Here is a 143,775-nt window from a genome sequence, read left to right on the forward strand (position 1 = left end):
AAAATGATAGTTTTAACAGATCTTCCGTAATTTGGTTAAATCCATGTCACTATCATATGGGAGATTACATTCTACGGTTCTATAAGTGTACGTTATATGTATATTAGTGTGCTTAAACCCTCTTAGTGTGCTTAAACCGCTAATTCCTTAAGATTTCTCATGTGTGGCCTGTTCAGAATGATCATAATTGTTAGGCAGGCTCTGAGCTGAATATATCACTGACCCACAGCACATTTTTCATCAGTGTTATGAAAGAAGCATGTCATCTAATTGAACTGTCACTAAGTGTTTCTGAAAGAGACGTTGCTCGGGATAGGATTAGGTTTAATGATTCGTTTGACTGCAGCCCAAATCACGAATTATTTTACTAATATCACTAATTATTTCGACACGTGAAATGACAGTTAACACTTTAATTAGAATTGCGTTTGTCTAAAGTATAGCATATTGGCTGATCTTTAAAAGGAAAGAGCTAAACTCATGTTTCCGTATTTTTTTATTTTGCTTTGGTTTGTTCATTGCTTGCCGTGGGAATTATTCATTTGATTTACATGCTTTATGTTCTTTTCTCAGTCATCGTCATGAGAAGCATTTACATTTATAAGTCTCAGAAGTCTGATTTATTTGTCCTCATTATAAGCTATTTTTAATGAAAACCTTAATGTAAACCAAATCTGGAACTTATCTTTGTAGTTATTTAGTAGTAGTTTAGTTCTTATTAGTTCTTTTGACATTTTTACACGAAATCCTTGTCACCAATATCACAACCATTTTCATTTGCAACTAAAATGCAAGCTTGTTAGAATTAAATTCAAGCTTGTTCATGAATAAAAAAACTAATTAAATGTACACAATGTTTTATATTATAGGCTAGTCTATATTTTAACTTGTTCGCTGTGACAAACTTACCTTTCACCCTTTTCAAATAAATAGGTGGGACGTTTTTATCCGTATGAGCTTGTTTGATTCATACCTGGGTATGAGCCCTTTAAGATTTAGGAGAAGTCATTATTGCAGGAAAACAGAGAGTCGATTTCAAATGCACAAATTACAAATTTCTAAGATTTCTAATGAAAGTAGTATCTATTTAATATTTTTTCCCCATTGACTGGGGATTCAGACAGAGGTCAGAGGGTCAATATGCATTTTTTATTTTTTTTAATTGTTAATGGAGAAGCACAGAAAATCTATTTGGATTTTTCTAATAATTGCATTCAGTAGATGTTAATAACCGAAGGCGCTCTGTTGAAAATAAAATTGCACATTTGCGGGGTAACCATAAAGTAGCCATAAGGTGAATTATGAGAATAGTGATTGATGAATAAAGACCAGCAGAGCAATAGGCCTACTCTATTTGCTTAATTAAACATCGTCTCTTACAATGTATATTTTGTTGTCATTGTCTGAAACAGTGAACCGGCATCTTATTTGTAATTTGTGTGGGGGTAGGTCCTTTCAGGATACGCGTTCGGTTTATGCAGATAACGGAGGAAACTCTTACCACGAGGACCTCGGTCAATCGCAGTAAAAGTGATGCAGATAGCCTATGTAATTATTTTCCCCTTAACTAAACTAGATAGCCTAATCTAATAACTGTAATGTACATGCTATATATAACAAGTGCAGACACATTTGACATCCAACTGCTTTTAGCACACACACACACACACACACACACACACACACACACACACACACACACACACACACACACACACACACACACACTATATACTATATAGCTACTATATATATATATATATATATATATATATATATATATATAGCCTATATATGTGTATATATATATATATATATATATATATATATATATATATATATAAAATACCAACGTAGTCAACCTGAAATTACGTCCAGATAATACGTAAAAGGCACTGTAAATACGTAAAGAAATATACGTATTGGACCGTTTTAATTTACGTCTAAATATGTAAGTTTTGTGTGTGAGATCAGGCTGATAATACATGCATACATATAATGTAACGGGACAACTCGCTTGTGTGTGTGTGTGTGTGCATGTTTATGTGTTTTTTGAGGACACAAATTTGTATAATGACATGGGTATGACAGAGGTATTACAATATGAAGGTGGTTTATGAGGACACTGCCTATGTCCCCGTAATTCAAAAGGCTTAAAAACATACTAAATGGTGTTTTTTTGAAAATGTAAGTCTCCCGTGAGGGCTAAGTTTAGGTGTAGGGTTGGTGTAGGGCAATAGCACACACAGTTTGTTCAGTATAAAAACCATTACGTTGCGTATAAATAGCACGCTAAAATAAAAATGAAAACTCGTGGTATTGATACGGAAAATGGACTTTGGCGTATATATGACACGCGCGTGTTTGGCGTGCATATAATACGCAGTTTTCGTGTGCATATGATACGCATCTACCCCACAGCCCTAACCCTACCCATCGCGTAGCATATACACGCCAAAGTCCATTTTTGCATATCAATACCACGAGTTTTCATTTTTATTTTAGCGTGCTATTTATACGCACATTCATGAGTCACTCAAAATTCATAATTTACAAGATTCAATGCAAAAACTAGCCTATCAATACAACACTTTTACATTTAAAAACATCTAAGGCCTAATTTGTAGGTTAGTTCTTTTCCAGAGAACGACAGGTTGAGCACAAACTTGTTTGGATACTGAAAATCTTTTCTGAGCAGCCTAATGGTGGCCTGTTGAGTTTGTGAATGAAGCCAGGTCGTTGTGCCGTGTGCTCGACTGATATTTGTTAATCACCATTTCTAATTTCTAGGATGTGGCCTGCCTTAAACTACTCTTTTTTTCACACCGACTCAGTTCGCAATGCGTTCGCTTTGGTTAAAGCAGAACATGCAGCGGCTGTCTGTGATTTGATAGGCCTACCTGATAATATACACAATACATATTGATTCAGATGTCTGGCCTCGTTTAAATAGGCAGTGTTTGTGTAATGCTTTGGCCAAGCGGTTTTCTCAGTTAATTAAATAATTATATTTTTTCATCATTATTACCCACAAGCACTTGCATTTATAGGCTAGGCTATTTCACAAGATTACTAAGACTTAGTCCTGCTGTACCGATACTGTGTGTATTTCCATTGTGTGACAGATGCACAGCTTCAACTCTTTTAGGGAGGGCTGATTTCTTTTTGCTTGCACAGTTTCTCTGTGTACATATTAAAGCTTAAACAATATCAGACAATATTGTCTTATAGTTTATTATTTTGGCTGTATTATTCATTTGCAGTTGTTAACATATTTTTTTTGTTTTTTTTATTTTGGAGATTTGTCTTACGTTGTCTTTTTGACCCAAAACTCAGAAGACCACGATTTTAAACGCACGTATAATAATAATAAATTAAAAAAATTATGTAGGTTATATTTGAAATGTTAAAGATATGAACCACTGTCGTACAATTAAACGTAATGGTGCAAAGGTCAAATCGGGTGAATTTAATAGTATATTATTCATATAAAATTTACATGTAATTTAGAAGGACACCTACTCTTTCAAACCATTTACCAAGGTCTAAATACAAGTGGCTACTGCGACTAGTCTAGCACTTGTTTTTTTATGCACAAATTACCCAGTTAATAATTTAATTTGTACCCTATATCTCAGGACCGTTCACGAGGAACTCTATAACTGCAATGCATTTAATTTCTGGCTAATTGTGTACGGTGTCATTTTTAAACCTTTTCCGAAAGCTCATCCCTCATTGGAGAAAGGAAGTCAGAGAAGAAGCTTATCTTGAGCATAACTAGTCGTAATATCTTAAAGATATCTAAAAACTATACCAGAGACATTGTGCTGTCTTGTCTCAAGTCTCACATGCGGATTAGACAGTTATAAAAACTATGAATGGAAACATGGTAGTGTAATCAGTTATAGACCTCCGCATTTGAAATGTGTTTCTAGTAGACATCCTTGCTTTTCCTGTTTCCTTTCTCTGATTAGAGTAGCCTGTATACCCTGAGCGCGCTGAGTGTATAGCAGGGCACGAGACCATAGGTTTCTAAAACCCTCCCCCACACCAACACTTTTCTTTACAATAAACAACTTATCTTAAAGTTTGATCTTACATTTGCTTGAACCGCGTGTTACCTCAAGAAAGGGCCAACCAACGGTTATAATAATGAATATTCATGAGCTAAAAATGAACGATTATCTCACATCACACTCAGATGTATTTAATGAACAGTTTCACCATAAAAAGAAAAAGAAAGTGCTTCAAAATCCACCTCACGTTTTCAAGTTTTCATTTCGAGTGCATTTATCCTACACAGCAATGGTATACAAAAACCAGGAAAATCACAAAAATAAATATGCTTTTTTATATATATAAACAACCAGTGACTTCAATTTAAGAAAGAACTCATGTCAAAATCTGACCTCAAGTATTGTAGCAAAAGCAAAAATATAAAAAAAACAAAGTCCACTTTGACCAGATAATTCCTAACCTAACATGTTTGCAGTGAGTGACCGCCCATTTTTCCATTTCTGTTCATTGTGGAGATCTAACTGGATGGGGTTGTGATGTGTGCGCTACATTCTGTTTCATTTGGCTAGTTTTGAATTCATCCCTCTGAAGTCGGGACGACATAGCTATTCTGTCCGTCCCCAGTGTGAGAACGGAACAAAAAGTTCCTCTTATACGCTCGAGAGAGCAGACATTAAATAGTCGCGTTACAAAAATATAGAACTACTATATTTTAATCATTCACCTGTCAGAGTGTCACATTATATTGCATACTGGAACATTCACAAAGCGATGCAGTTTCACCTAATAGGCTACATAGTGTCTATGCCGACTTGTACACGTCAATGGCCCATTCCTTAATACGTTAAACACCCTTAAAGTCGATACCATGTTTTCCCAGAATGATGTGAACCCGGTAGCCTCGCTTTAGCCAAATCTGCATAGTCTATGCCCATTTAATGATAACTCACAGGCTTTGTATTTTTTTGTTTAGGAAATTAGAATGCGGTTGAATATTTTTGTCCCTTTGCAATATAATCAAAAAAGTACGAATTTAGCTCAATGGCTGAACCAATCACAGATACAATTTGCTTTTAAACGCCGTTTTGGAGGCAGTCTGCTTTTGCTGAAGTAAACAAATATGGTACGTCACATTACATTCATCACAAGGCATTTATATGGGACAGGGTACTCTAGTGGAACACCAAGTTAACATGTTTTTAAGGTTACGTTTTCGAGTGCCAAGGTAATCCATATCCTTGGAAAATAGGCCTAGCAAAAGAAAATACAATCAAAACACCATACGAAAAGGACAAGACTACTTGAGTCAAAGAGAAATAAACATTTACTAAGTATACCCTGACCAGAATGTGTGTATATTCCACTAAGCACCGAGGTCTTTTTTCCCTTCTTTGATTTCGTTCCTTATGTAAAAACACTGCAGTTTGCAGTTGTCTGTCTGTCTGCAGGTCGATCCGTTCAAATCGGCAACATTTACAATAAGAACGACTATCAAAAACCTCTTCTCAAAAGCAAACGAGAATATTGGAAATAGCACCACATTAATAATTACTGATTTTAAAAAGGTTTTTTGGGTTAACTTGTCATGGCTCTTTTACGTAAGAAAATCGAAAAATAAAAACACACACACACGTCACTAATTCCCCTTAATGGGCATTAGCAAAGTGCAATGCATGGTAAATTTGTGCTTCAGCTGTTCTATACCTTAAGCTATTAATGTGCCAAAGAAGGAGTTTGATTTTGGTGTTTTCCCTCTATTGCATCGTGCAAATCAAACAGCTCTTGATTGTCAGTTAGAGGGCCATTGTGTTGGGCCTACCATGAGAGTTATGGTGAGTGAACACAGCCAAGCGCCAACAATTGGGGAGCACCCATAATATGAATAAATAAGAAAGGTATGGATCAACGGCCTACAGTAATTCAAAAATACAGTATGTGAATGAAGCATCAATGGAAGATACAAACCATTGGCCCAAAATATACCGAAAAAGTAGTTTAAAAACAAAATCAACATTTTAGTTGACCTGACAATCACCATCTTTTTGAGAGATGGTTAACCCTGCCTGCAAAATGAGCCAACATGCTCTGTGAGTTTAGTCCATCGGGTCAAAAACAGCTCCATGATGTTAATAACGTCATTTTAATAACATTTTTGTCATTTTTTTACTGGACCAGTTTAATATAAATACCTCCGTATATTCCCGAGTCCCAGAGCAGCCTGCATGTGCTATATGAGGACGGTGTGTGCTACATAACAGGCCAGGAACGTATGCATTGAAAACAACAATGAAAACAAAACAACTAACGGGAATCAGTGCTTGTCACAGTTTTAAGACATTTCCCCCCGAGCTCAAAACACCAGTTCACGGGATAACAGAGGCTTTCCTGAATTTGTGGCTTGGAGGGGGAGGAACAACTGAATGACCAAGCTGCCATCTCCACACTGGGTGAGAACGATGTGGCAGTTGGTTACTTCTTAAAGAGTTCAAAGAGTAAGCGGGACTCAAATCTCCATCGCTGCCAATAACAAGAGATGGCGGAGAGGGAAAATTCGCCATGAATCTGAAGGGCTTTTTCAGAGATGCTACATTGGCGCTCACGCGTTTGCGTTTGCTCGCGCCCGCACAGTCTTCATTCGATCCCTCACTGCTAGCGAATTTTCCTGCAGAACGAGGGCTCCGGTCAACTTTTGCAACTGATTTCGCGGATGTCCTCACACTTTCGGCTTTTTGACCCAAAAGCATCGCCCTGTAGTTTTTCCTGACCCTTGCACCATTCTTGGACTCCCCTTGCTCGGAAAAAGGGGTGCTTAAAGTGCTTCTTGAGTCCTCGTTACAGGCAGGGTGTTTTTGAACAGAGCTCTCTGTGGCTTTGCAGTGGTCAGTTTCCTTTAAATCCTTACTGATGCGCTTTCCATCAGCGTCGTTATCCTTACATTGATATTCCGGAGGCTGATTTGCATATTCATATTCGTCAAAGGTGTCCTCGACTTTAATCTTCACGTTGTTGAGTAAAAATGGTGGCGTTTTTAGTGCCCTGTTACCCTCATTGCTAAAGCCTGAGGTACTAATGGGCTCCTCGGTCTCTGTTTTGATAGGTTTTAGAGGTGAAGGCAGTTTCAGGGAAGTTTTGGCTTCCCTCTTGGAATTTGCTGCTAATGAAAGATTGCTGTCAGAAGACTTACAAACCGTTATTTCTTTGTCCGGAACACAGTGGGAGATCAAGGCTTGGGAGCATTTGTTTGCAGAACCCGGTGTTCTTTGTTGGGGAAACGCCTTGTTTCCATTTGCATTAGGTGTAAACTCAGTCTCTTTAATTCTGTTAGGGACAGAGTCTGTTGTCTTTGGATCGTTTGAAAATTCAAGGCGTGATGGTGCTTCAGAGCCCTCGTTTTGCCTTAAATCTGGGAAACAGCTCCGCACCGGGCAGAACTTCTGCACTTTTGCCGCATCACCATCCTTGTGTGCGTCTCTGGGCGATGTGAAGTTCGATTTCTGAGTTTTGCCAGTTCGTTCGCAATCCAAAGTAGTCGTTACACCTTGGTTAGTGGTGATGTTCTGCACATTAGGCCTGTAGTGAAAAGTTGGCTGTAGGAGCAGAGGTGCTTTTATGTTGAGACTTGAGAACCTCGCACGCCTGAAACGAATACTCTGCACTGAAACTTGACTGGACACAGAGCTCGAATCAGACTGAGAGGAGCTCTCTTCATCGCTGCTGACATCTGAAGAATCCGAGAGAGAGTCATCCTCCTCCTCCTCATCTGAAGTCCCGGAGTTGCTGGTCGTAGAGAAACTCGACCCGAAATCCGAATCGTTGTTCACCCGTTCGGAGACGGAGCTAGATTCCGTGTCGCTGCTGCAGCTTTCCTGAAAAAGTCCTGTGTGCCGGGGATCGACGTACAATCCATGCTCGAGGTGGTGAAACTCGCTTAAAGATCCGTTGGGAACTTTTGGTTTACAGCACTTTGGGACGACCAAAACCGGATGGCTTCGTCTGCTCCTCGACCAAAACTGCCTCACGCTGCTCTCGCGCTTCCTCTTCCTTTTGTAAAGTAGGTCTGCGTTGCCTTGGTGCTTTGCCTGCGCTGCAATGGCGGACTGATAGAGCAGCGGTTGCCGATTCACAACGTGCCGAAAAAGCTTATGTTTCTGATTAAAAGCCACACAGTTTTCAGGTATTTGATCTGTTTCATAGTTTTTAAAGGGTGTAGATGCCGACTTCGTGACCGGTTGAAATTCACGGCCGAAGGATTTACTGTAAATTTGAGGTAGATTTGAGTGAGTGCGAGGGACAGGGTCCTGTCGAACAGCTTTATTTTTGAATGAGAAAGTCTGAGGAACGCCATGCAAACTCAACCAAACTTTCTCTCTCCAAAAGTCACTTCTGGCAGAGGTGCGATTTTTGCCGTCGCACATTTTCTCTGAGGAATTTTTTGTCTTTTCCCTTCTTTTGTTTGATTTCAATACGCGCTCAGTTTTACAGGAAAAATACAGTGCCTCAACGTCCTCTCTTGAAATCAGAGTGCATTTAGCTGCATGGAAAGCTATAGAATTTATTGCTTTGAGCTTTCGCAGTTCCTCCAAATCACAGTGATGCTTCTTCACGTTTAAATGGTCCATTCGTTTGTGTACAGTAGTCCGCGGAATATTTTTCAAGAGGTCGGTGAAGACTTGAGAGAGGGCAAACATTTGTTTGCCTTTGATAACCAAATAGCCAAGCTTTACACCCTGCATTTCCTCAAACCCGGATTCCAAGTCCCCCATTGTCTTCATTGCATTAATTCCAACATTTAGAGCGACGGATGTCCTTAAAGTAGCTCTACTGCTGCTTCTTTATTTCAAGGCATTCTGCTGACCGGTCCAGCATGGGCTTTGACATGTCCACACTGCGTGATGAACAAAAAGTTTTAAATAGAAAAATAAAAATGAAATGGCCTGATTGAATTAAAACAATCAGTCCATTGACCTGAGCACTGCATGATCGATGGAATGTGTGTGATGTTGCCGACAGGCTGGCTGCTGTATACCTGCGCTCGCTCAGCTCCCTTCCCATTTGGCCATGAGGAAAAGAGGAAGGTGAACAGCACTGCCAGTGAGAAGGATAAAAAGCGAGGAGAGTAGGCAAGGGAAAAAGAGAGGGAGTGAGCGAGCGACAGAGAGAGGGAGGGAGAGAGAGAGAGAGAGAAATAGTGCCCAAAATGCAGCTGCTATTCCCGTTGCTGGTTTAGTCACAAATAAAATGACAGTGGGAACTGAGCAAGGCCGGAGACACCTTCATCAATTAATGCCCCCAAATCCGACGCTGATTGGACGTTACTGACAGGTGATGCAATAAAAATGGATATTCCACCCATGGCCACCCCCATCCCCCTAGCTAATTACCATACTGTTGTAATCCCACCTCTCTTAGAGCAAATAATTCGCTAGTGATAAATTCATGCTTAGAAATTAATATTAGTCATTTAGTCGGAGTATTGTTACAACTTTGTGTTGTCATGGTTGAGAAAAATTATTAATGCTGACAGATGGGTATGTTGGGCGGCATACATAATGATGTGCAGCTTTTTACATTATTTATTTTACAAATTAAACATTGTTGTTATATGTCATTATCGCATTTTAATTTAAATGCGTTTTATCCTTTTGAATAGATATCTTTTTACACTCTGCAAAATTGAATGCATACATTTCAGGGATATAAGCATTTTAACTCAAACAGATCAAATTTAGGTTTTGAATAACATTGTTAACAGTGGCAAGTTATCGATGTTTGCATTTTACCAATCCCAAAACTCGTTTGAATTCAGAAGAAAAAAAAGAGTCGTAAACCATTGTGTGTATAGTGTTTTTTACTTCTTTGTTATTGCTTTGCATATGTAATCAACATGAATCACAATATACATGAAATGCAGCTGATGCTTTTTGTCATTTTGAGTGCGTGTGATATCTGCGTGTACGCACGCTCTTTAACAGCATGTGCAGAATAAAAAAAATAGCCATGCTTTGAGAAATCTTCAGATTTTTTTCCCCCAAGTTGCGAGTAAATATATATATTCAAATTCTGAAACAAGAACTGTAGATCAAGATATACGAATTGTAGAAGGAGCTAAGAATGCAAGAAACACGTGTGTACAAAAACAACAACAACACGTTAATCAGCATGATCTAATAGCTTCGCAATTGTTCAGTTTTACACTAGGTCTTTATACGTGTGTGTGAGATAGAAAGATAGGCTATTATTCATACTTTTTGCTGGGGTTTTTTCACAGATCAGACAGGCCTCCATCCCACTTCCTACTAACGTGAAAGAGAAAATAACGGGTCTTCACAAGCAAAGACTTCCCCCTCCCCCGTTTGTGTCAGTGTACAGACATATGCCGTTTTACAATGGTGAGGAAAGAGAATGAACAGAAAAAAGTCATTTTAACTACAATACAGTACCGTTTTTTCAGGCATACACAATTTGACAGAAAATCCTTCTGCTAATCTTAAATGCATGTAGCCTACAATATTTTACGAAACTCTTAGTAAAAACTTACATGTTGTGAAACATGTAACACTCCTGATACAGTATTCGAAATTTCCATTGTGTTCATTGTGAAATACGAAGTGATTCTGGAGGTGAAATTTATGTTTTTCGTGCCGTGTATAACCGGGCGGACGTACAAGGCCTTGCTTTTCAGGTGGTTCTTAAAACTCAAAAGGCGATCGATGTTTTGCTGCGAATGTTATATGGTAGGCTACAATAAAGATAAATAGATTATTCACGATTCGTGCAATTTCAATCATTCCAACATTTGAATGCAAATGACCTGACCCTACTACCACCCTTCACATCTTGCCTATTATAAAAAAGCAAACCAGCCGGGACGAGCAAGCCAGCGCCATAATATGGGTTTGAACTTTACTGTGCATCATACGATTTATTGACGGTGCTTTCAACGTACATGCACGTTTTGTTGGAAGTGCTAGTTTAGGATGTCTAGTTGTCACATTACTTAATATTAACTGATTATTGATATATTGGATGAAATAGGTTTATGACATAAAATAGTTTATATCAATTAAACCCTCTATGCTGCCATTGTCAAGTAGGCTATTGCTCTTGATAATGAATATTATGCTATATTGCATCCGCGTTTGCACAGAGAGCTATACAGGCTATTATGGTGGAAGTGGTTCGTGTTAATCACCACAGCTCATTTAGTACCAAATTCAGCATCGGTATTTGTCAGAATGCACACGATCCCACCTCACTCATTCGCGAGGGGCGGTAACATAAATAGACTCTAGTTCATAAAGATTTTCAAGGGAGTGTATGTCACACTATACTCCAGGCTACCTTTCCTAGAAGTGAGTCCTGTTGATTCAGAGCACTCGGTCTCCTGTTAAACCTTCAGCGTGGAGTCCTAGCTCCTTGTCAAACAAACGGACAAACAGAATGTGTATAGGCCTGAATGTCTGCAAATATTTAAACACTTTTACGTTTTTTTTATATAAAATATGTCAGCATAATATAGGCTATAAATAGCCTACATAGAAGATAGCCTACAATTGTTAACTCTTTCATAAGCGTTTCATTTATGCTGCAGCTGCTCCATAATTATTCTCTCACTTGTAGAGTTTATTTACGCTCAGAGTAGTTGTTCTGACATGCAGTAAACAAATGTAGGCTATTTAACGATGGGAAATTGCTCTAATGTTATTGGACCTGCAGTAATGAGCTGTTCCACGTGTTAGTGTATGCAATTTGATAGTTTTAATTTTTCCCCCGCATATACACTGGTAGGCTATTTCTGTTAATAGTCAATTTTATTCCAACCTCCGCTGAACTCTCTATAACTTTTATCCAAGGGGCACACATAATTTGAAAGACAACACGCAGGTCCTGGTCCTTTGATTCTGAAACCTCACAGCTTGAACAGCCCTCAATTGTGACATGAGTGATAATGACTGATCTTCGACCCAGTGTGCATCGTCGTGGGTGAAGAGTTGAGGGGTTTGCCTTCAGAAATGTTTGGTTGTCCCGTTTTAAGATTTATTTTAAAGTTGATGTTGACTTTTGGAAAATCAGGATAACTCATTGGTCACTCATTAATCATTGGTCATATTATTAGGCTTCTTCCAATGCAGTTCACTGGAAATGATTAGCCTACTTCCACAGTCTGGGGAGCCGTCTTTAAATATATTTATTTATTTACACTATACGCACATGATATATTATAGCCTAATATATGGGATGCAAATACATTCATTAAATCAAAACACACATCGTATATTAACAAATCGGAGTTAATCTGACAACTATCACAAACGCAGTTTAATTTTGATCACCAGGACTAGGAAGTGTATGCATACGCCGCAAATCAGTGAGGGAATGCGGTGATGAATTATCATTAAATATTAATATAAGACGGTTACTATACATTTATATGATTTCTAACCATTTTTAACATTTTAACAATTTAACATTTTAAAATCATATGCGTGATTTATTAATAATTATGAAAATAATTAAATCTTTATGACTTAATTGGTCGCTTCTATTTTGAGACAGTTAAGAGTTGGACCTATTTATTGCAGTGAAATCAGGATGGGCCCTGGACCCTCAAACGTGACGGTCTCGCCAAGTGGGGGTCCGCGTGGGCTCCCTCACTACAACGTGCGCGGAGTCTCAAACAGCATGGCAAAGACGTCCGGTGACAAATAAAAAAGCTCACTGCAATCCATTTATCATTAAGTTAAATTAATTAAATGTGCGCATACTTTTCGCAAAGGATCCCGAGCTCAAAGTTTGATGAAGAAGATTCTCACATTAGAGAGAGTGAGGTAAGAGGACGTTTGTTCGTCGCGCTTTAGCTAACAATAGAAGAACAAAGAACACATTTCCTTTGCATTTAAGTTGTCTAGTAATTTTATGCAGGGCAGCTCAAGTGTTTCAACGATTTCGAATAAGTTTTTGTCTAATTTCTTTAACACATTAAGCCAACTGTTTAGTTGACATTTCAGTAAAATGTTTTCTTTGTAAGCACGATAAATTGGCATACATGAAGTCACGGCGGAAGTAAAGAGATCTATATATGCCGTTGAAGTTCTAGCACAAGCAAAACACTGCACGACTGCTCCACTAAATTACAGAAGTCGAAAATCTGCTTTCAAGATGATGCAGTAAATGCTGAACGACGTTCAATAACATGATGCGCACATCTCGTGGGACGCATGCATTCTAAACATAAATGGGGATAATCATCTCGTGCACACAGAATCATTTCATGACTGTAACCTAAGTCCAAAATTTCTATCGTGTCTATGAAAATAACGAGGCACACTTTAAACACGACTCGCTAAACAATCCCTGTTCAACTCGAAACTAATCTCCATTTACATTTCTGAAACGAGCATTAAATATAGTGAGTTATTTATGCCAACAGTATGAACAGTTCCTTCCCATCTAAAACACATTCTTCTTTCAGAACGTATGAGTTGGTACATGCAACTTGAATTTACAGAGTGAGCTGGTTGGGGGTGGGTTGAAATGACCTTTCACCCTGCCGTGTCATATCTGCATGTGTATGTGCCTGCCCCTGAATTACCCACAAGTCTTTGCGCAAAAGAGAGCTCGTGCTATAGGCAAAACTCTTATATGGAGCCTACTGATAGAAACCTACTGGCCTACACATCAGTAAACTATAGGAGACCGCTTATTTCAAATAAAAAATAATAATACAATTAGTTAGTTACATGTCAAGGCTTTGTAAACTTTTTGAAGCAACGTAACTTAATCTCTGATTAAAAAAAAAACAGGTCTACATACAAATAGTATAGCATATAGTTTGATTTAAGAACTTAATATCTATAATATCTTAATTTATTAACTCTATTATCAGATTATAAATCTTATCGTGTGTTCAAATGATAATTATCTCTTGCTTATGCCGATTTTACAGAACCAGACATTGGTATACGACTAAACTAACGCTATCAAAATATCAACGAAAATAAATTGTTTATTGCAGCGTATGTGTTAACTCAATTAGATCAACTTGATGTAAATTATTCCAACATTACAAATCAACATTGCCCCCACCACAATAAATCCTGACAAGCTTCATACACAACCCCAAACTCTACCGTGAAAAGAGGCTAAAGCAGGGACCCCCCCTCCCCAAAAAAAGACTAATTCTATAGACTATTAGAGCATTTAATTTCATATAGGTACATTTCATATATATTAATAAAATGTCGTATTATTAAACATTGAACGTTATGCTCCGCGTGTAAAGTTAAATAATGTATGTAGCCTGACTGGGAAGGTTCTTGCATTAATATTGTACTGCGAGGGCAGCTTGTTTTAAATGACAGGTGCGCTACTCACCAACAAGCATATGAGAGAATTCTGATGGACATCATGACAGGTCGAAATATCTCTGACCCAGTATCATTCAACTCTAAGGGTTTTGAGCCATAGCAACTGCGGAAGTAGCTTAACCAATAGTAACAGCTGATAGTGCACCAAAAACATTTTAAAATATGATGACATCACAGCCAGATCATGATCATTTTAGACTGACCTGATCCAAAAACGCCGAATGCCAGCGAGCTGACTTTCTTGATTTAAGGCCCATAAAATTGTGTCATCTATCAAAATAAAATGTCCTAAATTAATGTTGGGTAGCCTACTTATTATTCAAGTCACAATGGGCAGCAAACAAGCAAACAACTAGGATATTCACATATGAGCGCCTCACCTTATTACTTAAATTCCACAACTTCTAAGAACAGTTTCGCACTGCTGGAGCCTATTACAGCTTCGTGTTGTGTAATAGGGCCATGGAAATCGGCTGGGTCAAGGTCTATGCCAAAAACCATCAGTTCAAATTTGGTTTTAAAAGAGTTCATTTGTACGTTCACAAATTTGGTGAGTTAAGATGTAAAGCACAGCAATAAAATAAGAATGATACATTGTTTACTTATTTTCTGCATTAATCAGCACTTTTATTTTCATGGGCCAGTTGTCATAGGCTAAGCAAGCAGTCGTTGACATTAATAAAAGCTTTAAATAAAACTGAAAGCTACCTAAATGCTTGTTAGTTTTTTGGTTAATGTTGACAATAACCTCTAAAAATTTACCTGCAAAAAATAAATAAAAAATACAGGCAGTTTATATGCCCAACAATATGCAAACCGGTCGCTATAGGTTGTGACCTTGTGGAATAATGATTATTTTCCCAGCACATAGCCAATAGGCTACTATGTAAATATCTTAGTACAGTATCTAAACTGATGAAAATTGGATAAGTTACCTGCTGCTTCACAATTCTCAGGATTCCCTTTAAATCTGGTATTCAATAAATGAGAATGAGTTTAAACGAGCACACTAATTCTGAGGGCAAAACTCCACTGTATGCATCATTTGCCTTTATCTTCCATAACGTAGGATAAATCTGAATATATAAATATGATATATAAAGTTTAAGTTTCGGAGTAACCTTCTGAGGATAATTTTGACCTTAATAACAAATGTGAACAGAACCTGCTTAATGACTCGGTAAAGTAACGTCATTTCAATGTAAAAAACAAAACTCCCAGAAGATCGTACTTTGCGGTAGAAGTGCAGTGCACCGTAGCTCGTGCCCTGCTCGCGGTAAAATTCATTGGCGTTCGCCGCGTGGATCAAACAGCTCCGCGAGGCCTCTTCCAGTCCGCTGCCTCCCCCGTTCGGCTTTTCGGCGCATGCGCGCACACGCGCCTCCACATCCCGAGAGCCTTCAGTACGGGGTTTGTGTGTTGAGCCAAAAAAAAAAATACCGCCTTCAACAACAACGCAACCGAAATATGGCTTTTCATCGAAATGGAACATAAAATACGGCTTTCAGGGGAGATAGGGATTCGTGAGACAAACGCCCGACCGCCTTTTTGTTGGTCTTTTTGCGCTTCCGATGGTAGATGGTATCCAGCGAGCTGTATCTGGCAGAGGAAGACGACGACTCGGCGAGTAATATGAAGGAGATGATCGGAGGCTGCTGCGTCTGTTCGGATGAGAGAGGCTGGGCCGAAAACCCCCTAGTCTACTGCGACGGTCACGGCTGTAACGTCGCTGTCCACCAAGGTAAATATAAGCGTCTCGACATCTCCACGCTGTTATTTTTCTCGAGGGACGGGTTATTCTAGGCTGGTGTTTTGGTAAGTTCCCTTCTGTTGTGGTTAGAGAATTAGCATAGCTTAGCTTAGCGCAACCGAACAGTCAAATATGACCTACGTTTAACCGCTGGAGAGTGTTTGCGTTATTGAGATGACAGTTGAGAAATGTAAAATATTTGGACGGTTAATTCGTGGTGTTTATAAGATGCTATGAACTATGAAGCAAAGGTTTGCCGGAGGCCGTCGGAGTGCTTCTGTTATGTGTTAGCACCAGCGCTACACGGCTGTAACAGCATGTCGCTCATGGCTGTTCATTATCTCCTCAGTTTTAGGACCAACAACGTGTCAGTCACAGCTATGGAAACAGAGATGAGTCACACTCAGACAAGCTCTGTGGGTCATAACAGCTAGGCTGATAACACTCATTTATGGCTAGTCAGCAAAGCTGTCAACTAATTCCGGGACTCTTAACAGGATCTTTACTGTTTTCTCCGCGTGTAGTTGTTTGTCTTGTATTGTTTTAGGTTGTATGACGCTTCAAATGACATATTCACATACAAAAATACCTTGGTTCGAGGAATCTCAATGGGTGCAGACAAGTGAAAGAGAAAAACTAAGCAAACAAATGCGAAGTTAACTTATTTTGTTTTAGCTGTAAAGTAGAAATTTGATCTGTCGTTATTAAAACCTGTCATTTTTCTACATTGAGATTCTGTTGTGATAAATAATTTAAAAAATGTTTTATCTTTAATGCAATGGAAATAGTAGAATGTCTTTTAATATTTACTACTTGTTTAACTTTAAGATGATATGGTCAGAGCAGATGTATAATATCCTAGAACTGGTGTCAGCATCTGTTTTGTTTGGTCACTGAAGATGATCCGGCACAAATGGGTCAAGTTGTCACCTATAGACTTGTAGACAGATGTTAGTGTTAGTGTTTGGACAAGCTTCTGATAGACATTTTTTGTAATGTTTTTGTATTGGCTGACTGTTGTGAGTTTGTTGCCTGTCATTGATCTTTTCTGGAACCATAACATTTATTTGCATTTGCACAGAAATAACTATAAAGCAAAGATTGGAATTATTGCGTGTATCTAAAGTATTTTATTCAGAGTATGATTTTTGTATAATTTTTTTTCCTCCACCAAATATAAATGAGTAGTGTTTCGCCAGCTATTTTATTTTTCCAGTTCAAATATATAAAATAATTTTTTAAATATGTAAAATTGAACAAACACACAAAGTAAGTGGACCAAAAAGATTTCTCTTTGCAGTCTTCCCTGGCCTTGATAGTGAACTTGACTGTTTTTGGTGCACTTAACTTACCATTCACGCTGTTGTCTGTTTACAACTTAGTTCAGGTTGACCCCAAAATGACAAAATACCCATTATAAGTGAACCTCAATATTCATGCATGTCCAAATTCTGTGGAACCGGTGACACAAGACAACATGGAAACTTCCCACACGCTTTTGTTCTGCAAAGTACTCATGCTGTTTTGTCTGTTCACCAAGATACAATCATACATGTTTTTTCAAGCACATGTCTTTGCATCTAGGCAACAGCATTTCCTGTCATATGTGTTACAAGTCACGTGCCACATAAGTTACCCACAACTGTGCAAAAATTACCCACATTTGGTTGATGGCGGGTGTTAATTTCATACCCTGATGTTGTTGCATTAGGAATACATCTCACAGACTCACACATTGCTTAAAATCAAATTTTTAACACTCTCACGTTAATCTCGAAACCTGACAGGACGAGGTAGTCAAGCTGTCAGATTTACAGTAGTTGGAAGCAAGTCTTTTGAACTGATCTGTCCTTCATTCCTGTTGTTTCAGCCTGCTATGGAATTGTCCAAGTCCCCACAGGTCCCTGGTTCTGCAGGAAATGTGAATCACAGGAACGTGCTGCCAGGGTGGTGAGTTTCCTCATCTTTATATAAATCTTTCAGACTATCTGTTTTGCTGAAGTCCAGATCTCCTTCCTCTTTTTGTATATTGTGGATTTGTTTACAGTTTCCATTTGACAGATGATATTATTATTGATACTTTGAACTGGTCTTACAGATTTCACTTCAAAAGCTTTGGTAGCCAGCGTGAGGGACATATTATAATAAACATGGTTGAAGGCCAGGCAAAGCACATTTAGGCATTCAGTGAAATCCCCTGTGATCAGACAGTTTTATGTTGATCAAAATACAATGCATTTAAGGTCAGGGTGTGCATGGACAAACTTCATCTTTTCTTTTGAAGTTTTGTCTGAGCTATTGCTCTACTGTTAAAGGGATATTTTGTCCAAAAAAATAAAATTAAGGTTTTTTTTTTTACTTTCACTTGTGTTGTTGTAATGCTGTACTCCTTTCTTTCTTTTACAGACCACAAAAGGAGAAATTTAAAGAAATATCCTGCTTGCCCATATAATGGCTGGGAATAGCAGTATTTGTTTTAGAAAAAAATGCAGAAGTATCACAGAATAATCACATGCGAGACATGCCGTATATAGTTTGGTGAAAAACAAACTAAAATTTAATGGATTCTTTGGCTGTTGGTTTTTGTGCATGGCTGAGATTCTAAAACAGGGCTGTACAAACTCGGTCCTGGAGGGCCGGTGTCCTGCAGAGTTTAGCTTCAACCCTAACTAAACACACCTGAAGCAGCTAATCAAGCTCTTACTAGGCACACTAGAAACTTCCATGCAGGTGTGTTGAGGCAAGTTGGAACTAAACTCTGCAGGACACCGGCCCTCCAGGACCGAGTTTGGACAGCCCTGCTCTAAAACATTACATTTCAGTTTGTTTCTCACCAAACGTTATTGTATCCCCCCAGAACACTTGGAATATGCGATAGTGTTAGGTAGTGTGGGCGCATTCTTTAATACTTCTCCATCTTTTTTTAAAAGCTTGATGCTGGCTATTGTCTGCCATTATATGGGTGAGTACGAGTGGGACATTTCTTTAGATTTCTCTTTTTGATTACTTAATTTTCATTTTTGGTTGAACTGTCTCTTTAAATGATGCATCAGGCACATGAAATGTTGAAGACATTACATACTCTTTTCCATTTACATATGGACTTTTCAGTTCTGTTCAGTGCATTTGGACCATTATAAATAAGTAGATTCTTAATGTTTCATCAGTATCTGGTTTGTATGCAGTTTTAGGTTATTTAAGACCTCGAGAAGCAAATTAACTAGCCAGTTCCGTACAGTGTCAGTCACCTTTCACTATGCACAGTGGCACTGTTGCACTCTGGGATAGTGTTACTTGTTTACTGCAAACAAATTATCAATGGTACTTCTTACCTGGTCACCTTTTTAACATTTAACATCTTTCATAAAGTGTATATGTCTGGTCAAGGGTTGTTGCAATCATGTATTTTCACAATATTTAATTTTATGGTCCTGTATTAATAACTTAGATTCAATTCAGTATTTTTATGTATTCATGTGTGTATTTGTATCATGTAATTATGAAGCAGGTTGTCCTTGTGAGACTGCAGTTTGTCTCTCTGATCTTTTAAAATGCTTAAAGTTTTTAGACTTTTGCACTTGAGATGTTTATAATAGAATTCGAAACATATAACCATTCAGAAATCATAGTGTTTATGGGCTGAAGTGCTTTACCTTATGTCACGTGTGTGTATATATATACCAATGTGTACTGAACAAACACCTGGTTTGTATGAATGCCATGTGTATATAAAACAATATGACTTGGCAGGACTCTTGGGCCTGTATGTATAACAGATGTTATCAGACTTAATAGTGGGCTATTACACTGAACTTGTCTGACTGATAAGAGGTTTGAAATATCATAAGCTGAAAATATCAGAATTGTGCAAAAAGCTTCTTTATGGCTCAGGCGCAAGTCTGTCCACTGTCTAGCTTCAGAGGTCATATGCCTTTTTTCATCCATTATCCATTATTCATAATCACTGTTTTGGCTATTTGTGGAGCAGTTTGTATCATGTGGTAACATAGTGATTACATGAAATGAAAGTAATAACTATTATGTAATATATATGCCAATATTGTGCTTTTTAAAAAGATACATTTGCACACAATAAATAGTAGAAAATATGAAAAATATCAGAAATAATAATATACTGTAAATAAGACCATGTTTAAATTCAACATCCTTGTAGCACAATGAATAAAAGATGAAACACTCTTATTTGTTTGAATTTTATGCTACATGTTTATAATGTTTTGTAGTCAATGTTAGTGTCCTACATAATGACCCTGTTTCTTAAAACATGCTGTAGCTTAAAATAAATGCCATTCTTGTATTTATATAAATAGTAGATGGTGGTTGGGTTAAAGGAAACATGAATGATTAGGATAGGCAAAGTTGTGTTGGCAGTTACAGCAGTTTCCTTTGAGGGCTCAGCGATTTGATGGCTGTGCATGTGACTTGTGTGAGCTGTCAGGTAGCCATGAAACCAAAGTGGCAGTTTAGAGCAAAAGAATAGTGGGTCACAAGAAGGGGAAACTTGTTACACAACCCCATTATGTGGCCATTTTTGCAAAACAAGGCGTCCCACATAATGCCTTTATGAGGTTTGTCAATGCCAACTGCTCTCATTCTGAAAAGAAACAGGACTTCCCTATTTTTATCCACAGGTTTGTCACGTGTAATATTTTTGTGGCCTTTTTGCCACTTCTAACCAAGATTTGTGAAAACCATAGCTTACTGGAGAACTTTTAAAACTAAGCCTTTTCCCAAAGCATAATTATGAAACCAAATTTCTGCATTTGTCCTCATTCCACTTACTAAAAATGAGCACATTTTTTTTTTTCCATTTGTGCCCTGCTCTGCCACTTCATTCCCAAAGATTAAAGGGTGGAGGGGGAGAAAGCCGAGCTGGCAGACCCCTGAAGGAGAAGGACTGTCCACCACCTGTAACAAAGAGGAGGAGGACAGCAGACTGAGCAGAAGTTTAAAAACTTTGAACATAGTGGTATGTGGCAAGTAACGGCATGGTTCCAAGCACAATGTTATGCCCAAATATCTAACCCTGTTCAAGGATTTTCAGATGAGTGAAATGTCATAGTGTTTATGCATGTGTAATAGACCACGTGTGAGTGCCCAATTCTTTAGGACACTTTCAATCACATCTATTTTTGTTTGTTCAAAAGGGGTAGTAGCTGTCTTTATTTGATCATTCATCTTATATTCACAGGGTTTTATTTTCTTGTCCTCTCATTTGTTTCAGAAAAATGTTGTCTAAACCTGTTTTTCTCCTATAGCAGAACCGATCCTATTTTATCCTTGAATATAGAAGCAGCTCTTCAGGGATGTTTTCCAGCTCCAGTCAACTATCAAAGGCTCTTGTCTACTGTTTCATTGATCAGTTTTGCCAAGATCTTCTCTTCTCTAGTTTGAGGAAAACTGATGTCTAACCCTTAAACTCTGCTTTAGTTTGATGGCCATGTCAGAAGTAGAGTTCCTGAAAGCCTTCGGAGCTTGTGTCTGGCCCGCAGATGGTTGGATGGATTGAGGATTCATGTATTTCTCTTCTTTTCACAGAGGTGCGAGCTGTGTCCCCACAAAGACGGAGCACTGAAACGAACAGATAATGGAGGTAAGACCGTCTGTTTTTATTTTGCACTTGCTGAGGAAAAACATCTCTAGCATTAGGCCCACTCTAAATGTTGTTGACGAGAATAGACTGCAGTCACTCAGTTACTAAATATAGGCCAGTAGTGTAAATGATATTAGACATTGCAGCCATTGGTAACACATGGTTCTATTCTCAGTTTTTGTAATGCTTTAATTTTTTGATGATCGAGTGTGTTTAATAGACCAATTATTTTATAAAATCTTTGAAGAAAAAAAAAAAAATTGTCGGGTTAACAGTTATGTGGAACATTTAGTTTTACCTCCACAACAAGAAACATGTCATTGTTTTCAAATGGAGAAAGTCAGCCCAGTTTTATTGTGAGGTGATACAATGATGCAAACTCTTCTTGAGAAGAACATATGCTCTGATGAGGATGACACCTTTCTATTTTTCCGCCTCAATGAAAGTCATAGTAATAAAAAACAATGAAGTGAATTGATTTTGTCTTGTATGCAGTATTTCATTGCTGTCTTCTGGCAGTTTTAATTATCACAGAAATGTTGCTGTCCATATCTCTTCAAAATATCTTCATATGTCTCATCTAAACGTAATTTAATTTGGATTTCAAGAAAATATTGCAATGAATAAATGCAGAGTTCAGACGTATTTTTTTTAATGTTTCTTTTTCTAAAATGCATCTAAACTCCTTTCGAACAAGCCAAGAGTTTTGCGTAATTTTTGGCACAAAATTTGTAGATTTTATCTGCTTATTTTTTAAAGCAGTTGAGCAAAGGCGGTTAGGAAGTGTGCATGTTTATCTCTCTCACCTTGTTTTTATGGGTGGGCGGTCTCATCGGGGTCATTGTGGGGCTGAGAGGAGTCTCCTCTTCTTCATGCTCTGGGTTCACGGCAAGGGCAGCTCAGAGACTGTAAACATGACATGGGTCACAGCTGCGGGACCATGCCCCATCTTTAGGGGTGGTGAGCTGTTTAACGGCCATGAGGGAAACATCATTGCCCCAGGCTTATGATTTAGCTGTTTCAGACCATGTAATCTCTTTTTTTTTTTTTTTTTTGGCCTGAATTTGAAAAGGCTTTTGAAATTCTTTGTGATAAACATTACATGATTTGCCATTATTTATGAGTAGGAGTGAAGATTTCTGGAACATAAATTTTAGAAAGTATTTGTTTAACTAGCAATGATCCCAGTAGTGAGATGTAGGTGTCCGTGATTTGCTTTTTAGATATCTATACATTTCGGCCAACTGAGGAGTGAAACTCAGCAGCAGTGACCTGACCAGCACATGGAAAGGTTTTTACAGGTTTTGCTTCTGTTAAGTTATGCAAACACAAGAATAATCCCAAATGAAAACACTTGATCGGGGAATATACCTGGCCTAACAACATGTTGAAACACATGCAAGGAAAATAAAAACTGAAAAACGCATCCTTCTCCTTCACATGGAGCCTTCAGACAGGTTTTTGCCTCCCTGGTATAAACTTTCAGGGTTTTTTTTATTGTTGCTTTAGTCCAAAAGTTTACAGTTATTCTGTCTAACCAGAATTAGAAGAACAAGATTATTTGAGTACTTTATGCTCAGCTGAAGACAACTTTGGCAAATCATTCTCTTTTTACGTTTGCCACCCTTCTGTCTAAGGGGTTTAGAAGTTCTTTGGGGTGTGCTTGGGTTTTATTGCCTGGTTTTATAGGCTTCTGCTGGATTCTTGGAGGGACTTCAAAACAACAAAACCCACCTCCCTGTCCCTTTAGGCTGGAGTCAAAGACAGTTCATGGGTTCACCTTTAAGTTTAGGTCTGTTATTGTGCCCTTACGCTGGAAAAACAAAACTCGTTTGCTCATTTTATTTTAGGTTCATTTCAACTTGATATCAGTAGCATCTGCTCTGCTCTAACAAACATATTGCAGAATATGGTTAATCTAAATTTTAAAATCTATAGTTTTGTGCTTAAAAGACAGCTGATGTGGGAGATAAAGTTTAGTAGTAGCCTGAAATTATGATATAATATTTATGTATTGTGCTTATGCTGACACAATATGTCTCTGCCTCTTCCAGTTCTGGGTGTTTTGTCTTTGCGGTCACACTCAGCCCACGTGCTTTAATAAGTGTTTTTCACACTGTGGAGGAAGCCAGGCGTGCCCCATAGGCACGACTATGAGCAAACAAATGACCATGGCCTCAAATAAATTTGAAAACAGAAAGACAGAATGTGTGTTGAATATAAGAGCCTCCTATTTGGCATTATCCGTCTTTTTAACATCTTAATTTTAATAGAAAATCATATTACTAAAAATAAGAACAAAAAAAATAAAATAATAATTTAAATAATTTTATTAATAATTTAAAATGTTATTAGATTTTTTAAATTGAAAAATTATATTTTAGTAATTTGTCAAATATATATATATATATATATATATATATATATATATATATATATATATATATATATATATATATATATATATATATATATATATATATATATATATATATATATATATATATATATATACACATACAGGTGCATCTCAATAAATTAGAATGTCATGAAAAAGTTCGTTTTTTTTGCAAGTTATTTCAAAAAGTGGAACTTGCATATATTTTAGATTCATTGCATGTAAAGTAAAACATTTCAAAAGTTTTTTTTAGTTTTAATTTTGATGATTAGAGCTTACAGCTGATGAAAGTCAAAAATCAGTATCTCAAAATATTACAATATTTATATTTGAGTTTCAATTAATGACCATCCATACAGTATAAATTCCGGGTATCTCTTGTTCTTTGAAACCACAATAATGGAGAAGACCGCTGACTTGGCAATGATCCAGAAGACGAACATTGACACCTTTCACAAAGAGGGTAATTCACAGAGGGTCATTACTGAAAGGGGTGGCTGTTCACAGAGTGCTGTATCAAAGCATATTAAATGCAAAGTTGACTGGAAGGAAGAATTTGGGTAGGAAAAGGTGCACGAGCAACAGGGATGACCGCAAGCTTGAGAATACTGTCAATCAAAGCTGATTCAAACACATGTGAGAGCTTCACAAGGAGTGGGCTGAAGCTGGAGTCAGTGCATCAAGAGTCACCACGCTCAGACATCTTCAGGAAAAGGGCTACCAAGCCACTTCTGAAACAGAGACAACGTCAGAAGCATCTTACCTGGGCTGTGGAGAAAAAGAACTGGACTGTTGCTCAGTGGTTCAAAGTCCTGTTTTCAGATGAAAGTCAATTTTGCATTTCATTTGGAAATCAAGGTCCCAGAGTCTGGAGGAAGAGTGGAGAGGCACATAATCCATGTTGCTTGAAGTCCAGTGTGAAGCTTCCACAGTCAGTGATCATTTGGGCTGCCATGTCATCTGCTGGTGTTGGTCCACTATGTTTTCTGAAGTCCACAGTCAACGCAGCCATCTACCAGAAAATTTTAGAGCACTTTATGCTTCCTTCTTCTGACAAGCTTTATGGAGATGCTGTTTTAATTTTCCAGCAGGACTTGGCACCTGCCCACACTGCCAAAGGTACCAAAAGCTGGTTCAATGACCATGGTGTTACTGTGCTTGATTGGCCAGCAAACTCGCCTGACCTGAACCCCATAGAGAATCTGGGGTATTGTCGAGGAAGATGAGAGACACCAGATCCAACAATGCAGATGACCTGAAGGCCGCTATCAAAGCAACCTGGGCTTCCATTACACCTGAGCAGTGCCACAGACTGATTGCCTCCATGCCACGCCGCATTGATGCAGTAATTCATGCAAAAGGAGGCCCAACCAAGTATTGAGTACATATACAGTAAAAGAACATACTTTCCAGAAGGACAACAATTCACTAGAAATGTTTTTTTTTTTTATTGGTCTTGTGAAGTATTCTAATTTGTTGAGATAGTGAATTGGGTTTTTTTTGTTAAATGTGAGCCTAAATCATCACAATTAAAAGAACCAAAGACTTAAACTATTTCAGTCTGTGTGCATTGAATTTATTTAATACACACAATTTGAGTTGAATTACTGAAATAAATGAACTTTTCCACGACATTCTAATTTGAGATGCACATATATTTATATATATATATACATATACAGGGGCGGACTGGCCATCTGGAGCTCCGGGAGTTTTCCCGGTGGGCCGTTGTACAATGGGGTTTACTGTTCACAGACACTGCGCTGCGCGCGACTTGAATGCTATCTGAGGTAAGATGTAAGGAGCTAAACATGACGAGACAATTCAGCAATATTTGATATAAATTTTCAGGAATGCAAACTACTGGTCTTTTAACATTTCTCAGATTTTAATTCCGTTATTCGAATCGTCATAATGTAGGCTACATGATGCAGTTTTCAGCAGACATGAGATAAGAGTTAGTTCATGTAAATCTCCTTTCTTCCGTGATTTCACGTGTTAAAAATCTCAAAAATCGTTCTCAATCTTACTCTAGAACAATGTAAAGCTGAAGACTTTTGCTTTAGAGTGCTGTGCATAGGAAAGTGATTTATAGTATAGGCCTAATAAAAATATAATTTGCTAATTAATTAGCCTATTTTATATACACACTGGTGGTTAAAAGTTTGAAATAATTAAGGCTTTTTGTTTATTTATTTGAAAGAAGATTTAATTTATTTGATCAAATTCAGTAAAACAATAGCATAATATTATTAAATATTACACTTAAAATAGTGGTTTTCTATTTAGGATGTTTTAAAATGTAATTTATTTCTGTGCTCAAAGCTGTATTTTCAGTATCATTACTCTATCATTAGTATAGTCTTCAGTGTCCCTTCAGAAATCATTCTAATGCTGCCTAATTTGCTGCTTTTATTATAAGTTATTATTTGTGATCAATTATTAATAATGGTTTTATTATTGGTATAATGGTTCTCAGTTAAAGAACAGCATTTATTTGAAATATGTACTTTGTAATAAGTGTAAATATCTTTACTGTCACTCAAATCAATTTAATCAAAGTCGCTTTTTGTATTCTATAATCTTTGAATAATTCAACATTGTTGAAGAAAAATATTAATTTATATTTTTTTAATCTTACCCAAGACTGAATGTTATCACATTTTCCACAACAAAATGAAGCAGCACAACAGTTTACAACATTCATAATAATCAGACATGTTTCTTGAGCAGCAAATCAGCATATTAGAATGATTTCTGAAGGATCATGTGACACTGAAGATTGGAGAAATGATGCTGAAAATTCAGCTTTGATCACAGCAATCAATAATATTTTACTATATATTCACATAGAAGGCAGCTATTTTAAATTGTAACATTATATATTTCACAGTACTGCTTACTGTATTTTTCATCATCAAAATAATGTGTATACACTTTTGCACAGTTGGAGCTCTATTCCTTAAAATGATAGACGACAAGCTCCTGCAAAAGGACAATACTGTATATGACCAATAGAAAGGACCCATAAAAACAGTCCGCATTCTGCACTCAAGTCTTCTAGACGACACCAGAGCATTGTGTCATATGGACTGATAATATTGGTATTTAACTTTAGTGACATTAAACTGTCCCTCGTAAACATTCTTTACTATGCGTCATATACACCAAAAAAGACTAATTATAATGTCAAGAATATGCCACTTATTTATGGTGTGGTATGGTGTGTTGCGAACCGGGTTTGGTGGGCCGCTCTGTGCCAAAAAGTCCAGGGCCACTTTTTGGCCCCAGTCCACCCCTGTGTATATATACAGTATACATACATGCATGCATACATACATACATACATATATATATGTATATGTTTTTAAAAATACTTTTACATTGCAATAATTTCACATTCAATCTTCAAATTAATGTATAAACAACATAAAGACAGTATATCTTTAATATTTGTATAATGGCTTCTTTTTTATGATTGAAGGCCAGTATCACTCTGATGTCGCTAGGAAATAGTTTTTTCCCCTAATATTTAACCATTGATTAGCCATTCAACATTAAAAAGCTATCAATTTTAACATTTATTAGACTACTTAAAATAACTTCCAATTTAAGTGAACTTAAAACAATCTTCACATAAACCCATTATAATAAATGTCATATTTAGGAAAGTAGGAAACTGTAAATGAATAAATTTATCAAACACTAAATTCCAAATTAAATATTGATGAATCCTTAAAGGTACATAAGTTATTGATTTCCTCTATTTTCATTTGATCTTTGATTACCAGACATCACAGCAGCTGGTTATTGTTTTTTTTGTTTTTTTTGTCTGCTGTCCCTTTAAGAGCTTCCGCTGCTGAACATGACGCAGATCTGACATGCATCTCTTTACCTATTCTGAACCACTTCAGTTCTTAAAGTCTCAAATGAGTTGAATCGGGTTTGTTAGATGAGGGAGACACTGCTGGGGTGCTCCAAGACAGTTTGGAAAAGTTTGCATTTCAGAGACATGTTCTTAAATGTGACTCATATAACAAAAACATACATGCATGCATGCATACACCGTTTTAAGGCAGCTTTAATTGCCTTTTTGGTGACTTCATGGGTTATCTGATGACATAACTGCAACATTGCATGCTCGTAGTTTCTTTCGCGACTTGATATGAAAAGATACAGGCTACAGCGCGCAATGGCGCCTTTGTGCGTGCAATGGAAGAACACGTGCTTAGAGCCCTGTATCGTTTCCGTGCTCGGTTGATTCGCGCATGGCGCTGAGGTGAAGCTGGAGCACGCGTCTCCGGTTTGATGTGGTCATAAACACGTTCTGCGTTTAAATAAACGATGGTTCTTGTCACGATAAAAGAGACCGAAGCAGTTGTGAGTGGGTTGGCCAACCGTAGCCCCGTCCCTGTGTTAACGGAATTAAATATTTATTTACGCATTAAACTGAAAAAATTAATTGCCTGCGTTAACGCGCTAATTTGTACAGCATATATATATGTTTTATCCATTTGACTGTATGGTTTTGTTTGTTTTTTTACATATTTTTTTTGTACTGTTAAACCCAGTTCCATCTTTACAGCAGGTTTGCATAGAAATAAAGGAATAAATCAACCTTAGCCTTTTCATTTAACATCTACTGATAATTTGTCATGTGTCTTGTTTAGGTTGGGCCCATGTGGTTTGTGCTCTTTACATCCCAGAAGTGGAGTTCGCCAACGTATCCACCATGGAGCCTATTGTGCTTCAGTCTGTCCCTCATGAACGTTATAATAAGGTAAGTTCTCTAACCACTGAAAGACATGCTGATAGTCTGGATATCAATGGGAAAACAAAGGCTCAACATAAGAGCCTCATAAATCAGCTCAGCAATGTAAACAGTATGCATGTAAGGAGTTTAGGTCGATACTGTGAATGTGTTTTCTTAAGGGACCAAGTGCTACATTTATCAATCTTAGATAAACATAGAATGTTGCCATTAATTCTGCACCAAAGCTGAATGAATGGAAACTGAGATCCATGTTTTGGGAATTTACACTCACGGTCTGAAATGAAAAGAACCAACCATATTTATTTGTCATTGGATATCGTTATTCATCAAATATCAGATAATTTTTTTCTTAAGTTGACATCTCCAAGCCTGACAAAGTATTAAAAGTCATGAGTGAAGGTAGGTGTAGGTTTATAATACTGCCGGTCGGAGTCCTGCACATCACTGTAACTCAAGACTAATTGCAAAGTCCAAATGTTTAGATGTTAGCTTAAAACTTTTTTGCTCAACCATGAGGGTAAAGAAAACAATGTTCAATCAAGTACTAATGGGATATGCCATCATGACACCATTCTTTCATTTTTCATTTGAAAACCTAATTATGTTTTGTTTTCTATGGATGCCCTTCAATGCAGTAGATGAGTAAAATACAATCAGTTAGTGTTATATGATTTGGATTCAGTACTGTGTCTGATGACTCGCAGGACTAAGGAGCCAAGTTTTAATCTCATGCTTGAAATAGTGGGTTTAAAATCTGGGATAAAATAGATTCAGCTCTGTTGGTAATTGAGTCCTCACTGTGAGCCAATTTAAAATGGCATGGTTATCACTTGCCTAATAATCAAGGCGCTGGGAAGGGCAGCTTCTGAGAGACTTGTTAAATTGGTAGAGCCTTCACGCTAAACAAGCTGTGGGCCGTGCAGCAATGCATTATATACCATAATAACTGCTTTCTGTATGTGAAGAATCACTTTGGTGACTTTTTTCGATCTAGACATGCTACATCTGTGAGGAACAGGGCCGTGAGAGCAAAGCTGCTAGTGGAGCCTGCATGACATGCAACAAACATGGCTGCCGACAAGCCTTTCATGTCACATGGTGAGTTGCAGAGCCTTAATTTTCCAGGCTATACGTCCTCATGAGCATGTTAATCTCCTTAATTATGCCATCTGTTAAATGGAAAGGAATAGAAATGTTAAATACAACAGACTCTCCGTTAACTGATTTGAGACCCTTTAAATTGTATAAAAATAATTGTAATCTACAGTCCATTTAAAGTTGCTTTTTCTCTGTCTCTGAAAATAGCGCTCAGTTTGCTGGGTTATTGTGTGAAGAACAGGGCTCAGATGCTGATAATGTGAAATACTGTGGATACTGCAAGTACCATTACAGCAAACTGGTAAGAATCCGTTTTTTCTAAGCTTTACTGTACTATCTGTATCACCCTGGCACAAAGCACTGCTACTGCTGTCTATTTCTCAAAGAATCCTGAAAAAAAAGACAGATTCCATAAAAATATTAAGCAGCACAACTCTTTTCAACTGTAATTAACAATAATAAATGTCTGTTGAGAACCAAATCAGCATGTAAGAAAGATTTCTGATGATCATGATACACTGAATACTGAGTACTGCCGTCTAAAAATTCAGTTTTGCATCACAAGAATAAATTATCTTTTAAAATACATTAAAATAGAAAGCAATTATATGAAATTGTAATAACATTTGACTGTTACTGTTTTTACCGTGTTTGGATTAAATAAATGCAGCCTTGTTGTTTCAAAAACTTTTAAGAAATTCTTACAGATCCCAGACTCCTCAGAACAGGAGTGTATGCGTTGTTTTTCCCATAAGTTACGTGTTTTAATAGTGAGTTGTTATTATTTGATGGTCATGGTTTGTGTATTTTGCCATTAGTGCTTCATATATTGAGGTATACTTCATGTCTCTAGTGCATTTCTGAAGCACTCAAGCTACTAATTTTTACATTTGGCAGTACATGAATCATTTTGAGCACATCATTGTGACCATGTCATCATCGTTTAAGCTGTTATTGCATATCCAGAATCGCACATGAACGCAGAGAAAGACACTCCCTCATCTGGAATATCTCTCATTTCTCGAATGTCTTGCACTCCTGGTCCAATTACAGCTGCTGAAAGCTGAGATGTGGCATAAGCCCCCCCGTCCACCCCCAGCGGCCCCTGCCGCCCCCACCTCGATCTGCCTCAAACCCTTTAACCCCTTAATCTCGTTGACAATCAACAGCAACTCACTGGACCTTTGTCTGTGGCTCTCCTTTCCTCTCCTTCCCATCATCCCCCTCTTTCCTGCATTTCCCCCTTCACTCTTAATACCCCTCTCAGAAAAAGAGGGTTAAGGTTTCAGAGAGATACACGGACTGCCCAGTGGCAGCTCTCGGTGACAGCATAACGGCCTGTGGTTTTGTCCAGCTTCGCTCGGTCCTCAGTGTACTCGTGGGCTTGGGCATTTGTGTGTGTGCGCGTGTGTGTGTGTGTGTGTGTGTGCATGCGTGCACGTGTGTGTGTGGCAAGGGGTTTTACTCACTCCAGCCCTAGAGCTACACTGAGCTTTAGAGCCACAGCCCCCTGCTGCTTCTCAGATTTGTGCTGTGTATATATGTGTGTGTGTCTATCCTCCCACTCAACAAAGGCTTCTCAGATACTGCTAGTCCTCTACAGGTCTTCTGAGTAAGGGGCTGGAGGCAGGGCCAGCGCTTTGTGATGTTCTCATAGGGGATTGTAATGAGTTGAGGATGGAGGGATAGTGATGTTTTTTTATGTATACACCATTTTACTTCATTCAGGCATTTATGACTACTCTGGTTACTGGTGATAGATGCTGAAGTCTTTGATGCGTATGAGTATTTCATGGTTCTTTTCTTATGTTAGTGTTGTGATTTTATGTATTCATTCATATTTTACAGTTTTTCATGGTATATATATATATATCATGATTTAAAAGTTTATAAATGTACTCTACCTTTCAAAAGTTCAGAATGGATGCATTTAAATTGATCAAAAGTGACAGTAAAGACATTTTATGTTACAGAAGATTTCAGTTTCAAATAAATGCTGTTTCATTACTACTATTCATCAAAGAATGCTGAAACAATATCACAGTTTGGACTAAAATATTAATCGGCGCAAAAATGTTTCTTGAGCACCAAATCAGCATATTAGGATGGTTTCTGAAGGATCACGTGGCACTAAAGGAAATTCAGCTTTGCTGTAATTTACTTTTGAAAATATTTTAAATGGAAAAAAGTAATATTACATTGTAACAATACCTCACAATTTTAATGTTTTACTGTATTTTTGATCATATAAAGAGGCTTCTCAAAAACATTTTGAGAGCTTTTAAATGGTAGTGTTCATTTATATAAATAGAATTAAGAGATATGTATATTTAAATAAATATTTTTTGCCATCTTCCATGTTGTTGTTTGGTCAGAATAGAGTGACAGCACATTGCTCGTTTTGTTTGTTGTCATCTATTGTGGTGATTGCACTATTGTACATGACGGCATCATGTTTTTGGAGGATGTACCATGTCTCCCCGTCACCATGTTAATGGACTGACAGCATCAGCACAGTCTCTTGGATTAATAGTTCAATAGCTGGCTACTAACCCCTGACTTTTCCATGAAGGCCTTTGTTTCAGTGGGCTGCTTGTAAACAAAGACCATTCTGTGATCTGAGGTTTTTATGTGGCATTTGTTGACAATAGCAGCATTATATACTGTTGACTTTCAAAAGAAATGAGGCATATTTTGCTAAGATTTTTTTTTAATAAATGGAGAAAAATATTAGGAAGAATTGAAATTGTGTTGTGAGAATAGATGTGAAGTTGGTCAGTTTAAATGTCAAAGTTTGAATGCGCATATATATATATATATATATATATATATATATAATATATATATATATATATATATATATATCAGCTGTTTCTCTTGGTAAGAAAATATTGTTCATTTGTATTTGTATTTTTTTTATAGAGAAATTAAATATAATTGAAAGTTTAAAAGTATACTTTGGCTTTCCCAAGCTTGGATGCTGCCATACTGTTACAATAAACAACCCTGTCGACAAATATTCTCATGCCAGTTGCTTTTTGATGGAGTAGCTTCTCAGAACACAAAAATATCCTGATTGGTTATCATGACAGTGTCTTTTTCCTTCTGTCCTTCCGTTATTGTCTTCTATTTGTTTCTTTTGTCTCAGTGAGGGCTATTTTCATTGTTGCTAAAAAAAGAAAGACAGACAGACGTAGGAAATAGGGAAAAAAAGATAATTGGACAGACTTTAAATGGTAACTCGAAGTTCCTCTTTCACCTTTTAGAGAAGGAGCAAAGGCCGTGGTAGTAGGGCTCAAAGCTTAAGTGATTCTTCCACTCACTCTTTGGATAAGCACCATGACAAGGAAAAGAAGGTAAGGCAGCCTCCAGATTTACCTCACTTCCTGCCATGTGTGATTGATGCCCCCCTCCTCACGACTTAAGACTATGAGGTAAACGCACAAAGCCAAAACTCTTGTTTGTCCGAAATATGCACCGCTGTGATTTAGTTTTGTTTAAATCACACGAGCCACCATCGCCCTGTGCCGCCCCTCACACGCACACTTTTCATATCCCACAAAGCTTTTAAAGCCACGGGAGGGAGAAGAGTGCCTTTTATCACTCAAAGTGATTAGTATTTTGGTGCTGCCACAAATTATCAACATAAAGAGTGCTGTATTCATAGAGAAGCATCCGTCATGGCCATTAGTTCCACAGAGTACGTTTAATCAGTATTGATAGGTAGTGTAGTCATTTGTTCCACTAATTTTCTATACGCAGCCATACCGAATGAAACATGTAGCATTATTAGCCCTGTTCGCCTTCCCATCTAATTGAATTAAGTGTAGGCCCTGTAACATGGCCTCATGTCAATTAATGTGTACGTACCAACAGAAGATGTGTACTGCGTGGAAAACATGTTTGATTATGCCTCTGCCTCTATTTTTCTCTTCTTACTGTAATAACGGTGGTATCTGAAATACTAATCTAGCAGACCTCATAGTGTGAAATGTGCGGAGGAGCTCATCACATCTATCCATCGTCATTGATCATTTTCTGCCTGTCCCTAGCAGATCCCACATATTTCTAACACTCAGCCTCTGTGCAGCCACCTTAATCTATACGAACCGAGTCATTAAAATGGCTCTCAATGTTGATTAAACCTTTCTTTAAATGTTTTGTCGCATTTTTCATTTTTTGACATTTGTTGGAAGAATTAAAGTTGATTTATTTTCATATATTTACTATTGATTTAATATGCTCATAATTTAATAATACTGCTTAATTATTATTTATTATTATTTTTTAGTAGTGATATTTTTTATTTTAAATAAAGGGAATTTTTTTTTTATTCCCCTTGAACTGTTAAGAAAAGTAAATTCTTCTGAAATGTGATCAATTATTTTTTTTGCTACTCTGCAAGCTTACCAGCTTATATATTAAGTCACAAATTAATTGTGAAGTGTGGAATCACACATGCATTTTTTTTTTGTTTATATTTATTTTTGTATTATTTTGCTATTGTATTTTGTATACCAAAACAAATAGGCTAAAACAGTTTCAGTAATTACAAATCACATTTAAAGTTATGTAAAGTATTAGACTGCATGTCTGAATTGTATTCCATTCATGTATTTAAATGTAAATCTGAATGAACACTTACAGCTGGGAGTGGAGGTCAGACATCGAGGCTGTTGGTTGTTTGGCACAAATTCACTAATTATTTGAATTGGTTTGAATGAGTTTGCATTGGAAATTCATACCAAAATGGAGTGGATGGTGCTCTGTAATGCTGCTCAAAGACCGACTGTGCAGCCTGTGTAATCTAGGTCAGCGAAAGATTAAATATGAGATGCCATTTAAAGCCGTTTCTCCCAGAATTATTCTGATATTTAACTTCTTTGCCTTAGTCTGCATTGAGAGGGGTTGACATGAACAATGATTCGGGTTGGAGCCGTATTCTTGAAGATCTTGTTGTGGAGTGCTCTGTGTTCTGCCATGACTATTGTTACGACGCCTGATTTGCATTAGCAAAGGGGGCCCATCCCCCCTACTCCACATTCCCAGGTCAAAGGTCGGGGGGCTCAGATGTATACCTAGCTAATTCCAAACCCCAGGGCCAAACAACAATAGAGGCTAAAAGCTTCTCAATTTGCAGCTAGTCCAGATGTGCTCTGTGAGGCTGTCGAGAGTGGCATCTGGGAATAAAATGAAGTTTTCAATCTCTCTTCCTCCTCCTGCCTCACATATCTTAAATTCTGATCTATTTGGGTTTTTAGCTTTGTTTTCTGGATGATTAGTTTTCTTCTTTTGTATTTAAACTTTATTTTATTTTAAGATTTATTATATTTATTCATTTCCGTAGCTGAATTTTAATACTTAGCCCGAAGCCTCAGGAGTGATTTCTTTGTTCATCCTGAAAGAGATTTGCTACAATTCACTAATCTGCTGAAGGAATTGATGAATTCTGATAAATGTCTTGGTTTTTTGTTCTCTCTCTTTTGCACTCACCTCTGCCTAAACTATTCATCTTTGTATAATTAAGATAGCTGTCGTCTTATGTCAAACCTTTGCAAGACGTTTGTCAATTTTATTTTTTGTCATTACGTAAGGGTCTGCATATCTAGTCATACTAGATACTAGTATATCTAGTATACTTTCAATTTATTTATTTGATGGAAATAAGATGAATGTTATGTTGTGTATTATTATTATATTTTTTTTTCATATACAGCCAAGTAGTGACATGATTTTTATTAAATTTCTTTCTCACAGTAACACCCGCCCTGTCAACACCTTTAGGAACAATGTTAATTAAGACTTGGATTCTTGTCTTAGCATCCATTTAAAATTAGCACTTTTCTTGAGGAGCAAATGTGGCACAAAGCTTTATAATTTCAGGAAATGCTGTTATAATTTTAATTATTTTGTCACCATTAATATACTTCTCATTTTGCTGCTTATAAACTGTTTTGTACTTTTTAAAATAACATTTTGTAATTTTTAAGCATAATAAAAACAGTGACATTTGGATCTGTAAGTTGCAGATGAAAACCAATAGCATTGAGTATTCAATACAATCTTTTCCACCCACTTAAAAAAAAATTCCCTGGGTGCTTATTCAAAACCTTCATTTCAAGTGTGTATGATTTTCCCATTCTAAGAAAATGGCATTTAAAATAGTATATGCAGGAAAATTGTAAATGGTGTGGAGGAAGCGGAAGCTCATTTTCATTTTCATTGGGAAACTTGAGCCTGAGGGCCTCTGGAATTGTCACCGCCACTTGCACTGGGAAGTAGCGTAAACCGTTATCATGTTCAGAATAATTGTCAATTCTAACTGAGACAGTGACAGGAAGTGGCTAAAAAAAGATAGACGTTTGTATATCGCTTCAGTGGGGAATGTGTAAATATTCTTTACAAATGGTTCAGGATCACTGCATATTTTTACAGCAGCACTCTTAAGAACAGAAAGGGAGAGGTTGGAGGTGTTCGATTGGAGCGCGAGGTGTAAATTTGTTCACGCTCCCATTTCTCGGGCGCAAATAAAGCTGTGTGTAGTGCGGCACTAGACTGGGGTGTAAATTAAGCTGCAGTAGACTCTGGTCGGGCCTGCAATGTGAAACCTTACCCATCTACAGGAAAACCCTTTCTTTTTCTTTACGCAAAGATCTTCATGGACCGTACAAGTGACTATACTTGCTGGGTTTGAATGCATGCAAATGATTGACTCGTTCAGAATGAGACATTTATTGTTTCACCTCTCTGAGTTTCCCATCTTTTTTCCCGTCTCTTTGTTTCAGAAATGGCAGTTTAGGCTAAAGTCCTTCCCAAGCTGTACTGGCTTTAGTTAAAGCACTTGCGGAACCATCTTCATTAATATTTTTGTTTGTGTTGTTTCATCACAGAAACATAAAGAAAGAGATCGCCACAAACCAAAGCACAAAAAACCTTTGGAACTCTCACCTTCCTTGGTGCCAGCACTGATGGTGACCTCTGAGAAGGTGAGTTAGACTATGATAAATGCATGAGTATTTTTTATTTATAATTTATATTAATTTACTTTAATTTTGTTATTACATTTATCTTACAAAAAGCACTCTAAGCATTTTTGTTCATGCGTGCATTTCTCCTTTTTGGCCACAGAGCTACAACAGCAACAGTGGTGGAAGTGTCTCCTCAATCTCCTCCACTCAGAAGCGATTGGACGACAGCGGAGGGCGTTTCACCAATGCCAACTTCCAGGAAGTTCCGTCTCACTCCAGTTCCAGCTCCAAGGATGGCAGCCTCTCTGATGGCAAGAGCTCAGATGGCAAAAGTAAGAAGTCCAGCAATCACAGCACCAGCTCGAGCTCTGGCTCCAGGGGCCGCAAATCCGCGCCGGGCAAACCCCACGGTCCTGTGGTCACCACAGCGACGTCATCCACGGCTCCCTCCTCAACCAGTCCTTTTCAGCAAGGTGAGACTTCCAAACATGCCAACTTCACCTTCACTTAAGAAATGAGTTAGCATGTTCCCAAATTGAGCTGCCAGATTCAAGACACGTGTTGACTTCCTGTGTGTGACATTTGAGTGAGTCTGTTGTGATGGGGCTGGATGGAAGCCAGAAGCCGTAAGCTTGCCGTGTGTTTGTGATAAGGCTGTTGTCTGACTGGCTGCCGCTGCAATGTGGTGCGGCGAGTCTTTCCGAGCCGTTTGTGCTGTGGGTGGCATCTCCTGTGTGTGTGTGAGTGTGTTTATGTGTGTTATGAGGGAGGTTTGGGAGTCAGCGGAGAAGCATGTTCCCTTCCTTTCTGCTATCAAGCCGTGATGTAGGGATTGAAGCAGAGGTCACGTCTGGAAAATTCAGACTAATCATTAATGTGTCAAAGTACGGCAGGGGCCTCCTTGCTGGAATTACAGGCAAACTTCAAGGAACTTTGGAAGATGAAACAACAGTGTTTTCTCAGCAGAGCGCAATGAGATCAAAAGATGGTGCTGATTAACTATGGAGTCTAATCGTCTGCCTGGGAGTATGTCATATTTCTGGGCTCTTGTGACAACACCCGACACAGACCCAGGGTGAGCCACTCGACTGTTCTGCTCTGCTGCCCTGATGTAATATTCCAAGTATATGAGAGATTGTAATATCAGCAATCTTTTGTTAAATTGTGCCCTTTGTGTTTGAGCTGTAGTAATATGAAAAGCTTTTTATAATGCAGAATATGTGAATCTTGTTGTTGTTGATATAAGAAAGGCAGATAAAATCCAATTCTTTCAGACAGGGTTTAGGTTGATCTCTGGGTCACTTACTTCAATTCAGCTCTTTTTCCCACATTTTTTGCTTGTCTTCAGAGAGAAATGGCAGGAAATTTATAGCAGTGTTTAATCTAGGATTCAGCGATAAAAATATAGCAGAATTTCCTGGATGTGTTTTGGAAAGAATACAGAATGCTGCTAGTTATCTATTGGTTATGGCAGCTGTTTGTGTGACATTGCTTTATCTTTGAGACGTGTTAACTGGCATGCAAGCTCTGTGCGTGTTTTAATGTTAGTGGGAGGCTCAAGGGATAGACCGTGTAGTAAAATTGGGAAGTAAAGCCTCAGCAGCCTCCTGCCACAGCTGTGAAAACATGCATGTCGGAGTTGTTTCTCTGGCTTGGAGTCCTTGCCTGAGGGGAGGGCCCGAATGAACACCTAGATCTGGGTCACCCTTCTTGCCTGCCTACATACCTGATTGTTTGTCTTCCTGCAAGTTTGACTGGGCCTAGGAGTGGAAGATGATGGCATTGCTTGGTTTCAGGTTCTGTAGATTATTTTCTGCTTTTGAAGTGATTTTAGCCAACCTTTTTCTTTTCTTTTCTTTCGTAGAATAATTTAAAATTGTATTCATTGTCAATGGTAAATAAGAGGGTGCTTGACAAGGAGAGGAGAATCTTTTTTAAAATCTAAATCTAATGTGCCGAGTTCTTAAAAATATTTATATGCATGTGCATGTCTCTGAAAATGAAAATTTCTGTAGCATTTTTAGTAGAAGTATGTTTCAAAGGTTTACGGTCAGTCAGATTTTTTTTAGGAAATTAATTAGTGCTGTCAAAAGATTAATCGCATCCAAAATAAGTTTTTGTTTACATGATATATGTGTGTGTATTGTGTATATTTATTATGTATGTATAAATACATACACATACAGCAAATATCTTGAAAATATTTACATGTACATATTCATATTAATATAATTTATATCATATCACTAAAATTAATACTAATATTCAGCAATGATTCATTAAATTGACTAAAGGACATTTTTAATGTTCTAAAAGAGTTCTATTTCAAATGAAAACTGATCTTTAGAACTTTCTAGTTATTAAAGAATCTTGAAAATGTGTATCATGGTGTAACAAAGTTCGTGGAAAGGAAGGAAGGAGGCGGGAACCGGCAAACATTTAAGAATTTAATAATCAAAATAAACAAACGTAAAAGTACAGCGGCAGCCCCTCACGGACGACTGCCGCACACAAAATAAAATCCAGGCCTGGTCCTCTCTCGTCTTCCACTGTCGTCACTCCTCCTTTTATCCTTCCGGAGCTCCTCCGTGGGACTCGAAACCGGTGAGTGTCGCAGGTGTCGCTCATTATCATTAACTCCACCGGCCTCGCTCCGTTCCCACGGCTCTCGGCCCCGCCCCACTCACCACACATAGATTTCACAAAAATGACTTCACAACTGTTTTCACCATTTATAATAATAAGAAATGTTTCTTTGACACCAAATTAGCATATTAAAATGATTTCTGAAAGATCATGTAAAACATTAGACTGGAGTAATGGCTGAAAAGCTTTGCCATTACAGGAATAAGTCACATTTCAAATATATAAAAAAACTGAACAGATATTTTTGATGATAGTGTATAATAAGGCAGAAGTTTTTAACTATTTTGCACTAAAATTGATTGCTTTATGTGCTACAGTGTTACAAGCTCTTAGTAAAGATGATAGTAGTGCTGTTGTCCAGTTTAGCACTCCAGCTGTGCTGTGTTTGTGTATGTTTACAAAATTGTGGCTGCAAAAGGTCTCTGGTGGTTTATGCTGTCTCTTTGTTAATGTAGTTGTGATATTAAGGTGTGCTTCCTTTTTCTCTCGCAGGTCTTTTATTAGGCTGCACCACCAGTAAATCAGCCACTAGTGGGTCTGTGGTTCAGCCCACATCTGATTTCCTCAGCTTCTCTGATCCCAGCCTAAGGGCCGGCGACTCATACACGCCTCCATCCTTTAGCCGTTGCCACATGAAGGGTGGTGCAGAAAGCACAGCCTCTGAAGGCATGGTGGCTCTCAACACCTTCGGCATGATGTCCCTCCCCCAAAGCTCAAGCTCAAGCAAGCATTACGAAAACTGTCACCCAGCCGGAGAGCTGGGAGGCCTAGCCTCCGCAGGCTACAAACGACCCCAGCCCTCCTCGTCGTCTTCCTCTGCAACATCATCTTCATCTACTGGCGAGGATGGCGTGAAGAAGAAGAAGAGGGGGAACTGGAGGAACCGGTATGGGCCGTGCGTCACCACCCAGGACAGTAAAACCACTGATACGGGAGAGCACGGCTGCACAATGCCCTCATCCACTTCCCCCTCGCCATCCTCCATGAGCACTATGGCCTGCCGCGGGAATGCAGTCAGCAGTACCGGAGGTGTGGGAGCAGTGGGTGCTGGTAGCAGCAGTCTGGGGATTCAGAAGTCCCCGTCCCTCCTCAGGAATGGAAGCTTACAGGGTATGACTGTCAGCTCCCCATCTGCTGGACCAGGTGAGCAGACCTCAGTCAGGATAAATGCCATCCATGAAATTAAAATTGACCCTTTTTTGTGTATTTCGTGACGCGCATATAATAAAATTCTCACTAATAACAATATATATTTTCCTGTTATAGACAATTTCTGCTTCTCACGATCAAGCATAGTCATCATCTGTGATATTGGCTTGTGGATTATTTATCCTGAAACTTTATTTTATTTAACATTTTTGTTATATTTCATTGATAACAAGCCTCAATGAGTTTTAATGTTTGCGGTTGCCAGATGTAAAGAGTACAAATCCCCAGTCAGTGATTAATAATCATGATTTTGTTTTTGAGCAAAATGATTTATCACGATCAACAAAAATTAGTTTTCAATGCTAAATATGAATTAAGCATGTACATATATCGCCTGAAGAGAAAAAACTATCTACTAATAAAAACTAACCAGTTTGGGACTGCTGTGTTGTGCATCCCTAGTAGGGGTGTCCCCGACTAAGGATTTTCATAGGATTTTCATATTTTCGAATCTTGCCGATAGTCGAATAATATTTGGGATCGGGGAAAAATACATTACCAAGAGTCAAGTCAGACATTCAACAGTCAGACATTCGACAGTCAGACATTCGACAGTCATAATTGACGTTAACACACACAGGGAAAATGTGTATCGGATGCCTCGCAGATACAAAAATTATGTTTTGATGAAAAGATTAAACCTAATTTTTTACACTTTTTTTTTTTTTAACAATAGTGCTCTCATTATAACGTTATGTATATGACAAAAGTTATTGTTCTGCATTTCTGTTTTGAGCTGCACGCGCTGAAGATGACCAGTAGAATGAAGCATCTGATAGCAGGTTTTTAATCAATTGGATTTAACTTATATTTTATCTCATATAGAATATGCTTCGTTATTTATACAACATAACAATATCACGACTTCTAGGCTATCTGCACAAAATGCCCTGAATGCATGAACGTGTCTGTGCGGCTCTGAATGAACTCCTGTTGTGGACGCATTCTTCCCGCAACAACGTGCAGAAACACGGCAACTAAACTGTAAAAATTCACAGCGTTTAATTATAATAGTGTTCTCATTTTAATGTTATGTATATTACGGCCCCAGTCATAGTTATTAATATTCAGCATTGTCGTTTGTCCTGCTCGCACTGCGCGATGAAGAGACTCTCAGTAGCACTATAATGAAGTGCTTTACTGCAGCCCAACTCAACCAAATGCATCTTATACTAGATAAATTATATACACAATATATATAAACTGGCTAAAATGTTTTGAAATCACTTGTACCCTACCTGATCGAGGAAAAAAAATCCAGTCTTTCACTCTGCCTGTGTCAATTTGAGTCTTGAATTTAAGATTTAAATCCCTGCCGCCAAGATGCTCCTCTGTCGATCACGGATTATGGAAAGTGAAATTTAAATCTATAGGAGTGACTGGATTTATTCACGCACGTTAAAATATTTGTTTAAAGCTTCCTTCTTTTCAGATTCTTATTTACAGCATTATCTTAATAGGCTGTATATTAACTTGTTGGGAGAAAAGCGGTAGTTCTATGTGAAATCAGACATTTCAGCATCGCCATATAGCCAAAATGGTTTGATCATAACCCCGCGAATATTCGACTGTGAGATCGGGAGTCGAATCAGGCTCCTCCTATCGAAGCATTGAATCGTCGACTATTCGGGGTCACCCCTAATCCCTAGTATGCATTATTCCAAAGAAAACATGTTTTCATCCTTGCTTTCAAGTGACTTTCAGCTGACGTCACCAACCTTTCTTGTTTTTAACCATCTACCATATTGAGACCACTTTAGCTGATCTAGTCAAGTTCATTTCATTCTGAAATGCATCATAGTACAGATGCAAAAAGGGTTGTAAACATTATTTCTTACTCATAAATCTTAAAGATCTCTCCTAATATTTCCCAGCTTTCTTTCTTTTTTCATGGACTCTTATTCATAATTGTGCACGGAAGCATATAAACATAGGCTATTATAAAATGGCTGAGATAATTATTTTTCAGGAATTACACAGGGAGGGTCTTTTGAATATCGCATTGTTCAATTCATGTAATTCATCTTAATCTTTCCCTGAATCACAATTTGTTCCATCTCTGTTTATTTAAAAAAATAAAAGGAATCCATTTGAGGTCCGCTCTTCTCGAAGAGAAGCCTGGGAACCAGCATGATGTTGTTTTGGTCTGTGCTGAAGCTCATTAGGGTAAAAGTGGATGGAGGTGCTCTCTAAAGTGCTTCCTCATTCCTACCTGATTGAGAGCTTAGAGTGGCCTGCAGAATCTCCATAGAGATGCACATTAACCTGTTGAGCCCGAGGGAGCTGGAGGAGGGAAGGAGCCTGTAACAGGCAATTAGTTAAAATTTTTTATTTGTTCCTCCCTGACGTTGTCTTCTCTCGGGATCCAGAGTTAGCCGGCTTGAGATAGTGTGTAGAAATGCCCTGACCCCTACTGGCCTTCCCGCTCATTGAGCTGGAGTCAGAACACCTAAAAACATGGTCGCACCATTCTTTCTCACTCATTTGCAGGCACTTCCTCTCTCTCTCACCTGCTAAATCTTGCCATTGACATAAGTGCATGGCAGCTATAATGTTAAAGGAGCCTTATCTGTGGTGCTGCCCTGTTACTTGGCAACCATCCAGCTGTTTTGTAGTTCCTTTCCTTCTGATTAGAACTTGAAAACTCTAGTGTGTCTTTTTCTCTGTCATTCCCTACTATGCACTCAATATCTCACTATTGCACTGTCTGTTCTACTAAGGCCATATGGGATTTTTGTGTTTGTTTGGGACTTGTTCTCCCACCCGTCCCTGCCCTCACCTGTTCCTGGCCTTTGGCTGGACTGTAAATATTTAGCCATGGCTAATGCAGGGCTACAGCAGAGTGCTCCACCTCATCTATCTGTCTCACCCTCCCTCAACGGCTCCAGCTTTTTTTTTTTTTTTTGATGCTTGACTGGTTTATCAGGGGGAGCGCGGGGGGGGGGGGGGGGGGGGGACTATTATTAAATGCAAACATCCATCTCAGCTCCGGCCGGGTGTAGGGCTTTATAGGGTGTTATTTGGAGAGGAGGGGAATGATTCTTGTTGGTTTCCATCTAAAATTGGAAAGAAACGCTTGGTGAGACACATGAGTGCAATGGACTGTAAAGGCTGGAATGCTCCTGTACAACATTTAAATCCTAAACAGATTTGAAAACACTAGTGTTGCAGAAGATAACTGGGCATTATACACTAAATGACTGACGATCACACACTACTTTGAAGTTACTCCAAACACAACAAACTCATGCAGAAACATGCGCTTTGTTGCTAGGAGATGCATGACAAATGTTTCTGTGAAATGTCAACTCTGACTGCCCAAAATCTGCAGGCTGATTCTGACTTTCAGCAACTAGCGTTGACTCCTCCAGACTGCAAATCGGGGCAAAAGTTGTGCAGTGTATTCCAGCCTTTAAAGGCTGTTAACACAAAAAGGCAGTTTTGGAGCTGCTTATCTTTTGTTGTTGTTTTTAATGGAAAAACACTCTAGTGCCCTAAAAATGTGGGACTGGAGTTAAAATAAGATAAAATTATAAAACGCATGTCTTGAGACCTTGCTTTGTTTTCATTGCCCTGTCTTGCGTTTTTAAACGCAAAATTAATGTGTTACAGTGATTTTCTTTCTCTGCTTGAACACAAGTTGATATTGAAGAATGTTTCAACCATTTTTTTAATCCACATATTGAAAGTCAACCCCTAAGTTGACTTTCATTACATAGACACAAAATATTGAGACATTTTTCAGAATATCTTTTATGTTCCACAGAAGAAAGTCACAAAGGTTTGAAACAACCTGACACAAATAATGACACAATTTCCATTTTTGTGTGAACTCTATCCCTTTTAGCCTTGTTTTATTGCTCAGGATGAAACTATGCAGCTGTCCTGTTCATTCAAATAAGCATTCATGAGCAATGCATGCATTTGCTGCATTAACTGCAGCCATTCGCTATAACTTATCTTCACTCTCGGTCGGTATACTTTAGAAATGTCAAGCCCGTCTGTTCGCTTGTGATAGAACACATCTTGAAGCTAGTAACCCAACGCAAAACACTTCAAGACATCGATCACTGCTCAAGATACCACATTTAAATTAAAAACATCTGCCACGTCAAAGGCCTAAATATGTTCTGCCGGCATGCAACAATACCTTGAATCAGTCCCTGCTTTCTTCTCTCCGTCCACAAGGAAAGTGCCAAGGATCCTTATCAGGTTCTGAGCCTTGTCATTAACCTCCCTCTGAACTCACATGGATTTTCTGCTGAGAGAGGAGACGGGTTTGACTTGAAATGCTGGCTAATCTAATTAGAAATTTCCCCTCTCTTCCTCTGATTTGATAAGAGGGGTTTCAGGAGGAGATGTTAAGTCCTGATTGATCGGGCCCGTTCGATCAGCACCAGATAACAGGATCTTTGTCCTTGCTTTGTTTGGTCGCTCATGTCTTGTAACCTCTAATCAAATGCTCCGTTGGTTGACCTTTTCTGAAATGTTAATTATTAACCAGATTACCAGATCAACACTATGATTTAAAGATTAATCTAATCATTAATGAGCCAAGTTAGCTGTTGGTATTCACAAAACTCCCAAAAGTAAAACCAATTGGGATTAAATGGAAAACCGTGACACAGCGATGTCTAAGCTACCTTTCTCTATTACATATTTCCTGTGTGGAGTTCGGAGCTTGGTACTGTAAATGCTTCACGTGGTACAACAATGTTTCCTTGTTTCACCAGTGAATGTAGACTGCCGCGAGCCATTCATTCCTTTATGTGGCAAGGGAGCCTCTCTCGTTCCTGCAATGGGTCAGCCTGGGCCATCAGCTGGGTTTATTTGAGATGGTGGCAGGGGAGGAGGGAGAGAGAAAAGGGAAAAAAAATCAATAAAACAACAGCAACAACAAACAGTGTGCATGTCATGAACCGGCACATAAATATGAATGGGCCGCACTCCTTCCCAGCCCCGCCTGAAAAGCCCTCAGTCATTTTTACAGAAGAAATAGTGAGTCGTCAGATTCAGGGAACTGTTTTCTGGGTCACCGGGAGGCCGGTGCAGAGTGCATGTTGAGAGGACTCCGAAATGCTTTGTGCTCGCTCTCGAAGTCTGCTGTGATGAGGGCCTGGTCAGACAGGCCATTCAAAGTCCACAAAGTTCATCTCAGGGGCAGCGTGAAAGATAGATGGATAACCAGTGAAGGTATATTGGAGGACAGAGGTTGCCCTTACAGCTATTAAAACTTTGCTTTTACCACGAGATTACAGGTCATAACCTGCGTTGATTTGTTTCGCATCCCCCAGTTCCTATGCCAGATCTCCTGTTGATAAACAAGACAATGTAATTTTTGACTCGGTGGGAATCAAAAGAGACTGTTTGGCCATGTGATTATCATTGAAAGTGTGCTGTTTTACTTTAATGATTTGCTGTAATTGCTGTCGTTTTGCAGGTCCGTACTCCAGCAGTAGCGATGTAGCCTGCCCATTGCCCAGTGCTGTGTTTGGAGGGTCTCTGACCGGATCCAACTCTGAGTTACCTGCTCATCAGTCAGTGGTCACTTCTATGACCACTCTCACCTCTCTGCCCCCGACCGCCCCGTTCACCAGCACCTCATCCACACATGTGAGTGTTTAATGGACCTTATTATGTATTCATGCTCAGTAGCCTACTTACTCTGTATGTGATTGTTTGATTATTTCAATACCTGTTTGGTTTTGTGGAAATGGGCAAATGAATGACTCCAGGCTAAATGAAATATTTATGTGGTGTTTTTGTTTTGGTTAAAAAATGAAAAAAGTTCAAATTTATTAATTTGCAAACATGATACAGTTCAAAAGTTTAAGGGTCAGTTTGATTTTTTTTTTTTTTTTTAGATTTTTAAAGAAATTAATACTTTTGTTAAAATGGTCAAAAGTGAAAGTAAAGACATGTTTCAATATTTGTTTCAAATAAATTCTATTCATCTTAGCTTAATGTTCATCAAAGAATCCTGAAAAAAATGTATTACTTTTCCAAAATATTAAGCAGCATAACTGTTTTAAACATTGACAATTAAAAAGAATGGTTTTCTCGAGCACTAAATCAGCGTATTGGAATGATTTCTGAAGGAACATGTGACACTGAAGACTGGAGTAATGACTGCTGATAATTCAGCTTTGCTATCACAGGAATAAATTATTTGAAATTGTAATAATATTTCAAAATACATACAATACAAAAATATTGTATTAAATGCATGCAGTCTTGGTGAGCATTTAAAAATCTTACCAACACCAAACATTTTAACAGAAGTGTATATCTGCAAAAAGCCCATACCTAGATTTTATTTTAAAAAGCAACATACATCCACAAAGAAAGATTGTACTGATAATCGCACAGAGCTTTCAGCTCACACGTATCCTTTATACATCAGCTCTCACAAAATTAACCAATTAAATGGAATTATACTCATCATCTTTGTACTGTGTGCTAATTTGCTCCAGTTTTATCAAGATAAATGCTGTTTGAGCATGTTCATGGCACAAATAGTAATTAACTCCTAAAAGGCTCAGATGTAAACGTTGGGTGCAGCTATTTATGAATTAAGTAACTCGTAGTTTTCTTCGTGACAGGATTTTTTCTTTCTACAGAACAAATGAATTTGGTTTGCAAGTGCCAGGGTTTGTGCTAATGCAATATTTATATAATTGCTGCAGTATATTAACAGTATGAGGGAGGCCGTGTTAGGGCCACATAACATGTCAGTGTGAGAAGTACAGTTAGTCACTTCAGACCTAATTTTTCAGCTCTTGAAAGACAGTGTTTTGAGTCATTTAGGGTATTTATGACTAGGCTGCTTAAGTATATGGTCTAAACGGATGAACGTCAGGGTGTTTCGATTGTTTTTGCATTAGCTAGTCAGAGCAGTATGTGTGGTCAAATAAACATAATGACACTGTGAGAAAAGTGCCGTAATTGGCCTTATGTTGGCTGTATTATTATTGCTTTGAGTCAGTAATTTCATATATGTAAAGGAGTTTGAGGTTGGTAGGTTTTTTTTTTAAAAGTTTTTAAAAGAAGTCACTTATGCTTATCAAGGCTGCGTTAATTGGATGGGAAAAAAAATACTGTAAAAGCAGTTTAAAGTAGCTTTTTTTTTTTTTATACATTTTAAATTGAATTTATTCCTGTCATGGCAAAGCTGAATTGTCAGCAGGCATTAGTCCACTTTTCATTGTCACGTGATCCTTCAGAAATCACTCTAATATGCTGATTTGGTGCTCAAGAAACATTTCGAGGAAATATTGAATAAATGCATAATGTTACAAAAAATTGTGAATAAATACCTTTATGAATCAGTGACTTTAGAATCCTTCCCACACATGGACGGACATGTGTTCAGATGACAGTAATAAAGTCAAGTCATTCTCCCAGCGCAGCTCCAAATGGGCCCTTTGGAAGCGCACTAGAGACTGAGCACTGTCTCTGCCGCTCTCCTGAGCATCTTTGTCTTGATTGCGCTGCTGTAGCAACCGTTCGTTTCCAGGCAACAGGGCTTTGTTTGTGCAGATCTGCCCTCTCTGCAGGCAGGGTGGCCTTACATTAGGAGATGAAGTAGACCCACTGATGGCCTTAATGCTGCAGGGCTCCCAGCAGTCCAGCCCCTCCTTACGCACGCTTGCAAATATATATCCCCCATTAGTCCTAAGCTTTATGGCATGGGAGATTTAATACAATGAGCTTTTTTCTTCACTAGGTTGTAGTTAGCAGATCAGTAAACAGATGATGTTTTTAAAACTATGTCCTGGGTCAGGAATAGAATACATTTTTATTAGACATCTAATATGGTGTTTTATCAAATATAATATGTGCAAACAATTATCCTTTATTCCGTCAGCATGACTGTCCCTGAGATGTTTGCAATATTTTGTTCTTCCTCTCCATCCCTAACTCTCCCTTTGTGGATTGAAGAATGGTTGAAAAAATTCAGTGGTTGCAAGCAATGCAGCAGTGACCTTCGACCCCAGCGCACACCCCCTAGGCCCACCTCTGTCCCACTCTTCGTTAACCTCCACAATGGTGCTGAGAGCCCTAAGCCTCAAACAATCCGGCTGTCCCTCTTTTCCCTGTGCGGGCGCATTGAGCCCGGCTCGCTGATGGGATGAGGGCTGACAGGCTGGACAGAGAGCTGTGTAGTGGGATGAGGGGTTCTCTTCACACTGGTCATGCTCCCTCCTCTCTCCACATGGCCTGAAAGAGGAGTCTGAGAAATGGGGAGGGCCTGCGGGGCCGTGAGGGGCCAGGGGAATGTAGGATATCTTTTTTTTATTTTTTTTTTGTAGAAAAAAAAGACTTGAGAGAAGAATATTAGCCATACCATTAATATTAATTATTATTATTATAATTAAATTTTTATTAAACTTTTTTTTTTGAATAGCTAAGGCAGTTCAAAATCAATGTCATGTTTAGGATTAAAGTACCTTTTGCTCTGTCTTATTACCATAAATCACATTTTTATTTCCTTTAGTTGTTAGCAGAAGATCCATAAAGGGAAGCATGTTTTCAAGGTTGGGTTATACGTTGGCATTGTACGGTTGTCTATTCACTGGTCACTTGTAGATGTGGTTTCCAATATGGTCAGAAATCTTTTAAGTTAGACATAAAGACATTATTCTGTAGTAACAGAGCAAGAAATCCAATACATTGTCATTTCAGCCAGTGTTAAGGCCTTTATGTAGATAAAGCGAGTAAAGGAAAAGGAAAGAATTTATTCATTTTGTGAAAATAAGCAGTGAGTGAAAGGACCGAATATTTAGGATGTGTTGTATGTCCATGACTGTATGCATTCTTTTTCAAAAGGACCAAGGTTATATTTATTTGATGGAAAATACAGTAAAAACATTAATATTGTGAAATATAACTTTTGATTTTAATATATATTTTAAAATGTAATTTTTTCCAGTGATGGCAAAGTTGAATTTTCAGCAGCATTTATTCCAGGCTTTAATGTCACATGATCCTTCAGAAATCATTTAATAAGCTAATTTGGTGTTCAAGAGACATTTACTATTTTTACCAATTTTGAACCGTTATGCTGCTTCAGCGATTTGTGGAAGATGTGAAAAAGAATTTCCGGATTTTTTTTCTTTGTTCAAAAGAACAGCATTTATTTGAAATAGAATTATTTTCTAATGAATAGATGTCTTTACTTTTATCAATATACTGCATCCTTGCTGAATAAATGGTAGTGTTGTCTGTAAATTGGAATAAATGAGTAATCATATATATTTATGTAAAATTTGAGTAAAAATTCTTCAACTTTCCCAACAATTCCCTGCTATTTACAACACTGTTCCACTGCAAAAGTGTTAAGTGCAAATCATGTGAACCTTTCTGTGGTTTACACCATGCACCAAGTTTGTTGTTGCACATATGCCGTTTCCTCAGAAGCAACACCGCAACCAATCCCAACCATTATTAGGGAAATGGCTTAATTGGATTAAATAATTAGCTGCAGAAGCACATGGTCTGTATGTTGTTCAGCACTGTGGATCTGCTGTTGCAGGCTCAGCCAATTCTCCTGGCTCACAGGAAATACAGCTAACATGGTGTTTTATCATCCAGCTCTTTGGCCCAACACTCTCGCACACATTCATATACACGCATGCAGAGACGCATACTTATGCTCCATCAGTATTTAGAATTTGACAGTGTTCCATAGTCTAACTCTCTTTATGCGTTTCTTCCTTAGTCAAACTCTCTACCGGGATCCTTTAACCTGGCGCCATCCCATATGTTTGGAAACAGGCTGAATCCGAATTCTGCCATGGCTGCACTGATCGCCCAGTCTGAGGGCTCCCCGGCAGGTGAGACACACAGACGAGGAACCACGCTGATCTTTAGCCGGTACCTCCCACTGGCGCAGGATTACCTTCTCAAATCCTTTCCTCCTGCTTCCTGCGCTCTCTTCCCCCATTTCTCCTCATCCTTCCATTCTTTCTCCGCTCCCCTGTGCATATGGAATGTGTGGTCAGCTGTATCCCCCCCTCCTAACCTCCTCAGGTCGCAGAGAGAGGGAGAGGCAGAGAACAAAACTCCCCGGGACAGAAAGCTGAAAGTGTGCATACCTGTTAAATGAAGCATGCTACCACTCAAACATTTCATTAATCTGCACAATGACCACAGTGATGACACAGAGGGGATTGACCTGGGTTTAGGAGGCAGGCTTACCTTACACTCAGCCTCTCCCTCCTTCCTCCCTCCATCCCAGACCACTCAACACTTTCCCGGGACCCTGCCTAAACCCTGGGGGTCTCAGTCATGAGCGAATGGGCTTGCAGGACCCTGTCATGGGGGTTGGGGTGGGGACCGGTTGAAAGCAAGAGGGAGAGAGGAAAAAAGGGGAACGCAGCCTTTGAGGAATAATGGATCAGTCATGCCCTTCTCCTCAAACAGAGGTTAGGGGGTCATTTGACTAACAATAGGAGGAAGAATACCCGTCCTTAAAGAGACCACCGCTTGAGACTGCAAAGCTTGCATGCTCTTAGCATAAGCCCAGCTCTTGTCTGGCATTAGTTTACAGCGAAGCACTTATATAGTAGGGCATATATATTGAACAGGTTAATGATTTGGCTTATATGTGGACATTTTTAGATATATTCGTTCTGAAGTTTAGTGCGATTTAAAAAAAAAAAAAAAAAAGAATTGAATACATTTATTTACCAAGAATGCATTACATTTTGACAGTAAAGTGACAGTAAAGCATTTATAAATGGTTTAAAAATATATATATTTCACTTAAATACTGTTTTTTTGTAAAGTGACACCCGATGCTTCCGGGTCCAGTCTGCACTGCAGCCCCGGGCTGATCCAGGGTCAGGCAAGGGGTCAGCGCCATAATAAGTCAGACCAGACCTTGGGCGGCTCGTTCTGATGTGCCCACACCCCCAATGGAGCCAGCCTGCGCTCGAGGTGGTAGTGGGCTGGAAAGTGTTAAAAAGAACAAGACGGGGTGAAAAAGGAAAAGAAGGGGGGAAGGAAGCAGTGAGGAAGAGAAAAATGGGATTGGCTAACTGTGACTAGAGGGGGGTGGGGAGAGAAAAAAAAGAGAGAGAGAGAAAGGAGGGAGGGGGTTGTGCTTGGCGAGGCGCATATGTGATTCATTACTTTCACTGCAGAAAATGAAAAGCAGTGTCTGGCATGGGGCCTGCAGGCAGGGTGATGGGAGCCTCCATGGGGAAGAAAGAGCTGGAGGGAGGGGGAGAGAGAGAGAGGCGACTCAGTGACACACTCAGTGGTGTCAGTGTGCAAGCTGAGCTGCCAGAGAGACCACTCTGCCGGCCCTAGATGGATTTCTGTGTGGAAGATCTGATGGCTACTAGGCTCACTTTGGATCGAGCCGCCTGTCCCTGTATTTCCCAGGCTCCTCTAACGCCCACATCTTCACGCCGGCTCCTTATCGACTGCTCTCTGTTTACCTTTCAGATCAGGAGCTTGGAGACGGAGCTCTCGGCTTCTCCAGAAGAGGAAACTCACCAAAGACAAACCTCTCCCCTCGGTAAGTCCTATTTACATTCCAGAGCTAGACTTCCCCTCCTCCAGGCTCTGAGATTTTGCTCGCCCTCCCTCCCTCCCCCACAGAACACTCATTCACTCACTCCGTTTCCTCCCTTGCGCGCTCGCCTTCCGAACAGCAGGCATTTTGAGCACTCAGCTGTTGTCCATATCGCAGTTACAAACCGGCTTCAGAGTTCGACGTGGCGGCGATGTCTTCGAATGCAGAAAGAAACATTGCATTCGTTTTCTGTATCCTGAGTTGTGGCCTTTTTTGGGCTGTGAATGAGGATATAAAACGAATTTATATGGAAGCATATATATACTACACAACAATTCCTCCGGGCTATAATATGTTTGGTTGAAAAGGTATGTTTATTTGTTTATTTGGTGTACTTTCATTGCTGCTTTAGTATATTTAATGTATGGATATTAGTATTGATATAAAAAAAATGTAATTCTGTATTTAACTTTTTAGATCAGTTTTGTCTTTTTTAGTCAAAATGTGAGTTTGAAATGCATTTAGCACACTATCGCTATAATTTCAAGCTTGTCAGTTTGTGTTTGCTTGGCAGCATTTTCAATACTAAAGGTACAAGAAACCGTTCATACTAAACAGGTTTTTGCATTCCAAAGTGTCGCTTTTCAATGGTTTTCTATGTACACGTGCTAGATGGACGTGTTCATCTGCCGATCTCACATTTTGCATCTTTTACAGCATTTTGCACATGACACAGCGTTTTAAAAACAGGTTGCTTAATATAAAAGTCAACTTTAAAAAAAAAAAATATATATATATATTTTTTATTTTCCATTGCCGTGTGACTCACGTTTTTAAATGTAAAAAACACATTCTTTGTGAAGGGGCCTTAAAAGTGTCCCAAATGTCCATGAATCTCATTCAGAAGAACTCTGCACCATCGTCAGATTAAATGCGAATATCTGTATGTGCTGTTTCTGTGATCTGCACCGGAGCAGCCATGCAGGGTGATTTGGCTTCACAGTCCTGTGCTGGAGATTTATTGCCTTGTGGAGCAGATCTCAGCCCAACCATAATTACCCCAGAGATAGATTCACGTTCGCCCGAGAGCCCTGATGTAGAGCCCTGGGTTGGATGCATTCATAATAACACAGATCGCTGTCTGTCCAAACAAGAGCGTACTGAGATTTATGGTGTCAGAGAGGCAGGCCCAGGCTCTCTCACTTGGACGAGCTGTGAACTCTGTTTGGCTTTACTGAGCGCGAGTCTGCCTCTGAAGGCAGGACGCCAGACCAGGAGTTCAACTGTGTTGTTAATATAGTCACAGCCTAGTGTGTATTTATAAGCGAAAGCTGATTATTTATTAATTAAATTGTACTAATGTGATCTGACATGCATTTCCATTTGAATTTCATGACAATGAATTTTGATGAGCTTGTGTGTGTATATACATCTCACTTGTTTTCTATAAATGACTTTAGGTCTCCATTAAGTGGGATTCATATCCGGTATGACTCATCAGGGCCGTTGGTTCCGGGGCTCGGATCTGGTTCGGATACGTTGCCCCCGGTGGCCACCAGCATCGACCAGCTGCTGGACCGGCAATGGAACGAAGGACAGCAGTTCCTTCTACAACAGGGCTCACAAGGAGATGGTGAGAGGCTTTCTTACACACATAATGATGCATGTTGCTTCTGTATACAATTACATTATACCACAACTCAAGCACAGAGCTGTTTGGTTATGTGTGGTTGTCATTGCGCTGGCCATAGGATCCTGTCAGTTCTAATGATGGCTGATGCTACTGTTGTGTTCCTGAACATAAGCCTGCACTAGTGTTCATTTTGTCACCTATGTTTTTAAATTAGTCCTGTCAAATGTCTTTGTTAGCTTTTATAATATGTAGTCAAACTTAACTTGCTTTTTGTTAGTCAAATTTTAGTTGACAAAGTCTGGGCAATTAAGTCTAGTTTGAGTCAGTCAGAACTGTAGATATTTTAGTAACATTTTAGTCACATTCGGTTAGGAGGCACAATAATGGGTAAATTGATAATCATGATTATTTTGCTCAATTTTAATCACTGTTATTAATAATTATTGTTGTCATTTGAGAAAATTGTATTAAACAGGAAAGGAAGTTGTTTGCGCCGTCCAATAGATGGATTGGAATAAAAAAAAGTTTGTTTTTAAACTACATTCAAATAATTTTTTCAACAATATTGCATGTTGATATAGTTACAGTTATTGTTTGATGAAGTTGTCTTCTCATCACCATGTTGTCTTAGTCATAGAAAAAAGGTTGTAGACACATTTATTTTGTCATGGTTTTCATTATACTAAATCAACAAAAGGCCGCATGGGTGTTTGATCAGCTAATGAAGGTTGTGCTGGTGTTAGTGGTGCATGCTTAGGACAATGCTTGCTTAGGACAATGCTTGCTTGAGTATAAGACTTTGCCAAACTCCTCCAGGAAATAGAGTGCTGCAGCCCTGACGTCAAAGTCTAATTCTCCTTAGGCTCCCTCAGGAATTTCCTAGGGATTTCTATAATGTTTTTTTGTTTTGATTTTTTTATGAGTAAAACAGGGTTTGTGGTAAATATAAAATGCTGATATTTGTTTTAATATTTGTTTTTCTTTACAGTGTAAATTACACATACCCATACTGAAAATGTGAATTTTGAAGGTGTTATGTTTAAGTAACTACATAAGTTTGGATTGTGAGTGAATGCACTTGTTCAAGTATCGTTAAGTTATACAGAACATATTTTACTCATAAATTGAAAAACCCAATGGGAAAATTTCAAGGGAAAACATGGTGGATTAGACTTCCAGGTTTTTTAAATCATTTGGCTTGTTGAGAAGGCAAGTGCTTCTGTATTTTTTTTTTTGTTTAAGTAACATGAGATTTAGGATTTTCAGCTGATAAAAGGAGCCAAAAAAAAAAAAAAATGGTGAACTTGCATTTAAACGAAAAAGCAGAGCAAAATTTAGAGACCAGAATGTCATAGAGACTTGAAAGTTGACAGTTTTAACCTGTGGCGGTAAATAACCACCCAGAAGATCTTAGCAACCACATAGCAACGAGCTAAAACCCACTCAGAACAACTTGGTAACCATATAGCAATGTCCTGGAAACCCACTTAACACCATTGTGATGACTTTTAATTTGCATGTAAAATCAATTAATTCCTGTTATAACAATTTCATAGTCTAGCTGAGAGGGTTTACGGATTTGCTAAAGAAGGTTGTAGAGATATCAAAAGGCATTTTGAATGAATTTCTCATTAGTACGCTAAAAGCCTTTATTAATTATGGTGATTGAAAACTGGCTACATTTAAATTCAGTCTAATTTGTCCATTTTAATCTCAGGGTGCATAGTGATAAACCTTGGTGTGTGGCTTTCACTGAAAATATTTTATTTCAAGTACAAATAATTACATCATAAATCTTATTTTACTGCATGTCAATCAAATAATATGCCGGTTTGAAGGCTGTAATTACATCCATCCCCATAATGTGGGTAATTGATGCATTTGTTAATACCACAGTAATTATGAGCTCCATTACATGTATTTTGCCTGTGTGTAACTTGTGTAGTTTCACGATCCGCTAAGTAGAAGTAGTAGCGAATCTTTCAGTAGCAGCAGGTCGGTTTGTAGTGTCACAATTGTGTGAATGAGCAGCAGCTGTTTCTGTTATGATAGAGGCTCTTCTGGCGACGGGGGGAAGTCTGACAAAACGCACAGAGCAGGAAGCGGTAGGACGGTTGTGTTTCTGTTCACCACTGATATGAGACCAGTTGTGCGGTTTTGCTGACAATGCATCTGGCTTGCATTTCGCTCGGGGTTGCTGGCCCCCGATCAGTACCTTTGTGATCCTCCGAGAGCGGAAGTCTGTCGTTGTAGTTTTTTTCTGGAGGTCTTGAACCACACATGTGCCAGTGTAGTTTTCGGGCTTGTGGTATTGGGTTCGCTGCTTCATCTCGGTGGTTTTTAACCACTTCTATTTTGCTGTCAAATCTTGATGCGTATGTTTTGTGTGTGTGCGCTTTTATGTCCAGTTCTGGGAATGCTGAAATCCCTGCACCAGCTGCAGATGGAAAACCGGCGGCTGGAGGAACAAATCCGAACTCTCACCATGAAGAAGGAACGACTGCAGCTCTTGAGCGCTCAGCTCTCTGTGCCTTTCACCCCCGCGAGCACCACGGCCACCACTGCCTCCTCTCCTCTGTACCCCAGCAACACTCATGCAGGTTAGACACACATGCTACCTTCTGCTTTTCGTCAGTTTTCACACACTCCATCTGGACCGTCACAATCTAATCCCACCCCAAACACCACTCCCCCACCCCAATCTACATATTCACACATACACGCACACGAGCCCACCTCTCACCCCCCGTAAGACCCCCTTCCTCCCCCTCTGTTCTGCTCACGGAGCCTCCTCTCCCAGCTCAACTCTAGCTAATCTGGTCTCCGCATTCATGTCAAGTTGCAAAATCTCTCTCTCCTCCAGACATGCTGCACAGCAAGAGCATTCAGCTAGGCAGCAGTGTTTTAACAGAGTCCTCTCAACCCTTGCCCACTCAGGTAACTTCCTCTACCCCTGCTCTGCAGATGCCATCTGCTGGGACTGAGCACCTCTTTAGTTGAGTCAAGTGTTATATTATGTATATCTGTACATAGTTGAGTGTGTGGCAGTGATGTGATGGTGTAGTACGTTAGTACGTAATTGCATCGTAATGACAGATTCATGGGATAATTGGTGGCATAAATCTGATTGGAATTATACTATATCTATTTGGTTGGACAGGTACAGGAGGCGCCTCTCTTATGTTGACCTCTCTTTTTTCTCTCTCTCTCTCATGCTCTTGTGCTTTCTCTATTCTTTCTCTTTCTTTCAGGATCCCCTGTCTGGTGGCCATAGTAGCGGAAGTAGCACATCCTCTCTCTCCACCCCTCCCTCTGCGGCCCACAGTCCCCCCCAGCAGCAGGTGAACGGAGTCGGCATGGCCGGGGTGGCTGTCCAGCCTGGCAATGCCAACTCGACCCTCCCTGCCATAGCCGGGGTGACGGGTCTGATGGGTGCTCTGCAGGGGAACCACCTGGCCATGAGTGGCAATGTGGGCGCCCTAAACGGAGTCATCCAAACCTCCCCCAACCTGGCCCAGAATAGCAGCCCCTTGCCCCATCCCTCAGCAGCTACCAGCGCATCCCTACCCATGTCCAACAGTCTCAGTAACAGGTACAAACTGTCCTTTTTGTTAAATAGTACATTTGATTACTTTGGTTGAGGATCCATATTTCAGGGTAATGATACCACAGTTTGGATTTGTAATAAACATGGGTGGGGGGGTGTTGATGAAGATGTGGATTTGCGTGTAAATCTCACAAAACATGTCAGGAAATTGCCCAGGTCATATTTTACCCCCAGAGCAAAAGAGAAATAAAACATGTTATGCTTTTTATGTTATAAAAATAAAAAGGTAATTGGGAATTTTTTTTCTCACAATTCTGACTTTATAACACGGAATTGCGAGGTAAGTCAAAATTGTGAGATATAAACTCAATTCTGAGAACATAGTCTTTTTCCCCCTCAGAATTGGCCTTTATAACTTGCAATTGCGAAAAAAGTCAGAAATAATATCTCACAATTCTGACTTTATAACTCGAAAAAAGTCAATTGTGAGTTTATATTACAGAATTTTAGGAAAAAATCTGAATTGCAAGATGTAAACTCGCTATTACCTTTTTTAATGTTTTATTCAGTGGCAGAAACAGGCTTCCATATATAACACATTTATTTGATCAGTGAAAACAGAATTATTATGAAATATTATGAATGTTTATTATGAAAGAATATAAGGAAAGTGTTCTATTTTAATATAAAATGTAATTTATTCCTCTGATTGTCTTCAGTGTCACATGACTTACATTTCTTGTTAAAAACAGTTTTGCTGCTTAAATCTTGCTGACTTTTTTTTTACTTTTACTTTTTTTTTTTTTTTTTTTTTTTTTTTTTTAAATATAAGAAAAATATATATTAAAGTGTTTTTATATATTGCACTTTATTTTAATTAAACTTTTTATTTAATTTATTATGTTAATTTTATTTTGGGGTGAATTGTGACTTGGACATGTTCGTTAGGTCCATCCATACTACTTGGCATTGTGTGCTGCATTCATATTTTCTTCATTTTTTCTGCTTCCCGATCTCTCTTTTGCTTGCACTTTGGAATGCAGCAGCTTGACCACTGCGAAAACCAGGTGAGGATTGGCTCGCTTTGCCTTTTTCTTTCTCATTTGCTCATTTTGTTTCTTTGCCTGCGGGTCTTACGCCTGTATGTCTGCCTCTGAAACAGAATTGTGTATTTAAGATTGAACCGCTGATGTTTTCTAAGCAAGGTCCTGCTTAAACAGCCCTCCCTTTGTCAAAAACAAGACCATTAGCTATGATAACAGTCTCTTTACTTTAGTATACAGAGGGGTTTTATTTCATGTGTAATACTTTTCTGCGGCCATGGCCAAGAAATCTTTTAAATGAAATTTTGTTTGCTTATGAAGGTTTATGCATGTGTTTGCAGTGCGGCAAGGTTTTTCAACGATCAGCACAGACAGATCCTCCTCCATCAGCACCAATTTCAGCAGCTTTTCAGCTCCCAGCAGGCTACACCGGTAAGAGGAGCACCAACACACACACTCCATTACACAGCCACAGTCTAGAGTCTGTTCACAATTGTTCATGTGACTTGTAACATGAACACAGCAGCTTATTTTGGCCGTGATCCTTGTTATTAGATTCTGTCTGAATGATATATAATGTAACATTTAGGGCCGAATAAATCTGAAATAATACATTAATTCCAAGACCAAAAAATATATGCGTGTTTGCTTACAAAACACCTTATCTTTTGGTGATTCGATGCCACAAAACTCTCATACGTCACAATGACTTCTTCCTCAGAATAGTTTATTTTAGCACCCTGGCAGCTTGGAATTGCAATTTTGAGGAAATGCTTGCCGCTATTCTGTGCAATATGCATCATACGGTCTGTGGGCAGTCTGTGGGTGTGCCGTCTTTGTCTAGACATCTCATCATACTCTGTTTGTCTGTCTGTGTTTAGGAACAGCAGCAGGCTCTGCTCTATCAGTTAATGCAACATCAACAGCAGCAGAATGACATACATCTACATCAGCTGCCAATCAACAGCCTCCTGCCCGCCACACAGCCAGCCATCACTACAAACCCCTTCCTCGCCATGCACAACGACAGCAACACTCCTAAAACTGGAGTTAGTACTGCAACTATCAAACAGACAAAAGTATTAACTTATAATATTCATGGATTGATTTTGAAGTGTTTTTATTTTAAGTGTATATAATTAATATATGAATGAATATGAATATATAATTGTGGTAATATATATTATTTTTTGGAATTTTATGATAATTATTATTGTAAATGTATTACATTATTAAAATGCTATAAGACATATTTTTTCATATATACATATATATAATTTACATATAGGTGTGTGTGTGTGTGTTAACATATGCATTATATTTTATTAATTGAATGCATTTACAATAATAATTATAAGAAAGTAAAATTATATAACATTTACAATTTTATATAATGTCAATATAGTATAATATTAATATTATAATATGCGACCCTGGAGCACAAACCCAGTCATAAGTAGCACGGGTATATTTGTAGCAATAGCCAACAATACACTGCATGGGTCAAAATTATCGATTTTTCTTTTATGCCAAAAATCATAAGGATATTAAGTAAAGCTCTTGTTTCATGAATATATTTTGTAAATTTCCTACAGTAAATATATCCAAACTTATTTTTTGATTAGTAATATGGATTGCTAAGGATTTAATTTGGACAACTTTAAAGGTGATTTTGTCAATATTTCGATTTTTTTGCGCCTCAGATTCCAGATTTCCAAACAGTTGTATCTCGGCCAAATATTGTCCTATCCTAACAAACCATACTTCAATAGAAAGCTTATTTATTCAGCTTATTTATCTCAATTAAAAAAAAATGCACCCTTATGACTGGTTTTATGGTCCAGGTTCACATATAATATAAAGTATAATTGCATTATTATAATTATATATACTTATTATTTTTATTGTATTTACAATAATTATGATTTTGTATTATAATTTAGAATTAATTAATAATATTGTATTTATATAATTGTATGTTTTTATATTAATAAAATAGGTCATTTTTTCTGTATTTTATTTTATAGATTTTGAGGATCACTTATTGAAATTGTGCTTGTGTTTTATTCAGAGACTGGGGGAGAAGGCTTTGTCTGTGACAGGACAGGAGAAGACCTGATGTAGAAAACAACATTTTGGAGGAGTTCTGCCTTATGGATCCCTCTCATCTGCCCACCCCAAGAGGCTTGCAATCTGAGCAGCAAGACCAGAACATTCAACCACCGCACGAAACCCTCACCAGCACCAGCCTTCATATGTACACACACTTGCCAGTTTGATGCCCATCTGGCAAACAACATGCTGCACTGAGTTTGAGTAAATCACTTGCTGTAAACGCACTGGATCCCATGGGGGCCAAAGGACAGGCTCACACACATATGTGACACACACACACACGTGGTCTCTCTCACCCTGCCAGTGTGCTGAAAATGACATGCTGGTGCGAGTCGCTGTTGGTGGAAAGCGTAGACCGAGGTCTCGGATGGGGACTGTAAGATGGAGATGCCTCTGGAACAGTATCTGCTCACTGCTGTTACCTCTCTGTACCCCTTTAACAAGAAACACGTAACGATAAACTCAATTTGTCCGTACGTGTATTTAAAGGCGTCAAATATTTCAAAGCTGAAGCGATCAGACATTTGTGCACCATGAAGGCCTTCTCTGCATCCTGATCTTGAGCTTCCCCTGTGAGGAGGCGTCCCAAAGGTCCACAAACTGTCTCACTGACCCTGCTGCACTCTTGGAAGAGCAACTACCTCTCAAGCCAGGACACACAGACCAGGCCCTAAACCCAAGTGCCTGGCCCCGATCTCCAAGCTCTCAGCGAGGGGCTGCGCGCTGGAGACGCTGCCAGTCTCTCTCTCTCCTTCCCTTTTTATTTTTTCCTCCAGTTGATCCATTTTTTTGTGAAATGATTTGAGACCAATCGGCGTCGCTCAGGCAATACCAGTTCAGAGATTCCCAAAGATCTCTGCCTGTACAGTGACTACACTGAAAAAAACTGATTTTGAATGTTTGCGCTGCATTGATCATTTTTGAAGCCAACTTTCTATTATTCCTTTTTTATTTATTTGCATTCGTTGCATGTTGGCCGCAAGGTAACATATTCTAACGCTCAACTGGCAAAATGTTTTTATACTACTGTACAAAATTCTCAGCTCTTTTGAGTCTTGTAAACATTTTGATGAACATGTCTGGTGTTTGAAGTTACAAAAAAGAAAAAAGCCTACTTGATGATTTTGTGGTCTTGTAAATGCACCTGTTTTTCCCCCTTTTCCTTTTGTTGTTATGTAAATCTACAGATGCATATTGGATTAAGAATAAGCTGTCAGAATAAATAAGATTTAGTTTAGCACACTTTTACCTCTTGTCTGTTGTAAATACATGTGCGATTCACTTAGTGGTGTGACGGACTGTTTCAGAGCACTGCCAGTGTGTTCAGATCTTTTCCAACAGGCTTTCCACAAGACTGGTGACTGGATAAAGTGTATTAATTTATTTTTGTATGTGCAGGGACTTTTTTTTTTTTGCACCGTTTTATTGATGTGGTTTTATACGTTATAGATGTGGTATGTCCACGTTCTCATGTATCTGTACAGAAATTATGCAAAATCTCTAAAGTTTGTATTTAAAACATCAAAAGTGAAACCACACGAGTCCTGCTTCATATTAAGAAATTCTGAACACTGAGATTGTAGTGTTGCGCTTTTTTCAGTGATAAATTAAAATCTGTTTATTACAATTCTTGCATCTTGCAGTGCCTTTTTATTTAAGTCTGTTCTGGCAGAGCAAAACAGATGGATTTTTTTTTTACTGAGTTTCTAAATCCTTGCAAAGAAGTGCTTACAAATTATGCTAGAATAGACTTGCAAACCACTTTTCATTAAAAGAACGAGTCATTCGTGTACAGATTCATGACAAGTATTCCAATTACAGAGCTCTCCAGGTCAAATGAGAAGACGCAGTGCAAATGAAGTTCTTCTGGATTATAATTAAAATATCTTTACATATTTTAAAGTGATAGTTCACCCAAAAATTCTATCAGTATTTACTCATCTCCATATCGTTCCAAACCTGTCTGCATTTCTTTCTTTTGCTGAACACAAAAAGACAATATTTTGAAGAATGTTTATAACCAACCAATTTTAGATGCATGTCAATTGGAAAAAAAAAATGAGTTCCCAACATTCTTCAAAATATCTTTATTTGTGTTCAATGTAAAATAGAGACATGCAGGTTTGAAGCAACATGAGGTTGTGTAAATTACAGAATTAAATTTTTTTTTGTGAACTATCCCTTTTAATACTTCTCTACAATGGACCCTTTTCATATTTCCAGGGTTTCTCAGATGCGAAACATGGTGATCAGAAACTACTAATTTTTATTTTTGTTAATTAGTGTTCCCATTTGCCCCAGTAATAAAAGAAAAATACACAATAGTCTTTCTATGACTTTCCAAAGGAGGAAAAAAATACAAAGAGATTGATTACATTGGAAAAAGAGAGAAAGATATCAACTTTATCACTCCCTCAGTCGTATGAGAAATGCTCACACAGCAACGTTAACTAGTTTTCTGACATGAATGCACTAGAACACAAAGCATAGTATTATAAATGTACATTATTTTAAAACAAACTTAGATTGGTGGATTTACAATATTAAAAATCCATCACCACAGTCAGTGAAAATGTCCATAGTATGAAAATCACACAGCTTTGATGCAGATGCCGAACTAAAACCATATGAAAGTAACACAGAAATTGAATGAAATAGATGTCAGTCATATCCATTTATCTTAAACTCTTGGCCTTTATCAAAATTACACTGGAAATATCCGGTTCAATGCATCAGCCACATGCATATTTCTTCCATTATGAGCCAGGAAACAGACACTAAACTCCGTCATCCCTTTCCCCCCATTCGTACACTCAAGAACCCCCATATTTCTGTCTTTGTGTTTGTTATTTGGTGAATGGAACCCATTTCTCAGCATGACCCCCAGGGACCTGCCCACTGTCCCTGCCCAGCTCTGAGCGCTCCTGCTGTGGGAACAGCAGGCCCCTCTCTCCCCTCAGCTTCATCAAGCTGTCCACACTACTGACCACCCACTGACCCCTGACCCCTCCACCCCAGCCTGATACGCTCAAAGCGGCACGCACACAATGGGGCCAGTGACAGCATTCACGCATCTGAAAAATCTTCGCTTTATTTTAATCAGATGAAAGCATTCTTGGAAATTTGTAAAACGTCACATTTGGTGGGGCGCCGTCTCGCTTTTCCCATGATTAAATAAGGAACTCTTTTACGACCTAAACGTGAGTTCTTCAATAAGCCTCTAATAATATTTTTATTCCATTCGTACGGCAGTGATAAATCAAATATTTAGTTATTTAGTCCTTTCCCTCCCAGTTAGTGAAGGCTTTGTGTTAATGCCTGCTCAGAGAGCAGATGGGGTAATAGGAGGCCGAGGGCAGAGAGCCGCAGAAGCCCATGTGTCACTCACTCTTTCTCTACCAGGTGCACTGGAGGGGGTGATCCAGATTAACAAAAAATACAAAAAACCCGCTGAAGATCCTTAGGGACGATTCATTTTCACCCCTGCTGCCTGTAAGGAATGGATTCAGCTTACAGGTAACAAAAGCTGCTAACTGACAGAGCTGGAAGGGAGGTGACTGATTTATGGTTCTTTTCTTTCTCATTCTCGCCACAACTGTAACCCCAAATGGCCGTGTCAAATTGAAATTTAGGAATATTATTAGACCACAATGAAAAGGTGTGTTTTGAGCTCCGTCCTGCTAATTAATTATGCCATTAAAGACGCCGGGTCTTTAAAAATGTGGGGGAGGCAGAGACAGGTTTTATTATGTTCATGTTTAATTTACTGATAATTACTCATAGAATGAGACAAATATTTGAGGTTAATTACTGGAGCAGACTTTTGTAAGCAGAAACCTTACCCTGCTTTACTTCAGTTCACTGCTGTCTCTTCTTTATTTGAATGTTTCCAATTCATCCCCTTCCTGTACTCATCTGTACCTACTTGTTAATATTATTTGTTGTTGTAACTAATTATTTTATATAATGTATTATTTGATTATTACTCAAAAATATGTGTAACTGCAGAGTAATTATTACCATTGTCATTTTATTTCAATATATATGCATAGGATTGCGTGACTCTACAACATTTATGAATATATATCCTGCTCATGCATTACCTGTTCAATTAAGTGATAATTTATCTTTTAATGTTCTGTTGTTCTGTCAGGTTATTTTATATATTATATTTTATTTCATTCTAATTTTCTCCTTTTTTCCTCATTGTTCTCGCTGTTCTGTGAATATATATGTGTGTGTAATTATGTGATAAATGATAATTACGTAATACTGTGGGAAATAAATAGTTTAGTGTTTAAAATAAAAAATGCATACATTATTTAGTGGGATTATTAGCAGGAGATATGTGTTCGGTTGCTGATTTATTTGCATGTTTTCCAATGTTCTAGTTAGTTTATTCATTTCAATGGTTTATCTCAAACAGCAAACAGCAAAAGGACTCATAAGGAAAAGAATGAAAACAGAAAAATATGACAGGAAAAACAAACCGTAAAAGCATAAATAAATCGTATAGCAAAAGTACAATTGCATATAATTGTCAATACAACTGCAACTGATAAAATTATACAATAATAACAGCAACAATTTCTGTCACATGCCTCTTTTTAGTTCTTTATCAAAATCCAGTTGTCATTTCATCCATATTTATGCTGACAAAGCGAATAGGATTAAAAGCCCAATCAAACATCCTTCCAGATGATTCTGAATAGCCAAAGCCACATTATTGTTCTATTATTATTAAATCAATCCCAGCAAATATTCTGCTCACTGCTCTTACAATCAGCATCTAATGCATCCCACTGTCCACCCTTTCTTTCTCTTTCTTTCTTTCTTTCTTTCTTTCTTTCTTTCTTTCTTTCTTTCTTTCTTTCTTTCTTTCTTCTCCCCACCCACCTTTATTTCTCCTCTCTGTTTGGTTCATGCTGATGATTTCCAGCTGCTCAGGCACCATTCTGTTACATCTGCTTCTGCTTTAGTAATTAATAGCTCACTTTTCTCTCCCAGTCAGATTGAGAGACTGATCCCCCTCCACCCCTCCACCCCTCCACCCTCTCACATACACTCTTCTCTCTCCTGCCTTATCAGACCTGTCAATCACGTCCGGGCTGTTTAAACATGCCGCTGCCACCCCCCTCCTCTTGCTTGCTTTCTCACTTGCTCTCTATTTTTCTCCACTGCTTGCTTTCTCTCTAACTTACTTTCTCTCTCTCTCTTTTGCTCTGTCTTTCTCTCTTGCTTGTTCCATGCTCTGTCTTTCTCCACTTCTTAGCTGCACCCCTCCTCCTCCTCTGGGTTTATTCATTCACATCTTGGGAGTTTGGACACACCCCCTCTTCAGTCCCATCCCCCTTGTTTCCAGCTGAACTCCTGTCCAACATCAACGGTTTCAATCAGTCTGCCAGAGGCCTATCGGGACACCAGCTCTGGCTCTCCTGGGTAGCCAATAAAGGGCCTCTTCTGTCCATTTGGGTGCCTGAACAAAAATATTTGTTTGTTTAGAAAGAATTGTTTAGATTTATATATATATTATAGTTCAATAAATAAGCTAAATATTGCGTGCTGTGTGTTTAGTGTTTAAAATATACATTCATTGTTTGGTGGGATTATTAGCAGAAGATTTGTTTGCTTGATTAATTATTTACATTTATTCATTTTCTAATTTGGTTTGTGTTTGTTTGATTTACAGGGAAGATCTCAAACAATAAACAACAAAAGCACTCTATTAGGATATTAGGAAAAAATTAAAAAAACAAAACAAAAGAGTATTGATACAATTGTGATTTTATCAGAAAACTTAAAGAAAAAATCTTGATCAAACCGTAAATTATCTTCAAATTATTTTTCTACTAAAAATGTTGTTACATGTCTTGTTTTAGTGTTTGAAAAAATACTAAAAATATAAAAACACAAAAATGAAATCACAAAGCTTGGAGGAGAAAAATCTTATACATATCTTTGATTGATCAATTATTTTTAAGTTATTTTTAGTGTGCTATTGAAAAATGTTACACATCTTGTTTCAGTGTTTGCAAAAAGCATAAATAATAATAATAAAAACAGAAAAAATATGAATACACGTGTGATTTATTAAATTACAAAGCTTAGAGGAGAAAAATCATTTTCATTTTTTTATTCAGAAATTATATTAAAAAAATGAGGGCATTACTAAAATATTTTATACTTTTTTCAGTGTTTGTAAGAAAAGTATAAATAATAGAAAAATCTTTAGCATATTTTCAGTTCATTTTATTTTCTAATTATTTTTTATTAGTGTGTAACTAAAAATGTTATAAATCTTGTTTCAGTGTTTGTAAAAAATACAAATAATAATATGAATATAGCAACTGATTTATTAATTCACAAAGCTTAAAGAAAAACGTTTTCATATCTTTGATTTGTAAATTATTTTTAAACAATGTATTATTATTTATTGTCTGTCAGGCTTCAGAGTTGCTCAGGGCCGTGTTCACATTCTGAATTCCTCCTATGCAGTTGTGTTTCACCGTGTTTCAAGCTCTTCGGCCAGCTCGAGGGGCCCCATCTTACACTCTCCACCTCCTCTCCGTCCTTACAGTATGTGTCCTCCCCCGCCATTGAGGGAGATTAGCGGGGTTGGGTACAGGGACTACAGTCCTGAGCCTCCCCCAAACTCATCACTGCTCCTGCCATGGACCCCCACAGGTTTCACTCCTGTTGGATAATGGTCCCAGTGTGGCCCGGTGGGACTCAGACACATCTTTCTTCATACACAGACAAGCTTATTCTTCTTCCGCAGTAACGCCACCCCCACCCCTTAAACCCCTAAACCGACGGGACCAAGAAATACACACTAATAAGTTTAGAGCAACTGATGAGAACCAATACTGAAGAAGACATGCCAAATTATTTGTTCTCATACAGGCTTGTGATATTATCTCAAAAATAACGCAACATTTTCCCAGTGTGTTTACAATAAAAAAAAGCTTTTATACATTTTGTAACTTTTTTTTACATTGAATGTCACAAACTATATCCCATATTTATCTGCTACAAATCAAAGCAGTTTAGAAATCTATTATTTATCATTAAACGGTGTAAATTAGTGGAAAATACAAAACAAATGCTGCCTTTATTCAAGATTCAAGAGTTTTATTTGTCACATACACAATTATACAGAATATAACCAGCAGTGAAATGTAGGTCAGGTCCGCTCCAAGGACAGTGCAATTATAAAGAATACAAATATTAAGAAAAAATAAAAAGAATAAAATAAAAGTTAAAAATATAAATATGCAGGTCAGTATGTTGTTGAATTAATAATATAAGAAGGAATGTGCAAAAAAGTTGTACAGGGTATTCACATAGCAGCAATACGAGGTAGAAAAAATTATATTATAGCTACTTCACTAGGAGTGGGCGGTAATGTAATAGAAAACAAACATTTTAATTTGTATTAGAATTTATAGAATGCAATCTACTTGTACATATTAATTATGGTTTTCTTCATAAACAACCCCACCTCATTTTAATTCATAACCACAAACAAATAGGTAATAACAAAATAATGATGCATAAACTAACAACTAAAACATAATATACAGAATGTGTGTGTGTGTGTGTGTGTGTGTGTGTGTGTTTTAAACCTAAATGGTCCTAAGTAGGCCTATACACACTGCCATTTTGTACACTGGACAGTTTTACAACCTTCTCAGTCTGGCCAGGCATTATATTTCTAGTGTTTTAACATGTAATCAAATACATAAACAAAACCCCTAACCCTCTAAGAAAGTGATTTTACCTCTGAGGCTAATTTGTAATTGGTTAAGTGTTAAGTGTTAATGGCTAAGTGTTCATTTTCATTTCAAACCAGAAGAACAGCAGTATTTCTTACAAATAAAATACAAGATCAATGCGAATAGAGTCAAAAATGAATATAAATCTAATTTGATCCGTTCTGTAAAATGACCATTTGAATCTCCGCGGTGGTTTAGTTCCAGGCGGTTGGAGGAAGAGTGAGTGCGGAGGGAACTGACCTCTGCATGGGGGAGAGAGGGGGGACTGAGCCCCTGCGTGACATTAATCTGCCCTGTCACCCCGTCTCTGGGATCTGCACAGGAGCATACGGCACAGGAAGCCTGTCCTAACTGGAAGTAAATCGCTCTAATCAATAATGTCACATACTGCTTTTTCATTTTGTGGAGGCTGCACATAGACACCTTTCCATCATATCCATAAATAACGCGTACATAAACACAAACGTGTATTTCTATTCACAATTCGCTTGATTCTCCCCGGTTTGCATTCTGCCGGGGTCTGCACGCTCGCATCGCGGCACACACACTCCTCCGGTCGTGCTCGGTAACAGCAGGCCTCTCAGCGGTGTGTGCTGATTTTCCCTGCCGCCTCTGACTGCCGCAGCCGGAGCTGAACAGCAGCGAGGAACAGGAGCTCAGCGCGCGCGCTAGAAAGCCTCCAAACGCACGCTGATACACTGATAATTATCCATAAATGTACAAAATAATGACCTTAATCTGTAAGGTATAATTAAAAAAATACACGTGCATTTTGTTATGCATGCATTACAAAGGACATATAATAGGCTGTATAAATGGTTGTATTTATGCTGACCGTTAAAGCTGTTATAAGAACATTGTAGAATTGTCAGTCATTTTAACGAGAGAATGCAACAAATTCTACAGTAAAACATGTTAATTAGCCTACCGTTCACAGTCAAATTAATGAATGCCATTTCAAAATACACTGTATGAATTTTTACAGTAAAAATGTGTAAATACGTTTTTAGATGTACAGTGTTTGATAGGCCTATCAATTACAGGGAAGCTGGAGGATGAGCTTGCATTTTATCAGTATTTTAGTGTGTTGATTGTGTTTTGTTTATGTGGGTCTTTGCTCTAATGTTGTTATTAGGCAACAGTTGCTGGAAAGTTTGAGATATTATGTCATCATGAGGTTTTCCATTGTGCACGTGAGATATCTTCATGGTGACGTACAGATGTTTATTAGCTGCTATATTGACAATATTCAATTTAATGACATAAAGCCTAGGATTTGTAACAGTCAACAAAATGCCATGCTGTAATGTTTGTAGCATTGTAACTTTATTATTTTACGGTAACGTTGCGTTCTAAACCACAGTTAGGCGGCCTACCATTTTTTTTTAGTAAATTTAACAGCAATAACATTAAAATGAAAGTGTAGGTTTGCCTGTCGAACAAACTAATAAAATAGACATATATTATAGGAGGTAATGAATACAAAATATTCTTGTTTTGTTGTATTCTACCTTTTACTTAAAATACATTTTGTAGTAGGCTATGTAAAGAAAAATAAAATAAAACAAGAAAATAATTTTAATGCAAATCAGCCTCTTTAGCACAGATACATTATAATTCCAGGCAACTTGATAAATGTGACAGACTATAGTGTTGAAACATCATGTATTAATCGGGTAAAAATAGATATCAGTTCATTATCTGAGCAGCCCCCATCATAATTAATAAAATAGTCAGAAGGCGGTGGGGGTGTAGGCTACTTTAAATTATTCTTATTCCCCATAATGTCCCAGAGAAGGAGTAAATTGCATATAATTTCTTGATACAAGACGAGCTATTCATTTTGTTCTGGGTCAGGAGAGACATGCAGTGATAGGCTCACCTGCCTAGCTTGTTAATTATGGAAATGTGAGTTAGTATCAGCTGTCACTATTATGCTGAGGAGCCACTCTCGCGAGGGAGCGATATGTGTGTGTGTGTGTGTGTGTGTGTGTGTGAGTGTGTGTGTGTGTGTGTATGAGTAAGCAGGCTTTCATTTCAAGCCGTGCAGTGAACATGCATGTCATGGACAGGGGCTGCTTTGGGCCACTGCACATCTCAGGAGACTTTATTAATTATTCAACCCTTTAACTCCCAGAGAGACAAGCATGTGTCCGGTAACCCCATAAAAAGACCATTACAGGTTACCTGAGTACCCTATATGCAGAATAGAGATGATGCGTTGCTATGGAACCAGGGACAGGAAGATTCGGAGCATTTAATAACAAGAACATTGGCAGAACTTGTAGGGAACGCCTAATGAAGAGTGTATGTATGCAGAAGCGACCAGAGGTGCATCTGGGGTGGAAGAGGCGGCCAGCTCATACTGATTTTATACCGTAAAAGTTGAGGGCACAGAATTGACATGTGAAACTTGATTTAAATTAAATAAATTAATAATGAAATTATATATTAAATTATTAAATATAAATATTTAATTGAATAATTTGTATATTGAAAATATAAATTATTAAATAATATATATATATATATATATTTATATAATACAATTACATTATAAATGATTATATTAGTCATTAAAACATAATTCAAATGATTTAAATATAAAAAAATATTTAAATAAAACTGAAATAGCCTACATAAAATTCTAATTAATTTGTTAGACTTAATCAGATCGCGCTGAATGCTGTTATTTTAAATTGTGTAGGGATCTGATATTCAGCGTATATGCCGTATTTAATTTTTCACGAATGAAACCGAGGCTGCGAGGGATACACTTAAGGTACCATATCAAGTAAAAAGATATCTTCTGATTAGCTGGATGATCGACAGACAGGTGTGGCGTCTGCCTAGAGTAGGGTACGTAAGTTTGACCACATTAAATAAACATGTTAATAAACATATTAGTCAATGGAGTCGACGGTAAATCCCCACCGTGACAGAAAAATGAACGCGCGCGCTGTGTGTGTGTGTGTGTGTGTGTAAAGGATGGGGTCGACTAAATGCCTCCAGTGCGTTCCGCTTGTGAAATTTTATGCCTTTAAAACAATGGTATGTATTTTGAGGATGTACATTTACGAGAAGCATAAATAGGCTACAGATGGTTATATTAACAAACAGTTCAAGTATTATAAACTCTGGACTTTCTTATATTACAGTACTATATTAAACGTTGCGCCTGATTAAATGACACAACAGAGGAACCTTTCAAGTCAAATTTCTCTGTCTTCTATCCTGCCTCTTATAGTTTGGATCAGTTTGAGGGAACACATATTTCTTTAGAGAGACGCTTTCAGTGTCGAAAACATTGTTATTCAGATATATCAGACAAGGGAATGCACAACTACACTGTTATTGAAAACCCCTGTAAATTCCACAGCATTTTCCATTTAAAACATGGCCAACCTAAGGCTGACATATAAAAAGCATGAGGTCATCGAATGCCAGGTGTGCATTTATCAATGTAATCTATGAGTGCAGAGACCTCCCACAAACTCACTGGCCTATAAGAGCACAGTCACAAAGAAATCAAGTTTTTACAACAGTATGACATAAATAAATATAAAAACATGCACACAAATCAGAATCTAAACCCTTAAGCCTCCAGAGTCCACTACATCTTTTCTCAATCTATGATAAAAAAAAGGAGTTTGGTTGCCCTTTAGTTCTTTGGCAATAGACATCTGTTGAGCCACATGGCCAGTATTTTGCAGAGTGGAGGACACTTGTTTTGAAGGATTACCTGACTAAGACATTCTCTGTGTCTTCCCTTGCTAGCCATGTTTTATTGTTATTGGTTTTGGGCATGATAGGAAAGTTTGTAACTACAGGTGTTGGACACATGAGAGACAGGGACCAAATCAAGTCCAAGACAAAAGATAACAAAATGTGTTTTATGTCCTTCAGGATGTGAATGGTTGGGATGCTTTTAGATTTGCTGGGAGAGAAACTGTGCTTAAGGTTAAAGGGAGAGGGGCCGTTCGAACACTGGCAGCTACACAACACCCACAATTAGTGGTGTTTGCTGTGCTTTGTCTGCATCAAGCTGCAGCACAGGACACATAATGGCCACCGTCAGTCCGGGGAGAGGGATCGAGAGAAAGAACTGCTGCTTTTCAGCTCAGAAACAATGAGGCCCAAGCTGGAATAGCCTCTCCCCACAATATGTGAAAGGCCCAGCTAGGATTTGATTGCATAACTTGTAATAGAAAATGATTTGAAGAAATACACCGGCCAAATTCTTGTGTTTAATGAACTAGGTTCAGTGAGTCTGTTTTGAAACTACTGTAATTAACTGGTTACAGTCATGGAAGGACAATTAATTTACTTTTATATTTTTACATGGATTAGCACTGAGGTTAATTTTAAATAACTGCTTTACGGCAATCATCTTGGAGAGTGGTAATGGATCCTTAGGAAATGGCTGTTTTTATAGGATAATTTCCAAAGCTCTGCATTTCAAACAAAATAAATGAAATTTTTCATACCACTAGGTTTATGAAATCATGAAAAAATATTTCTATATTTACACCTAAAAACTGCTTTGTCCCTTTTTCTAAAAAAGAAGCTGGGCAGAAGGTTCAAATCTTTTTAGAGTCATAAGAACAATTCAATGAAAATTTAAAAGCATCAATTTTACAGTCGTTTTAGGGTTTCATGCCGACTAAGTTGTAAAATTGGATGTAACTTTAAACAGAAAGGATTAACTCTTTTCACGCTAAAATCATGTTATCATGCATATTATTAACTATTGTTGCCTATACTGTATGTTTGGATTAACCCATTCAGTTCCATTGTAAGTACCTTACTGTAACTGATTTTTGCTTTTGTTTAGCAAAAGGAGAGATGAGTGGAAATTAATTTTTGCAGTAATCACCATTATACCACAACTGCTGTCGATCTTTTTCAGAGTACTCCTTTAATTTCTCAAATTTTTAAATAATTTTCTCCAAACTAACAGCACCTTAAGGGACATTTGGAACGAGGGGTTAGTGCGCTATGGACTACGGCTGCCTTTGTGGTCACTGGAGAGGGAGGGCTCTCTTTGTTCTGTCAAGGACTTATCGCAATCAGAATGTACAGTGTGTCAGGCACACACCGGCATATATCAACTTCAATCTCTTTTTAATGAGAAATTCTGCCCTCTTTAATATGTGCAAATTAACCTTCCCCCCTCCACTCCTGAAACCTCTGTATATGCACACCCTTCTCTCTATATCTGTCCCTCTCTTTTTCCCTCTGCACCTCCTTCCCTGCTTTTCCCCCTAGGGGCAGAACCCTACGATGGACATAGTGCTAGATTAACCATCAGGCTGAGCAGAGCACGGGAAGCTTTGACTATGAAGCCAACACTATTCAGACCCATACCAGCTGCCTGCCTGGCCCTTATATTATTACCATCATTATTCTTACTATTATCAATTTTATATTCAAGCCATGTTGATTATAATTTTTGAATTACAGCTAATAAGGAATTTTTAAAAACAGAGAGTGGCTCCAAGCCTGGCACGGTGGTGTGCCATAATTTAATAGATTTCCTGGTAAGGGATCCATTTCCCTACAGTGTACCCAGCGTGAGGTCCAGGGAGCTGCCAACATCCTACTATTTCTTTTTTCCCTCTTACGCTTTTTACTTAATAGGCAAAAATATTGTTTGACTGTCTCTGTAAATTTAGCAAAAAAATAAAAATAAATAAATAAATAAAAATCTGGCAAAACACTTGATTTGGAAGTATATTTATATCAACAATTCAGTGAAGGCTTTAGTAAGTATACTACAGATATTTATAGGCCTATAGATGTTATTATTTTCAGTCTGAAATTGGTTCAAATTTAAATCTAAGGTGTTCAGTTATTATTATTACTAGTAGTAGTATTTAGAATAAATGCTAAATCTCAAAATAAACTCCTTGGTTTCACAAAACAATAATATTATTAACGAAACAATTTTTCCCCTGTCTTGTTCTAATTGTAATAGTTGTTCATTTTAATAGCCAGTGCAGGGCAAAGACCCTTTCCTCACTTCTAAGAATCTCTATATTTCTTTCATGCTTGTGGAAAATGTACATGCAAATTAAAGCCATCAAAAGCCAGTGACGAAGTGAGAGTACATATTGTAAACAGTGTGTGCCGTTGCTATGGTACCCATTTTCACTTCAGAAGTGGGGAGGGAGCGAGTGTGCGGCGGAGAGACTGTCCATGCGTCTCCATAGTGATCAAGATGCCATGCAATCCTGCTATTCTCCACAGCAACTTCTGTGTTTCCAATCACACAGACAAAGAAACTTTAAATTTATATAGTGAATGTGCAACTATAAAGACATTATAAGTAATATTTCTGAAAAAACTGAAATAAAGTTTGCAGTAAATACTGATTTCTACAAGCATATTTCCTTCAAAACCAATTTCTCTAATAAGACTGAACTGAATTACAGAATATATTCCACCAATTAAGTGAAATGGTCTGTTGACCCAGTAGCGCAAGCACCGACCTGCATGTTCAGGGAACAGGCAATTAGGAGAAAAATGTAAACTTCTCCAGATCATCATTAGGCGATTCAGTCTCAGAGGAAATTGATTTTTTTTTCCCTTATTCGACCCTTCCTCCTTTCAAATTCCATTTAAAACCTCTCTCCATTTTCAATCCATAGGGTTTCTGCACACGTTGCCATCAGGACTGAATTTACTGAGGCAGAAAGAGTCTCAAGTCTCTCTAATTCCAGGTTAGTTTCTTTCTTTTTCTTTCTCTAGTGTTTTAAAGGCATAGTTCACCCAAAAATGAAAATTCTGTCATTAATTACTCACCCTCATGTCGTTCCAAACCCGTAAGACCTTCGTTCATCTTCGGAACACAAATTAAGATATTTTGGATGAAATCCAAGAGCTTTCTGGCCCTCCATAGACAGCAATGTAACTGAAACTTTTTATGGCCAAGAAAGGTAATAGACATCGTTAAAATAGTCCATGTGACATCAATGGTTCAACCTTAATTTTATGAAGTTGCGAGGATACTTTTTGAACGCAAAGAAAATTCAAATAACCACTTTATTCAACAATGCTTCTTGCCTGCATCACATCTGCAACCATAATGTATTCTCAAAGTACTCTCATAACTTTATAAAATTAAGGTTGAACCACTGATGTCACATGGACTATTTTAATGACGTTCTTACTGCGTTTCTGGGCCTTGAACGTGTCAGTTGCGTTGCTGTCTTTGCAGGGTAAGAAAGCAGATTTCATCAAAAATATCTTAATATGTGTTCCAAAGATTAACTAAGTTCTTACAGGTTTGGAACGACATGAGGGTGAGTAATTAATGACAGAATTTTCATTTTTGGTTGAACTATCCCTTTAAAACCAGATTCACCTTCCACTATATTCCTGATAACTCATTCACCACCTCTTTTTTATTCTTTTTCCTTTACTCCCATTCTTTATTTTCCTTCCCCTTCTATTACTCTTTGTACACTAGGCTGAGAATCAATGCCACATTGATTTTCCTATCAATGGGCATTATCATAGATCAGGCATCTGCTAGCACTGGCCTCAATCCACGTGCCGCCTGTTGCCATGGGGACAGGAAGATTTCATCACTCCTCGCTCTCTGACAGACAGACAGACAGACAGACAGAGAGAGATGGCTAAAAAGCAAGGGATGGCAGGGAAATGCATGCACACACGCAGGGCAGAGGATCAATACCTGAAGTGCAGAGGATATTGAGTCAGAGGGGATGTTGGATTTGACTACCGGAGGGAAAAAAGTGCAGCTTTTGTCACCGAGCAAGCAGGTTTCTGAGATCTCCTGGAGTTTGCACATAAAATGCACCAGCACCATAAAACGGGTATCCCTGATTGTGTGACGGCTCCATGACAGAATATGATTAGCAAAAAAAAACATGCACACACTCACTTTAAGAGCTTTTGCACATATTCATAAACATACATAATTATCAAATACCAACATCTTATAGATATAAGATGTAGATCGATCCTTTGCGGAGACACTGACAACATATTCATGGGAAAATAAAAAATACAAAAATCAGCTCATCTGCAAAACATGGAATGCCTCTTGAAATGTAGGTGTTGAAGCAAATATGGTTAGAGAAGATAATTTCCTCATATGTGTGTATGTGAATGTTTGATTTCCTCTATCCCCAGTGGAAGCTGTGAAGCCTAAGGCCTAATAACCATTTCAGAGCTCTCGCTTAAACATGACATCCACTTTCCTCTGTCGCACACCCCCCGGTGCTTGAATTTGTGCTGTATGACTCATGGACATACAAGTGAAACCTTGCGGATTGTGTGGACTGGGTTCAAGCAAACAGACAGAAACTCTGGACACTTGAGGCCATGCAGGTAACCCATGGAGGGCACGGTAGAGGATTAGTCCAGTGGAAGAGGAGGATGGGAAGCAGGGAAACCTTTCCACCACTGCTGCACCACTACACAAAATTCATGTAGTGCATGCTCAAACATTTGCTTCAAAAATAAGTATTTGTTTTAAATAGAGTGCTGCATGATGATGCATTTTTTAAGGCCATCCTAGAATTTAGCAGCACCCTGATTGCCTCGACAGAAAACCACTATATTTTTCCATGAGCTTTCGAATATTGCAGAAAATAAACTCTGTGACCAACAAGTTTGATTATTACACATTTTGTTCATCATGATAATCTTCACAAATGAAAACATTTTTTAAAACCTAAATACAATCAGCAGAAGTAAAAATCTAAAAGTAGGCATCACCACATCACCACTATGTTTTCAACAACTCTTTATTTAAAATACATTTTCCCTGAAAGTTTGAGTTAAGATTGTTTGCAAGAGTGGGTTTATAAACACAGTAAAGCAAACAAGTGAGAATTAGTTTCGGTGTGATGATGTTTAATGTCCCCAACAACCTCTGTAGTCCCATTTAGCAACTTATTAGCGACTGCTTTTTCAAGACAAGTAAAAGCTTTTAAACAAAATCACAAGGGGTATACTGATGCATTTTATGTCGTAGAATAAAACGTGAAAATATCATGAACTTGTGTTCAAATTTTTTGACGTATTTAAAAAAAAAATCCTACAAAAATAGTTTTGGCCTACAAAAATACATAATCCCTGCCGTACTATAGCTTGACCTGTATTTGTAGTTGTATGAATGAGAAACATAATTCCTTAGATGATCTAATTTTCTATTGACTTATATTTTGATAATCACAACATAGGCCTATAGTGTTTTATAGATGATAATCAGCATTTTCTTGTATGTGAAAGTTATGTTACAACTATATTAAAATTTTATGAATCAAGTCTATATTACGTGTTCTGGAAATGGCTACATTTTTACTATACATTTAAAAAAAAAGAAAAAAAAAGATTTCAATCTAAAACAGAGCTTCAAAACAATACTGTTTAAGGCTATTTGGCTAAAACGATAAAGACAAACCAAACATGCAGCATTGTGTGTTATGAGTAGCTTGCTCATTCTTGTTTTGTTTAACAGGAGGTTGTCAGGTCAGGGGAATGCATGCAGTGGGCCATCCGTCTGTTTGCAGCAGAGTGCTTCTAAAGACTGATAGAAACACAAAGCATGGCCTGTCAATCAGAGCACCCCGGTCCTCTGTTGTAACACTGGAGAGGCCTACTGAGAGAAAAGGAAGGAGGGCAGCAACACCACTTTCTCTTTGGTAATGGGTGTTGTAAGATGTGGGCTGAAATAATGTCTGAAATGTTTAGAGAAATCACATAGATATTGAAAATGATTTCTGTGGTGTAATCCAGTTGGTATGTAATGTTTATTTGTGTATGTTAAATTTTTCACAGATTTTTGTAACGTGAACATGAACACAACAAGGTTGATATATACATATATAGCATATATCTACGCTCGCACACACACACACACACATATATATACACAGTGGTGTGAAAAAGTGCAATCAAGTGTTTGCGATAACTTGCAATGAGTCTGTTACAGCACTGTGGAGGAATTTTGGCCCACTCATCTTGGCAGAATTGTTGTAATTCAGCCACATTGGAGGGTTTTCGAGGTTTTTAAGGTCATGCCACAGCATCTCAATAGGATTCAGGTCAGGACTTTGACTAGGCCAAAGTCTTCATTTTGTTTTTCTTCAGCCATTCAGAGGTGGATTTGCTGGTGTGTTTTGGCTCATTGTCCTGCTGCAGAACCCAAGTTCACTTCAGCTTGAGGTCACGAACAGATGGCCGGATATTGTCCTTCAGGATCTTTTTGGTAGACAGCTGAATTCATGGTTCCATTGATCACAGCAAGTCTTCCAGGTCCTGAAGCAGCAAAACAGCCCCAGACCATCACACTACCACCACCATATTTTACTGTTGGTATGATGTCCTTTTTCTGAAATGCTGTGTTACTTTTACGCCAGATGTAATGGGACACACACCTTCCAAAAAGTTCAACTTTTGAATTTCTTTGGATCTCAACATGATGTGTAGCTTTTGAGGATCTTTTGATCTACTTCTCTTTGTCAGGCAGGTCCTATTTAAGTGATTTCTTGATTGCGAGCAGGTGTGGCAGTAATCAGGCCTGGGTGTGGCTAGAGAAACTGAACTCAGGTGTGATAAACCACAGTTACGTTTTAACAGGGTGGGGCACACAGGGCCATGTGGGTTTGGATTTTGTTTTCCCTTCATAAAAAAAAAAAAAATTTAAAAACTGCATGTTGTGTTTACTTGTGCTATATTTGATTAATATTTAAATTTGTTTGATGATCTGAAACGTTAAAGTGTGACAAACATGCAAAAAAAAAAAAAAAAATCAGGAAGGGGGCAAACATTTTTTCACACCACTGTACATATATATATATATATGTGTGTGTGTGTTCTACACGGTTTCTGTTTACACATCTACCATTTTTTAGAGCACAAATATTTGTTTCAAGCAGAAAAGCAAAGCGATTAAAATGAAAAACTCCTAAAAGAGGATAGAGAGGAGGGGAACAAAGAGAACACTTTGCGTTAAAACGCGCATATGAAAGCTGATCCCTCACCGCAGAGCTGCTCGGACCTCCTGCACTAGGAATTTGAGACCCGTGGTCCGCGTGAGCCTGATTGTAAAATGCTTTCATTTGTGCTGCATTAGTAGTCGAGAGGGAAATGGCACAGAAATCACCCACAGAGCTACAATAGAAAAGGAAAGTTTGTCACTTCAGTTTAATTTGACTTGTTGCGAACATGATAAAGCCCACTGATTGATATATATGTATGTGTGTGTGTGTGTGTGTGTATGCGTTGCAAAGAGTGAGAGACAAAGAAATCCCCCAATAACATCACTATTAGCCATATTTGTATCAACTCCGCTGAATACCTTGTTTCGTGGTCGTATCCAAAAAAACTGAATGATTATTTAAACCCAAGCTGACAATCGAAGCATCAATCATTCGAATCCACAATAAAATGTTCCCATTTCTATTTTACAAAGTCCTTTCACGGCCACCTAAACACACAGGCAAAAACGCAAGAATGAAAGCATGAAGCTACGACGAAAGTTAAATAACCAATTTATAACTGAACTGACGCCTATTGTATCAGGCTGTTGTGTTAAACTGAAATGAATGTCTAACGCCTTTGTGTAGGCTAATGCCTCTAGATGCATTTTTAAAAGGAATAAAAAGTTGTTTTTGCTCTCGTTTAAAAGTCAATTCAACAAATTTGCTTCTGTGAGATAAATGTTAAGTCTCTTTAGCCTGTGCGGAAACAACAACTGATACAAAAACTAAGAAGTCTTTTATGAAGTAGCCTAAGCTATAGTTCGACAGCGATTCCTTAAAATGTTTACTTTAGAGTAACATAACTTGAAGGAATAGCACTGTAAAAAGAGTGACTCGAATGAACGGTGAGCATGCAAGTTCCTGGAAGTATGAAATGAGGGAAGAGCAGGAACAATTCCAAATGTGTCAAAAAGACCTTATCCCGGGATGCCGATGTTTCCGTTCCGCTGAAAGCAAAGGAACAGCGGGTATACAATGTGCTCGAGCGGCTGCTTTTCCCACTTACGGTCACAGGAAAATCGCAGCGGCGACGTTGTAAAACCGGGCAAATAAAATCAGACCGCAAAGCAGCATGTGGGGTGCACGTGGACCGCGCATCTTTGAAAATATGCGACATATTTAACATATCGATTAGGCTCATCTCTGCATGTTTAAAAACTTTATGGATTGTAGGCTCTAGTGCATCTAAAAAAATAATAGAATCCAAGCAAGCCTATTATTATATTTACATTGGCATTAGAAGTAGAGAGGCAAAATAAAAATAAAAAAAATATATATTTTTTTAAAGCAATATGATTTTTTTTTTTCAAATTTGGGTAATATTTGTATAGCTATTCAAATACGCTAACGTAGTCATTTAATAACGCTTATTTTATTAACTCTTCTTATTAACACCATATTCCTTAAGTCTTCCTTAAGCATTTGGTTTGTGTACCAAATGAATTAGCCTTCAACCGACATAATACAAAGTATGAAGCAGCAAGAGAAGCATTGAGACAGCGTACTAAGCAATATGTCGGTAATAAACGGAATTGGTGACAGAGATTTTCAGAAATTGTAATACAGTAGCAAACCGGACGGTTCTGAATTGTGCAACACTACTCTTCGCTGGTTGTGAATTTCAGTTTTTGACTGTACAGCCGTCTGGTCATTGTCCCTCACCACTGGCTTAGCATATGGCCATTACGGTAAAAAAAACGACGTCTTTTCTGATTCAACGCCCACACTTATATCCCACCACTGCCATCAAGCGGCCACGGCTGCGCCCCTGTTTATTCGACCATAGTCTGTAGGCCTATGTCTGTATGCGCGCGGGTCTGCGGCCTACGTGTGATATTCGCACGAAAAAGGGCACTTTATGATTTTTGGTACGTGGTGTTCGTTATGCAACTAAATAAATTATTTTCTCCCTTTATTAGGATTAGGTTAAAATGAAGGGAAAGATAGGGATTATGTCAAAAACGTGTCAGAATAAGCTTATCTTTGACAAATATGCCTGAATGAGAGACTGGGTTGGAATGAGCGATAATTCACAAATACAATTAAATCCAAAGTATATATATATATATATATATATATATAAAATTGTGCTAAGGAACTGGACCAGAAGTCGACGTCAGTGCTTTTGGTCAGTTTTGCTGACCAGTTGTCACTGCAACAAAAGCACTATTTTAAAGTACATTTGAAGATTGGTTTAATTTGACAATTTACAAATGTACAATTTATTATCTAGTACTAAGGAGATTTTGACCAGGCCTTTATCTTTATGTTTTTTTTTTTTTTTGCCTGGTCAAATTCAAAGGCTCATTTCGTCTTGACAAATTATTGTTTTCATTGATCGTGTGCCAAACATTTTACAATTAAATATTTATGGTCGAAAACATAGGCCAACACATAGTTTAAGCAACAACGTTATTAAAGCTCAACAAAGCGAAATCAAGTCAAATTTATTTGTATAGCGCATAAACGAACAAGGGAGCTCGCCGCACACTGAATCCAATACAGACTGAAAAAGATTAGCAATTTTTTTTATTTTATAAACTGCATCGAGCAAAAAGTGCAGAGACCATGCAAGTTAAAAACAAGTGGACACGAGTAAGCAAACGATTCAGCTCAGTGCCATCTCTAGTGCTCCAGTCCTTTGTAGGCTAACGCATAACATTGTTTCAAATCAGCCTTACAGAATTTATTATCACCTGTCAGTTTTGATCTTAAAATTAAGGGGGGGGGGGGGGGGTTCCTGTGGTTCTTGAAATGTGCTTTATCCCTTTGATTTGGTTGTCTTTTGATTGCTCGAGATGTTATAAAGCAACATTCGGGATGCAGAAAAACGAGGCTACCTGACTGATTTGCATTTGGTCCACAAAAAAAAGAGAGTGCTTTAATTTCTATAGGGGGCAGAGTCACTCTCTGAAACCACGTCCAGATACACACAGTGAGGCTGTTTAAGCCACGTACCATGTTTTTTCTGCATCCAGTATGTTGCTGCATGGCCTCTCGAGCAATCAAAAGTCAACATCTTGAAGGTTAAAGTAGCTTACTAGAATCACAAGAGACCACCCCTCTTTTAAAGCTCAAAACTGAGAGATAATCAGATTTTGTGAATCATTTTGAGTTCTGCATTCGGCGCATTGTGGCACCATCGTTTTAACACGGAGATATAAAGCAACAAGTCTTGCTCAACTCGTGATCTGTTTACTCCTTAAAGAATAAGATGTAGGACTAGAGGGGAGGGGCGGAGACTCACAACACTAACGTTTGGCACTGTGCCCACAATGAATGAGCTAGAGCAAGGGTTGGCACGAAGAAGCATTAGGATTTCCCAAACCTCACTAATAAACTGCCATTCAGTTCACAGGATGAAGCAACACAGCGGCTTGTAAAATGGAGGGGGCAAAGTCATTAGTAGTATCAGTGGGAAGTGAGCAAACGTGTATTTTATTATACGTTCAGTCTTTGCAAGTGGTGAGTGCACAAATAGACCTCACGAGCCTGAGTTAAACGCTTTGCCAAAGCAAACAGGATTATTGTGAGTTGAGGCTAATTGTAATTGGGGTGTTGCGGTAAAATGTGTTCGTCTGTCTTTGCAGATTTACAGTGGTCTTCACAAAATCTCGTTGAGGATCGTGGGAATTAATTGCGTTTTTCGACGACGACAAGATCATACTACATTTAAATAAACTATATGTTGTGTGAAAATGAAAGCAAAGTTCTAATCTGGACAAAATTAGGCTACTTCAGGCATTAAAATGGGTATTAACTACAAAAGGCACGTAAGGTTTTCTATCAAAACTAACGTTTCCTCACATGCCTTTTCTGTATCTTTAACCTACTTTTATTCACCAGACAACTGGGATTGGCGAAGTGCATCGACGATTCAAAGAACATAATATCATTCTTATATTTAGCCTAATATAACATGATGCTCGTCTGCAGTGCCATAGTCGGATATGAACTAACATGATTTCCTCTAAGTACAATCCAAATAATAAAACTTCCTTCTCACGTGTCTTAAAGGAGACAGCCTAACTATTAGCCCCCCCCCCCACCTCACAATGCAGCCAACTTTCTGTATCTTTACACCGATGATCGACAGGCCTGTCATTTTATGCTGCTGAAGCATCTCACAAGAGATGTCCTGACAGCTATTCTGATATAATTGAAAGTATTTTTATTTTTAAATCATCATACAAAAATGTTGTGCAGTGCCCCCCCCCCCCCCCCCCCCCCAGTATTAACTACGTAGTGGCCTAAAAATTTGTTAAATATTTTAGCCCATATTTTACAACATTGACAGCCAAAACTATGGAAGCCCGTTCCCGCCACCTTAAGAAGAAATATAATTCAGTAAGTCATAATAATGAGATACTTTCTCATAATTATGACTTAGTATCTTGTTATATTGAGAAACGTTCTTGTAATAATGAGAAACTTTCTCATAATAATGACTTCGTTTCTCATAATAATGAGAAACTTTCTCATAATAATGAGAAACTTTCTCATAATAATGACTTATTTTCTCGTAATAATTACTTACTCCACGCATGCGCAATGCATGAGTGGCGGCACGCTAGCGACATCTGCTGGTCAAAGCCGTAGCCGTAAACGCCGCAAACATCTCTCGTAATAATGAGAAAATTTCTCGAAATAATGAGATACTTTCTCATAATAATGACTTATTTTCTCGAAATAATTACTTATTTTCTCAAAATAACGAGAAAGTTTCTCATAGTAATTACTTATTTTCTCATAATAATGACTTATTTTCTCAAAATAATGAGAAAATAAGTCATTATTATGAGAAAGTTTCTCGTTATTTCGAGAAAATAAGTCATTATTTTGAGAAAATAAGTCATTATTATGAGAAAATAAGTCATTATTATGAGAAAATAAGTAACTATTATGAGAAAATAAGTCATTATTATGAGAAAAGTTTCTCGTTATTTCGAGAAAATAAGTCATTATTATGAGAAAAGTTTCTCGTTATTTCGAGAAAATAAGTCATTATTATGAGAAAATAAGTCATTATTATGAGAAACTTTCTCGTTATTTCGAGAACATAAGTCATTATTTCGGGAAAATAAGTAATTATTACGAGAAAATAAGTCATTATTATGAGAAACGTTCTCGTTATTTCGAGAAAATAAGTCATTATTATGAGAAAGTTTCTCGTTATTTCGAGAAAATAAGTCATTATTATGAGATAAGTAATTATTATGAGAAACTTTCTCGTTATTTTGAGAAACTAAGTCATTATTTTGAGAAAATAAGTCATTATAATGAGAGTTTCTCGTTATTTCGAGAAAATAAGTCATTATTTTGAGAAAATAAGTCATTATTATGAGAAAGTATCTCATTATTATGAGAAACTAAGTCATTATTAGGAGAAAGTATCTCATTATTATGAGAAACTAAGTCATTATTAGGAGAAAATATCTCATTAATATGAGAAACTAAGTTATTATTAGGAGAAAGTATCTCATTATTATGAGAAACTAAGTCATTATTAGGAGAAAGTATCTCATTATTATGAGAAACTAAGTCATTATTAGGAGAAAGTATCTCATTATTATGAGAAACTAAGTCATTATTATGAGAAAGTATCTAATTATTATGAGAAACTAAGTTATTATTATGAGAAAGTATCTAATTATTATGAGAAACTAAGTTATTATTATGAGAAAGTATCTAATTATTATGAGAAACTAAGTTATTATTAGGAGAAAGTATCTCATTATTATGAGAAACTAAGTCATTATTAGGAGAAAGTATCTCATTATTATGAGAAACTAAGTCATTATTAGGAGAAAGTATCTCATTATTATGAGAAACTAAGTTATTATTATGAGAAAGTATCTCATTATTATGAGAAACTAAGTTATTATTATGAGAAAGTATCTCATTATTATGAGAAACTAAGTTATTATTAGGAGAAAGTATCTCATTATTATGAGAAACTAAGTCATTATTATGAGAAAGTATCTCATTATTATGAGAAACTAAGTCATTATTATGAGAAAGTATCTCATTATTATGAGAAACTAAGTCATTATTATGAGAAAGTATCTCATTATTATGAGAAACTAAGTCATTATTATGAGAAAGTATCTCATTATTATGAGAAACTAAGTCATTATTAGGAGAAAGTATCTCATTATTATGAGAAACTAAGTCATTATTAGGAGAAAGTATCTCATTATTATGAGAAACTAAGTTATTATTAGGAGAAAGTATCTCATTATTATGAGAAACTAAGTTATTATTATGAGAAAGTATCTCATTATTATGAGAAACTAAGTTATTATTAGGAGAAAGTATCTCATTATTATGAGAAACTAAGTCATTATTATGAGAAAGTATCTCATTATTATGAGAAACTAAGTCATTATTATGAGAAAGTATCTCATTATTATGAGGAACTAAGTTATTATTATGAGAAACTAAGTTATTATTATGAGAAAGTATCTCATTATTATGAGAAACTAAGTCATTATTATGAGAAAGTATCTCATTATTATGAGAAACTAAGTCATTATTATGAGAAAGTATCTCATTATTAGGAGAAACAAAGTCATTATTATGAGAAAGTATCTCATTATTAGGAGAAACAAAGTTATTATTATGAGAAAGTATCTCATTATTATGAGAAACTAAGTCATTATTAGGAGAAAGTATCTCATTATTATGAGAAACTAAGTCATTATTATGAGAAAGTATCTCATTATTATGAGAAACTAAGTCATTATTAGGAGAAAGTATCTCATTATTAGGAGAAACAAAGTTATTATTATGAGAAAGTATCTCATTATTATGAGGAACTAAGTTATTATTATGAGGAACTAAGTTATTATTATGAGAAAGTATCTCATTATTAGGAGAAACAAAGTTATTATTATGAGAAAGTATCTCATTATTATGAGAAACTAAGTTATTATTATGAGAAACTAAGTCATTATTATGAGAAACTAAGTTATTATTATGAGAAACTAAGTCATTATTATGAGAAAGTATCTCATTATTATGAGAAACGAAGTCATTATTATGAGAAAGTATCTCATTATTATGAGAAACGAAGTCATTATTATGAGAAAGTATCTCATTATTATGAGAAACGAAGTCATTATTATGAGAAACTAAGTCATTATTATGAGAAACGAAGTCATTATTATGAGAAAGTATCTCATTATTATGAGAAACTAAGTCATTATTATGAGAAAGTATCTCATTATTATGAGAAACGAAGTCATTATTATGAGAAACGAAGTCATTATTATGAGAAACGAAGTCATTATTATGAGAAACGAAGTCATTATTATGAGAAACTAAGTCATTATTATGAGAAAGTATCTCATTATTATGAGAAACTAAGTCATTATTATGAGAAAGTATCTAATTATTATGAGAAACGAAGTCATTATTATGAGAAACTAAGTCATTATTATGAGAAACGAAGTCATTATTATGAGAAAGTATCTCATTATTATGAGAAACTAAGTCATTATTATGAGAAAGTATCTCATTATTATGAGAAACGAAGTCATTATTATGAGAAAGTATCTCATTATTATGAGAAACTAAGTCAATATTAGGAGAAAGTATCTCATTATTATGAGAAACTAAGTCATTATTATGAGAAAGTATCTCATTATTAAGAGAAATTTTCTAATTATTACGAGAAACTAAGTCATTATTATGAGAAAGTATCTCATTATTATGAGAAACTAAGTCATTATTAGGAGAAAGTATCTCATTATTATGAGAAACTAAGTCATTATTATGAGAAAGTATCTCATTATTATGAGAAACTAAGTCATTATTATGAGAAAGTATCTCATTATTATGAGAAACTAAGTCAATATTAGGAGAAAGTATCTCATTATTATGAGAAACTAAGTCATTATTATGAGAAAGTATCTCATTATTAAGAGAAATTTTCTAATTATTACGAGAAACTAAGTCATTATTATGAGAAAGTATCTCATTATTATGAGAAACTAAGTCAATATTAGGAGAAAGTATCTCATTATTATGAGAAACTAAGTCAATATTAGGAGAAAGTATCTCATTATTAAGAGAAATTTTCTAATTATTACGAGAAACTAAGTCATTATTATGAGAAAGTATCTCATTATTATGAGAAACTAAGTCATTATTATGAGAAAGTATCTCATTATTATGAGAAACTAAGTCATTATTAGGAGAAAGTATCTCATTATAAAGATAAATTTTCTAATTATTACGAGAAACTAAGTCATTATTATGAGAAAGTATCTCATTATTATGAGAAACGAAGTCATTATTATGAGAAACTAAGTCATTATTATGAGAAAGTATCTCATTATTATGAGAAACGAAGTCATTATTATGATAAAGTATCTCATTATTATGAGAAACGAAGTCATTATTATGAGAAAGTATCTCATTATTATGAGAAACTAAGTCATTATTATGAGAAAGTATCTCATTATTATGAGAAACTAAGTCATTATTATGAGAAAGTATCTCATTATTATGAGAAACTAAGTCAATATTAGGAGAAAGTATCTCATTATTAAGAGAAATTTTCTAATTATTACGAGAAACTAAGTCATTATTATGAGAAAGTATCTCATTATTATGAGAAACTAAGTCATTATTAGGAGAAAGTATCTCATTATTATGAGAAACTAAGTCATTATTAGGAGAAAGTATCTCATTATTATGAGAAACTAAGTCATTATTAGGAGAAAGTATCTCATTATTAAGAGAAATTTTCTAATTATTACGAGAAACTAAGTCATTATTATGAGAAAGTATCTCATTATTATGAGAAACTAAGTCATTATTAGGAGAAAGTATCTCATTATTATGAGAAACTAAGTCATTATTAGGAGAAAGTATCTCATTATTAAGAGAAATATTCTAATTATTACGAGAAACTAAGTCATTATTATGAGAAAGTATCTCATTATTATGAGAAAGTATCTCATTATTATGAGAAACTAAGTCATTATTAGGAGAAAGTATCTCATTATTATGAGAAACTAAGTCATTATTAGGAGAAAGTATCTCATTATTAAGAGAAATTTTCTAATTATTACGAGAAACTAAGTCATTATTAGGAGAAAGTATCTCATTATTATGAGAAACGAAGTCATTATTATGAGAAAGTATCTCATTATTATGAGAAACTAAGTCATTATTATGAGAAAGTATCTCATTATTATGAGAAACTAAGTCATTATTATGAGAAAGTATCTCATTATTATGAGAAACTAAGTCATTATTATGAGAAAGTATCTCATTATTATGAGAAACTAAGTCATTATTATGAGAAAGTATCTCATTATTATGAGAAACGAAGTCATTATTAGGAGAAAGTATCTCATTATTATGAGAAACGAAGTCATTATTATGAGAAAGTATCTCATTATTATTTACATTTATTCATTTAGCTGACGCTTTTATCCAAAGCGACTTACAATTACTATATATGTCAGAGGTCTGGAGCAACTAGGGGTTAAGTGTCTTGCTCAGGGACACATTGGTGTCTCACAGTGGATTCGAACCCGGGTCTCTCACACCAAAGGCATGTGTCTTATCCACTGCGCCATCACCACCCCATTATGAGAAAGTATCTCATTATTACGAGAAACAAAGTTATTATTATGAGAAAGTATCTCATTATTAAGAGAAATTTTCTAATTATTACGAGAAACTAAGTCATTATTATGAGAAAGTATCTCATTATTATGAGAAACTAAGTTATTATTAGGAGAAAGTATCTCATTATTATGACTTACAGAATTATATCTTTTCTTAAGGTGGTGGGAACGGGCTTCCATACAAAACTGTAAAACTAAAATAAAAAGTATTATTATATCTATTTTTTTTTATCTGAAAAGTACTGTTTCTGACAGTTTTTTCTTCCTATTCCTGGTTTCATTTTTGTTTTCTGATTTATTTAGCTTATTATTATCTGTTTTCTTATCCTTCTTCATCTTCCTGTTAAACAATTAACATACATTCTATAAATATTATTTCCCCCTTATGAATGCTAAATATAGATTCTCTTAATTAGAGAAACCTAAAATCAAGTCACTTCAAGATTAGTAACATTGTCATACAACTGTAGGCTATATTATCAGAAACGCAGTTTTCTTGGGTTAATTTATCAGGTTTATTCATTCATACTAAGAAAATATATGTGTTAGATGAAGTTCAAAAAGAAAAGAAAAAGTTTAAAGATCAATCTTGACTGTGATATGCATGATTGGCCAAACACAGTTAGGCCACCACATAATTACTTTCTCTCAACACCTCTGCCACGCGAAACGCATTTAAATATAAATAAATACATTCAATATTTTATTTACTTGCTTTTCAAATTAATAAATAAAAATATTAGATGATGCAAAAATGGCTTTTTAAATGTTTGTTTAGCCTAGTTTTGTTTATTTGTATAGGACCTCGTATTGTTGAATATTATGGCTTATTTCCTTAAATCAGATGTAAGAGCTTAATTTCAGGAGAGCAGTGTAGTTAAAACCAATTTAACTCAGCGATTTAACGAATTTATCACATTTAAACTAAATATATGCTGATTTCTAAAATAAAAAGGAGCAATAAATAAACGCATTTATGCAACCAATAATGCCTTTTCATTTCAAAGAAATACTGCCCTACCAAGCGAAATAAAATTGGTCAGACTTTAGGATATTTTATCTTTCATTTTAAAATTTTTACACTTACTTTTTTCACTATATAGTGCCAAATTTCTCTCAACTTTATAGGGTATTTTACAGTTGGATCATATTCATATTACTTCTAAATCATTGCTGTGCTTGGCTATAGGCTCTCCATATTGACCCTAGAGCTTTTGCTGTATGGTGCGAAGACATTGACAAAGCAATAAAATTGTTATTTTAACAAAACGGCCCATAACAATAGGCTAATGGCTATTAAATATCTCCTCCCCCTAATAAAAAAGCACCAGTGGCTCAAAAGGTTAATTGAAACAGAGTTTTCCCCTATTAGCATGAACGTTCTTCTAAACATTTGCTGTCGAAGAACCCCCTTAGTTAACAGCTGCTGGTATCAGAAAGTTTTTCAGTGAAACACTTAATAAGTACACACGTCACATCCATCTTGTTGCACAATCTCTTGTCTGGGCATTACCCAAAACGGCCGCTGTTCTGTTTGAGGGTTCGAAAAAAATACATCTTATTAAAATCCAAATATCTTTGTATGTTTTCAAACTAAAAATGTTACTTGCAAAATATATATATATAAAAAAAAAATCTTCAGCTAGCTGAATTGCATATAATGACGTTGATAAACTTTATTGAAATTCTTTTAAAAACGCTTTATTGGGACTTTTCCTGTTGTATTCTATGAAAAGTGATAGGAAGCGTTTGTGACTTTGAGGAACAGACAGGCGATGTTTTAATGATTGCAGTAATGCTCAGCCTTAAAACTGTGCTCGAAGCTCTTATTCTGACAAAGAGCAATGACCTTAATAATACAGTTTTATTTTTCTTCTACATTTGGTGTGCTTCTTTAACTAAAACAAATAATATGGGTCATCATGCATATTCTATAGCCTATGCCATTTGACTTCGGGGTGATAACGCAAATAGTCTGACCAACTCTTTTGCGTATCCCCCCCCCCCCCCCCCCCCCCAATCTTAAAGCTTCTATATCAAAAGGTTGCAAAGCAAGGTTACCCGATTAACAGAATGTTTTTAACCGAGTACATGCATGGTCCTATGTTAACAATTATTATAATATTATTATATTATACATATTATTATGTAATATAATATTAACATTTATTGCATAACCTCTTGATATCGCATGATCAGTGTGAGAAAATTATTTACCAAACATATATGAATAAAAATAAAACATTATACAATAAAAGTGTTAGTATTACTAAATTATAAATGATTAAATTATAAATTATAAAATGATAAATTATAAATAAATTCACATTAATATATAATAATAAAATTAAATAATAATAAATTATTTATATAATAAATTATACATAGATTATCTCGTTAAGGGGTTGTATGTTAAGGAATATTTCATGTAGCTTGAACGAATGAATGAATTAACGAAATAAATAAATACAAATAAAATAAACAAATAAATAATGTAACAGAATACACATGCGAATACACATGAGGACATCATTCATTCATTCAGTATTTTTTGAAGATTAAATATAGCCTAATAATTAAACAACTAGCTACTTATTTGATGAACACCACGGATCCTATCCACATCGCGGCGAGCAGATCATCTGCCAAATTTATTGAAAACCAACAAAAGGAGGGCACATTTTAACTTTAATTTTTACTAAAATCTCTATGTTACATTATCAATAGCTACTCAGATTTTACTCAGAGTCTACTTTCTGTAGACCTTTGTCTAATCTTTATATATATATATATATATATATATATATAATTGGAACATTGCTTCCGAAATCTTGAACGTAAAGAGACAAAATAATTGTATTTATATATAGTAAAATATTTTGCACTTGTCTATTCTATATCTGAACACCTATATTATTATATATTCTATATTCACCTATATTAGAAGGAATAGCTACTAATTTAGTATAACATTTATGAATTAAGGTTTTGTTTCTTCAGTGCTGATCGACGCTCGAAAACGTTGTTAAGCTGATTTGTAATTAACCACTACATAAAAATAAAGGTTCCCTTAGAGCCAAAATAGAATTTACAACCGGATGTCATACGAGAAATTTGAGTTTTTAGAGTTACTTGTGCTTTAAAGAACGCAGAAACCACTAATCTGTGACATAAAGAACTTGTTTTAATATTTGATTTTATAATATATAAAACATTTTAAAGGGTGTAAATGTTTAAGAGCGTAATAGCTGTAAAACCATATAGCCTAATTTAAAAAAGTTTAAGAAGCCTAGGTTGTGTTTTGCTAAATTTCAGATCTTCCCTCATTGCTTAGCTTTTGGAAACTATGGTTGAAAGTAGATTTGTTTCTGTATTTTGTAAAACAATATGTTCCTTTTTTTGTAGTAAAAGAGCCGTTTAAGAGGAGTAACTTATAGCTAAGGGTTATCTTCCAAAGGTGACTGGCAGAGTAACGGAGAACTGAGCCTGTCAAGTGGACAAACAGCTACAGAATATCTTATGTCGCTTAACAAATAATGAGGTGCCTGCAAGCGGTATTCAATTTGTTGAATTAAAAGCAGTATAATGAAGCTGCGCTAAAGCCTTTTAGAATCCTGCCTCCTCAAGAATCATTCTAATATAGTTATAATATAAAGACATGCAGTGGTAGAAATACGGATGCGCTGGATGTGTCCACAAGTCTATCAGCACTCAGGACTGAAAATGCGGAAACGATCTCGCTTCAGTCGTTAACAACCATTTATATGTGAGTGCTTTTATCCTGGTTATGTCAATAACATAATGCAAAACAGCAAGTATATAGGCCTTTGCGTTGTGTATCAGTACTGTGTCTCATTCTCCGACAATTCAAGTCTTGAGATCAGCTGACGCGCTCATGTGACCAAGGCTAGCGAGTCTGCTCAAAATGGAGTTGTCGGAATCAGTGATGAAAGGGCTTCAAACCCTGGCCGATCCTAATGTGTTCAACCTGAAATCATTTACTATATTCACGGAGGCCGCGTTCGACAGTCTGGTCTCTTCTCTAGGCGAAAGCGTTCTAGGTAAGATGATTGAGCTTTTTTTCTTTGTGCTGCATTACTTCCGGTGCTTTCCAGACAAGAAGGAAGTCGCGCTGCGCTGTGTCTGTTGCTGATGTTATTTTCTAAGGCTGCACATATTATATATCACCTAGCCCTAAAGCTATGCAAGGGCTGACAGACTGGTCGCTATCCTTGCATACTGTGCTAACACAATACAGTGTAATGAATCCTCCGCTTAGCCGTATTAGCTAAGCTAATAACACATATCACGTTAAAAACATGGTGTGATAACCGATGCATTCTTCTTTTTAAGAACTGAAATGTGTATAAGGACGCATGAACATTTACTTGGTTGTGGTCAAACGCAGCCTGCATGTCTTTCATCTAAGTAAAATACCTCCTCTGCGCTATTTAACCGCTAAGCATATGTTTTGTCTTTTTTCTCGCTTATCTACGTTCTGTATCAGTGTGTATTTAATGCGCTTAATTGGCGTGGCAAATAATGGTACGTTTGTATTACCAAATCATTGTTAGTTTAGTTGGCTCAGTTCACGTACGTGTCTTGTGAGCTCTCCTTGTTCTCTTTCACGCACGTACAAAAGCTTCTCTTGAGAGCAATTTTTCATCTCTCGCAGGTCACCCAGAATTGAGGCACATCGACCAGACTACCTTGAAACACTGCCATACCGCGGCAACGACCTTCATTCTGGAAGGTGTTAAGCAAAATGCAGATAAATCAACTATTAGGTAACATGACCCGAGATGGTCTTCTGAAGATTAAAACTGTTTAGCACTTAAAACAACAACAACACACATTTCCATTCTAAAGATCTCGTGTGCTCTTTTAGCTCATGTCTTGAAGACGTCAGATTCCAGAATGAAAGAGTGGATGCATTTTATAATTCATTCCAGGTAATGTTTTGTATGCCGATGGTCCGCATCCTCTGAATGAAAATATAGTTGCACTGCAGCATATTAAATGTTTCTTTTCTTTTAGAAACACAAGAAAAATTTGGAATCTTTATTGTCAAGGTGAGAAATTTTATATCGGCTATACTTTGTTTACCACAATCGATTAAATAGTGTATTTTTCCTGTTCTGCAGAGTGTAATGAAGCATGAAAAATCTGTGTAACTCTAATGGCCGCCGCGATATTTTATTTATTTATGCTCCTCAGCATTGATACATGTCCTCCCCATATAACGGATGCTGAATGGCGTCTTGAGTATTGTTTAAAGGTATGTTGTTTCTATAAGTTAGTGTTTATAATACTTCTAATACATAATTATCTCATAACCATTGTTTTTCTCGACAGAATAGTCATGTGCATAAAGTCAATCAGCCTTCATACCTCATTTCCTTAAACACCCAGGTATGTAGTACATATAGGCTAGCTATGTCCAGTAATTGCTGTTGTTTTTTTCTTCACTTTGAATAAACTTTGGTTACTTTTGCAGAGGGCTGGCGCTTCTTCGGAAATTAATTTTAGTTGCACCATGGACCAACTTCAGGTATTTATTGTGAACGACAACGTTGCATGATCATTAGTTTGATTTATCCTCAAGTAATTAATATTAAAGACACGTTAACATGACATGATTCAAGAGGTTATTTAAGGCTTGGGTATAATAGCCTATTTATATGTTTCTTTAATTCTCCATAGAGGTCACTTTGTCATACAGTTACATTTTGTGGGCCATCCTAATTGTACAAGTCCTGGTCTAAAGAAACATACAAGATCAATTGAGACTTGAAATAAATTAAACAATTATCTATTGTTTTTATTATTATTGACCGTTAATTGATATAACCCATTGATTCTATGGTAAGCCATATTGAAATATCAGCTTTGGGTTTCTGCCTCTGTAAAAGCCTGCTTGGTAATTTTATTATCTTAGTCATTACACAGATGCCTGTGTTTGTTGTAGGGGTGACACAAAGGTGAATTGTCCGAAAGATCAAGTCATAAAATTCTCATGCACTCAATCATGGTCACAATCACGTAACAAATATCCCAGCAGCTCACGTTTTGAATCGGCCCACAAGTTTTAGCAAACTGAAACCAGAAGGTTCCATAATGTAATTAACTTGTTTGCGTAAAACTCAAAACTTGTGAGGTTTACAATGACAACCAACTGATTATTTTTAAATGAAAGATTGCTTTGGCATTTAAGATTATACCGCATAACCTGGATATTAGCCTACATGAACAGTGTTGCAGCATAAGTTTTGATTTTATGTTTAGCTCAGAGAGAGAAATTTGACTTGGCAAAATAATGGTGCGAAATAACATGCACGTATTTGCTGGTGGATAAACTGGATTGTTTGAATTGTGTCTAGGATTTGATTGGAAAAATGAAGGACGCAGCAAAAAGTCTCGAGAGGGCAACCCAGTCTTGATTCCTGGATTCTTGGATCTCTAGATTTCGGATGCCAAGGATTAATGAGCGAAACGCGTCTTTCCTTCAGGACGCAGTGCCCCATCAGTTTTTATTTTCTGTTGAATTCTTCTTGCACATATCGACTAGTATTCTCTAGCTTCTCTTCATAAAATGTACAATAAAAAAATCACTTTGATATAAGTAAAGCTGCATTTGTGTAATTGTTTCAGAGCTCAGTCAGCTGTCTTTGTTGATAAACGCAGGTTTCCGGGGGGGGGGGGGGGGGGGGGTCGACATTTAGTGTCTGATCTCTGGATCCCGTTACTGATACAAACAACGCATTATCTCTCTACTATAGAAACTAAAAATTCGTGAGGCTGAGGGTCAGGGCAGGTTTTTATAGGTTAATACGTTGAAGTTAATGAGAATATGCGGAATTATTGTGTTACTCTGCGAAACTGTTATTGAGTCATATTTGTAGCAGCAAAAATAGCACTTATTTTCTATGTGAACTCCCGGCCATAAGTGGAACGTGCGCAGATTTCTGCCCTCTGCATTACATTCACCACCATGAATTAATTTAGAAACAGACTATCGAGTTAGTGATTGGCTTATGAACAGCTTCCTCAACGCCTTTGTGCTATTTAGTTTAACCGACTCTCTATGAACAGACCAGCTGACTCGGATTTTATGGTAAATTCATAATGTCTCCGTTATGAATTAGCCTACCTACATTCTTCAAAGCTGTTGAGGGATAGAGATCATTTTGCAGACAAAAGTAGCAAACGGTTCAAAGCTGATCTACAAGAACTCAGTTGTGTAAACCTTACAAGCTGGACCACGGTCAAACAGACTTTGAAACGCAATTCTTTGTTATTTGCTGAACACGAGCAGCGTTGAATACACCGACACATATTCCCAGGCCACCCTTAAGGAATTAGATCACGTGATGCACGGGGCGGTCGAACTACAAGCCATTTTGGGGACGGTGTCAGTTTCCACTGAACCATCAGCGCAGCATTTTTCGAAGAGAAGACTGAAGGCGCTAGCCCAGAGAAAACGCACATCAGCCTGGCCGTTTGACTGGCCGGAGGTCTACATTCAAGAGCGCTTACAAATCTGCAACTGAGCACAGCACACACATCGACAACCGGACCTCTTCTATTTTTTTGTTTTTATTGAAATGCGCCCTGCTCCGCCGTTCTCTTATTGCAATTGACAGCGTCTGCAGCCCTTTTCAAGATGGCCGCTTGGCTCGTATTCATTTTCTACTGATCGCCTCCTAACTTTCATTGTCTAACCACCTCCAGGCTAGCCTATTCGCTCCTGCTCCGTAAGGTATGTGTTCTTCGATATCTTCCCTTACCAACGTCTAATTTCACACTCTGTGCTCTAAATGCATCTGTGTTTTTGTGAGCGTAAAATGGAGACGTGTGTTAGAGTGGATGCGGGAACTGACAGGCTCGCGTACGCAACACTGGCTCCGTCTCTCCGCGTGCTTATAGATTTGAGTTATTTTATCTAGTAATATCGTATTCTGGCTGTGCGATTGATTCCTGTTTTGCTGTATGATATTCAGTTATGGGCAACATTATGTTCGCTTGGCGTTTCTGGCTAAATGAAACGGTTTAGTTAATAATGAATCCTGATGTGCACGCGAAATCGGGTAGGAACGGGTCGACTGTTCATGTGAGGCTGATTTCTAAAGGATTTTCTGTTCGTTGTCTCATTGAGTAGTTATCTGATTTTATAGATATACGATCTGTATGATGTTTACGACCGGATAAACTAGTCGTTTTGGTGAATTGTACCTATTTGTGCGTTTTCTTAACTTAAATTTACACGGTAACCTAAACGTGCCATGTTGTCGGAGATACAGGACAAAGCTTTCAGCGGTTCACAGCAAACGTTCACTTCACGGATGATGGGTGGTTGATTAAACAACACGTATTTATCTACTTATTTAACATATTTAAAATGTTTTTAGTGGTTTCTTTCATTTGTCCAAATGACCTGAAGAATGCTTCTCTAGATACCCTGGCTTACACAGGGGTTTGGTTATCAGTTTGTTGGACTTTGGCAAACACATTTGTCACAGTACTGTACTTTACCATTCAGATAAAAAAAAAAAAAAAAGCTCAAACAATAAGTTTTCGCTTATTTATATCTAATATAATATAGGCTAAGCCTTACAGTGGCTTGTCACGTCAAGAAGAAAAATGTTTTAACTGATTTTTTCCGGCATCTTGTTTTTGATTTTTTTTTATTAATAAGTTTATTCACTTGCGCTTATGTTTTTTTTATTTAGAAACCACACTTTGTATACCTGAGACTTGAGTGAATAATTTTGTTTAATATCACTTCTCTGACTCCATGTAGGCTAGTTGTGACTGTCAGAGCTAAATATAAAGTGGCATGTTATTTATAATATTGATGACTTTAACACGGTCTTCCAGCATTTCGAGTATTGTTATCTGCTTAATCAGGTGGGATTTCATTAGGCTACCTGTACTCATCCAGATAGGCCAGACAGGGCTTTGTAAACTCGGCACTTTCCCACGTGGCACAATTCATGTTTAAGGGTCACTTCCTCCTTTTGACAGTTATTCTATAGCCTACGTATACTACCACCATCACCATAGTGCTTGTCTAGTCAGAGTTCAAAAAGTTTGTGGTTTTGTTTTTATAACCAGTCTACATGATTGGTGGATGCTTTACTAAATAAATGTTAGATCATGAACGCCTTTATTTATTTAATAAGCAAGGGCACAGGTTGACATTTTTTCCTCTGTAGTTTGATCTGGGCTTGAAAGTTGTCTTACAGATGTGTAGGCTATATTCATCATATGTTTTGATACCCTCTCACGTGAAATTAGAATTAGTGTCAGGTGCTTGGTTTTCTCGCGTGTTCTTAAAATCGTTTTGTACAGTCCGATGGCTTAACTTCATACAGTCATATGACAAAACCCTTTAATGCATGATTATCTTACAGCAAGTTACATAATCTTTAAAACGTATTTTATAACTACTTGCAGTAACCTACTTTTGGTATGCTTCATCTAGCAAGAGTTAGGCTACTCTGGTCGTCTTCGCACGGTTGTGCGCTCCTTCAGCACTTCATAGCACGTGTCCTCGGCTCTTAGAGAATGCCCCGACGTAATAAGGGGTTTCAAAAACAGGATTTTTGACAAACGTAAATAAACTTCAGGCATAGCAGCGTATGACGACAATCGTGATGTCAAATGGGTATTAGTTTAATGTAAGGTGCATTCATGGGCAATGAACGACTGCAACATTAGTGATCCAGGAGGGAGAGAATGTCAAAGCAAAGCCAAGATCAGCATCATCAATAACATGGAATTTCAGTCTTTTATTTCAACTCTTTATGCGAGGTCTTAAGAGACAATGTTATTTTGAAAGGCCGTTATAACATGTTTAATAGGCGAGATGCTAATTTTAAATCGAAATGTACGGGTTCACTGCATTCTACGCGGAACGTTCGGTTTCAGCTGCTTGGTACGTTGCCAAGTAACGCAGCTTTAGTTGCTATAGAAACCGTAAGAAGTGTTCGTCACGTAAAGTTCATTTACGCAGACTGTCCTCATATTGTATATTGGTATATTTGTGCGTTGTGCAGTGTTGTGTATAGTGTAGCGATTATGCTGCGATATAACGATAGTTTACATCGCAATCGTGCCGTTTCACAGCCCCGAAGACCCGTGTGTAAGAGATGATCTAAAAATTGCGCCAATTCTGTTATTCCGTAAATATACGCAACAGCATATAATAACAAAATGGTAAGGTCTCATGTAATTAAGTCCTCATGATTGTTTTCATTGGCAGTTGTTTATAGTTCCAAATCTTTATCATCTTATTTTCATGCACCTGCAGGGTCTTTTTCCATCCCATGACGATGCATCGTACAACAAGGATCAAGATTACGGAGCTCAATCCCCATTTGATGTGTGTCTTGTGTGGTGGATATTTCATAGATGCAACAACAATCATAGAATGCTTGCACTCATGTGAGTATATGAGTTGTGCTGCTCTATTTTTCTATATCTATCATAAATCATGCAACATACCCAGACCAAGTGTCTTATCCGCTGATATTTTTCTAATCCTCAGTTTGTAAAATGTGCATTGTCCGGTACCTGGAAACCAGTAAATACTGTCCCATATGTGATGTGCAGGTCCACAAAACGAAGCCACTTCTCAATATTCGGTAATCTTTAAAATCACTGTCTGTTCCATCTTTCCACTTGTTGTAAATAGTTATTCATAATTAATTCTGATTATGCATACATTTGACATCTTGTTTTTATCTCAAATGCTGTATATTGTGTTTTCTGTTCATGCCTTTTAATGTGAGAATTAGGAAATAACATGAATTTGAGTTGATTGCAAAAAACACCCCTTCCTCCACAGGTCTGACAAAACTCTACAGGACATTGTATACAAGCTGGTTCCTGGTCTTTTCAAAAGTAAGTCAATCACTGTGAAAGATTATTTTTATTGTTTGTAATTATTTACACATGTTTTGATCCGTAAACTTCTTTTTTCTGTGCAGATGAAATGAAGCGTAGGAGAGATTTTTATGCTGAACACCCATCTGTTGATGGTAAGTATTTAATGTACCTAAGTAAATAAGTTGGTTTTGTTAGGAAGACCATTTGAACAGACTGTGTTGTGTAACTGTTTAGTCTAATTGTTGAATTTTTTTTAAATTTAAGATATAATTCATCTTTTTTTTCAAAGCTGCAAATGGATCAAATGAGGATCGAGGAGAAGTTGCTGATGAAGACAAGCGAATCATCACAGATGATGAAATTATCAGTCTGTCAATAGAGTTTTTTGATCAAAGGTATGTTTACATATGTCTGTAAGTGATTTTTGCTGTCAGTGTATCTGTCTGTGCTGTTACAAGAGTTTTGAAAATGCGTACAAAAATTCTCAAGCGTAAATATATTTTATTTGAAACATGAGAAGTTATAATTTAGTATTTAATTTACAACAATTGGACTATTTATTGTTCAGGGTCCAACAGCAAGGCAGCACAGATGAGAGGCAAAAAGAAGAGGTAATTAAGAAGTACTTGATGCTGAAAGTCCTTTTTTTTCTCTCTCTGTAAGGATGGTGATACAGATTACACCAATAGTAAAGCTTATCTGAATAATATATTTGTGTAATTTATTTTATTATTAACCACACAGGTTAATAATAAAAGATACTTACAGTGCCCTGCTGCAATGACTGTGATGCATTTGAGGAAATTTCTGAGAAGCAAAATGGATATACCTCCTACTTTTCAGGTAATGTGATCTGTGTTATTGCAGATTAAGTTTCTGGCCTTTTTAAAAAAATCTGTTTACAGTGGAAGTTTAGTAGTTCAGTGTTTCATCATGTAATTTTATAGAAAGAGGGTATTGTTATTTATTGATTTGCTGATCTTGCATCATTCATTATGGTGTTGTATTTATTGACTGGTGCATTTTTTTTAGCCTATATATATTATCGTTCTTTGAATAGATTGAAGTTATGTATGAGGATGAGCCTTTGAAGGATTACTACACATTAATGGACATTGCCTACATCTACACTTGGAGAAGAGTAAGTTCTCACATGTTTACTGTCAAATCTGACTGCTGACTGTTACTTTACACACTTGGTCTTAAATCAAGAAGTAAGTGAAATATTCAAGCAGGTCATTTATTTATCTTTCGACAATTAGTTAATTTGTGGTTTGAGAATTTTAGTTGTTCAGTATGCACTGTTCAATAAAAAGGTGCCTTCTGTTATTTTTGCACATCCCATAGAATGGACCACTGCCTCTGAAATACCGCGTGCGGCCCAGCTGTAAAAAAATGAAGATAACCCATCCACAAGATGGCGTGAACAATACAAACCGCTCTGAAAGCGATTCAGCCAGCGATAAAGCCAGCAGTCCCGCTGGAGTTCCATCCACCTCCTCACCTCTACCGAGTCCAAGCACACTGGTTCAGCCCTCACAACCTCATTTCACCCATATTTCCAATCCTATTAACGGCACGACGATGACAAGCCCAAATCGACAGTTCACCTTTGGCAACAAAGTGCGAAAGACGGCGCTGAACGGATCTTCCACGTCGTCGGGATGATGGAGATGGGACTACAAGATGAAGCCAACGCCAGATATAATCCAGCTATTTTCATGCCAACGTAGTGTCATGTAGATCCATTTCTTTTTGTCATTATTATCAATATGTTATACATGTAACTTTACCATAGTGGAAATTACGCTCTTCATTGGTCACATTTCTAAGTTCGCGTGAGAACGTTAGAGGCCCATTTGATTGCAAAGTGGAGCTCACAGCGACGGTTGTGGCATCTTCAAAATGCAAAAATGACTGAATTACACCTATCTTTTATATATTTTTACTTTCGGTCTACAGTTTCCCTAAACAAATTGCGTTATCTGTTGCTTGTATTTTACATGTGTATTATAATGTTCTTTAAAAGCATGATCAAAAAGCATTTACTTTTGATTTTAGTTTCCCTTTTCTGGGGTAGTTAGGTACTAAACATTCCTGGTATATTCTGGCCTTTAATAATGTATCAAAGAAAGGCATATATATAGTTCAAAATTAAAGGACAAAATACTATATTAGGACTGCAAAGGGATGAAGAAATGCAACGTCAAGTTGTAGGCGGCGTAATAATTTTTATTATTCAAAGTTCTTGGAGATTCAAGTTTAATCTTTGCTGTTATTGAAAGATTTGCTCCACTGAGCCGGTTCGGGTCCGTCATTTGGTCTCGAGGTCATGCTCCAGTCCTGTAGCACACAGCCTATATCTTTCAGACTGCTTTCAAGCGATTACACACGAATTTGTCAAAAGACAAACAGCCACTGTTATACCCCAAACTTCTTATTCTGGACAACATTTTGATGTCTTCAGTGTTCATTGTCTTATTGGTCGATTGTAGACTATTGACAGCTATTGTATTGTGACTGTTGCACAGTATAAAACATCTGAATAAAACATTTTACACTTTCAATCGTTTTCTTGCGTTTTAATGCTGCTTCGAATCATACAAAGAGAGATAAATGCACCTGAAAATTTGCACAATATCAGAATATATTTTTTTACTTTTATGTAAAATAAGTATTATGGTGAACAAACTTGACGTTTTAGTATTCAAGAGGCCCCATTTTCCTTTCCAGTATTAGCTCATCTCTCAGTAGACAATAAACTTAAAGAAATAATAAAGTGTGGTCCAGTATTATTATTATTATTATTGGTCTTTTTATTTTGACGCATAAAGACAGCCAACATCCTTAAGCGTGGATGGCAATATATTCTTGTGCGGTAAACTGGTAATAAACGTGAAGAAATTAATCTGATTAATTTACGATCAAATCCATTTGACCTCATGTCTGTTGCGAAGAAGGTATTGTGAGGCAGGTGCTGACTTCACGAGCTGTAGCTCAAACAGATGACAAGCTTAGTAGCCTGTAAGTACCCAGTCAGACCTTTTTTTTGTGTGCAAAGTACCAGTCGGTCGTTAGAAACGGAGAATTTGTCGGTGAATCTCTCCATGAGGCGAGGAGTGCTTGACTGAATAGGCTACTTACACTGGGGTAATGAAAGCTAGGCTAATTGTTTTAACGGGGTATGCAGTTCGTCTGTTATATTGACAGTTTCAGTAATAATCTGGTCGACATGGTCTTCAAAGACTTTAGAAATCTTGTAGAATAAGGCAGTTTCTCAGCACATTTTGCCGGTGCTAGGACTTCCATAGTATGACTAAATTTCTTTCAAGGCTGTAATCTTTTTTTTTTTTTTTTTTGCCCACTCTGACTTGCAAGGCGACAATATCTTATAAAACCAATTTTGACCTAATAACACTATAAATTGCTTAAGTTGTTATAGAATAAACAAGTCATAAGAAAATCCCTACCACCAGTGATTTTGACTGAATTTAGTAGTGAATTTAGAGGTGAAAATGAGCAAAGGCTGGTATAGTGGACAAAATAATCTCTTTTTAAAAATGAAGAAAATAGCTTTTTCCAGAAATGTATTAATCTTTGCTCACTTTGCCTTATACCCTGGCTGATGTCATGATGAACCGTACAAATAAATGTAGGCCTACATGTTCTTAATTACATTCAACAGCATTTAAACAAATTCGTTGAAAAGCCTTGCTCATTATGAGAGAAGTGACATTGAAGTTAATGAATACACTTCTCAACTTTGAGCTGGCTTTTAAAAGTCCGGTTTGTTTGAAAGGCTTAAAAAAATATATAGGCTAGGTAACCTTAATAAATGGATTACTTGTCCAATAATGGTCCAGATAGGCTACAACAACCTAAATGACAAGCTTATATTTTTACCATTTTAGACCCAGATACAGAATAATTTCTAATGTTTTAAGTGATTGGCCAAACACTCAGTGTAATATGTTACAGGACAGAAAGTGCGTGAAATGCAACATATACGCCTAGAGACAAGAAAATATGAAAGGCATCCGGGAAATTATGAACCTGCTCAAATTACCGCATTATTAAAGTTTGAAGAGGGTTAAATAATAATAAACTAGAGCGACAACTCTCTTTGACGATAGATTAATTTTTGCCCAGATGCACAAGTTGCTCTGTTGTTCTGAAACATGTTTAAAGAAAATGTGAAGACCAGTAATGACTAAATATCAGTGCTAGAAACTAATGTGGGGGCAGCTGCTCTGTCCCGATATCCCACATTCATCGACTGTTTTTGAATTTTATATAATATCCCAATCTAATTAGGGATTATTTTACCTGCTATTACATCTGGACACCAACATCATGCAACACTGTCCTTGATTTATGTGTGTTTCAACACGAAACGCTTGAAGAACATTGACAGCAGGCTCACCGAACTCATCACTTCCGGTTTGTTGCCAAGACAACGGTTGCACGCCTCCTCTAAACTCAAAGTCACAACAAAACGCTCTTTCCTAATGGAAGCTTAAACGTACATTTGTTTTTGGTCGCAATCACGCAGCATTTTGTCGTTTTTTGCTCCGATTTGGGACTCATTTAACTATGACACAACGACAGATTTTGCAAGGTGAGAAAGTGAGATAAAAGATTCATTAAAACGGCTGGTAGTTCTTACTTTTGCAGTTTGTTACTATAATTGTGGCCATTCATTCGTCTTATTTTGTCTATTATTGTTGTTATTATTATTATGCAGTGTTTGAGCAGTACCAGAAGGCAAGAACACAATTTGTGCAAACTGTAGCAGATCTTGCAGCAAGACCACAAAATACCGAAACACTTCAAAATGCTGGTGAGTGTTTAAAATGTATATTTAGTTTAAGGGAGGTTTCTGCATGAAGTGTGGTATGGCATTTGCTTGTAAATACTTCTTATCTAATATAATTTCTAATTTAATAATTCAAATATTTCACTTTTTACAAATTTGCCAAATTCCAAGCTTCAAGTAAATTCAAATTTCCTTTTATTTTATTTATCTATTTATTTGTCCTTACCTATAATGTTAGAAAAGAAGCATTTATTTCAAACCTTTCAACACTCAGGACTGATGGGGGTAAAAAAGGGGCCATAGCAATTGTTTCTTTGTACGTGGATCTAAAACAATATATCGTTTTCTCCCAAACACAGTACAATGAATGTTTCTGGACAAAATGTCTTTAAAAGAAGTTACAAAGTTGCATTTTTTAATTAATATTACAGAAATAAGGAATACATACACTGTAAAAAATATTGTTTGGACGCAACAAAAAAAATTAACGCAACAGTTTGCATAAATTTTTTTGAGTTAAGGCAATTTCTTCTGAAATTAAGTTCAACCAATAAACTATATTGTGTTATGTATACTTAGAAAATTGTGTTAAAACTAACAATTATTAAGTTGAATACTCATAAAAATTAAGTTGTTCTAATTAGTTTTTTCACATCGTTTAAATTTGATTCAATCGTGGACACTGGTTACAAAAACTTCTAAAATATTATTTTTTGATGAAACAATACTTAATGCTGTCAGGAAACCAATCTTTTAGCATTTTCAGCCTAATGCTTTCTGATTGAAACAGCATATAAGACTATACCCAGTGAGTCTGTTCTCAACCTAAGCAAATGCTCTACTCCTCAGCACAATGGCAATCTCTTAAAAACCACCAACATAACAGAAACACTTTTAAATACCAAAAGAACAGAACACTGAACATTAATAAATCTTCTCCTGTTCTGATCTTGAATAGAAATGCATAAAATATTAGTTTATTTCTACATTACCGCTCATTATTCAGTCACATGCAAAGCATGCTGGGAACCTGAAACGTGAACTTGAAAAATGAAGTTATGGAGCTAATTACATTGAGTTAGTACTTAAATAATGTTCTAAACAAACTAACACAAATATTTAAGTTGAAGTTACACACAATATTACGTTGATGTAATTATCAACATTAAGATGTCAGGACAACTCAACAACAAATGTTTGCAACTTAAGATGTTTAATTAAATCAATAAATTGGAATTTTTAACATGCACCAATGCATTAAATTAAGCAGTGGCAACAGATCCACTGAATTATTGTTTAGAGTGTACGCTCATGCTTGATCTCTTTTGGAAATTAGAAGAGCATTTTGTTTAGATATATTTTATTACGTGATTTAAATCTTTGAAAGTATATCCTCCCCTGATCTGCTCTCGAGTGTCTTTCCACTCCTGTTTTCTCCCCTGCACAAATGTGCTCACTCTCTTTGGCTTAGGTGTAATGTCCCTTTTGAGGCCTCTCCTTTTGGATGCAGTCCCAACTATTCAGCAGACAGCAGCTCTGGCTCTCGGAAGGCTTGCCAACTATAACGATGACCTGGCTGAGGCTGTAGTAAAGGGAGACATTCTTCCTCAGCTTGTGTACTCCCTGGCTGAGCAAAACGTGAGTTTCTTTAGCTGTGCCTCTCACCGCTAATTTAAATGAATAGGTTTGCATTGAGGTGTCAAACTTTAATGCCTACATTTGAGTTGGCACAATGCAAAAATTTCCATTAACACTGTCAGTCAAGCAATCCACGCTTAAATCATTTTCATTTCCATTTTATAGTTTGTTTGCACTATTTAAATTCAATGACTTTAAACTGTAAAAGGACTGAAAATTTACATATTGTTTCATTATGAAACTTTTAAGTTCATGGTAGTACAACATCTGCAGATCTCAGACCATATCTCTTTTGCCAGTAGAAGAATTGTTCAGAATAAGTCAAGTCAAGTTAATTTATTTAAGTATTAAACAGAAAAATAACAGAATTGATGTAAATCATGCAAATTCTGCTATAAAGCAGCTATAAGTGTCATTATGCAACTGCATTCAGTTCTGTTGATTTAGTTCAATTCAGTTCAATATCTGTTAAGTTCATTTATTACTTTTACTTTTGTCATTTAGCAGACGCTTTTGTCCAAAGCGACTTACAAATAAGAAAAAGTAACTAAAACTAAAAAGTTACAACTCTAGAAATACTATCTACCCACATATTTAAGAAAATAAAGAAATTAAATAAAATTAACACATGCATATAACAACAACATTTCAATAATAAACATATCAATGAAAAAATTAAATAAAAAGCTAATACTATCCCTTGCCGGTGTCCCTGCCCGGTGGAGTCGCACGGTAGAGTCGATGGTCTTTACACTCTTTGGTCTTCACACTAAGAGGGCTTCACACGACGACTGCCGCGACCGCTGCCGCGGTATAATAACGAGCTGATTTTAAACAAGTTCAGTTCAGTGATAAGAAGACAGTAGTGTGGTTACTTGGCTTAAGTCAGTTCAATTTTGATTGAATTCAGTTCAATAACAGTGTCAATGTTGCAAAATTCATGAATTATGAACAATTTGGATTAATCTATTAAGCAGTAGACAATAGTGTCATTATTCAGCTCAATTCAGTTTTTTATGCTCACCTGACAGTGTCAGTGCTGGCAAATGCATGTCTTTTAGACCCCAGCTAAACAAGCCAAAGGCAACAGTGCCAAGACAGAACCCAAACTTCATCAGGTGACAGAAATGGAAGGAAAAAAGGAGAGAAAGAGAAGCAGAGAAAAAAAAAAAACACTATAAAGTGGCGGTCCAAAGGCTTTGCACTAAAACTCATTGTTAGAATGCTATTACGCTGTCAGAGAGGCCTCATCAGAAGTATAAAACACTTTCCACAGAAGGTCCTTTTATGTAACTGAATAATATAGAATGTGATATATCTTACTGTTTATTAAAGGCAGATTTGCTGGTTTATGAACATTCGAGTGTATTTACTGATCAATTGTTTTTCCTCTGGATTACTGGGATATGAAAGACACAGCGTTTCTATAAGAAAGCTGCAGCATTCGTGCTTCGGGCTGTTGCTAAGCACTCCCCTGAACTGGCCCAGGCTGTGGTGGACTGTGGAGCACTGGACGCTCTTGTCATCTCCCTGGAGGAGTTTGACCCTGGGGTCAAAGAGGCTGCTGCATGGGCAATAAGCTACATTGCCAGACATAATGCCCGTAAGTTTGCATAAAAAGGTAATTTTTTATTCTTTCTCGCAATTCGTCAATGTTCCTTTTGTTTATTTCTTCTCCTGCTGTGCAGAGCTGTCTCAGGCAGTGGTTGATGCTGGAGTTGTGCCTCTGCTCGTGTTATGCATCCAAGAACCTGAAATCGCCCTGAAGAGGGTTGCAGCTTCCGCTCTGAGTGACATAGCCAAACACTCCCCAGAGCTAGCTCAAACCGTGGTGGACACTGGGGCAATCGCCCACCTAGCACAGATGATCCTAAACCCAGATGCCAAATTGAAGGTGACACAGGCTACAGATTTTGTAATCAATGACATGCAGGCTTAATTTGACAGTACATTTTTTCCTCCTCTTTACAGAGGCAGGTTTTTTCAGCTCTCAGCCAAATCGCCAAGCACTCCATAGACGTAGCTGAGATGGTGGTGGAGGCCGAGATATTCCCCGCCACACTGGTTTGCTTAAAGGACCCGGATGAATATGTTCAGAAGAATGTCGCCACTCTTATTCGGGAAATCACAAAACACACCCCCGAGGTACCTACCACATACATAACATAGCCACTAAATGATTTCAAGATGCTTGGGTAAGTTTGGAATCTCCACTTTGTCAGCTCTTTGACACCCCCTGTTTAAATAACATGGTGTGAGGCAGCTAGTCTGTAAACCATGGAGAATGTGGGTCTGTTATTTATCACCAGTGCAACACAGGAAACAAGACAATTGGAAACCGCATTGCATCACCCATTTTTTTCACCTGCCCAAAATTGTTTTGCTTTTCTGGTCTGCCACACTAATTGTTTATCATTATGTCACACTGGCTTATGTGTTTGCTTGTTTGCATTGTGTGTTTCCTACTCAGCTGTCCCAGATAATAGTGAATGTGGGGGGCGTAGCAGCTGTGATTGACTACCTCGGGGACTCCAAAGGGAATGTACGCCTGCCGGGGATCATGATGCTGGGCTATGTGGCTACACACTCCGAGAACTTAGCCATGGCTGTGATTGTATCTAAAGTCCGTTATCACATCCTTTCATAAGCTCACACATAAAATTTGAATTTAACTACTACACATAACTACACAAAAGTTTGGGGTCAGTATAATTTAGTTTTTGACAGAAATGAATCCTTTTATTCATTTAATTAAGTTTTACATTTTTACAAAAAATTACAATTCAAATAAATGCTGTTCTTTTCAGCTTTCTATTGATCAAACAATCCTGAAATACGCATAATGTTTTTCACATACATATTGAGCAGTACAAACATTTTCAACTGTGATAATAATTGTAAAAAAAAAAAAATGCTTCTTGAGCACCAAATCAGCTTTTTAGAATAACTTCTGAAGGATCAAGTGATACTGAATTCTGGAATAATGACTGCTGAAAATTCAGACTTGCCATCACTGGAATACATTACATTTTTGTAAATATAAAAAAGACAACAGATATTTTAAATTGTAATAATATTTCAGAATATTACTGCTCTTACTGTATTTTGTATTTTGATTACTGTATTTTGGTGAGCATAAGAGACTTCTTTCAAAAATATTTTAAAAATCTTACCAACCCCAAACTTTTGAACAGTAGTGTATTTCTCTCATAATACCGATTATTATCATAATTGATTCTCCACTTCTGTAGGGAGTGCCACAGTTGGCTATCTGTCTGGAGGAAGAGCAAGAAGATCACATCAAAGCAGCAACAGCTTGGGCATTTGGCCAGATCGGCCGACACACACCAGAGCACGCAAAAGCTGTTGCTGTGGCCAATGTGTTCCCTAAACTCCTAAATCTCTATTTGGACACTGAAAGTTCTGAAGACCTGCAGGCCAAGGTGAGCCCATTCGTAAAGTGACTGATAGAGATACTGTTTTTCATTTGTGTAAATTATTTTTAACCACTGACATTTAGATTCGATTTTTAGTAATTGTTGTTTCTTCTTTGCTTTGATTACATGCTAAAAAAAAAAAGGCCAAGAAGGCACTGAAGAGCATCCTTCAAAAGTGCACTTATCTACCAGCACTGGAGCCTCTTCTCTATGAAGCTCCCAGCAACATTCTTAAACATGTCATCTGCCAGTTCAGTAAGGTAGCGGGAACTTCATCAATACATTTTATGAGATCAGCATTTGTTAATCCAATAAGAGTATTTCAAATGGCTTTTCTATTTCCTCCCAATCTTACAGGTTCTTCCTCATGACAGTAAGGCACGTCGCTTGTTTGTTACCAGTGGTGGTCTGAAGAAAGTACAGGAGATCAAAGCAGAACCTGGTTCTGCAATTCAGGAATATATCAATGCAATCAACAACTGCTATCCTGAAGAGATTGTCAGGTTCTTACACATTTATTTGAATAATAACAATACAATATCAACATATTTTTAAACCAAACAAAGTGCATTTATAATGCTGTAAACTTTAGTGTGCTGTATAGTTTTTTTGCTGTTCCACTGATCGGCCCATCTTTTACAGGTATTATTCTCCTGGTTACTCTGAGACATTGCTGGAAAGGATTGACAACTATCAGCCTGTGTGATTTTCTTTACTGAGACACTCATGGATGCCTTTTGAAAAGATGCGAAAAAGGAAAAAAAAAATACCATAGCATTGATCACATCTGTAACAACTTATGTAAAAAAAAAATCTATTAAAATTTATATATGCTAGAATTCTTATCTTGTTTCATGTTTAGTCAATAATGTAAAAAAGCATTTTGCTATATTTAGTGATACAAGATTATTAATTCAGAGATTTGCATGACTAGCAGACAGACTCACATGCAGGGAAACCGCAAAATTATACCTAAATTTAATACATTATTATTAGCTAATGAACTTTATTCATGTAGCTTTAATTTAGGGATTTTATGGCCTTTTTTGTTTGTTTGTTTAATCAACAAAGTGCGCTGATTTTCTTGTACGACAACTTAGTTTGATTGTTTCTGACAACTGTATAGAAAGAATTGTCCCAAGTAGCAGGTTGAAAAAAAACAGGATAAAAAATATCAGTGAAGTAGTAAATATATACCGTTCACGAGAACCGGCCATATTTTCATCCTCTTCTACAATCCACCCTTCATACCCAACAACTCACCACAACACGTGCAGCATTGCTGTCATCTTCATCGCTTCGCGGAGCAAAGAGCAGACCGCTCAGTTTCACTCTGCATCGGGCTACTGGCTACGAACCTCGCAACACAGGGACTTAATCCCCGTCTTTGGCAGGATCATGTATCACAGGGTTCACTACATGGGTGAACGTTGCCTCCATGTCTCCACTGTTGCTGAAGCTTGTATCGAATTTGACCCCATGAAAATGCGAAAATAAAAGATTGCAAATGGACATCAGATAAAAGAAGCAGCGATTGTGTCATGGTTCTTAAAGGACTCGCACAATTATAATTATGCCTATACAATTATGAATATTAAAAAGCCTAAAGGCCAATAATCTGTATAAATGACTCAATAAATATTATGAATCAGTGCCAAAGGCCCTAATAACTAGCGATTGACATTTAACGCGTCATGAACAAACAACAACTCTTTATTCTAATAAACACCCGCAGAAAAGGAACTAACGTTCGACAAGGAACGTAGGGAACACTAATATGATCGTTACCGAGAAACGAGCCCAGAACGTTTGATTTTCATTGCCAATCTGCATTCACTTATTACCGCCCCCTGCTGTCTTATTTGTGCATAATGTACACATTAAAGAGCAGCTGTTAAACATATGGCAACCCATTCTTTGTTTATTGTTTCCTCGTCTGGTGTCAATCAGATTACTTTTTCAATTGAGATTGTTTGGTTAATGCATTGTCTCCATCCCACAGCTTTGTCCAATTCACAAGCTTGATTACCAAATCAGAATGCCAGATCACTTCGGGCCTATTTGAATTTGTATTGATTCAGAAGCAGTTTGCAGGAAATTAATTTGTCAACTTAAATATAATTGAAATAATTGTAATATTCTCTATGGTAGGGGATGGTTTGTCATAGTTATTTTCTTCAAGTAGGCTATCCTCTCTGACTTTCCTCCTTTACCGCAAAGTTGGAACAAAGAAATATGAGTTGTGGCATCGCGCTTTCAACCACTGCCATACCCAAGAAACGTAAGAAACCTTGAAATAATTAAGCCATATACGCTTGAGGCTTTTTAATGAGAAGGCTATACCCACAAACATTCGTGTGCACCAGATTGCAAGCTGCTATGCGTATATTCAATGAAAACTGATAACAGAAGTTTTCCTCCCGTCTCTTCTAGGCTATTTGAGACAGTCTTTCCATGATATGAATGTCCTCCGATTTTTCCCTTTATTGTTTAACAGCAAATCATTCAAAGTTAATCTGCTTTTAAGTCTTGTAGGCCTTTTTGGGCCTCTTGAAACGCAACGAACATTCACACCTCTTTAATAAAGTTAATATTAAACTTAACTGTATAAAGGCTACCGTAATAAAAACATGGATTTTTAACTAACAAAGCTTAATGTAGCCTAGTTATGAAACATGTAGCCTAACCAATGCTCCATAAAGTCTCTGCATTCTTATAGCTAATTTTGTTTTGTTAAAATCTAAAGAACGCGCTCAGTTCTCTTTTGTTCAACGGCAGCTGTCATTTTATAATACATTTAGGTGATTTTTAACTGTTGAAAACATTGTGTTTTATTTGACTTATTTTTAAATTAACATAATTTTGTATTAACTTATAATATTTAACAAATATTACAATTTTAATTAAATTGTCACGCGTTATATTTGTTTTGTTTTTTGTTTGTTTTAACGTTTGATTTTTATTTTTAAAATTAACTTATATTTAAAATACATTTTAAAATATTAATTTACTTTAGGCTATATAAATCAGTTTGCTTCTGTAAGATGAATAGCTTTGTTGCAAACAATAAGCATTGAATTGGTAGGTAGATATTTAATTGGAAATAGGAAATTAATTGGAACAACAAAAGATGAGTTCATAAAAAAATTGCTTATCTTTGTCGATTTGTTAATTTGCCGTACGCAAGGGGGCGCGGTCCTCTCCGCGGGCCTCTGGCACCGAAACAACCCAAACTACATCTTATTTAGTGTGTTATAGTCTATAGCACAAGGAAAAGCTGCTTTTATTCAACCCCGTCATCCTTTGTGCCCCTGGGCGCCGTCAATGGTCCACTTCAGCTCTTATTCATCACTGTGGAACATGGAAGCGAATCCCCCAGAGCCGATGTTTGAAGGGGCTTGTTGTGTTTTCTCAGTGGGCTTGGTCAGCACTTGTGGTCCTGTTGTGGGTCACTAACAATGTGTTCATGCCTCACCTAAAAATGTCTGTCTCACTAATCCTGAAGTGGTCCATCTCGGAAAAGTCTTTGAAGATAAAAACTTCATGATCAGTCAGACTTTGTCAGCAGGCTCTACACACGGGCATCCATACTTTACCTGAGATTTTCTCACATCCTCTGTCTTAACAAGAACGTATAGGCTACGTAAACAGTCAGGCTTTTCTTTATGAAACAGACCACAAAGCATGAATACGAAATTTAATCTCATAATGCATAACGCTATTTTACCAATTGTTATGGATTTAGAGGGCATGCGGCATTTGTGTTTCGTCGCACATCCGAGTATCTCCATGTTTCTGGTGACTATATGATCATTGCACGATATGTTTTGGAGTATTTTGCATTATTTAAAGAGACTGTTTTGTCTTCTCTCATTCTATTCGGTTTCCTGTTTGAATACAGTCACGACATGTGTCACACAGGCGTTGTTTATCCTGTGTGAAACTTGCAGTCATTGTTCTTTGCATGAGCTATAAAGTCGCTGAATTTGCAGTTTGAAGGTGTAAAGCGTAGGCTACTTGTGAAAACCCTTTCAGGAATTTTATACATCGAATCAAAGGTAAAAAAGTACGGCACCTGAATAGTCGGCACACAAACTATCTGATTCGTGATTAAGTTCCAGCAACCATAATGACAACATAATTGCACTTTTAACTTCTGATGTCTGATGCCTTACATGTGCCGAGCAGAATGTTTAAGAATTATAAAAAAAATAGTAGAACTATAATAGACTACGACGCAGTCATTCATTACAATAAAAAATGTTGTCTTTAATTTTGTCCCTCATTTTTGCTCTCAGACATGTCAAGGGAAACTCGGGATATGGTATGTAGCAACTCACAAATAAGGCCTTGTTAAAACTCTTTTGAGGAATATAAATTATTTATTATATCAAATGACACTTTTTACAGCTGTTCAGTGGTTCTTTGAATTGAGCAACTATAGCTCATTGGGCTCGTGTCAAGAAACGGAGCTTCCATTATGTTCTAAGCTGTGTCTCAGTGAAGGGTAAGAGCACACGTTTTTTTCTACTACCATATCTATACCACAAATGAAATAACACTGTAAAAAGTTTTCTGAGGTAACCTAAAACTGTGAATAATAAAATCATAAAATATGCCTATAAAGCCTATGTGTATCTAAATAGCATACCATTTTTTTTATTCAAGTCAAAAAATATGATTTCATATGGCTGAATGTTTGCACATGTGAAAAAAAATTAAAGTGCAGACAATATAACAGCTCAATACAATAATTAAGTTTTTATAAAATAAAATAGAATTATTAAAAAGAAAGAACCCCCCCCCCCACACACACACACACAATCTACAATATAAAAATCTACAATGCTTATATGCCTTTAAAATACAGTAAATTATTAAAATGTATTAGTAAAATGTTCTGTGTAATGGTTATTCAGTTTAGCTACAATTTTATCCCCATTGTTACTGAACATGCCAAAATAAATGTATTCCCTTGTATATTATGAAGATGCATGCTTTCTTTAAATGTTATTTGATGAGTCATATGTCTGTAAAGATAAGAATACTCTTGTATTTTATTGTTAAATAACAGTGAAAGAATATGTAGGCATAAGGCAAAACTAATCAGAAGTGAACAATCTCTGTGGTGTGGTATTCCTTTACTGTATTCTATTTCACTAGTTTAACAAAAACATATTCCAGAGAGTTTCATTTTCATAATCTAGTTTAGACCATCCAAGAAAAAATATATAAATTTTTTTTAAAAATATATAAAAAATATATTCTTGCAACAGTGTTTTCAATGCATGTCAGCATGAGTTTATCATACAGATTTACGCATACTTTTTGATTGTGAGTTTGACTGCTCACTCATTGATTCAAGACCTGCAGATAAGTTTCTGTGTTTTAATGTTTTGTATTGAGAAGAAGGTCTGGTTTTTATTTGCCCACAGATGCTTCTCCTCTGAGTATGTCCCTTCTGGGAATGAGACTGGTTGGTTGGCAGTACACAGCAGCAGAGGGCCTTCTGTTCATGATGCCACTGTAGTTGCTTTGACTGACGGGGTGCCGATTGGGAAGCCCCTCCTCCTGGAAGTCTCAGGTTATTGTCAGCTTGCCATAGCAACCCTTGTGTAATGTAACTTGCTTTTAATTCAGTTGGGTTTTTAATTAAATTTATTTAATTGAATTGGACACATCTTAAATAAAGACGCTAATGAAAAACAAATGCAATATAATAAACAATAAATTTTCGTATAAATTTGCTTAGGTTTTTAAGTATACTGCAATATATGCATGGATCATGTATGGATATATATTGATACATATACAATTAAACTTTTATCTCACTTTTGCATAGTTACACATTTCGTATATGAAAATATGTGGTAGTATAGAGGAAAATGTTTACTGAAAACAAATGACAATTTCTTGTTAAAGTCATGGAAACATGGTGTGTGTGTGTACAATATCTTCCTCATAATTGTGTACATATATTGCACATAGATAGTAAATCTATTAATACACACAGTACCATTTTTAATCACATGTACATCTATATATTATAAAGTGTATTATTGAAAAAATATTCATTATATATTATTTTTTAGTTAATATATTGTAATATATTAACACAATATGTTATTCATATTTTCAATATACATTAAATAATTTCTTGATTGTTAATATATAAGGAATATATATCAATATCCTTTTCTCAAAACATTATCTATGGCTAAGCAATGCAATGTAATCCATTGAATATGTTCTTGTTCCAGGCATACTAAATCTGAGCAAAGAAAACTTTTCTATGGTTTTCATTACATTTAGTGGGAACTCTGGTCCTCAGGGTCTGCATAATATGTCTGTTGCCAACGGATGCCTCACCTGCTACCATTTAAGTATGTTTAGCTGCAAAGCAACAAATATACGGGAAGAATAAAATAGCTTTTGTGACCACCATATGTCTTTGTATTTTTAGATGTGACCGTGATGAACAGTATCTACACTCATTCTGCCAGCTGGAAGATTAGAGCATGTCCCTTTGGGACTGAGTACTTGAATCTCATGTTGTCCAAGAGAGATCAGGATATCCCATCTTGTGCCCCTCTGCCCACAGATGCAGAGGAGAAGCAGCAGGGTAAAGGCTCAACAAAACCCATAGACAGTCACAAGCGAGGTGTGAGGTCCCATGCATTCATAAAAAAAGCTACTAAGTTGTGCAAACTTATCATTGCTTTTTATACTTTTCTGTTCTGTATGTGTGCTGTGTTTTCCAGCTGTTTGGATCTTTTCTGATAAACGGGCATATGCAACACAGACAGACATTACATTTGTAGCAGTAACAGAACAGCCTGATCCTCTATACTTTCATTGGAAATTTGGGGATGGACCAGAAATAAAAACAACATCCAGAATCTACAAAAAGAGATATCGGCTTACCAGACAAGTACTTTTGTTTTTTGTTTCATCTATTTTCGTATCACAAACTAAAGAGCTTCCAATTATAACATATTTTATACAGAGTCAGCTCAGGAACTGATGTCTCATATATCTGCAATTTTGGAGATGGAACAGAGCGAGATGGATCAAGCACAGAGCATCATGTCTATAACAGGTAAAACATTGCATCCTCCTGGCGGTATTGTTTTAAAATGATCTATCGTTCGTTGTTTTTATTATAATTTTTTTATATATAAATTTGTAAGTTATTTCTAACAAAATATTGTCCTCGGCCATAATTGTTGGTCACTTATGACATTGAATATTGTTTACTTTATTTATTGTACAGTACATGTTTTTATTTTTTTATTTTCTATAGAACTGGATAATACATAATAGAAGTTATTATGTTCAACCTGGTGAGCTCAGCCTCTTTAAAAGGGCACATCTTTGTCGTTGAAGAATTATGTCAGCCTCCTCCAGTGAAAAATATGGGCCCGAATAAAATACAGGTACAAGTTGTCTAGTAATCGAACAATTACACTAGGAGACACCACTAACAAAAATGTATCTTTATACTGTATATAAGTCGTTTTTACTCGCATACTTTCAGGTGTGGCGGTATCAAACTGTCCATCTTACTGTGACGTTTGAGGCACAGATTCAATGTAATGTTTCCAGAGGTCTGCTGTATAGATGGACTATATAAGACATGAGCGGACAGGACAACAACTGCTCTTCCCACACATAGACACGGGACGGCAGTATATTGATCTTCCAAAATACCTCCTTCATTATGGAACATATAAAGCTATAGCAAAGGTAATGCCTTTTTGTCACTTCGTTGTTTTGCTTTTAATTGAAACCCTAAATTTGTTCTGTCAGATAAGCTAAAAAGTCCTTAATATGTCAACATTTAGATAACTCATGTAATTTAAATATATTCAAATATTTAAATTTATACATACATTACTGTTCAAAAGTTTGAGGTTGGCAAAGATTTTTTTTAAGTTTTGAAAGCATCTCATATGTTTGCCAAGGCTACATTTATTTGAATAAAAATAGTAAGAAATTACTTATACTGAGATTGAAAATAACAGTTTTCTATTTTAAAATGTAATTTATTCCTGTGATGCAAAGCTGAATTTTCAGCATCATTACTCCAGTCTTCAGTGTCACATGATCCTTCAGAAATTATTCTAATATACTGATTTGGTGCTCAAGAAACATTTCTTATTATTATCAATGTTGAAAACGTTTGTATATCATCAAATAATCCTGAAAACAACTTTAATGGTTTCCACAATTTTTTTTTTTCAGGATTCTTTGATGAGGAAAGTTCAAAAGAAAAGCAGAAATATTTTGTAATGTTATAAATGTCTTGACCATCTCTTTTGATCAATTTAATGCAATTTAATGCATCCTTGCTGAATAAAAGTATTAATTTCTTTAAAATCTTACTGACTCACAAACAACTGTGTATATCCAAATATATTCCAAAATATAATTTTATATTATTAAATAAAAAAGACACAACATTAATTTCAAGAGTCAGATCAGATAGCTGGTTAAGGTAACTGCTTACTTATTTTTTTTCAGCCTAACTGACACAAGTTGTATTTACCACAAAGGTCCAAGTAACCGGTAGTGTGGTGTACAGCAACTACAGTGTTTTAACTGAAGTGGTGCGCAGTCATCCTGTCAGTGTCATCAGTGAAGCCACAAATATTTTCATCAATCGTCAGAGCGGCACCATCGTTACTCTTGATGGACGAAAATCACATGACCCAGATTACCCTACGACAGTGTTTGTTCATTGATACATTCGGTCATTTTTACTTAAATCACATCTGTTTTCTTGTTTCTGTTTTAGTTACAGCTGGTCATGCAGGCCAGTAAACACAGAAGAGAGCAGCTGTTTCAACAGGAACATTATGACCACTTCAGCAGTACTTACATTTCCCACTCTTTCCTTGAAAGCTGATTTTGACCTGCTTAAATTCACTCTCACTGTGTACAGTGGCCATCGATCTTCCTCATCTGAGATGTTCATTACTGTAACATCAAAACATGTCAGGTGGGATTTAAGTGCATAACTAAAATTACATGGTTATAAAAAAATACATAGGCCTAATATCCAATAAGCACAATATAGTGGCACATATATGTTCACATGTGTAATAAATAATTGTTTTTAAATTCTCTGCAGCAACATGCATATGTCTTGTAAACATTTCCCGAGAAAATTCAGTGAATTGGAATGAGCAGTTTTCTGTTTCTGCTCTCTGTGGTGCTTGTGGTTTCAATGCAAAAAATGTCACCTGGAAACTTTACCTGGTTAATTCCTCAAGCAACGCTGTACCAGAAAGTAAGTAAACAGCCATACAGAAATACACTCTTAAAAATAAAGGTTCTTTATTGATGGTTCCATTTAGAACCTTTAATATCCATAGAACCTATTTTGATCTTATAATGGAAAAAGGTTTGGGGAAGCAAAAATGGATCTTTTCTGCAATCACCCTGAAAACAACCTTTCGGAATCTTTATTTTTAAGAAAGTAGCCATCTATTTACCAAGTCAACTGTTTAGTTTGTGCTTTTGGATCAATTTGAAATTGATTGCTCTTGCTTTTCTCACAGTTCCGTTCTGCAGCAGTATGGATCTCGGTTTACCCTCCAGAATAGAGGAGAGCTTACATTTCTCTCAGCCTGCTGTGACACCCTACACTCCAACCCATTTTACTGAGCCTTCCGTTCCAGTATCTCTGGCTCCTTATCTTTTATCTGATGATACTGACCTTACAGCCCCAGTTACACAAGATACTCTGACTTCAATAATACATAAAAAACACCATAATATTAGTGTACACACTCTGATTAACAGTCGCAGCTCAAACATGCACCACCATGCACCACCATGCAGCATTTCCAACTATCGCATCTTCACCCCCCCCCCCCCCCCCCCCCCTCCTTCCATCCTTCCTTGGGGAAACGTCCAGGGGTCAGTGGGAATATCAGGGGTCTTTACCAGCCTCAGATAAGGTGTCACTGACAGATACGACCTCAGGTAAAATACTGTGGTGAGAGTGACCGTAATCATGTCTTAAAGTCAGAATCATGTGAATTAATGAATTATATAAAAGTTGTAAAACTTGAATAGGATTACCTATAATAATAAAGCTTTTGTATTTATGCTTTAAAACTAATTTAGCTCTGTACAGCATTGATATTTGATGTTTTCGATTACAATATAATGAGATTAGACGCCCCCTGGTGGTTGTTGTTTTTATATAAAATGGGAAGAACACAGCTGAAGGCAAAAGCAATTAGTGGAGGAAAAAAATATTTTATATAATATATCAGTTATCTGATATCTCAATAAGAGCATTATGGCAACCTAATAATAATAATAATAATATAATAATAATAAAACATTTGTAATCTTGCAGCACCAGGATTGCCACTGATGAATAAATAAATAAAATAAATAAAGCAATATTTAAAATTACTTTTAACTCCAATATTATTTTAGTATCATTGAAACACCACAATAGTTTTTGTTTATGTTTTGAATTAAAGTTTATTTTTTATTATTCATGATGTCACTTTAATTTTAAAGTTAAATTTTGTGGTGTAACTAATTTTGTTGTGCAGCTATTATTATTATTATTGTATTAAATATGTCAGTATAGTTTTTATTAGTTTTAGTTATTTTAGTACTTTAAGTTAAATTACACAAAAATGAGAAACGCTGCATTGGCAACTAGCTGAAATAAAATAAGTTTAAAGCAATTAAATCAAATCTAATCATAATGAATAAAATACTAACTTTGTGAGCTACATTTGCAGATTTTCATACTGAGGACATGATTTATCAGGAGTCAATATCAGGCGATCATCTACCAGGTATTTTACATTCAAGTAAACATACCTCTGACTATACATCCTGAAATGAAGAATTTTATTATAACGAACAGTATACTGAATGATAAGCCTGTCGCTCATGAGATTTTTGGTGCTGTTTATAGGGTATGATTACTATAATTTTGGAATTGAAGAGGCTGATCCTGGTGTCCCAGTTGGCAGACCTACTGTTACATATTTTTATGTTCTACATTAAAAAACAAACAAACAAAATAATGATCTAATTGCTCGTATTTAAATGTTGTACTTGTGTCTTGTGCGTGCGTGTGTGTGTGTGTGTGTGTAAGGGACCGATTCAGTGGGCTTCAATTGGAATGTAGTATCACTCCCTCACTCTTATGACAATGAGGGGGATAATCTGGTGGACCCCAGCCTGCTTGGCCCCGCGGTGTCTGAGAAGACCCTGCTAGATCTGGACAGACAGCTCATTCGTCACTCTGTGTTTGAGTCTTACACTTACAGGTACATCTCACAAGACTGAATTACATAAACATTCCTAATCACTCATTTTACATACAGACTGTGGTTGTCGTCTTTTTCCTTTAGGATTATCCTCTTCGATTGTCACATTTAAACCCTTCATGCTTAAACCAAAGAGTCTTTATTTGCTTGAAGTGTCTGCAAGTGAGTTCTGGAAATTCAAAATCATATATTTTGAAGTTTTTTGTCTACTTTTTTTTCACCTCCTTGTCAGTTTCTGAGAAGCGGCTGCAAGGGAAAAGCCAGCTGTTCTTCCACACTCAAGCTGTTCCCGAGGGAATGAGCTGCCAAGTGCAGCCCAACACAGGCTAGGAAATTCACACTCATTTCAGCATCTTCTGCTCCTCTGGAAAAGAGGTCTACGTTTTACCTTATACTCCTTTCATTTCAATTAACATTTTTCTTTGATCTGATCTTGATGTAATTGTTTTTCCGTGTTCAGGATCTCTTGTATGAATACAGTTTTAGTGTGGGCAACAATCCAAAGAAACTCCTGGATTTCCAACATTACTTTAGTCTTCCTAGTGAAAATCCCAATGACGATTACAAAGGTACAAAGATTTAACAATGAAGCAGATTTTATTATAATCTCACACAAAACAAGCTATATCTTATTTCAGAAATCCTCTTCTTTTTCCTCCACAGTCACAATCTATATTGAAATAAAGATCAGATTTGGAGCTGCGACCAAACCATGTCCTGTGAAAGTGACTGTTCTTCCGAGCTTTCAGAGACACTCATCCTCTCAGCTCAACCCTGATCAAGAACTGTGCGGACACAATGGAATTATGCAGTAAATAAATTCTCACATCTTTATCTGATGTATTTAATGGACTTCTTTTTTCCAGGTACATGTATAGAGTGGGTAACCTAACCGGTCTGGGTAAGATCGGAAGCAACAGAGACATCATAAACTACATCTCTCTTTTGATCGCGGTGCTGAACCGCTTGAGTCTGGACCCAGATTCCTCTGTGCATCTTCTGACGCTCACATGCACTTCCATCATTACAGCAGCTTGTCAGCTGTCCATCACTGATAAGGTCTTAACTAGACAAAGCTGTTGTATTTTAGATTCTATAATTGAGATTTGTAATAAAAACAATATTTGAAAAGACTTTTAACCATGTATTATTTTAGCATCATTGATGTACTATTTCAGTTTTTGCTAAAATTTTGAATAGGATTTTATTTTTATATTTTGTTTAAACTTTAATTAGTTACATTTTTAGTTATTTAGTTGTGTGATTGTTGTCATTTTTATTAGTTTTATTTAGGTTTTTCTAAAATATTTCTATATAGTTTTATTTATTAGTTTTATCAGTTTATTTTGTTTTAGTTAATTTAGTACTAATTTTGTACAACAAATGAGAAATGTTGTCTTGGCAGCTAGCTCACAGTGAAGTGTTTTACATATATAAAATACTATATATTATATGTTTTTAGTTAGATTTTTTGTTGTGGTTGTTGTTTTAGTAATTATAATAACCCATAATCTTTTTTTTTTAGGGAATATTATTTGAAATAATTCACAGGCTTACCGATTTGATAAGAGTCTCCAGTCAAGTAAGTATAACTCAGAGTATTATTAAATATATATATATAGACGTTTGGGATCAGTAAGATGTTTTATGTTTTTTAAGGAAGTCTCTTCTGCTCATCAAGGCTGTATTTATTCGATCAAAAATACAGAAAAATAGTAATATTGTGAAATCTTACTGCAATTTCTAATATTGCTTTCCTATTTTAATATACTTTAAAGTAGAATTTATTTCTGTGAAGCAGCGCTGAATTTTCAGCATCATCAAATATATACAGCCTTGATAGAAACTTCTTTAAAAAACATAAAACATCTTACTGATCCCAAACTTTTGAGTGGCAGTGTACACATATATATATATATTGTACATAATAAACTGAATTTAGTTTCAGTTTGTAAAGTTTCATACATTTTGCTCATTATTTTTCATATCTTATGTCTGATTTAGGTGACATTTTACAGTGCCAAACAAGTAATTCAGCATGTTCACGACATCTCATCCCTCTCACATGAGTCCAAGCCTCCAGGGATGGTGAAAGCACTGGTATCTCTCCTGTCTGGTGTGTTGGAGGCTCCAGCGCTCTCTTCCAGACCAGGACACCGACTCACAAACAAAGTGCTTTACACCATCACTGATTTAGGACTGGTAAGAGAAGCATCCCTGCTGCTATATTGATATGTTAGTTTACAAAATGACATGACATTAAAGTGCCCTGCCGATATCGTTTCTGTTTGAGAAGTTGAAAATCAGCAGAAATGTTTCATGAATTAAGTCCTTCAGATTGTCCAGATCTCAATGCATCTTATGATCAGTTTCTTTTCTGCATTATATTTGCTGAATGAAATCCAATGCTTGTTTTTGTTTTACTTCAAATTTAATTTTGGGATGCTGATTCCAAAAATAGTGTTGTGCTAGCACATGACACTTTAATTTCTGTATCATTTTTGTTTTCGACAACCATTTGTAAGGTGAAGAAGTCTTGTATTATTTCTTAATCAGCAGAAAAGCTGCCATGAAAACACAATTCATATCTGCCAGGTTACAACTATTTGTTTAATTCTTAACCATTTTTTTATGAATGATTCTGAAGACATTCGAATTCTGATTAAAAGTTTAGAATTATGGCCAGTGACAGAAGAAAATGTAAACATGAACCAGACGTTTTCTGCTACATCTGTGGGTGTCACACAAGCAAAAAGTGACAGAAAATTACATATTTATTGAACTTTTGTTTATGTAAAGTTCTTTCATTAAATGTGACCCTGGAGCACAAAACCAGTCTTAAGCAGCACAGGTATATTTGTAGCAATAGCCAAAAACACATTGTATGGGTCAAAATGATCCATTTTTATTTTATGCCAAAAATCATTAGGATATTAAGTTAAGATCATGTTTCATAAAGATATTTTGTAAATTTACTACCATAAATATATTAAAATTGAATTTTTGATTGGTAATATGCCTTGCTATGGACTTCATTTATTCAATATTTCGATTTTTTTTGCACCCTCAGATTCCAGATATTCACATACTTGTATCTCGACCAAATTGATCAGATCTGAATATGGTTGTTGTCCTAACATAACAAACCATACATCAATGGAAAGCCTATTCATTCAGCTTTCAGATGATTTATAAATCTCAATTTCGAAAAATTGACCCTTATGACTGGTTTTGTGGTTCAGGGTCACAAATGGAGTATTTGAACATAGTTTTCCACTCCTTTGCAGATTGTAAGTTCAGTGATACATTTTGAATACTTGAAACTTTTGACATTTGCCTGCTTTTGTTATCATATTTTAGTCTTATTTGAGATACTTATATTTTATAGTCTTATTTTGATTGAAACAGATGCCTTCTGACATTCTGTGATATTAAACCTGTACATTTTGATCGTAAGAGTTTTTGCAATGTCTTCCAGCAATGTCTTGCAGTACAATGTGAACACCACATTCATGGAAGTGTTAGCCTGGAAGAATGAATGGTCTCATTCTGTGGTGAAAACAACTGGCCTCACTGCGTTCCACGTCACTGATTTTCTGGAGATGCAATTTCAGCAATGGAGCAGAAACAGCCAGCACAAGCCCTGCGTCATTACCTGGCTCACAGTGTACAGGCAGAGCCCATACCGCTGGTCCAGACACATGCAGGTACACTAGAAATGCATGGCTGAGTTTGAAAAAACATGTGCTTTGTCATGTGGAACAAATTACATTCTAATTTAATGCAACATTACAGCTCAGTGGAGAGACAGCAGACATTCGGCTCTACAACTGCACCACTAGGAAGGAAATCAAAGTCCGACATCTATCCACACCAGTTACTATTGAATTTCAGAGGAAAGAGAAGACAAATGTAGATACTTTCTACTGCTTGATCACTAATGATGCCAAATAGTTTTCCTCTATTTGTTTACCACGATTTGTGTTTATCTTTGTTCCAGAAGAGTCGACACACACGGTTCACTCTTCTGCACGGTCAGGTGAACACTCATCAGTTCAACATCACGTCACAGACCCTTCAGTTTAACAGGCCAGCTGCTTAGGTGAGGACACCGCTGCATTTCAGTGATAGTCTTCAGTGTTTTAGTCATCCTGAATATTAACTATAACATCTGTTTACAGGATGTATGAGCAGCCAACACCTAATCTATACAACAAACAGAAAACATATCACTGGAAAGGACAGATGGCTCACATCTTCCTCCCTCAATCCTATTTGCATGGTTTGGTGAAACATTTTACATTGTGTCCATACATCCAAACATTTTGAAACATTTAAAACATTTAAAGATACAAAAATGTAAATAAAACATGATATAAAATAATAAATAATAATATAATAATACACATTATATATATATATATATATATATATATATATACATACAAACATATTATAGATATAGAATAAAGATAGATATTTGTATGAATTGATATAATACATAATTAATATATAGTTTTTATTAATTAACAACATATTTTAATTTATAATATTAAAACAATATATTAAAATATAAATATATATAATTAAATTGTATATAAATATACATTTTTATCATGAAATATGAACCTTAAGATTTTATATATACGACTAATAATGATAGATATAAAATAAAGATAGATAGATATTTATATATATAATATATAATTAATATATTTTATATTAATTAACATAACATATTTTAATTGATAGTGTTAATACAATATATTTAAATATTTAAATATATATAATTTAATTATATTTAAATGTCATTTTGTAAAGTGAAATATGAACTTCATACATTTTTTTATCATCATCATCATCATCATCATCATCATCATCATCATCATCTTTAAGATTTTATTTTTTGGTCCTAACAATTATATAATAATTATACATCATTTTACATATTAACCATAAAAGGTATAGGCCTGAAGCCTTTTTTATATATATAATATGCATCAGTTCCATGACTAAATTGAATCTGTACAAAAGATAGCAAAAGAACAGTTAGTTAACAGTGACAAAATTTCTTAGGACCTTTATGCACAACTGAAAATGACATCTTTTATAAATTTAAATATTTTTTTTAAATAATTCAAATAATTTATTTTGAGTACTATATATTTGTTCATCATGCTATTTTTACACATTGTTTTAAATTTGCATAGTGAATTTTTATCACTTTTTTTTTTTTTTACAATTTCGCCTCTTTATCTCCAGCTCCTGGTTCTGTGTACCTGAGGCTTCTCAATGCAGACTATAATAAAAGCCCTAGCAACAAGTACATCGCCAGAGCTGTGATGTATTTTAATCTTGTATAGTTACCTCAAATGTTTTAGTAATTGCTTCAGGGTATGTTTGAAATTATTCTGAATATAGTGTTGCTTAATATCATTTACCGTGTCAGTCATTTGCTCTGTAGGCCAATATTGTCTGACACCATGCACTAATAAAAAAAACACTATAAATGTGTTTGATGGGTTTTGTCCTTTTTTCAGTTGCAGCCACCTGGCATCATTTGCAGTATCACATGAGAACATCATAAGCAGCTACAGCTCTGCAGATGCTTCGCAGTTCATCCAGTACACCTACAATGCCTCTCTCCACATTTATCAGATCTGAATATGGTTGTTGACCATCGTACACTTACAGATATTTTCTTCTTGTCTCGCATCTTCGAAAACAACTACAAACTGATCATTTTTTCAGTAATATTCTTGGCTCTCTATGTGGTGGTGTTGGTCATCTGTAGGAAGGCTGATGTTTCCATACAGAAAACTACAGGCTCATTTCTGCTACCAGAAAACAATCCCTCAGACCAGTTCCTCTATGCTGTCACCATCTAGAACCAGATCTAGAACCAGAATGACAGCAAAGGTATTATTCATTGTGATGGGAAATGAGAATGAAAGTGAAATCCTTATCAGAGACCATGCTGCATGAATTTCTGAATCTTTGTTTATATAATATGGGCAGGTCCATATTGTTCTGTATGGAGATAAAGGTGTCTGTCAAACCAGGGAACTCAGCAGCTCTGACTCCAAACTCTTTACATGCAACTCAAGGAATACCTTTATTCTCAGGTAAATGCTCATTTCACACATTTATCATTTTTGAGGAAGTACACACAACTGTTAAGTTAAACCTAATGTAATAGTCTGATTTGTTATATTTTAAACCATAATTTCTCATAATTGAACCTTTATTTTTCAGTTCCCCAGAGAGTCTGGGTCGAGTATGGAAGGTACGTCTTTGGCATGATAATGGAGGTTCATCTCCCAGCTGGTATCTGAGCCATGTGTTGGTCAAAGACCTGGTGCAGGGGTCCTGCTGGTTCTTCCTGGGCCAGTGCTGGCTGGCAGTGGATGAGGGAGATGGAAGGGTGGAGAGGAGTTCAGTTGCTTCTGAATGCAGCCTGACATTTAAACATGTGAACCCTTATGTTGTTAGTGATATACAGCCAGTTACATATGGCTATAGATTTGTGTCTGTGCAGTGTGTTTAAAGGGATAGTTCACCCAAAAAAAAATAATTCTGTCATCATTTACTCACCCTTATTTTATTCCAAACCTGTATGCATTTTATTCTTCTGCTGAACACAGAAAATATTTTTTAAAGAATGTTGATAACAGTTTCGGTTCCCATTTACGTCCATTGTATTTTTTGTCCATATATGGAAGTCAGTGGGAACTGAATCTGTTTAATTAGCATTCTTCAATATATATATATATATATTTGTGTGTGTTCTGCAGAACAAAGGAAGTCAGGTTTGGAACAGTATAAGAGTGATTCAATGATGACAGAATTTTTCTGTGGACTAATAGGACAAATCTTTTTAATTTGACAACAGTGCTCAATTTGAATTTAAAATGTATTTAAATGTATTTAAATAACACTCTTTAAAAATGTGTTTATTATTATTTGTTACAACAACATCTTTGTTTATCCATTCAATAATAATTTCTGCCATTTTCTGCCAACGATTCACTTACAATTGTTAAAAAATTGTTTCAGATTTTTCATATAAAATTTATTTAGTTATATATTTGCTTACCACTTATTTTGTTACAAGAACATTTTTGTTTATTTATCCATTTTATAATAATTTCTACCATTTTTTAAAAAGCTGAAATTTTGTCACAATTTTTTTAACTTAAATATTTATATCTTATTATTTATCTTATTATATCTTATTATATAAAGATATATTTAATATCTTTAAGGCAGCAATTAAACTTTCAGAAAATTGAGCTTTGCCATCACAGGAATAAAATTACATTTTAAAATAAATTAAAATAGAACACAGCTATTTTAAATTGTAATAATATTTAACAAATATTTATTTTTATTACATTTTTAATATTTTATTTATATTTCTATTTTACTGTATTTTGATCATATAACTGCTTATTCTATTTCTTCTTTATATTCTTGAAATATTAAGGTAGAAAAAACGTAAAGGTTTAAAGGATTTTCATTGCATTCCCTACTAGCCTGCCCAATACAAAAACACAAAGATTAATGAATGACGTAATTTGTCATACGTAATTCTTTTTTTTTTTCTTTGAATATGTCTGTTATACTCAGCGCTGGAGTGTGTGCCTGCTGCTCCTGCAGGGCTACATGTGTGTCAGCGCAGCACTTGTAAATCTTTTGGAAGGACAGGTGTTCAACACAGAAATCAATACATGTCAACAAACACTGTCGACATATGTGTGGTTTTGTTGCTTTTACTTTCTTTTTCACAATATTGAGTCATGTCTTTGTTGTTTTCTACTCTACACCAATGGGCAGTGTTTTGTAGAGATGGGGCTTATTGATGTTTCGCCGGTTTCCATGGCAACAGGCCTGTGCAGTGCTCTGGCTGTACTGCCGGTGGGGGGTCTGGTGTCCCTGGTGTTTCGTGTCAGTAAGGCCAGAATTCCCAGGCTGCCTGAAATTGTCCCTCAGCTTCTTCTCGCTACACAGTTAAACGTTAGACCTGCATGCATTCATTCAGACAATTTGTTTTTATTATGTATGATATATTTAGTTATTGTGCCTATATGTTACTGTTATTTGATCTGTTTTAGACCACATCCAGTAGTGTGTCTGGAGAACAGTATAAGGTCAAGGTGCCTGATGTCATGTTTTTATGCATTTTATCCATGAGTCAGTCATTATTCAAAACATTTTCTATTGGTTTCACAGATCACCATGATGCACTTCTGATAAATGATTGTGCATCGTATATGTCCTGGAATACAATTTCCCAATGGACTCAATGGAAAACAGATTACAAGGTATAATGTACAGATCAGTTAAAAATGCTCATTTAAAATAAGCTTGACATTGAAATGATTTTAGTCTACATTACTAAAGACAGTGCAAACGGTATGTTGCTCAGGATTGGAAAACCTCAGATTCAGTGTCTGTGTCAAAACTGCAAGAGGGTCCTGATGCCATCTTCGAGATTGTAGAAGACTCCATGTCTGATATCAACAGCAGATCACATAACAAATGCAAAAGGAATAAGTCTGATCTGAACTCACACACCTCTGCAGGTTTGTAAACTCATTAGGTAAAAATTATATTGCAATTATTTTATAGTAAGAATGATATATGGTTATGTATTTATATTTTAAAGCAATTATAATTATTAAAATAAATATCTTTGAATTTTTTATTTAGTTATAACAATATATTTGTTTAAATTAAGTTTGTGGTCAGTAAGATTTTCATTTAAAGAAATAGACATTAACAGTAAAGACATTAATATTGTTACAGCTGTCATGATTTCCACAAAAATATGAATCAGAACAGCTGTTGTTTTTAACTTTTAAATGTTTCTTAAGCACAGTCAGCAAATTAGAATGATTTCTGAAGGATTACACTGAATCCTGGAGTTATGGAATAAATGACATTTTAAAATAAAATTTAATAGTATTTCACAATATTACTGCTTTTACTGTATTTTGATCAAATAAATTCAGCCTAAATGAGCATACTTCAGTTTCACTTTACAGCAAGGCTCCATTTGTTATCATCAGTTAACTTCATTACTAAAGCAAATCTAAGAATGAAAAATACTTCTAAATCATTTATAAATCATAAATACAATTATACATTATTAAAATAAAATGTTGCATGTGTTTATATTATTTAATGGACCTGAGCTATCATGAACTGACAATGAACAGTTGTATTTTTCTTAACTAGCGTTAACAAAAATGAATAATTACTGTAACAATTGTATTGCTCATTCTTAGTTAACATTGACTCATTTTAACAAATGGGACCTTTTTGTAAAGTGTTACAGAGACTTCTTTCAAGCATGTGTAAAACCTTTCTGACCCTAAGCTATTGGACTGTACATTGTAAAAAAGTCTGTAGAATTTACGGTAAAAAAACAGCAGCTGTGGTTACTGGAATTCTACCGTAAAAAAATAAGGTAAGAACATTTTAGGTTTTACGGTTTTAACTTATATACAGTTAAATACCGTAATTTCATTCATTGATATAATGTTAATATACCAACCTATTGAAGTACTGAAATCTGTTTTGTACCTCTGAAATACACTGATAACCACCAAATGCAGGTGGTGATGGGAAAGTCACATGATGAACCAAAGCCCATGACAAGCAGCTTTTAAATAATAACATATATAGAAGGTGCACAGTGTCATTCACACAAGCACTGAACACCGTCATGGTGAGTCTCATTAAACGGAAATATGCAATAAACATTAATTTAACAACATTAGATGTAACATACAACCTTAATAATCATAACTGATAAGAAAAAACTAAACATAGTTATTTCAAAGAAAAAACTTCAAATTCGAACAAAATTTGAAATGCAATGCAGGGAATTCTGAAAACGTCAGTTTTTTCCCTGTAAATTTGACAGGAACTTACTGTTAACCATTTAACAGGTTTTTACTGTAGCATTTTGGCAGGTTTTTACCGTTAAAATCACAGACTTTTTTAGTGTAAAGGATAATTTATGAACAATTTTTGTAAATCTCTTTTCTCTGTTCTATGTCTTTTTTTCAGGAATCCTAGAGAACCGTCAGGTTTGTGGTGGTAGAATCCAAAGTCTTCAATCCTGGTGTTATTATGTGGGCTGGAGCCTCTGCTTGTCTCTTTCTCTTACGTGCTTCATCATCATAGGAACTCTTGGAGTAAAGTGAGTGATCTTTTGTTAGTATTATATTCTGTTGCCGTTTAAATATTACTCAGGCACAATATTTGTTTCCCAAATATATGAAAATTAGGATTTAAATTTGTTACCCTACAGGTTCAACAAAACACAGACTCTTCTTTGGGCGAATTCTGTGTTCTTTTCTCTTGTTTGCTGTGGCTTTGTACTGCATCCAGCAATGGTAAATCATCTTGATCCCGCACACAGATCTGTATATGGTTTCAATTTAATTTCCTGGATCTTAAAATAAAAATAAAAACCTGCTAATTTTATTTCCTCATACAGATACTCATAACTGCTATCACAGTGTCTCTGCTGCTTCGAAAGAAATCAGACTGGTTCCTCAGTCTAAGTGTAAAAGAGCCTGTCACTGAATTACTGAGACACAGGAACCAAACATTTGAGAATGTCTTTGTTAGCAAATGCCAGCAGTCCCATTTTGAAAAGGTAAAATCATTTCTACCACAGTAAGACATCTACATCAGAGAAGTTAAGATCAAGTTTGCATCTATTCTGCACTATGATGTGCAGGTGCTCGCTGCCCGTCAGAGAGCCAGGTATCTGCGTCTGGTGCGGCCACCAAATTCTAGAGAGTTGAAGTTTGTGAGAGGCCAGATGAAGAAACAGACTCTCCTTTACAAAACTGCAAGGTCTTATTATTTGACCAGCCTCAATTGTTATTTTTTTCTTATAACCTTTTACATTCGACTCTCAAAATTACACTTTTGCTTCAACAGGGATTTGACATTTCACCTAATCATGTTATTGACAGTTCTATTCGTGACCTATGAAAGTCTGACAATGACAACAAGTACCAATTGAATCAAGCTATCAAATCTCATTTCACCAAGTAAATACCAGACATTCTCAAATAACTACATTACATGAAATTATATTATTACTACACTTGCTAACAATATTTTCTTATAAACAGGTGTCCGCAAAATTCATTGACGATTGGTGGAACTGGACAACAACCCCCTTTCTTGAGAGTTTATATGACAGTGCCATCTGCCATAATAAAAGAGTAGAAAATGAAGTACATTTTTAATGATTTAGTTGACATTTGTTGCTATTTTAAACGAGATTTAAGTGGCTTTACAAAGAATACTGCTTACTATGTGTTGCTTTAACAGACAGGAGATTTCAGCTCATTTTTCTATTATTGGGAGTCCAGTCATTAGAAAGATCAAGAGCACATATAACTTATCATGCCAGGTCATCAACACTGACTGTTCTACAGTAAACAAATATATATATAATTTTGTGAAGACACATTAAATGTATACACACAACACTTTTGACAGGCTAATATTTATTTTCTTAATGCACAGATCTTAAATTTGGTGTGCAAGAACAATATTAAATGCTCTAATAACCAGTCTGTGGAAAAAAGACACTCACTTTGTGGGAAACTTGGGTGTTGAGGGAGAAAGTGTGAGTGTGAGCCTTGGAAAAACAAGGTCAGATAAACCGCTGATTATTCTGATATATCCAATATTGTGTATCTTATATTATGTGCAATATATAATGAATATGTGTTGCACTGCTAAAAATAGGTCCAAAGCAATCAGGTCAATTAAAAAGCTTCTGGATACTGGCTGGATGACTCTTTTCACCCAAATTGTGATGGTCCAGTTCATCCTGTACAATGGGCCCAGTAACCTCACTGTACTAGTAGAGCAAACCTCAACAGGAGCTCTGATGCCCTCAGCAAGCATACAGTCCACTAGACTTTACCATTTCCCAGCTGCCCTTGACTACAGTGTTATGACCTGTGAGGTGAGCATCTTATTACAGTGCAGACACATGTATGACAGCACAGTAGCTGAGCTGATAACATTAAAGGGATAGTTAACCCAAAATTAAAATTCTGTCATCATTTACTCAGCCTCATGTTGTTCTAAACCTGTATGCGTTTCTTTCATCTGTTGAACACAAAAGAAGATAATTTGATGAATGTTGTTAACCAAGCAGTTGATGTGGCCATTGACTTCCATAGTATATATTTTTTTTCCATACAATAGAAGTCAACGTTTGGTTCAAGCATCAAAGATTTTTTTATGTATTACATCTATATTTATTTACATGTTTAAATGTATTATATTGTAAATATATTTAACTTATTTTTCCTCTCTGTGTCTTTTTACTTCTAGTTTCTTTTCCTTTTATTCATCCTGCTTCATATATATTGGCAAATATATGTTATGACACAAAGAGAATGGCTTTACTGGAGAAACCTTTGGAGCTGGCTTGAGGTGACATTACACTCTTTCTAGACATACATTTTTACACTGTACTATGCACACTGTAAATTTAATCGGCTTTACTGTATTTTACATTATTTAAATACATTTTTTTTACACAGGTGACGGTGTTCATCTGCAGTCTTTTGCGGTTTATCTGCTCTGTGTACATCTTTATGCTAAAAACAAACATGATTGATTTCCTGCAGAAGGACGATTTTGAATTACCTGTTGATCTAAGCCCCATCTTCTTTTGTGAGCAGGTAGGACAAGGAAGTTTACTTCATTGTGACATTTACTTACTCACCAGCCACTTTATTAGGTACACCTGTTCAGTTGTTTGGTAACAAAAATTGCTAATCAGTTAATCACATGGCAGCAACTCAATGCATTTAGGCAAGATGTGGTGAAGACGACTTGCTGAAGTTCAAACCGAGCATCAGAATGGGGAAGAAAGGGGATTTAAGTGACTTTGAATGTGGAATGGTTGTTGGTGCCAGACGGTTGTTGAAAGACTGAGTATTTCAAAAACTGCTGATATACTGGGATTTTCACGCACAACCATCTCTAGGGTTTACAGAGAATGGTCCGAAAAAGAGAAAATATCCAGTGAGCGGCAGTTGTTTGGACGAAAATGCCTTGTTGATGTCAGAGGTCAGAGGGGAATGGGCAGACTGGTTAGAGATGATAAAGGCAACAGTAACTCAAATAACCACTCGTTACAACCAAGAATGCAGAATACCATATCTGAACGCACAACACGTCGAACCCGGAAGCAGATGGGCTACAGCAGCAGAAGACCACACCGGGTGCCGCTCCTGTCAGCTAAGAACAGGAAACGGAGGCTACAATTCGCACAGGCTCACCAAAATTGGACAATAGAAGATTGGAAAAACGTTGCCTGGTCTGATGAGTCTCGATTTCTGCTGCAACATTCAGATGGTAGGGTCAGAATTTGGCGTAAAGAACATACCTTGTCTCAACGGTTCAGGCTGGTGGTGGTGGTGTAATGGTGTGGGGGATATTTTCTTGGCACACTTTGGGCCCCTTAGTACCAATTGAGCACTGTTTAAACACCACAGCCTACCTGAGTATTGTTCCATGTCCATCCCTTTATGACTACAGTGTACTCATCTTCTGATGGCAACTTCCAGCAGGATAATGCACCATGTCACAAAGCTCAAATCATCTCAGACTGGTTTCTTGAACATGACAATGAGTTCACTTTACTCAAATGGCCTCCACAGTCACCAGATCTCAATCCAATAGAGCACCTTTGAGATGTGGTGGAACGGGAGATTCGCATCATGGATGTGCAGCCGACAAATCTGTAGCAACTGCGTGATGCTATCATGTCAATATGGACCAAAATCTCTGAGGAATGTTTCCAACACCTTGTTGAATCTATGCCACAAAGAATTAAGGCAGTTCTGAAGGCAAAAGGGGGTCCAACCCGGTACTAGCAAGGGGTACCTAATAAAGTGGCCAGCGAGTGTATATTGGATTTTCTATCATCCCCCATATAACAAAAAATGCCATAACATGACTCAATTGCAGATTAACATTTCAGAAGTACAAAAATGGCACAGCATGTAGTTATATAGCTTAAGTGAACAAATTTGTTCAGACTTCCTGCCTGCTTTTTGAATTTAAAAACATGAACATATTTCCTTCACAGCTTTCTCAATCTCTCCTTGGCGTTGTGGTTAATTTGCTTCTACTGAAATGTGTGTCCTTACTACGGCTAAACAAAGCAATGGCAGCAGCTGTATCTACTTGGAGGCTGATCTTCTCCAACCTGCTTTGGTTACTGGTAGCCTATTGATTTACATAACACAATATGTTGAAATCAGCTCACCCTATTAATGTAACCAAAGGCTACTTCGATTAAATTACTTATCTTTATTTCTATTTAGGCACCTGGTGTTATTGTCGCAATGGCCCTCTCCGGTCTCCGCAACTTGATCTTTCATTCATTTCTATTTACCAGTATCTCTAGATCTGCTCATTTGCTCTTCACTCATTTCTTTTGCATAAGCCTCTTTGGTGACATTTTCCTCCAATCCCAAGTCCCATCAACAATTTATTTTGGAGCTATATTCTGCACTATGATTCCATTTAATGCTACGGTATGTATTGGAATATAATAATATTGATGATACACAGTGTATATTTGAGTGCAGTTATATCTCATATATAGATAAAAGTGTTACTTTTATTAATTAAAAAGGAGGTATTTACTGGTTGACATGATTCTGTTTTGATACTTTTTTCTAGGTAATTGCCACTCCTACCTTTTTTGTGAAACAAACAAAGAAAACTAAAAAAAGAAAACATTTACTGACTGTCTTTGAGCTGATCTCTTATGTCAAAGACAAGGCTTTACTCATTATTGGCAAAGCCAGTCACAAGTCAACTGACCATCATGTCCACACTAATGTAAGCAGTCTTTAATCATTAATTATAGAAATACTCTTGACTGCATTATTTTTACTCATTTAAGGATAAATCTGCTTTTGTTTTCACATTGGTTTTCCTTAGCAGAGTTTGAGGATCTTATGGATGAACGGTTGTTTCATCTCTGCACTATGTCAGTCTCCACAACACCCTGCCAGCAAAAGAAAATCTATTTGAAACCCAGAGTAATTTCTCTGTGCCGCTTTCTGGGCATGTTTATAGCTCAGACTCAGAGGTGATTGTTTCACTTTTGCACAGAACTCAAATTATTCAAGCTGTATTGTACAAGCACATATACTGTATATGCAACTTATGCATGTATTTTGTTATGTTTATACAGTATTCGTAATGTGTTTGACTAATGTGTCAATATTAGTAATGATGTCTGAAGCACCAGCTATAAAAGTGAAAAAAGGTTATTTAATAAAATGTATATTATATTAAAGGAATAGTTCACCCAAAATGAGAATTTGTTTGAAAATTTACTCACCCTCAAGCCATCCAAGATGTAGTTCACTCTGCAGTGAATGGGTGCCGTCAGAATGAGTGTCCAAACAGCTGATAAACACATCACAATAATCCACAAGTAAACATATGACTCAAGTCTATCAATTATATCTTGTGATGTGAAACAATCTATCATTTAGGTATTTTAACTTTAAGCTGTTGCTGCTGGCCAAAATTTAACCAAATCTGTTCAGATGAAGAATAAAAAAAAAATCATCTTCAATTTGGATGGCTCGAATGTGAGTACATTTTCAAAAAGAAAATTGTTTTTGGGTAAACTATTTCTTTAATGTCTATTAATTTTCTTAAATGTTAAAATATGTATTTTATATTTAAATGCATTATATATACAATTGTAGCAATTGCATATACTTGTTTTGTATAGAGTGTAATTTTTGATGGTCTGGAGAAGTAACACATAGGATGCCTGGATATCAGCAGTGCCTCCTATAGGGAAAACACTCACAGGTAGACTTGTTTTCTATGTCAAATTCCAAATACAGTACAGTTGAGATGCAATATGAATGAATATCAATTTCTATCAATGTGCTAATTGTTTCACTAAAAAATCACCATTTTAACACAGAACAACTCAGTATTTACAAGGCAGAGGAAGAACGCAGGAGGAGAGTTTTTCAAGAAGGCAGAGGAATTTCAGAAACTGCCTCAAAGATCCAATCAGAGGGTCAGAAGAGACTTGACAGGCCCAAATTCTTTCTTCAAGCAAGCAGACCCATTGTGCACCAGCTGAATGGAAGCACAAAGTGTACATTAAATCATCAATGCTGCCTGACCAAAGCAGGTTGGCAGATGAGCATAGTTTTGCCATCAAGACACAAATCATGACTCAAAAGTTGAGAAGGCACACTCTTGTAACCTCATCAACTTGCAAAGTGAACATGGGTCATCATACAGCACATGGCAAGCGAGCTGGAGAGTCATGTGTTTAATACATCTTCCATTGAGGGAATGGACAATTCTGTATAAGGGCAAACAATTATTCCAGGGTTCATTGAACAATGTATGTAATACAAGAAAAAAGAGCTGTTCAGTTTTACTGTTTCATTCCAGAATAGAATTAGTATTTTCAAGCCATATTCCCTCTGGTGTTGGGTTTTTAGAATGATCCTTAATATTACTTTAAAAACATAACGTTTGATCTGATTACATACCTCAATCGTGATATTTGATTTGCATGAAGTTGCTAAAATACTAGGAAAGAGGACGTCTTAACAAGCTTGAAAAATTGAACTTAAATATTGGGGTATTATTTGCGTTTGTGAAAATTTATGAGGTTGGCCCCTTCAGTTATTTTGCAATTAAAAATTAAACATTCCTTTGCCAAAAAACAATTTTAATAAATAAAACTTTTATATCTACAGCTTTTTCTCATTTACTATATTACTTCACCCATGCTGTCATAATGCAGGTATATGTGAATTTCATATCTTAACCTATTAACAACTAAAAAACATAAATCATAAAAGCAATAACTTGGTCCTAGTTAACGTTACACTCACTGTTGCCAACTCTTGCGAAACAAATAAGCAACCGCAGCCTAAACAAGCCTAAAACAAGCCCAATATTTTTTATTATCAATTATTTATTACCAATAAATGAGCCTGCAACATATTAAACTGAAACCACTCTTTTATCTGAAAAGCAAAAACGGAAGCTATTTTACAAAAATCAGCAAACTGCAATAAAAGTAGGAACAAAACTCATCTCCAATCACCTGTGAGCAGAATAGGACTGGAGATGGAAAAGGAGAAAAACACAAGAGCTTCAGAGGGGAGCTGTAATTTAGCCACATATTTATAGCCTAAAATATATAGGGGTTATTCTATGGAAATGTCCATTTTTCTGTCCCTAGCCTTTACAGAAATATTGCACTTGAAAAACACTTGGTTACAATTAAAAAATATATATATTTTAAAATGAAACAATGTGTTATTTGAACAATTACACCTTCTTGAGCCATCAATGTGGCAATATTTGTTTTTAATTAATTATAAAGAATTCCAAGCAACACAAAACTGCCCGTCCCCACAGCCATGTACAGTGGGAAATTGCTTTATTTTGAGGTCAAAAACTAGTTTTTCTACCATTTAAAATAAAATAATGTATACATAACTATCAAATAAATTACATAAAAAACAAAATGCCAAATAAATATTATAGAAAAAATTAATTTAATTATAAATTAAATTACAATATATATTATATTAAAAAAGAAAATATATTATATAATATTATAAAAATCATTAAGCTGTCATTTATGTCATTTTAAGACATCTTGCCATACCAGGCTATTCAAACCAAATGTATTTACTCTTAAAATTAGGATATGACTGCTTGTTTTTTAATTACTTATATTATTTATAATTAATACAATGCAAAAACATTGTAAAAATTAGGCTAAAAGAAAGTCATCCCACTCGTCTACGTCTATCATCGCTTGGATTACAGCGCCGCGCGCTGATTGATTTTTCTCCAATGAGGGGCGGAACATTTGGTAAATTACTTCTATTATTGCACTGTTTGGCTAATAACTGCGAGCAGACAGAGTGTCAATCAATGCATTGGAGAATACGGCGAACATAAATAAAGAAACGAAGCTGCTTGTCACATTTAAGCAACCACATTTTTTTAAATAAGCCCAAAAAACCGCATCCCGCGACCAGGGATTTTTTCAGCAACTTCACAAAAAAAGAAGCCCAAAGTCGCGTATAATACTCAGACTTGGCAAGTTGGCAACTGTGATTACACTTCCTGGATCTCGTCTTATCTCTTTCACTAATCGTCCAATCAGCTTGTAGCCCAGGACAGCCCACCCAGTTGCGGTTTTGAACGTGCATGAACTGCAGACTTGAGTGGCGATCGATGATTGGCCGAGTCCTTGCTCTAACAGCCAATCAGAGCGTTGCAAGTCAGTCAAGTTCAAGTAAAGCAGTGGGGGAAGCGAAGTAAGAAAAAAGCATTTAGAGAAAAATGCGTGGCTTGTGATGAGCTGAGCCAAAGCATTTAATGCGAACGTTATAACTATCACAGACAGTATTTATTACTTTGATTACCGGTAGCAGTGCATGCGTCTCGGTTTAATCTATTAAGCTAACTAAAGGAGGCGTGAATATTACAGATCATGAAGAAGATAACCCTTCTATTGATTGTGCTGCTTGGAGTGACACACTTCATATTGCCAAGCCGATGCGAGGAAGATGCCAAAAATGGTAAGATATCTATTGCAGGATGTTGATATCTAACATGCTTGTGTGTTTTGGGATATTCAGACCCGTTGCACTTGCTAGCTAGCTTGATGCTTTGTTGTTTATGTTTATTAGACTGTGTTAGAGCGTAGAGAGATTTTTTTTGTTGCACTACAACAAAGACCTATTAATATAAAACAAGTATCAAGAAAACAGGAGATATAAGCTGATTTAGCTTGATGCATTTCATATTTGTTAACCATAACATTTTAGATTCAGCAGAAGATCTTGGAGAGGAAGAAGATGATGATGATGATGATGAGGAAGACAATGATGATGATGATGCAGATGGCACTGAAGTAAAGGAGGAAAATGGGGTGCTGGTCCTGACAGATGAAAACTTTGGCACCTTCATAGAGGGCAAAGACACCGTACTGGTGGAGTTCTATGCACCATGGTAAGGTTTCTTTGCTCTACATCCGTAGGAGACACGTCATTGACTGTCTGATCTTGCTCATGCAAATAATACACTTTTTCAGGTGTGGCCACTGCAAACAGTTTGCTCCTGAGTATGAGAAGATCGCTCAGACGCTGAAGGAGAACGACCCACCGATTCCTGTGGCAAAGGTTGATGCCACCAAGGCTAGTGCTCTGGGCAGTAGATTTGAAGTTTCTGGATATCCCACCATTAAAATACTTAAAAAGGGGGAGCCGGTGGACTATGATGGGGACCGAAGTGAGCGTGGTGAGTGCATTTAAATTATTATTATTTTTTTTAAAGAACTTGAATCAGATTGCTGTGAATTTGAAACAAGTGCTCATCAGTTTCCTTCCTGGTGCGTTGTTGATCAAGCATGGTTTTAACTTTAATTTTTTCAGCCATTGTTGAACGGGTTAAAGAAGTTGCCCAACCAGACTGGAAACCTCCTCCGGAGGCCACCCTAGTCTTGACTAAGGATAATTTTGATGATGTGGTGAATAATGCAGACATTATTCTGGTGGAGTTCTATGCACCCTGGTTTGTATATTTAGATTCCTGTGCAGCTTATTTATTAACTCATGATGTAACATCTTTGCATTCTTTCTGAAGCATCATTGTTTCTTTTTGAGAGTCATGTGTTTTAATTCAAACAGGTGTGGCCACTGTAAGAGACTTGCACCTGAGTATGAGAAGGCTGCTAAGGAGCTCAGCAATCGCACACCACCAATTCCACTGGCTAAAGTTGATGCCACTGCAGAGAGTGATTTAGCAACGCGGTTTGGTGTTTCTGGTTATCCAACTCTTAAAATCTTCAGAAAGGGCAAGGCTTTCGACTACAATGGACCACGTGAGAAGTTTGGTAGGTCCATCACCCATTGTCTTGGTGACGGATTGATTTGGAGGTGTTGGAAATTAAGAATTACAATCTCTTCATTCTTTTTCCTCTAGGTATTGTTGATTACATGTCAGACCAGGCTGGTCCTCCTACGAAGCAGGTGCAGACTCTAAAACAGGTTCAGGAGCTCGTCAGAGATGGCGATGATTCTGTGATTGTAGGTGTTTTCTCCAGTGAAGAAGATGCAGCATATGAGATCTATCAAGAAGCATGTGTGTATTCTGCTGTCTGGAAGTCCTTCTCAAATGCATTAGATCTAGACTTTTCTTTCTTTTATCTAACAACTTGTTCTCTCTTCCTGCAGGTAATTCTCTAAGAGAAGACTACAAATTTATGCATACGTTCAATAATGAAGTCGCAAAATACCTCAAGGCTACACCTGGACAAGCAGTCATGCTCCAGCCAGAGAAGTTTAGGTCTAAATATGAGCCAGAATCTCACTCACTAACAATTAAAGTAAGTTATGATTCTTTATTGTTTGTGAGATCTTTGCAAACCAAGCATGACACTGTTGTTAAGGTGTGGTAACATCAGAGAAATTTCGGCAAACTTTTGCGGTCAAAAATGGTCCAGTGCCAGTAGTGAAGTGGTGTATGAAGCACTGCTCACATAGTAGTTCAGCATAGTTTAGATGACTCTAATTTTTGTGAACGAACCTTTAGTCAGTGTTCCTGAACGTTTTTCCTTGTTTTTTCTAAAGGACTCCACACCTGCTTCAGAAGTTCAAGAATTCTTCAAGAAACACATACTACCTTTGGTTGGGCACAGAAAGCAGAGCAACGATGCAAAGAGATACACCACACGACCTCTTGTGGTTGTTTATTATGGAATAGACTTCAGTTTTGATTACAGAGTTGGTATGTGTCTAAGCCGTGGCTGTTGCAGCGCTTTGAAACTCTAAAAGGAATTAAAATAATGCCTGTAGCTCATGATGCAAATGCTTTTGTTCACTACTGACACAATTGATCATTTCCACCCAGCCACACAGTTTTGGAGGAGCAAAGTGCTTGAAGTAGCAAAGGACTTCCCAGAGTACACATTTGCTATCGCGGATGAGGAAGACTATGCTGATGAATTGAAGAGTCTTGGACTCAGTGAAAGCGGGGAGGAGGTGAATGTTGGCATTCTCGGTGAGGGAGGGAAAAAATATGCCATGGAGCCAGAGGAATTTGACTCGGATGTGCTCCGAAGCTTTGTCATGACCTTCAAAAAAGGTAAGGTATTGGTGTGTTATGCATGTTATGTATTCCTTATGATAATGAACATGATTTCACTTTGGGAACAAATGTTATTCTAAGAATGGAAATGTAAGACTAACAGCTTTGTATGAGTGTAGAGAGAGCACTACTTATGTCACTACATTAAAATCAGTGACCACATCCTTTTCCTATCTGACAGGTAAACTGAAACCTATTGTAAAGTCTCAGCCTATTCCCAAGAGCAACAAAGGACCAGTGAGGGTTGTGGTGGGTAAGACTTTTGATGACATTGTGATGGATACAAAGAAAGACGTCCTTATCGAGTTTTATGCACCATGGTGTGGCCACTGTAAAAAGATGGAGCCAGATTATATAGCTCTCGGAAAGAAATACAAGAATGAGAAGAATCTTGTCATTGCCAAAATGGATGCCACTGCTAATGATGTGCCTCATGACAGTTATAAAGTAGAAGGTTTTCCTACAATCTACTTTGCTCCCAGCAGCAACAAGCAGAACCCAGTCAAATTTGAAGGCGACAAAAGGGACGTGGAGGAATTAAGCAAATTTGTGGAAAAACATGCCACAAAATTATCACAGAAAAAAGATGAACTCTAAGAGATTTAGAAAAACCATGAACTTTATATAAATGCAGTTCCCTGAGAATGGAGGTATTCTGGAGGGCTTGGTGACCTTCAGATAAGTGAATGTTTTGATTTTGTACTTTCTTTTGTTTCTGGGTTCAAAACATTCAGTATTTTCATTCCAAACCAAGCACTGTTTATTAGATTTATTTCTCCCAAGTCTTTTAAATAAAAAAAAAAAAAAGAAAAAGAAAGAAAAACACATGGAGTGGTTGTCATAAATTCCTGTTTACTTCATCTCAACAGGTTAAATCTGACGTTATATATCAGTTTTCAGGTCCAAACTCTCCTTCAGAACCCAAACAGTTCTGATGTATAAACTTGCGGTGTGCTGTAGTACTACTAAAACAACAATCCTGACCTTTATCTCATCTCAGTTGGCCAGATAGTTATTCATACTTTAAGAATTGTTAAAATATTGGTGTCCGGGACCCCGTCAGCCTGGAGACTGTGCATTGTGAGTTTTTAAAAGCTTAGCTTAAAGGTGTCCTGCAAATGAATAATGCTCATAAACAACTGTTAAATTTGTATTCTCACTTGAAATGGAGTAGATTTGGACCCTGAATCGGTATGTCGAGACTGAACAGGTAGCTTGGTTTAAAATCAAATCGCATCTATTTTAATTGGCTTTAAATCAAACCTTTATTACAAATTTTTGAAATGTATTGAAATAATTTTTCAAAGAAAT

General features: G+C 36.6%; 6 protein-coding genes across 9 annotated transcripts; 5 read left to right on the top strand and 1 right to left on the bottom strand.

Moving 5' to 3' along the window:
• Positions 1–4,193: 4,193 nt before the first annotated feature.
• Positions 4,194–9,113, bottom strand: LOC306863482 (SKI/DACH domain-containing protein 1-like). Its single transcript, XM_079406829.1, has one exon. The coding sequence runs from the start codon at positions 8,787–8,789 to the stop codon at positions 6,381–6,383; it is 2,409 nt and encodes an 802-aa protein (XP_079262955.1). The 5' UTR covers positions 8,790–9,113; the 3' UTR covers positions 4,194–6,380.
• A 3,557-nt stretch (positions 9,114–12,670) lies between these two features.
• On the top strand, positions 12,671–62,332 carry LOC306862976 (protein AF-10-like). 2 transcript variants are annotated; one of them, XM_079406102.1, is made up of 21 exons: positions 12,671–12,845; positions 15,963–16,125; positions 18,005–18,084; positions 21,694–21,748; positions 28,817–28,926; positions 29,915–30,018; positions 30,226–30,319; positions 36,909–37,004; positions 37,147–37,459; positions 40,125–40,775; positions 46,282–46,454; positions 50,563–50,677; positions 52,296–52,368; positions 53,826–53,998; positions 56,407–56,598; positions 56,862–56,935; positions 57,250–57,590; positions 58,589–58,612; positions 58,930–59,020; positions 59,470–59,667; positions 60,660–62,332. In XM_079406102.1, exons 1-21 carry the CDS (start codon positions 12,771–12,773, stop codon positions 60,705–60,707), a joined length of 3,243 nt encoding a protein of 1,080 aa, XP_079262228.1. In that variant the 5' UTR covers positions 12,671–12,770; the 3' UTR covers positions 60,708–62,332. The 2 variants fall into 2 exon arrangements, with proteins under 2 accessions (XP_079262228.1, XP_079262229.1); XM_079406103.1 differs by having other exon boundaries at positions 59,470–59,637.
• A 30,476-nt stretch (positions 62,333–92,808) lies between these two features.
• Positions 92,809–95,764, top strand: commd3 (COMM domain containing 3). Of its 2 annotated transcripts, none has more exons than XM_079406354.1 (8): positions 92,809–93,201; positions 93,816–93,927; positions 94,029–94,092; positions 94,178–94,212; positions 94,358–94,418; positions 94,496–94,552; positions 94,638–94,691; positions 95,521–95,764. In XM_079406354.1, the coding sequence occupies exons 1-8, from the start codon at positions 93,066–93,068 to the stop codon at positions 95,578–95,580; spliced, it is 579 nt and encodes a 192-aa protein (XP_079262480.1). In that variant the 5' UTR covers positions 92,809–93,065; the 3' UTR covers positions 95,581–95,764. The 2 variants fall into 2 exon arrangements, with proteins under 2 accessions (XP_079262480.1, XP_079262481.1); XM_079406355.1 differs by lacking the exon at positions 92,809–93,201 and adding an exon at positions 93,238–93,685.
• A 428-nt stretch (positions 95,765–96,192) lies between these two features.
• bmi1a (bmi1 polycomb ring finger oncogene 1a) lies at positions 96,193–102,595 on the top strand. Its single transcript, XM_079406353.1, has 10 exons — positions 96,193–96,899; positions 99,453–99,586; positions 99,690–99,786; positions 99,990–100,045; positions 100,132–100,182; positions 100,320–100,425; positions 100,599–100,641; positions 100,775–100,873; positions 101,091–101,171; positions 101,378–102,595. The coding sequence occupies exons 2-10, from the start codon at positions 99,469–99,471 to the stop codon at positions 101,696–101,698; spliced, it is 972 nt and encodes a 323-aa protein (XP_079262479.1). The 5' UTR covers positions 96,193–96,899; positions 99,453–99,468; the 3' UTR covers positions 101,699–102,595.
• A 1,904-nt stretch (positions 102,596–104,499) lies between these two features.
• On the top strand, positions 104,500–110,765 carry spag6 (sperm associated antigen 6). Of its 2 annotated transcripts, none has more exons than XM_079406335.1 (11): positions 104,500–104,648; positions 104,775–104,870; positions 106,318–106,484; positions 107,904–108,087; positions 108,173–108,378; positions 108,456–108,629; positions 108,955–109,107; positions 109,736–109,927; positions 110,065–110,181; positions 110,279–110,424; positions 110,564–110,755. In XM_079406335.1, the coding sequence occupies exons 1-11, from the start codon at positions 104,624–104,626 to the stop codon at positions 110,625–110,627; spliced, it is 1,524 nt and encodes a 507-aa protein (XP_079262461.1). In that variant the 5' UTR covers positions 104,500–104,623; the 3' UTR covers positions 110,628–110,755. The 2 variants fall into 2 exon arrangements, with proteins under 2 accessions (XP_079262461.1, XP_079262460.1); XM_079406334.1 differs by having other exon boundaries at positions 104,518–104,648; positions 107,898–108,087; positions 110,564–110,765.
• Positions 110,766–139,583: 28,818 nt separating this feature from the next.
• On the top strand, positions 139,584–143,253 carry LOC306863639 (protein disulfide-isomerase A4-like). The gene is made up of 10 exons (XM_079407130.1): positions 139,584–139,895; positions 140,145–140,328; positions 140,411–140,616; positions 140,751–140,889; positions 141,006–141,211; positions 141,301–141,459; positions 141,552–141,703; positions 141,948–142,104; positions 142,228–142,461; positions 142,646–143,253. Exons 1-10 carry the CDS (start codon positions 139,808–139,810, stop codon positions 143,059–143,061), a joined length of 1,941 nt encoding a protein of 646 aa, XP_079263256.1. The 5' UTR covers positions 139,584–139,807; the 3' UTR covers positions 143,062–143,253.
• Positions 143,254–143,775: the final 522 nt, after the last annotated feature.

Source organism: Barbus barbus (assembly GCF_936440315.1).
Source record: "Barbus barbus genome assembly, chromosome: 44".
Lineage (NCBI taxonomy): Eukaryota > Metazoa > Chordata > Actinopteri > Cypriniformes > Cyprinidae > Barbus > Barbus barbus.

Excerpts from the sequence above, each read along its gene's own strand:
- LOC306863482 (XM_079406829.1), bottom strand. The coding sequence starts at position 8,789 with ATGAAGACAATGGGGGACTTGGAATCCGGGTTTGAGGAAATGCAGGGT.
- LOC306862976 (XM_079406102.1), top strand. The coding sequence starts at position 12,771 with ATGTGCGCATACTTTTCGCAAAGGATCCCGAGCTCAAAGTTTGATGAA. Across the intron at positions 30,320-36,908 it reads AGTACCATTACAGCAAACTG|AAACATAAAGAAAGAGATCG; the intron begins GTAAGAATCCGT and ends GTTTCATCACAG. Across the intron at positions 53,999-56,406 it reads ACAGGGCTCACAAGGAGATG|TTCTGGGAATGCTGAAATCC; the intron begins GTGAGAGGCTTT and ends TTTTATGTCCAG.
- commd3 (XM_079406355.1), top strand. The coding sequence starts at position 93,517 with ATGAACATTTACTTGGTTGTGGTCAAACGCAGCCTGCATGTCTTTCAT. Across the intron at positions 93,928-94,028 it reads GCAGATAAATCAACTATTAG|CTCATGTCTTGAAGACGTCA; the intron begins GTAACATGACCC and ends GTGCTCTTTTAG. Across the intron at positions 94,692-95,520 it reads GCACCATGGACCAACTTCAG|GATTTGATTGGAAAAATGAA; the intron begins GTATTTATTGTG and ends AATTGTGTCTAG.
- bmi1a (XM_079406353.1), top strand. The coding sequence starts at position 99,469 with ATGACGATGCATCGTACAACAAGGATCAAGATTACGGAGCTCAATCCC. Across the intron at positions 100,183-100,319 it reads TGAACACCCATCTGTTGATG|CTGCAAATGGATCAAATGAG; the intron begins GTAAGTATTTAA and ends TTTTTTTCAAAG. Across the intron at positions 100,642-100,774 it reads ATGAGAGGCAAAAAGAAGAG|GTTAATAATAAAAGATACTT; the intron begins GTAATTAAGAAG and ends TTAACCACACAG.
- spag6 (XM_079406334.1), top strand. The coding sequence starts at position 104,624 with ATGACACAACGACAGATTTTGCAAG. Across the intron at positions 108,630-108,954 it reads TCACAAAACACACCCCCGAG|CTGTCCCAGATAATAGTGAA; the intron begins GTACCTACCACA and ends TTTCCTACTCAG. Across the intron at positions 109,108-109,735 it reads TGGCTGTGATTGTATCTAAA|GGAGTGCCACAGTTGGCTAT; the intron begins GTCCGTTATCAC and ends CCACTTCTGTAG.
- LOC306863639 (XM_079407130.1), top strand. The coding sequence starts at position 139,808 with ATGAAGAAGATAACCCTTCTATTGATTGTGCTGCTTGGAGTGACACAC. Across the intron at positions 140,329-140,410 it reads GTGGAGTTCTATGCACCATG|GTGTGGCCACTGCAAACAGT; the intron begins GTAAGGTTTCTT and ends ACACTTTTTCAG. Across the intron at positions 140,890-141,005 it reads GTGGAGTTCTATGCACCCTG|GTGTGGCCACTGTAAGAGAC; the intron begins GTTTGTATATTT and ends TAATTCAAACAG.